The sequence below is a fragment of the Falco cherrug genome, chromosome 11 (assembly GCF_023634085.1).
Source record: "Falco cherrug isolate bFalChe1 chromosome 11, bFalChe1.pri, whole genome shotgun sequence".
Taxonomy (NCBI): domain Eukaryota; kingdom Metazoa; phylum Chordata; class Aves; order Falconiformes; family Falconidae; genus Falco; species Falco cherrug.
The window spans coordinates 10,871,930-11,016,108 of NC_073707.1; the positions used below are offsets into that span (position 1 = coordinate 10,871,930).

The 144,179-nt window shown below is 43.7% G+C and overlaps 2 protein-coding genes and 1 long non-coding RNA gene across 15 annotated transcripts; 1 reads left to right on the top strand and 2 right to left on the bottom strand.

Annotated features, from left to right (window-relative positions):
* Positions 1 to 6,404: 6,404 nt before the first annotated feature.
* PIK3CB (phosphatidylinositol-4,5-bisphosphate 3-kinase catalytic subunit beta) lies at positions 6,405 to 107,482 on the bottom strand. 13 transcript variants are annotated; one of them, XM_055723367.1, is made up of 27 exons: positions 107,395 to 107,482; positions 103,940 to 104,142; positions 86,571 to 86,739; positions 80,932 to 80,988; positions 63,991 to 64,110; positions 49,282 to 49,467; positions 47,319 to 47,544; positions 45,496 to 45,719; positions 42,659 to 42,841; positions 42,228 to 42,398; positions 41,233 to 41,310; positions 38,545 to 38,796; positions 37,881 to 37,977; positions 36,874 to 37,004; positions 33,301 to 33,354; positions 31,603 to 31,791; positions 26,260 to 26,381; positions 24,271 to 24,414; positions 23,204 to 23,303; positions 20,617 to 20,795; positions 19,880 to 19,989; positions 19,480 to 19,558; positions 11,940 to 12,107; positions 11,355 to 11,478; positions 10,181 to 10,326; positions 8,456 to 8,588; positions 6,405 to 7,944 (listed from the first exon to the last, which is right to left on the bottom strand). In XM_055723367.1, exons 6-27 carry the CDS (start codon positions 49,432 to 49,434, stop codon positions 7,807 to 7,809), a joined length of 3,201 nt encoding a protein of 1,066 aa, XP_055579342.1. In that variant the 5' UTR covers positions 49,435 to 49,467; positions 63,991 to 64,110; positions 80,932 to 80,988; positions 86,571 to 86,739; positions 103,940 to 104,142; positions 107,395 to 107,482; the 3' UTR covers positions 6,405 to 7,806. The 13 variants fall into 13 exon arrangements, with proteins under 13 accessions (XP_055579342.1, XP_027664771.1, XP_027664770.1 ...); XM_027808970.2 differs by lacking the exons at positions 86,571 to 86,739; positions 107,395 to 107,482; XM_027808969.2 differs by lacking the exons at positions 80,932 to 80,988; positions 107,395 to 107,482.
* LOC129737043 (uncharacterized) lies at positions 85,735 to 86,782 on the top strand. Its single transcript, XR_008734400.1, has 2 exons — positions 85,735 to 86,050; positions 86,277 to 86,782. It is a non-coding gene; the product is annotated as an uncharacterized LOC129737043 (long non-coding RNA).
* A 31,888-nt stretch (positions 107,483 to 139,370) lies between the features above and the next one.
* On the bottom strand, positions 139,371 to 141,691 carry FOXL2 (forkhead box L2). The gene has a single exon (XM_055723693.1). The coding sequence runs from the start codon at positions 141,439 to 141,441 to the stop codon at positions 140,521 to 140,523; it is 921 nt and encodes a 306-aa protein (XP_055579668.1). The 5' UTR covers positions 141,442 to 141,691; the 3' UTR covers positions 139,371 to 140,520.
* Positions 141,692 to 144,179: the final 2,488 nt, after the last annotated feature.

Genomic DNA, 144,179 nt, shown 5'->3' on the forward strand with positions numbered 1-144,179 from the left:
CCACATTCTTCTCTCAGACTGATCCAATTGCAGAACAACCAATACCAAGGGCTTTGCTTTGGGATTTATCTTGCTGCACTGCTGAGGAACTGGACTGGAAACATAGTCAAACATCCAAGGAATTAGTGAATTACAGCTGTGAATTTTCCCTGTTGTCCATAACTTTACTGAAGCACACATTTGGGAGACAGCCAAGTGCAAACAAAGCAGTAAAATCATGCTTTCTAGGCCTTGATCCTTAGTCTTAAGTGATGAATGCAGGTTTTCCCCAGTTTGATTAAAAAAAAATAAAAATCAAAACAGTAACATAGCATCCTTGTCCCATGGTACACTCACATTAACGGAAAGTCAGCCAGTCTTCAGACTTTGCTGGATGTATTTCCACAGATGTTGCATAGCAGTTGTTTTTTATAAACATTAAGTCATCAGGGCCTACAACTTTCACAGTGCTGTAGCCAAATCAGATAATCTCTACAGTTCAGCACCAATTTGTGAGCTCTTGTAAGGGATTATGTAGGTTAGTGTCCGATTTTGACATACTATTTTGCAGGCTGCTCTAGGTGAACCTGCTTTAGCAGGGAGTTGAACTAGATGATCTCCAGAGGTCCCTTCCAACCCTGACCATTCTGTGATTTTATATAATATAATGGTAAATAACTCTATCCAGAGTGCTTTCCTTTCAACCCTTCCATCTCTATTCAAGGATAGTGTAATACAGGGTTTTATCTACTAGCCAGCATAATTATTAGCGCATGACAAGTATAAAAAGAACCTTTATGATCGCATAGGTGAAGCCTACTTGGTCAGAAGCCTGTAATTCAGACACACAGAGCTGTATGAAATTTGTCTTCATGCAAACACACGAGGCTCATGCCACGATCAGCCAGAGAAAAGCTGTACATTAAAGAACAGAGTAGAAAGCTCCTACCTAGCTAGATGACTTTTATTTTTTTTTACTGTTTTGTTTAAACGGTGACAATCCTTTTAACCCTGTTCTGAAACTAATGCCCTGTCACTGCCATCAGAGCACCAGAGCCAGACTCTCCTTTTCCTGTCTGTTCCCATTTTCTGGGGGTGCCCACAGGCTGCACCTGCTCCTCCTGTCCCAGGAAAAGCCTCGGGAAGGGCTCACACTTCACACACCAGCTGCTCCTGCTGATCTCATCCATCTAGGGAGCGCACAGGTTAAACCCCTCACCTTTCCGACTGTTCTAGGCCTCAGGGAAGAAGTCCGCTCTTTGAAGACAAGAGGAGATGTTTACACAGGAAAGGTTCCAAAAAGCTGAAGCCAGCACGGGAGGAAATATGTTCTTTAAGGCACCCGCCCTCTGGGAAAATGTGTCCGAAATGTGAAATCCTCGTCTGCCAGAAATGCGAGACGCTGCATTCAGAAAGCAGCTTCATTGCCCACAGCCTGCTCGACCATTATGACAGAGGAGACAACGCTGGCTCCAGTATGTTGGTTGCAGAGAGTCGAGTATGCAGAGGCGATTAAAGGTTTGCTGCGCGTGTCTTGCTGGTCCCTGACCACATCCAAAATGCTACAGCTGGGATCCGTTCAGGCTGACTGGATCGTTGGTCTGTGCAACCTGTGTGCGTCAGCACTTACAACGATGCTGTAGTTATGTAGCAGATGTACCATCACTAATTCAGCTAGCTTAAACTCTGCAAACAAAGATCTGTAAGTAGGAGCTAGAAGTTTCTGAGCTATTAGGAACAGGGAATTGTTTCAGAAACATTTCCAGAGTTTTGTTTTTCCTCTTGAGGAAACAAGATTATCCCATTGAGCTGCAACAGAGAAAGTGAGTATTAAATGCAGAACCACTGGGTCATTACGCTTATTTGTGATGTCTAGGTACGCTTTGCTGTTGTTTGTGTTCTGGAACATTAAACTGTTTATTTTTAAATGAACTAACACTGGTATGGCATTTGATGGGAGAAGGGGGCTTTTAAAGGCTATCCTAGCCACAAAAATTGTAGATTACATTCAAATTCCCTTCTAGAACTTCTGAACTTTTACAGACTTTCAACTCCTAACTTACGATCCAGCACCTCTCCTTAAAAGGAGCAGTAACGATCACAGCTCACAAAGTATTTAAGCTTTCTTTGGGTTTAAGGTCTGTGTAGTACAGCACCAAGCAGAACAGCGCTGGAAGTCGAAGCGTACCAGTGGAACCCACACCTTGAGGTGTCTGTCCCCACTCCCTTCCCAACGCATGGAAGGACCTGCCCAGCACGGTGAGTAGCCAACACGCAGCGGTAGGTGGCATTAAGGTCCAGGCATACACAAGACTATTTGCCTTTATAGAATCCATAAATTCCATATAAAATAAATTCCATATAAAATCCATAAAGGGTAAGGGTGGAAGTAGCCGCTGCAGCGGGTCACCCCAAGCCTAGCAGCACGCATCTTCTCCTCCCAGGCCAACCAGCCCGACTCCGTACGCAGGGTGAATTCCTGGCTACTTACTTGGTAAGGAACAGGCTAAACAGACTTGATCTCACACAGACATTAATATTAACGGTTCTTTTATTTAGCCAAGCAGACAGAACATGTGCCGGGGAGTCTGGACCTCTGTTTCACCACTCCTTTTCCTATGTTCCCAATCCACTAGTCCACAACGGAAAGGACTCTGTCCTCCCCACTCCCCTTTTGGCGCTGTTCCATTTTTGTTCCAATGAACGTTTGGTAAGGGAACTGGAATCCAAATTGTATTTTTTCTGTCCCTAGAGAGCACTTTAACTCAACTCCGCCATCCATTCTTGTGTGGCGGTTTTGCACTTCCCCTTGGAAAAGGGTTTCGACAGGAGGAACCCAGAGCTGTGCACACAACATTCCCACACTCCGCAGTATCCTAAGCAATACCAGCTCCCCCCGTGGGATGTCAAAAGGACACCCAGTGCTCCTTATGCAAGGGAGATGAAGAGACAATTTCAGAAACAAGAATGAGCTGCTTTGCCCATGTCACACAGGCGGTCAGATGGCAAATGCACGCTCAGAGAGGGCTCACGGGGCAAAGCCCGTCAGGTCAGACCCATAGAAGAAAACCTCACGCAGGATTCACCATCGGAAACCACTACCAGGTTCCCCACTTCTGCCCAGACTGGGTGGTTCTGGGCACCCGCAGCACGTGCCCAGTTGCCCTGCCCAAACACAGACTTCTAAAGCCAAACATTAACATTACCTCTCACCAACATCCTTGCGCTACGTTTCTATGGGGCTTGACTGTGGCTTCCACTCATTTGCTTCATAAAAGCCAAAAGATGCCTGGCAAATCAGAATTAACCTTTTTCATTTCTCTCTGACTGCTATTCTGAAATTGTGACCCTTCACAGGTTTCCCAAGAATAAGAAATTAAGAAATGTATATTTCTTAGATATAAAAATTAAGAAATAAGAATTAATAAATACATATTCATTCCCATCCCTCTTCATCAAGCAATCCAAGGGAAATTTCCCCAGATACTCCCCTGAGGAAAAGCAAGGTGACAGACCGAAAGGACAAAGGACTCATCACAGTAGCATTATTTTACATCTGACAGTCCAATCCAGTAAATCCTGCTAAAACAGGTTACACAGTTGAGACGGCTTTTAGCCAAGTGTTCTAGAGGTGACTTCACAAGCATGGTTCTAACAGCATCCAACGGGCAGAATTCCCTCCTGTGGTTTGCAAGAGGACAGACAGCAAGTTCCTCATGTGGGCTGTTGGGCTGGAAAGGCACCCAAATAATCGTAGCATGGACACCCAGCTCATAAAGGGAAACCCTCCTCCTCTGGCTTCACCAACAGCTCGTGCTATTTTGCCATAATGCTGTTTGAAGCACAGCTAGTAACGTGGGCAAGGCACCTCAGTTCCCTGCTCAGCACCAGCAGGAGCACATACCCTTTTCTTGGTCAGTCGTGGAGCCAGGCCTGGAAGGAATAACAAATTTTTATTATGCGCGGAGGCAGCGCAAGCAGCGCAGTACTCAGGTCTCCTCAGTAGCATTAGCTGTTGAAATTACTGCATCTTTCCTGGGCTAGCTAACAAAATTTGGTTGGTCCTGCGTATTCCTGAGACCACTCTTGCTCCACCTGTGCACTCGGTTTTACACAAAAAAAAAATCCTCAACGTCCCCATGGGAACGTTAGAAACCCCAGCTCTGCTGAGTCACCAGCCCCTGAACTAAGGGGTACGGGGCTGTGCCCCCGAGGGCAGTGACCCGTGTGGGCACGGTTACACACGCTGCTCCCACAGACGGCGTCAGCTCTCGCCATCCATGCCACCTGAACGGATTCTCTAAGGAAAGGCAAGGCTGGTTTTCCAAACTGACAGGCCAAAACATGAATGACTAGCAGTTCCTATGTCCATTTAACCACTGGAGAGTCTACAATTATGATCTTACCGTGACTGATCTGCAAAGATACTCCAGTTAGAGAAACAATTTCACTACTAACCGCAAGCCCAGATGATACCCACCCAGCCAACAGCAGGCAGATGTGCCTCAAGCGATTAAATAGTCATCAGTGAGTGCTGTAATCAGGCAATAAACCACTACCTTGAGCTCAATCTGACTTTTATCGTGAGCCAAGCCAGAATGAGGCACATTTGTCTATTAAAAAAAAAACCAAAACCACCAACCACCACAGGCACATACAAACCGTGAGGTCCAACAGCAACGCAGCCCTGCCGTCTCGTATGGCAGCACTTCATAAAACTTGCTTTCCATCAGGACAGCTCCACTCCCCCGCCTCTCAGCAGTATTATGCCAGACAAACTATTTTAAGAAAACTTGCCAACTGGAGGGCATTTTGTGAGCAAAGAATTTCAGTTTTAGATTTTAAAGCCAGCCCAGACACATAATTATTATATTAATACAATATATTGTGAAAAAGTAATAGAAATACTGATTACATACTTGAAAGATTTAGGCTTGAAATCATTCCTAAAGAATAAAGCTATGATCATAGCCTGACATATTAATTATTAAGAGCCTGTACTATTTAATTAACCAATTTCAATAGCTCTAGGAGATTAAAGAGGAATATTGGACTCTATTATATAAAATATATGAATAGGCTCTGTCAAAGGCATTCGCTACAACGTGAATGACTTGGCAATCTGTACATCATCAATAAAACTGATAAAAGCATCAAAGGGAAAGCAAGCCGCTCCAGTGGTGAGGGGCACATTCACAAGGAGCTCTTTCCCTGGAAATCAAATACAGGACAAGCAGGACTGTAAAAGCAGCAGTCATCACCATTTGTCACAAATCACACGACACAAGGTAAAGAAAGCAAACCCATCAAGTAATCATGCAATCAAAAGAAAAAACTAATAAAATAATGTATACGATATACACACTACATATACCAAATTTCGGTTGTTGTTTCTAAAGCAGTCTAGGTATCTTTTCCCCCTGTCCTGTACAATGGTGGCCTTGAGGAGCAGAGTTGGTTTAAGAAAGGTAATTTTTCCAAGGAAATGCGCAGTCTAGATTAGAAGTAATTAATGTAATGCAAGACCTTCTCAACTGAAGGTATTTTAGACCAAAGTTATAACTTTTGTTTCTTTTCTACACCTGCATAAAGCTACATCCTTTCCACATTTAAAAAGGTTATGTTTCTACTCACCGTTACGAAGAAAGTCTTTAAACTCTCATATTACAATCTGACCATTTGATGCCTTCTGAATTCTGCAAACTGTCTAAACTAATGGCTTAAAAGAAAAAAAGTACGATCCCACTCAGCCCAAATTAACTTACCATTTTAACAGTATAGCTGGATATTGGGAAGTAAGTACAGAAATAATTAACGGGCTCACATGACAGAATTCCAGCGTTCTCCTCTTGGAGGAGACACTGCGGAGAACAGGCCTTCCCTCCTACTTTACACAGAGCAGTTTATTTATTTATTTATTTTCTGAATGAAACCCTGTGTGCCATAAGCTGTAGCACAGATGATAGAAACCCAGGGAAAGTGGTGATCTGTTTACTAATACAATTCAGCAAACCAGTACTCCAACATGAAGTTATCACAAAATTAACCCTCGTGACCTTATAAACACTGCTTCGTGTAAGGCTCATCCCTGAGAGGTGAACCTGGAAAAGCATTCTGAGTTGTCACCTGCAAGGCAGGTTTCTTTACCCTTCCTCCCACCTGCTTTAAAAATGGAAAATACAAAAATTAAAAAGGGGGACATGCCACACCTTAAATGCCACTGTATTATTTTTTAAAGAAAACGCAAACAAGCCACAAACCAGAACCCAAAATCAAACCTCTTTCACAATATTCTAGAAGCAGAGATCTTTTCAGAGAGATTAGCCCAAAGGCTGAGGACAAAAGAACCAAACCACTGCATAAAATGCTTTCCTGGCTCCAGATAAGGTTCTTGACCTTTAAAAGAAACAACAAAAATAAATCACTTTCAACAAAGTAAAACCACGTTTAATTAAATTCCTACATAAAACAACATCTCTATGCAAAACAACTGTTTAGTCAAAAAGTAAATATATATGTTTAATTCTCTTTCAAACGTCAACAAGAATTGAGAGCTACCAGTGTTCCTTGGAGAACAAGCAGTAGTTAAAGTCTGCCTTGCTGATGTTCAGAAACAGTATGTTACATCTTTTAACCAGCAGTTCCCTATTGCACGTCACAAATTTGCTCTCCATTTAAGCACCTAAAAGCCTGGTACCTCACTAAATAAATTAAAACAAATCCAGTTTCTTCAGCAACCATCTTCAACATATATATCTTGGTAAAGCAACATTACTGCAAGTTTTTAATAAATACAGAAAGAAAAAATTAACTTCTCACTGGTGTTTTATAGAATGATCTTTTTTCCATAAACACTTCATTTTCCAAACAATTGGGGGTTTTGGTATGTTTGCTCTAAAAATCACTCTGTGTGGTACATTTAATGAAAGTTTGTCCATACATAAGTCAGTACATTTGCATGGCACAACTAATCTGAGATATGAATTCCAACGTAAGGTTGTAAGGAGCTTCTTGCTGAACCCAAAATAATTGTGTCTCTTCAGGAGTTGAAAACAAAGCCCCAGAGGCCAAACGGGAGAGTGTTACCGATGAGGGATTCTCAGGCATATTTGGAATTGGCCTAATTTTCCTCTCACTGAAGGGCTTCTTGTGTGTGTGTGTGTCACAGGAACAAAATCCCACAACCCTGAACATCTGGACGCTGCATCATGTTCAAAGGTGTGTTGGTGGTGACATCGCCCCCCGCTCACATCTTCCGAACACCCACCCTTCTTTTGGCAGCAGCGTAAGACATTAAGCAGCTCCCTGCAGTACAACAATACTGTGGTTGCTATTTACAGTAGAATTAATGCATCTGTGCCAGTAGGGCAGGGTTCGTATGAAAAATATACACAATATGGTCATTTTTAGCCAGATTAGGATATAAAAAAAATTTACTCTTCAAGTCCCAACTTCAAACGAACAACAGTTTTGTTCGAGGTCTTCAAACCTCCCGAGTATGTTAGAGCACATTACCCTAACGTATAAAACCAAATATTTACACCTCCATAAAGTACCAGAGAATTTTTAAAAATGCCTAGTAGCTCTCAGCGTGCAAAGTCAGCAGGAACTGATTATCCAGGATGTTCAATATTTGTAGAGACAGTCTTGGAATGAAGCATTCAGAAGCAGAGTGCAAAAGACTCAGGAATTATTTCAGCCTATTTCTTTCTGCTGATCTTTTGTTTTCTTTCTTGTTTAAAATAAGTTTTGTTGGTCCATGCTACAGACCCCCCTTAAAAACACTTATCAAGGTAACATTCAGCTTAGTGCAAATGCAAAAATCTTCTAGGATCTGTAATCTTTTCGAACAGTGTGAGCCATCCAGTTTACTTTAGTAGTCCAACTTTCACGGAGTGCTTCATCAAATTTTTGCTTAAATTGTTTTAGTGCTTCTTCCTCACTCTTCCCTAAGGCGAGAGAGTCCTAAGATGACAGGAAAACAAGTACTGTTAGGAATTCTGAAAGCCACAGTTAAGGTCTCCTTCACCTTTCCACATAAACCACATTCTGTTTTGTTGGGGTTTTTTGTTTTTGACACTTTTTCACTTATTATTCATCAAGCGATACATCAGTGGTATTTTCTGGGTTTAATATAAAACTAAAGAGTTAAGCAAATAAATTTCATCTTTACAGGTCTGTGCTTGTGCATGAGCCAGGACATAAGACACCCTGAAATGACTATAGTCATAGCACAGTCATAGCATAGATGCAGGAATGCTAAACTCATTACAGAATGGCTCAGAGGAACATACATTCATAGTTTCCTTTGACCACCAGGACTGACCACAGACCTTGTTCTATAGAGCTGAAAGCTTTGAGAACTATGGGAAAATCTTGACAGAAATGGGCAACAATAAAAACGTATTCGTCTTAGAATCAAATTTCACATACTGGAGAGATGCCAGGTCCTGCTGAGCTGTACATCTTACTTTACCTTGAGATACTGGATGTCCTTGACAGAGGTTAGCTCCGGAAGCCCTGCAGTTAACATCAGTGCAAAGAGTGTAATAAATAGGTTTCCATGTTTTCGCAGAATCAAGTATGCTTCTTCACAATACTGGCGGAACCTTCACGTTCACCCACAAAGCACATGCAATGAAGACAACACATGAGAACTTACAGAGCTGACAAACACATATAATTATTTCCAACAACTCTTATCTGGTCTAACACATACATCATAGGAACCCAGTAACAGAAGGGACAGAGATGTCTCTGGAACCTCCAGTGTATTCTCACCAAAATATCCCTTGCCTCTCCAACAAGTCCTTAAAGCATCAGCACTCGAGACCAAAAACCCCACTGTTCTTCAGAAGGAACAAAAAAATAGCAAAGGTAATGCCAGTGTCCTGCCTCCCTGAGAATTTGTTAGGTGAAATGCCCCGATGATTCCATATGGTGGATCTACAGTGGAAGAAGGAAAACCTCCAGCAGTCCCTACCAATCCAGCCTGTCTCTGTAACGTAATTCCTTCCTGCAAACACGGTCACAATCGAACCGACAGCCACATCTAGCGCAAAGACCCATTGTGCAGACATTTGAAAACTTGCTCCGTGCCCCCAAATGTGCCATCGTCCACTGTCAGATCCGTAGATTTCCACAGGAAATGGGAAAACCCCTTCAGACTAAGATGACAAGTTATACTTCAAAGAATCAACTATCTTCTGAGGAATTTTTCAAGTGAAAGTGGAATCCTACTGCCATTTAAAGTACTCTGTATTCCACAGCTCTTGCAGAAGCACAGTCACCTAAGAGCTTTTACTTCATGGTTTTAAAAATGGAGCCACAGGGTCATTTCCTTACTCTCCAGGAGAGACACAGTCACTGGCAGTTGCTTTCCATTCTTACTAGGCACACCGTTACAAACGAACGTAAGGCTTCTTCCACCAGAAGCAGCTGTAAGATTTATCAAGCCATACCCAGGTACTTCATTCCATATGTCTGTTAATAAATTCTTCCTGTGCAAATGATAGCAAAGTGAGAGCAAAACATTCAGAATGCCCCTCCCGTCATTGGTGAGAATGACACAGAAAGGAAATAGAAAAATCTGCCTCGACAGGCGGGATCACAGAGGGTAGTTTTCCCTTTCGTGTTCTGTTGCAGCTCTCTAACCCAAGATGGGAAGGGGCATGTCAAAGTGTTGGACTACGAGCACATGGCTCTATGTGCCAAAGCATCCAAGTAAGGCTGGGATCCATCAGCAGACTGGATGTGCACCGATGTGCAGAAAGGGCAGAAGGGAGCCTGTTCCCAGCTCCAGTGCTTCATCTCGCCTGAACAACAGTCTGCAGAATCCCTCCCTAGTGCCCAGTGCTGCTGAAGGTAAAACAAGATGAGCCCAGAAGAACGTGCCATCCCCTGCCAGAGGAGATAAAAAGGAACTCTATGTTTCCACTGCAGAGCTGCAACCTCTGTTGTACGAAGTAATTTGTGTATATACTCTAGCTCAGGCAGAGAAGCAGATAGTAAATTCCAAATGCACGTTCATGCATCTGTATATGCATATGTCTATGCAATCAGTAGATTCTAAACGCCTATTAGCGCACTCCCACACCAGTACAAATGGTCAAACCAAACCCAGACAGGTTCCTGCGTGGGCTGGAATTTATCACCAGAGATCATCTTGGTTACAAAAGGAAGAGATTGAAATAACACTCACCGACCAAATTTTTCAGTGTTCCCTGTCTTCCCTTGTTGAATAACATGAATGAAATCATAGGTGAGTATGAAAGGTACCCGTTCCCTTTTAATTCCAAACTTGGACTTGAAGTTTCCAAGAATATGCCCAAAATCTATATGAAAAAGCTAAAAAGCAACCAGAAGTGAAAATTAATTTCCTCTGTAAAATGCTTCACTTTTCTAATTTCTCCATAGGATACTGGTATCAAGAACAGTTAATTCACAATGCTACTCTCCGTAGCCCATGGTTTCAACCCCTTGGGAGTGTTTAGTTTTAAAACATTTCAAAATTTATTTTAAATCAGTGATAACATTCACAGTCTTACAAGGACCACTGCTACAAATCTGCATGCAAAAGATTATCTCAGGTTTAAGCTTTTGATGTCTGCCAACAGACATCTTTGCTGGTAACATTAGGTAGAAAAATGAGCAACAATGAGCCCAACAATAAGCCCCTGAGGCTCAACATCATATCCAAGGGCTTCCTACATAAAAGACAGGAACAAAGCTAGCAGAAATTAAGTTAAGCTCAAGAAACTTGTGAGAGTTCTCCCATTTTACAGTCAAAGAGCACTTCAGCTTTCTTCTAGTAGGTAAAAACTTAAAAGAATAATGCAAATATCTATAAACCTCTCACTTTCATAATCTTTGCTAGTTTAATAGGCAGAATAATTTAAGTAAAATGAGACAAGTTACAGTAGAAAGTAACAATTAAACAGGAAAATACATTTCTAAGTTTACCTAGGTTCTAGGCATTGAAACTCAGTCACAGCATCACGCTGGTACTGAGCTCTGTATCGAAAATGCCTGCACAGGTGGGCTGCAAAGACTCACTCCAGGAAAACTACACTGCTCAAATGACTACTTTTACTCAAGGAATCCAAACCATTAACAGGCCATCTGGATGTTCTGAAAAGAGTTCTACAGAACAGCCTCACTTGATATCAAAGTGCTTACGAAACAGGCATTGGTTGGACCTTCCACTAGTCTTACATTCCCTTTCTTTGAAGCTCCCTCCAATTCTCAGTAAACAAAGACATCAGTTGCAACATGTTGATTTGATTTTACCAAGACACTAAAGAAATCAAAAGTTCTCAAAATAATTCTTGCACAACAGATACGGCAGTCATTTTGCTTACAGAAGAGATTTTTACCTGACCATTTTTTCTGACCATGATATTGTCACTGTGTCTGTCACCAATCCCCAATACATAAGTAGCTACACAGTAGCCAGCACAAGACAGAGTAAATTCTTCAATGGCTCGATCCAAGTCATCTCTATAACCACAAAGACAAACAAGATTAGTGCACGCTACCGGTAATTCATGTCGTGCCTCAATAAGGATTTTTTGCTTGTTTAAACCAGAAACCCATTAGGATGCTGTAAAACTAGACTTATTTGAGAGAAAATACTGTAAAAAAAATAATACTCTTTTTATTATTATTATACAAGGGAGAATAGGAGAAATGCAAATGTTATGAAATTTTTCTTGGGTTCCTTTGTTTTGCCAAATCTAGTAAAACTTAACAACATGCAGTCAAAATGCTGCAAATGGCAGAATTTCAGCTCAATCATTGTTTGAATTCTAATGGCACCATGAAACTGAGTCAGAATGTGACATACTAGAAAAATAACTAGTAACAAACCAGCCAGAAGAGGCACACATTCCTCAAAACTGAAAAAGAAAGTTACAGGAACGTTGTAGCTTACACTACGAGCAAATAACTGTAGAAATTACCCTAAATTGTATTCCTTCAGCCAGTTCAAGAGAGCATCTTTGTTGAAGGCAGCAGCAGCAGCAACGTTGCTACTATTTAACTGAATGTCAGCAATGGTTTCTGAGCTAGACACAGCCTCGATAAGGCCAGCGTGATCCCCAGTTGCTAAACAGCCGTAGGGCAATATCCTGAAACAAAACGCAGATTTAGGTTAAAACAAAAAAAACACTAAGAATGTTTCTTCGGTGTAGCAATATGTTGAGCAGGCTGAATACTCGTGCTAACGTGAACATTAAACTCTCAAAGGTTAACACACAGATAATGCTTGCAAAGTCCAAATAGCAGCAATACATTTAAAACATTGATTTTTCCTATTATCTATGTAAAAAAAAGAACTTACAAGCAATCCTAATTTTTCCCTTTTACTAACACATTTACTTGTAATTTTACAAGAGAAACCGTAGATGGAGCCCTTTGTTTTCATTTGTTAATTTACTGGCTAAACAGACACTAAGTGACACTAATGTTCACTGTGGACTAAATTATCTGTGTAAATGAGAAAAAGGATCTTATCCTTTTCCCCCACTCTTCCTATTTCAACTTAAAAAGCTAGCAAACCTTATAAATATAAGCATGAGATAACATTTTCCAACTCTCACTGATTTTAAGCATTGAAACCTAATGAAAACCAGGAGTACATCTTTTAACCCACCTGATATTTAAGAATATTCCTGTGCATTCATACACTAAGCCTAGTAAAAACATATACACCAGTATCACTACATTAAAATAAGACACAGTTAAAGACAGGAATGAAGGAGAGAGATGTTTAAATAGGTAAGTGTTTTTCCAACACATTTCCTCACTCCAGATGCTAAACAGAATGGCAACTTAGATGGGAGCTCAACGTATGCAATGGGAACTTAAAGCAAACTCTTCAAAGGCATTGCACCACAACGGGAGGTGCCTACCCTCACGCCAGGCACCTCAGGTCAGGAATGTTACCTCAACTCTGGGCATGAATTCACGTACTAAAGAATGGATGCCTGTGCAAATCTAACTGCGGTACACAAGCTATAGACTAGCACTCATTAACTTATAAAGCTGTACAAAAAAATTGCAGGACATACTAAAAAATTGCGTGTTTGTGCATGTGTATAGATATATGGACATAGATATATAAAACCCCACTGCTGGTGGAGTAGTTAGTTATTTATACATAAACCAGGTATTAAGTCTTGATTGTTACAAAGCAGAACCACATCTCTTTACTGACACAGCCTATTATCCCAAGCCACAGAAGAAAAATAAATGAGATTGCAGACAAGCTCTTTGACATAACAGCTACTAGATAACTGGACAGTTTCTCCACCTCAGTGATAACACACAACTGAAGCAGCACAGGCAGTAGTAACTGTATAGTTGGGGATTCTTCTCTACTGGCCACAAAGCAAACTCAAACCCAGATTCAACAGAGTATTTAGAGAACACTCAACTTCAAAACAAAAAAAGAAGCGAAAATTTGGAACCTTCTTCCCACGTCTATTCTAATCTACTTCCCCGATTAAAATCCAGAGCAGAGGCTCCTCACAATGACCACAAAGGTATCTGCAATTACCGAGCACCAGCGTTCATGATAGAAGGAAGCACTGCCCATCCTTATCACGACACGACAAATGTAAGCCAAATATTGCTAGGTTAAAGTGCACGCTGGCCTTCTTCCATGGCATTTCAACCCACCCTACTCACAGCTTAACTGGGCACATGTCCAACAACTTCCCCTTCAAAAGCAAGCAATGATGAAAGCACTCAGCCCCTTGAGGGCCGTGTGCTTACAACCGCAGGAAAAAACATCCTTGTCAGAGAGACAGTTTGACAGGAGTCAAGTTAGGGACAAATCCTCTGGGCCCTTTCCATCTCATCCTGGTCTTTCTGACTTCAACATCTGTCAGCACGATATGCTCCCTGCTTTGTAATGCCAGTAAAGACCACAGACAGATCAAACCGGCAGTCCTGGGCAGGACAGGGAGTTTTCTTCTTTGCTCCATTTAATACTGTTCTTGATTTCAAGAGTTTTAATTCTCCAAAGTAGTATCTTTCCAAATACAACACCAAGCTCTAGCAATTTATCAACATCTTCTCTGTAACTTCAGGCATTAATGAAAAATAATGGCATCTCTTAGACTTGTAATGAATACATTTTTCAGTGTGTTTGTGAACTCAGACTTCATTCATACACAGCCGCTTACCATCAAACTTCACACGTATTAAGGGAGGTGAAAATGAAAACTCACTATAAATAGGCAGTGAAATTAAATAGTTTGGGGAACTCCCCCCATCTGTTCAAAAAGTACCCATGTACTAAATACTTTTATGACAATTTACCACAGCAGAGGTCACTCAACACAGATTAAACTCCTCTGACTTGGGATTTTCTGTTGCTCTGTTACTTCACTAATTTCTCCCTTAACACCATCTCAATGCTATAACATCAGTAAAGCAGTGGAAATTCTTTTTGATGCCGGGATCGCTCTCCTAAGAGGTGCAACGCTGCAGACCCCGCAGCATGCTTAGGAAGACAGATGTTATGCTTCTCTGCTGTGACATGTATTTGTAATATCTAAACAGTCCTCACTGAAATAACAGAAAGTTATTTAATCTACTAGGAGTATGTCCATACACATTACTTCGGAGGTAGAATTTTTTAAAGCAAATTAACTTGAAGAGTGGGAATTTGAATCTCTGAAAGGCTTTTTGTTTCTCTGCAGATGCAACCTCAATATAAATACCATTTGACTTAAGTTTGTTCCACAATTGCCCATATTTGAAGGAACAACTAGAGATAAACTACAGAAAGAACTGAGGAAGTTTGCCTGCGTGTACTTAGTAATGTCTTAGGCCAACTATTTCCTGCTCAATTTTCAGATAGTAGTTTGTCTTAGAAATGAATAGGTATGGGGATTAATTAAAGAATATCCTTTTTTGGTTTTCTCATTTCTCTCTGGTACTTGAACAACTGATGTCTAAGGAACCTGACTCTGAATGAGACTTCTCTAAATGACAGAGCTGTGTTCGTCTTGGGTGACCGTCCGCTGTCTAACGGCCGGGTCTGCACCGAGAAGCAGATGCAATTTACACCTGGAGTTCTACCCAGTCGAGCACTCCACAGTCCATCCAGCGATAGCCCAGGACGAAGGACCTACTGCAGTTCAAGGCTGCGTCCTCTCATCTACACATATTTACTTTTCTGATACAAATCCTGATCTTGTTCTGGTATTTAGTCAGAACGCACACATGGGAACCTAGACAACAAAACACAGCATGTGTGATTTACCCAGGAGACAAATCAGTTGACAATTAAACGAACAAACCAACCAACCAAGCTTTCTCCTTCTTCAGCTTTGGAGATCTCAAAAGCAATATATATTTTGTGTTCCTCTCCAGAGCAGAGAAATGCCACTGGGAGTATTGTGCTTGCTTTAGGCACGGACTGGGCTAAGATTTCATTTTAAATTACTACTAAATAACTAACTGCAGATTGCAGTGCAATTATAAGGAAACCGATCCCACCCCAAACTCCTCAATGGCAGCATACTGGTTGCCATTTGATCCGTGCTTCACAGAAGCTGTACGATTTGCTGGTGGCTAGGTATTATTGATTGAAGAGAGAGGCAAACAGCAACTGCTTCCGCTCTTACACCGGTGAAACAAGTGAGAAGCCTGAATGGAGTTATCAGACTTTCTGTCGTGGATAAAAGGAAGCAACAGCTTCAGGGAAACTAAAGCCTCCAAGGACGACACGGGGTGAGAAGAAAAGAATTCACTCATTGGTATGGACGTATGAAGTTGTATTTTTCAGGAAGGCACATCGATTTGACACTACCTTTTTGTCTGACACCATGCCTCTTACCCAAGCAGAAAGAAGCAAGCCAACAAGTCCCGACTCACACATGGCAACAGAACTCATTAACACTGCTGCTAATTCATAGATGTTGAAGTTATCTCTTCCCGAGAGGCAAGTAGACTGTAAACACAGAGATCACAAAGTTGTACCCTCTTAGCTGCATCCTCGTGCTCCAGGTGTGCAGAGTGGTGGTTCTGTCAAATTTTCCTTTCAATTAAGGCCATTTCAAGCCTTCTCTTGGCAATCTCTCTTGGTTCACCTCTCTGTCAGATATGGAATTATAAACCTGCCTCAATCCCAGCATTTTATTTCATAATCATAACTATGAAAGGATGAATGGAAGGAAAATGCTGCCACTTAAGTAGATAAATGGAAGAGGCCAATTATAGAACTTCAAGTCTCACCAGGAACTTCCCCTTTCTACTTTTTTTTTTTCTTCTGAGAGTTTTAAGAGAAATCTTGGGCATGACAAGCTATTTTTTTGGTTTCCTTTGCTGAGTTTAAAAAAATGCCTTAGTCAAGAAAAGCGTATTTGGTGTCTCCTTATCACTATTCCTGTTTGCTAGGCACAGTGTGTGGCCCAGGCTAGAACCACAACCTAAGCTTCTGGGAAGGCAGCAGCACAAGTATGCCTCATCTGGGATTCCACAGCTGCCAGAGGTTGTCCTTGCTCCTAAATGCTGGATCAGTCTCCTCGCAGTCTGTTTATAATGACATAAATTATCTGAAGTTTCTTCCAATCATCGTTCAACTTAACACACACTCAGCCACCTCATCACAAACATACACTTCCAGAAACAATTTATTATTCACATTCCTAATTCCCTCATCCCATATTTCACTCAGAGGAATCTTTCCTTAAGCAACGTAAGTAGCAAATTTATACTTTTACTTATCTGTGCAGGCTGATACGAAGCTCCCACTATTACATTCGAACCACAAAAAATTTGAAACTAGCTCAAAGAATCCAAATGAAGTATTTCAAGTAATATTTAAATAAGTACTTTTAACCTTATAAACAACACTTAAACACAAAGGATTACAGCTCTTTCACAGGCATACAAGACTGAATTTATGGCTTCCTAATGGCTTATAATAATGTGACACCCAGTATCTTCTTTAGAACTATTCTCCTAAAAACAATTAGAATTTGAGAATTGTATCAGCTAAAACTGGCACATGATTTGGCTGGGAAAATTCCCTACATAGAACCAGAGGGTTGCATGGTAACACTGAACAATGCCCAATACTGTTGCTCTTTGGAATGCTCTCCTATTCCTAGAAAGAAGTCATGTTTATCTCAGCTTTGCAACAGACTTTGGAAGATACTAAGGTATTTCTGGTCTGAAGAATGTTTTCTGACATCCAAATAGTGTCTTATCAAGAAAAAAAATGCAAAGTGGGACTTCAGAGTGTACGTTGATGTTCACAATGACCGTCAGTCTCGGTGTAACCAGTGGGCTGCTCGCGGAAGGAAGGAAAAATGGCTACTACAAAGAATAGCTGAGTTCATTGCTACTTGCTGATTTAAAAGTGACTAGTTTACATAGGAAGAGATATCACCCTGGAGACTTGACTGATAAACTAGTAACAAACGAAAATCCCACAACCCTCCTCATCATTATGAAACAAGTTTTCCACATGCTGGAAACTCCTGTGCTCATGGCATCTTGGAAAGGTTTTATTACTTCATTTTGAAAGAAGTGGCTTTGCAGAAGCAGCAGAGCAAATGAGAAGACTCTTTCTAAACACAGGATTTCTGTCTTAACAGAAAACAAATCAGGCACTCGACAACCTCACAAAACCTGCCTAAAGGAAGCAGAAATGGAAGTTTTAGCATGAAACACAAGTGAGTTCAACACCATAAACACGTCTTTAGTACTTCAGTACAAATGCGCCAGAACATCATGCTTTTTCTCCACTGTCTTTATAATGGCTTGGTTAGAACTACTTCATTGCAATGGCATTGAAAATTTCAAGGGAACTGCAACATATTTCCACCCCCCACCCCCCCCCGCTATAGTATTGATTCTAAATATAACACCTTTCCTGTCAACCTCATCTTACTACAGAATCTTGTCTTGCTGCTGACTATGCACCGTTTATCATGATTCAAAAATACAACTGAAACCGTGCAGTGTTATTAACATTAGTGGGTGGTAAGCATAAAACAGATGGCAGTACTTTTTCTTACATACATACTTCAATAATAAAAGTCTTCCACCGCAGAATACTGACAAGGCTAAGATTTTCACATATAGATGAATTTCATTCAAAATTCCACATAGAATCCAGTGATAAGCCACTTGGCAACAGCTTCCAGGTAGAAGAGCCTGTAATTGTCCACCCTTCCAGACTGTAACATCCTAACTCAAGAGGCAAGAATATTATGGGAGTCAGACTCAAAAGCCTCGCTAAAGTCAAGGTAAGGACATTCACTACTCTTCCCTCCCCTCAAAGACGGCCATTGGATTAGTCAGGCATGGTTCACCCTTGGTAAATCCATAGCGACTGTTCTCAATCACCATCATTTTCTTTGCACAACAGCTCTCCTAGAAGAGAAGCACAAGTAACTAACTTCTCTCCCAAGACCCTCATCTTCATGAGGCTTGTCATCTAATTAATACAAGACAGATATTCTTCTGTTAAATTTTGTAGGAAATAGATCACAAGTGTAAAATTTATTTGGAGAGTTAATACGTTAATTTGTGGCTATGGCAGCACAAACCATGCATGCCCTTAACAAGTAAGATCAAGAGAAATAAGAAAATGTTAACAAGAACCACCTGTGTTTGTGCATTCCACAAATCTGATTATTCTCAACCATACAATGAAATTCTATTATAAAGAACCTCAAGCCCTCTATTCCCCAACCCCCAAATTACCAGTACTAATTTCTACAGAAGTTTTGACTATTAGTTCTACCTATTGGAGAGTCTTGATGGTGCATTCCAGGTGCAATCCTCAGCAGCTAATACCTGACCAGCAGATACATGTTCTATGTTTGTACCTCACTTGCACATGTGTATCTTAGACCTTAAGAGTTGTAATTCCCATAATCATTAAAGTCCCATTTTTGCACATGCCTGGAAAATCAGTGACCATTAATAGGTAAGTTGGTTACATGAGGAATTTATGAAACGCCTCCGTTTGGGAAGGTCACAGACACAAACATAAAAAGGCACAAAACCTGCCTGCTGGAGCCTTAACTCAAGAACTGGTTCCCGACCTCATAGATGCTTTTTATCTAGATGCTTTCCAAAGGATGAAAACAGTAAACTATGTAAGAGAAGAGTGGAATTTATAATCAGCATGCCGACTTAAACAACAAGAGACAGGGGGCACCAGGAAAAAGATGCTGCTTGATAATAAAAAAAAATAATCTCAAAGTTTCACCTCTTCCATTATTTCTTTTTAAGGCTAAATTCTTTTGGACTGTGGGCCATCTAAGGAATGAAGTGCAAAGAGAAGCCATCTAATTAGTTAAAGCAACTGCCTTCTACAGCCTGTTCACCTTGGCTGTGACAACTGAAACTTCTGTCCCCTTTCTAAACATCTATATCGAAGCCCAGCAGGGTAGGTATTTAAAAAACAGGAAAGCTTTACTGCTAAAAGTGGACTCTCCACCCAAATAAAGTAGCCCTCAAGATCCTTACCGGAGATCCAGACCAGCTTCTTTCCAAAGTATGTCCATCAAACGCAAAATCTGGAGCGTCAACATGTCTTGTCGCAGATCTGTAATGAAAGGATGAAACTGCTACTTCAATTTCTCAGGGTATTGTAGACAAACTTTATAATGTTTAAAAGGCCTTCAGGAAAAGGTATCTAAAAGTATTTGTCAAGCCTAAAGATTAAAGTGGAATTAACCATAATTGCATCCTCATGGCTGATAATGTCTATAATTTGAAACCTAGTTAGAAGATGATGCTCAATTTGTTTACCGATGTTAGAGTAAACCACATTTGTATTGTGGCAATACAGAGCAACATAGCTTAAGTGCAAGCGTGGGAGTGAAGAAAGGAAAGGAAATATTAAAAAATTTTTAGCATTGCTTACCATCACCATTTTTAAAGATGATCCCTACAAGATCTCCTCCAAACATTTTATTGTTGTATACTATCCATAGGGGCTTCATTTTAGAATCCATGTATCTACACTTCTCAACGCTAGAAGAAAATACAAAAGTTTTAGTCAAATAAGAATAATCCAACTGGAAAGGTCTAAACATTGTTCAAAACACAACAGAACACATACGCTTCAGTTTGGAAGTACTTAAAACTTCTGAAGTTATCTCTGCTTTTGTCCTGCTACTACGCTATGAACACATACCAAGTTATGAACAAACCTGTTACAGACACCGTGATTAGCATGCACATATGTAATACTTAATTTAAGCACCTGCATTTTCAGGGAAAAGTTTTCTTTATATACTTTCCCATCATCTAAGTGCTGTTAAAGGTTCTAATGGCTTTTGTGCTTATAGTTACAAACAGAAGCCAGGAATGCAGTCTAACTCACTTTTAGGCTTACAATTGAACATATTAAGCTATGGTAATGCATTGGCTAAGAGAGTATTAAGTTTCATGGCAGATCACAAGAATCTTCTGACTTAACCGATACCTTAACCTTAGGAAGATTCCCAACAGACCTTCTCTCGCTATAGGAAAAGTTCCCTCTGACAGCATACCTGCTGAACAATACAGCCAAAGGAAGTCAAAGCAAGTATGCATTTCTGCTTTACTGTTTCTGTGCAAAAGCTACAGCGACATTCTATTCACTCATTCTCAACTTACTGTAGTTCTGAAAGTATAACAGAAGGATTCAGAGGAGACTGGAGGTCAGAAAGTGCTTCTCTGTAAGCATTTTGTTTCAAACACGTATGCATTGCATCTTTTCCTTTTGCTTTGCTTTGCTTCATGGCATTCAGCTTAATTAAGCTATTTAAAGTCTTCATTTTATTAAGGGCTTCCACCTGAAAGAGATATTTTATCTTTAGAAGTTATTGCTCCGATTTTATACATAATGCAAAATCCCATTTCAAAACACAACAAAGTAACAAATAACTCTACAACTTTCTAGAAATGGAAAATGCCAATTAAGATGGCATTCCTGAAAAAATATGAGAATAGCCTTTTTTTAATTTGCTCATGTCCCAGAAATCCCACTGTCATAAGTAACAAAGCCATTGATGGGATGAAAGCTCCTAAGCGTCGAATCACTTTTTAAAGCATGACTTAAAATCTCCAAAAATTAATGAGGCATTTAAATGTATGATGGGTTTACATAAATTCCTTCTTTAAAACACAACTTTTGTCTGCTAATTCAACAAAGCACCTAACATAGGTGCCTCTATCTATACAGAAGTCAACAGAAGTAGAGTGCTTCATACTGCTAACAAAATCAAACATTATTCGAGACGAGCTATGGATGCAGATACTTCCATTGCACATGTTCACTTAATTGCATACAATATGAAATGGCCACGTGACTACTTGCAGAGAATTTTCATATACTTAACTAGACATCGTCAACTTTTACAGAGCAGAGTTTGCTCATTAAAATCCTGCTGAAGTTAGGTGTGAGGTAAATGCTCTAATCAATGAAGAGGTTCCAAATCATATCTCATCTAAGCAATAGTTACCTTAAAAATGTGTAAAAAGGCAAGGCAATTATTTGCAATCAATACAGGTGGGTTTAACCCTTTTTCTCTCCCTTTTCCGGTTTTGGAAAGTTTTCTATTGGCACAATTTCTAAGAAAACAAGTAAACTAGTGATGTGAATGAATGTACATAACACCTTCAGTAACAAACCTAGATAGTACATACAACAAATACGAATTTCTACATCTACATCTAAGCAACTTGTTAGCCAGGTATAAAATAGTTGTTATAACAATCACCTGTATTTGCACTAGCCACCGTTACTACACTCAGTAACACACATATTCTCTAGCAAACAGCATCAATTTAATAATTACAAAAGTTGATTTCTATAGAAGGAAGCTTCAGTCTAACTTACAAGGTGCTGAGTCAAAACTTAGCACTTCTGCAGACAGACAGAACCCCGTCAGGCAGGATGCTGGGGAAACTGTATGCAGTTTGATTATAAAACCGAGGCAATGGAGACCTGCCAGGTCAGCCATCTGTCAAAACCAAAAGCGCTCTGCTTTTCCACTATTCTAGGAGCTGTACAAACATAACTGACAAGGGAACAAAATGGAACCTGTGTTGTACAAACAGGAACTTTTTGAAGTATTTCTACTATGAATTTCTTCCGTGTTTGCACAGTTGGGAATTTTTTTGCCCCTTCTTTGATTGTACTGACATTTGTTTCCTGTGAAGTGCGCAAAAACTTTACTGACCTTAGGTCTATTGCTTAAAGCATTTCATCACCTAATCTTTTTATGATTTTGACAACGCTAACAAGCACACATGTGTAAGAGATGGGTCTTTTTCAATGTCCTGTGAACTGCAGGAATAGAGCACAACAGTACATTCCTGTTCCATGTGCCTCTCAAAGCGTAGTTTCAATGTAGACCGTATCAAAACTGTTAGAAATAACACTCATCAAACAGACACCTACTGAGTTAGTCTGTAGCCTGATACAGCAAATACATTCATTCCAGAGATCATTTTTCAGAGATTTCGATGGTCATAATCTGAATTAACTTGCTAAAACTGCATTAGAGACTTCAAACATGTTTTGTGAGTGTCTGTTGAAGATCTGCTTATAGATTTAGTGTATTTAAAGGTAAACCTCTCACTAGGGTATGTAAAAGTAAACTTTTTTTTTTTTTTTTTTTTTCAAATGGCATACCTATATTAACACAAAAACCAGTGTTTGGTTTACTTCAACACCTCTGTTTCCAGGGAGTACTACATTATACTACAACTTCAGGGGGTTGTGCATCACCTTTTACCAAAAGCCAAAGCTGCAGAAAGTAGTCCTGGAGTCATCTAGATAAAGTTTGGATAGAAAGGTAATAGTTTGTATCAAACAAGCCACCCTTACTGGGGAAAAATGGTCACAAGTTTTAAGTGCACAGAAACCCTTTTTCAGTTAATAATCCAGATACTGTACTGTTCCATTCAGAACGTATGTGTACTGCTGAAAGTATCTCACACATCTCACAACTCCATGAAAAAACAGCTCCCTATCTCTGAGCCCTCAGCATGAGCTGCTTTCCGTGCCAGGGAGGACTGCTCCATCATCATTCCATTTAGCCCTTTTATTTCTCTGCCCCATCCTTCCTTCCAAACCCTGCTCCCCAACAGATGGACTTTGTCAAAGTAACCAACATGCCCCATAGGAGCAATGGAATAAGTATCTGAGTTACAAGCTAGGACAGGTCAAGATTTAAAGAAAAAGGGAAGTCTATACCTGTTTAGCAAGCACTTTCATATGAGCAACACTTCCTCGGCAGTAAGCTTCAAGTATCAAACCGAACTGTACAGACACGGCAGGTATGTGAACCTCCGACCTATATGGAGAAAAGCTTCTCATCAGACCACAGCATTTACAGATTAGCATTCTCCAAGTCATTAAAATTAAACTTTAAAAAAAAAACAAAACCAAACACCAAAAAACCCTCACACCCACAAAAAACCCAAAGAACAAACTGAAAAACCCAAACACCAAAACACCTCGTGGTCATGTAGATAAAACAAAAAGCCAGATTACTTCCTCAGAACAGTCCCAGAATGTTCTGTCACTTCTGAAGCAATGTTGAAAGGTAGCAATTTGTTATCTGTTTTCAAAAACTCCTCCTATACAAGAAAGTAGTATTGCTAAGTCATAGAAGATGATATTGACAGTCAGGGCTGATGTTAAACCATGTGTTCTCAACCTTTGTAAGGGAAAAGCCAGTATTTGCCTGAGGGGGGAACACTTTGAAGCAAACCACTGAACCTTATATCAGAGCCAATTACCCTCCAAAACAGTTTTTATATAACATACTTGCTCTTTTTATTTAGAAATATTAAAATAAACTGTGCTTTGAAGACACAGAATCAGCCTACAGCCCATTCTGCAAGGTTTCTGCAATTCATGGAACTGGTCATCAAAAGTAGCAACCACACACAGAATTGCTTTTATTTTGTGTTACTCTCAGCAATATACATTTTTCCCAACTGTGAGGTATAAACACTGTACTTTTACTGCACACACAGCCAAAACAAACACTAAGGTTATGTTCAAACCTAACTTAACAGATTGATGAAAGTATTCCAAACTGACTTCAGCTCTAACAGTAGATTAAAACCCATTGTAATATATCTTTTGATTATATCTTTTGATTGCTCTGATGTATAAATGCCAAAGTTGAAGAAACAGAGAGGACTTGTAGGGGACTACAATGATGGCTCATTTAGAAGAACCCTCAAGAAATCATATTTGAAAGTCCAATCAGGCTCAATCGTTTCAAAAAGACATAGGAAAAAACCTCCTACCTTAGATGCCAAAACAACATCTGTCCTATTCTCCTGTTAGCGAGTGCTCTCTCTAAAAGAAATCTGGAGAGCGCACAATCGAGAAAAGGTTCGTATTTCAGGACTTGCACAAGTTGAAGAAGATACTGAGAGAGCTCTTCATCACTAGAATGAGGTCATAAAAGCAGTCAGCAACAGAGTAACTAGATCGTGATATTCCAGAAATTCAGACGCAGGACAAATCCAACGATGACAGATTTGTTTCAACAGCAAGAGTGTCCCCCAATTTTTCAGTCACACAGAGGAGGACAATAATACACAATTTAGTGCAAATGCCAGGTTGATCAATTCATAAGTTACATCTCTAACAGAACTTAAGGCCCTCAAACCTGTGAATAAAAACCTGCTGTTCTGTCACAGGCTTTTACAAGATCAAGATCTCAGTCTGAGTGAAGTATCTGGGAGATTAATTATTTTCAATTATTTCCAAGTGGATATTGGCTCCCTCTGACCGCTCAGCCTCTGACTGATGTGCTGGATCTTTGGAACCACATAAAGAACGCCTGTAACCTGGCAGGCAGCTGGGTGGGCATGGACAAGAACAGTGATTAATTGCATATACCTATCAAAGTCACTAATTGCATATACCTATCAAAGTCACTCAGCTTACAAAGGGGGAGAAGTTCCACCAAAAGCAATTCAATTGACCTGTCTTTAAAAGTTACTACCTGTCGGTTAATAGGTGTTAATTTATTAAGAAACAGCTACAAAGTGATCCATTTAGCCAAAATGTTTTGATTGAGGTTTTGTGTTTGTTTTCTTTCTTTAAATCATACCAACAACATGAAGGTTTTGAGAAGATAAGGGAAAACACACCATCTCAGAGAAACCAAACAGTGCCCAAATTACATCTACTTCAAAGTGCCAATTTAAGTATTTAGCCACAGTTCATAAACGTACCTCTGAAAAGCCTCTATGCTAATTAACTACTTCAAGTAATATTCTGACATAATAAAAAAAACTCCGAATAATCTTCTATAAAATCCTGTATTCATCTCCCAACAAAACCCTCTCACGCTTGACAATTATGTTACTCTAGAACAAATGTGAATGTTCCCTGACTTTTTAGTATCTTTTATACACATTTTAGTATCTTTTCTCCTATGAAAGGCCTGCAGAATTCAAATTCTTTGTCTAAGATAGAAGGAAAAGAGTAGAAATTCTTCTGTCCATCACTTGAAGACTTCAGAGATGCAACTACTGAACTCTTTTAATTCTTTCTCTCTTACTCTGGAAAACTTCAGTAACTAGGTAAAAACTTTCAATTATGCCGTGTTGTATTTATTTTCACCTATTTTTTTTATTTCAGCTAACAGGATCACCTTTAAGTTACAGTTTTTACCAGCTGCCTTCATCAGACTTAAAAAAGGCTGAAAGTTGATTTCTGACATCCAGCCCAACACTATTTTGCTTCAGAGCCAGAACTGAGAATTCTCAACATAATTCCAGATGCAGCAATTCAGTAATATTAGGATAGCCCAGCAGCTAAATTGCTTGTTTGCATTTGAAAGAAGTCAAAATATTCTTTTTTTTTTTTTTTTTTTTTTTTTTACCCCAAAAGTCTAGCCTTGACCGTTTAAAAAAATTAATCATTAAACTATTCACCACAGAGAATTTCGCATTCAAGGACAGGAAATATGCAATAATGCTGCAAATGATAATGTTATACAAATCCTGCCCTAGGTTACAGTGAAAAGCAAAATTATAGCCTATAAAGGAAGAACTGCAGATAACAAAGCCTACTGTGAAAAACTGGGCGTTTATTGTATGCTACAGTTTACATTTCTGTTAAGTAATAGAGCCGATACCTGACATAGAACATGAGGTAGCTGGACGTCAGTTTTTATAGTATACAACTATTGTTAAATTCTCCCTCTGTTATAACTATAAACAAACAGAACGCAGTTTTTCATCTCAAAAACCCATGCACACTTAATATAATATACTCACCTCATTTGCTTTAAACAGCCCACTGCGTATTCTCTGACGTACTGGTCTGGATAATTGAAATCCAACAATTCCAACGCTTCCCTAGGCAGCAGCTTGGGCCATATCTGCAGGAGAGCCTGAAGCTGTTCCAAAAAGACAACTATTAAGTTACAGATAAAGTAACTGAAGAAAACAGATGGGTATAACTGCTCATGAAAGTGTTCATACTAACAGAAGGAGGTTACAGGCTGCTTGGGGAGGGGGAAAGAGCGAAAAGTAATTCTGGAAAATGGGCCCACTCCCGATTAAGTTTCTTACCCTTTACAATGATCCAGATTGGTTTTTTAGCACCAGATCTCGTTTACACTTAGTGTGAAAAATCTATTTCTTCACATACAGACACAGTGCACAGGAAACAATTAGCTAGCCCCAGAAATGTATGGTTTAGAAAGGGTTCCAATAAAATTGAGACGTTGTTTTCTAAGTGCTCTCATAAATACATAAACACTTTGGTAATGATAAAAGTTTTCCATTAAAACACATTGTTGAAAGAGATCTTTACCAAAAGTATTTATCCAGCTCAACTGAGGGAGCCTTTTCTCACACGCACTGTGAATAGTAATGAGCTTAAATTGCAAAAAGAATTATTCAGGTTAGATATAAAAAAAAAAAAAAAAAATCCCAATACTGAAGGTAGTGATGTGCTGGAAAAAAAATTTGAGAAAACACTAGTGTATTATTTAGGACTACCAAGGAAGAACAACATCTAAAGGTCTCACAATATAAACTAGTTTTACTGCATTTTAATGAAGCTACCCACTGAGAGTATATTTTTTATAATATGTATATAGTTGTACGACTAAAACAGTACACTATTATTCAAAATAAACCAACTTGAATGCATAAATGCAGTGTATTGACAACACAAAATTTTTCCTCTCTACAGGAACAAGTCACAAGTCACGATAAAAATACCCTTTCCCACAAATTAGATAATACAGGTATTTCGTATCTAAATAACAACTTAGAAAATTTGAATGATTAGGAAGACCTTATTGTCCTCCTGATTTCGTAATCATTTTACACCGACGGTGAAAAATCTGTATTTCTACTATATGTCATAGTTCAACTAATGCATCCAGCTCAAGTATGACAAACACATCTGAGTTCACAGTCTCAGCCTGCATTTAACAGGCATGGTCATAACACTACTTAAACACCTAGGGGGTCATATTCTGAACTAGTTCATCTGTGCAGTTTTGTGAAATTCAGAAAGCAAGAAACGGGCACAGATCAATCACAATGCAAGGCCAGTGGCCATGCTGCAATTCCAGAAGCCGGAGAATCAATTAAACGGTTTTCACGGGCAAATACTGGTATGACATATACAAGATTCATAATGATATGAAATAAAATTAAATATGTTTTTAAATGTAGATGTCATAATCCCACAAAAAATACACAGGCAAAAATCCATCCAATCCATAGCCCAGTAAGGGTCAATGACACCCATCCTTACGTCAAGAAGAACTACAGCCATCCACATTTACGTATCATGAATGCTTAAACACATAATCATGAAATTCTGAAAGAAATACTGAGCAGATACTTAATACCATAAAACAGATGTTGAAAATGCAAGCGGCCACGATGCTTGTCAGGCACAGTAAGAAACTTCAAAACAAATGTATCAGAACTTCTAGACAACCTACTTCAAATCAGGTGCAGAAACCAACAAAAATATAGAAACTTTTTTACTAATGAATGATCAAAATGTACGTAGAGCCTGAAATACAGTCTGAAAAGGCGAGTCAAAGTGGCCTTACATACCCCACATATCAGGCAATGAATCTGCACATCAACTGTGAAGTTTGTATTTGAAGATACAGACCTCCTCACTTTAACTGCTGAAATTATTTCAGAGGTTATTACAACGAGAAAATGTTAAGCGGTATGAGCTTAGAGAAAGCAAGATCTAAATGACCAATGAACACAGCCAAGAAAGTTTCCCCAAGTGCCTACAGTCCAGCCAGCTGCGCACCCCCGGCGCACTGCATGCTTCTCAAAGTGAGGAGGAGAGGGTCTCAGAGATACTTGTTGCATTTGGACCAAAGAAACATGCATCATGAAATGCCCTCATCTGCTTTGGCAACAGAAAGGTCACTCCAAGTGGCCAAGAAGAACTTCCAAGTACCTCTCTTTTGTGACGAAATTTTACATTTCAAAGAGGCATTTCCGGTTCTTAAAATTTATCTGCAATATCAAACATGATAAAATGCCACACACGTGAAATATTGCGTATTTCTCTCACATGGTTTGCAGCTCCTGAGAAGCAGTGAGAAAAGAAACTGCAATCTCAACAACCATCTAAAAGTTTATCAGAGAAAACTCAAGTTTGGTCTCAGTGTATCAATATTTTTCCATTAAAGAAATAACTATAATTAACAAAACAAGTTTACTATAAGAGATGATGCAATTCAGCAAAGAACACTATTTTTCCCCCCTTTGTTACTTCAAGTATTTAGATTAGCTGTCCTTTCTCTAGTTCTCATTAGTGATGGTATCACTTCACTTGAAAGTGGGTAGATTTTTTTTTTAAAAAAAAATAATGGCTAAGTTCTGCTTTGAGAATAAATACTTGTTGTGATTCCTGCTAACAAGTTCTGCCCCCCCACTATTCTGCTGAGCGCGGAGGTTATGGCAGCAGTAAAGGCAAACACCTCAGAATCCCTTCAGTGCAAATTTCTACTAATATATTGCAATGAGAGCCTGGACAAAATCTATATGGTAAATAATACAAGAAAGCTGCTTTAATCCATTGTACACTACTTTACAGACCACTGAACTAATAGATTAAAGATGGTCTAATACCCCATTTCCAAAAAAAACCTTACTACTTTGGAGCTGCATTAATAGAAACAGGAATACAGTTATTTACTTCATTTTTCTTATAAATAGCTGGGTGTGTGGTTGTTTGGGGGGCGTTTTTGGTTTGGGGTTTTTTTGTTTGGTTGGTTGGTTTTTTAAAAACATTTGCCTTAAGTGTCAAGACTTACCAAAACACAGCTAACAATAGGCCTTAAAAAAATGTCTGGCACACAGCATGCATGTTGTACCAGCACAAATATTGCACCATACAGCTAGCACTATATATATTTAATTTTAATGAGAAGTAAATTATGAGCCCTGCTAATTTTGGGATTCATAAAGTTCATGATGCTGTCTTGCCTTATCTGCAAAGGTAAGTCATTGGAAATACTTACATGTGTATGTACTAAAGAAATATTTGGCATGGCTAAGAATAAGATCTCATTTTCCAAAAATAGACTATTCTTGCTGCCAAAAACAGTATTAAAATATAAACCACGTTATTTTCTATACATAAGCAAACATAAATACTACATTCCTTCCAAAAAGTACACAGTAACAAGCAAGATGACTGTATTTTCAACCATCTGTCCAAATATTATGCTTTATACATATTTTTTACTATTTCCAAATTTAAAGGATTTTGAGCTGTCAGCTAATATCCATACTCCACACACCTTCCCAAAACTCTGCTACCAAAGGCCATATTTCAAAGCCCCTAGCAAGCAATCAGAATGCCTTTCCTTCACATATTTTAATAAGTAAACAAATACCTGCTTATATTTCTACAGTTTGGATTTCCAGATAACTTTTTAAAATTAAATTCAGAAGCACACAATGGAAATACTAAGGAACAAGGATTCTTGCATGTGAAAATACAAGTGAGCAAGGAATGTGTGGGTGCTACATTTTGTTATGTAGCATTCATGGCATGGAGAATGAGCTAGGATGAGCATTTATTTTTACAAGTTCACAGAACATATACATCTAGCTGGTAGGAAGGATATAATAGAAAATAACCTGTGCTGGAGACAAACCAAGATTCTGACTAGCTGGATAATCACACACACACACACACACAAATCACACGATGACTAGATGGAAGTTGAGTTTTCATGGAGTGGTTTCCTTTTCTTCCAAGAACACCTAGCCTGTAACATGCAAAGGTCAGAATACTAAGCCAGAATAGAAATTTATACTATCCATCATAATCCTTCACAGCAAATGCTTTTTAGCTCAAAGTTTTTTAAAAATGAAATGAAAAAAAAATAGCTCTCAATTTAAAAAATGAGTGTCATGGAAAGACATAAATCTTATCTCAGTGTAACAGTCTGCAAGAAGTTGAGTGTCATTTAAATATGCAATTCTGTCAGGATAAGCAGATGAACACAGTAATGTCTGGGTTCAGCCCTCAGAGTACTGTGTGCTCGTTAACACCGGCTGGACTTCATAGTTTTGCCCATCTGCTCCGTACACAATCAGACTAAAAAGTTTCAATACTAATCTGTCATTTTGTTACCTGTAAGTGAGCCTACGGAGCACGAATGGTCTCACTATAAACTCATATAAGTTTTCCTATATCAAAGTTGCACCTATTGCCAAAAAGCATCACAACAGTTGGATTCTATTTGGGTAAGTACAGAAAAAGGGAGCTACACCAACTACTTTACTGTATAATGAAATAACCTTGCATAACAATACAGCAAACAAATGATACAATTTTAATGAAAATGTAATCTTGTATCACAGCACCAGTCTTCAAGTCCTTAACTACTTACAGTTACTTTAAAAAGATACTAATTGCTCAGTCAACATGATGAGAATAAAGTATCTTGTAGCACTAGTGGGTATCATAGCTCTTTGAAAATGGTTTGACTCAACGAGGTTTAAATACCCAGCCTGAGATGCGGGGGTTTTTTTACAGTATTTGAACAGTTTAACATTTTTTATAAGAAGCTTTATTTCAGATCTTGATTTACAAACTTAAAACTTTTATTATTTTTTTTAAAAATAACCTTATAGAAGAAGTTCTTACTGTGAGGGTGGTCAAACACTGGAACCTGTTGTCCTGAGAGATTGTGGAGTCTCCATCAATGGAGATACTCAAAACTCAGCGGGACAGTCCTGCTCTAGCTGACTGTGCTTGAACACAGGCATTCGACTAGATCTCAGGAACACCCTTCCAACGCAAATGACTGTGAAATTCCTTGCATTTAGAAGTTGAGCACAACATTTTAAAATTAACCTGCATAAGTAATTGTTGTGATTTTCTCATCATTCAGAGAACTCTGATAGGTATTTTGGATTCTGTTTTTGTTTTGCAGGTTTTTTAAGACAGTAAGTTCTTGCTTATATGTCCAGGCCACAGAAGGTATACAATGAACGTTGGTTTATAAGATAGTAGCATTTCAGAATGTCTATACTTGGGAAAGAAACCCTGTTTACTCGTGGTTCAGCTCCAGTGTTTTTCCCCACCATCACTGCGTTTTCCCTTACCTGAGCAACATCTTCAAGTTTGTTCCATTTTAAAGACAGCAGCAGTTTTGGCAATGATTGTGGGAAATTTTCACGGCAGTCATAGCGCAAAGTCCAAATAAGATCCATTTCATTTTCACAGAGTTGAGACAAAGGATCTCTTTCCATTATTTCTTTTAGCACAGCATGAAACTTCTTACCACCTCGACCCTAGAAAATAAGAAACGTATACTGTTTTGATATATTCAGTAGTAAGGCTCTTGCATTTTAGCTCAAATACTAGAAATTCTACACCAGGAAGAATACCATCTAAAACTCATGAAACACAGGGGGAATGACTACCATGCCTTTCTTTCAGATTTCTTACGCTGTAAGAACTGCAACTAACAGATTCAAAACTGAGTGTATAGAATTTTCTGAAAAAGTAACTAAACTTCAGAGTTAATGACACTAGATGGCAACATTCTATTTTCCAACTGCCATGGAGAACTTTCATTTATGATGCATATACTTTCTCTTTTTGTTTTTCAGGTGATCAGATTTAATAGTTACACATACAAATACTTTTTTTAATTATTAAAAGCCAAAAAGTACTTTTCCAACAATAACCAAAGGGAAGTACGTTTGCCAAATATACAAACACCTATTTTTTTTGTCTATTAATCCAGACTTGTCTTTTCCAGACACTTTGCTCCATTGTATACCTCTGAAACATTAACACTAGCACTGATTCTGTAAATCAGTTTGCATGAATAAGCCTTCCGTTCCCAGCCACACCCCTATGCAAACTGCAAGGGCAGAAATTAAAGCAACGATACCGGCAACAATAGCATTCCATAAATTAAAGGGAGGCAAAAGAAACTGCTGCTTTTGGGTAAGGAGGCAGTAGTTGCAGGGAATAATTAGTTATAACAACTATGCACATGCTCTGTTTCTGTACCAAAATAAGTGAACAGTCTGGACAATAAGGTGATTCTTGTATTTGAAAGTGTTAAGCTTTCAAATTCACAATAGTGTCAAGTTGGCATGCTGCTATTTAACATTTCCGATTATTTGCACCCAAAGTAGCAGCGAGTTTCTACTTTTCCTGAGCACTTTAGGCACTTGGTTTTATAACTCACACATTTTTCAATTAGCAATTTCAATTATTCTCAAATGCAGTTATTACTGTTGATCCCAATGGGCTTTCACCATCTTAAATTGCAATCTTCTGTATTTTTGTACATAATACAAAGAAAACACCTTCAGATTTTGGTGATTTTTTCAAAACTTGTCCTATCTATTTAGAACTATCCCTCTCCTCAATAAGTGCATATAATCATTTCTTAAATAAGAAACAACATCTTACAGATCAATGACCATTTTTGAGAGCGCTTATTTGGAAATATCTGACAAGCAAATGATCACAGTTAATAAAACCGTGCAATTTTCCAGCAATATTTTATGGACCCTAGGAATGTTTTCCAGATCAAATATAAATCTTACCCGGCTTCCACATCTGCAACTGTGCTTTTTAACATAAAAAGCCATTAAGTCCAAAATATACTGGAAAGGGAGGATATATACCTGATTTGTAAGGTGGGTCACCGATTAAAAAACAGAGTCAATAGAACTGTCATTATCGGAGCAGTGATTTATTTATTTAAAGATTGATGTAGAAGATTTAATAAATATTCTCTGGGGGTTTTTTTGTTTATATGGTGTTTAGCAGATGCTTACCGCCATTGCAGCATTGTCACTGTTCCTTGCAATCTCAGCTGCCTTTTCAAGTATCTGCAAAAAGATGTTTTTAAATACATAAGATTTAAAAACAAAGCTGACAGCTTTGAAAAAAAACAAATACTATATAAATGAACCAGATAAGGAAATTTTGCTATCTTCTAGGTAATTACAGCACTATTTATATATATACAGCACTGTATATACAGTGGTATAAGAACATGAACTTTCTACACTGTGTCCCTTTTCTAATCTGCAGGACTGTGGATATCAAGAACAGGAGCACTCATGATTACCTCAGTTTTCTTCCTTTTCACCACTCCTGGGCTAGGGCTAAATGGTCTTCCCTATAGCACAGTTTTCTGTTTCTGTTTTTGTTTCCTCCAGATTTTTCAGTACAGCAAACCAATTCCTCAATAATAAATCATCCTTTGCTTTCTCATCTCTCCTTCTGCTGTTTCTCATGGCACTGCTTCCAAAAGTCATACCTGTTACGCACAGATCCATACTTCCAGCTCTCTATTTCACTACAAATCCATAAACTTACTCCTTACACCATCCCCTTAGATCGCTGATATGAACTCAATTAGCGTTTCCATTTCCAGTCACTTCTCTAAATCTAGGATCTTCCCTTGTGTAACACCATGAACAATCAGCTTCCAACAAGAACTTCTAATGGTAACATGAATATTCCACCAACAAGCTGCCAGCAATTAATACATCGTAACCCTCAGCAACAAGGACTGCTACTTTTGTTAACAGCAAGGCAACATTTCCCTAGCTCCAAGTTACGCTTGCCCTTTTTTTTTTTTTTTCCCTTTTGAACATTCTGCTGCTTTTTCGAAGCTCATGTAATAAATCACGATAGGTAGTTAAGTACAGGTGTAAATACAGTTCTTTATTCTGCACACAATTTCAGCCAACAGAGATGTGTTAGAATGGTGAGCGCCTAAGCTAATTAGACCAGCTGAACTTGTCAAGTAGGTATACCCATAGCTGTGAGATGATGCTGCTTTGAGAAACAATTCATAAAATGAAATATCAAATAAGAAAGTCATCAAAGGAACTTCACCACATCCTTTCCCTTAGAGGTCCACCTCCCTCATCACTCAGGAATATACCACCACCTTCAGACACAGATCCAGCAAGGCTTGTATTGTCTTTACTAAGGCAATATGAGAAACAACAAAAGACTACAATAATCAGACCATAAATACCCAGCAGCTAAAATCCTTAAAAAGGTATGCTAACTTGTTTTATTTCTTTGTCTGTATGAAATACTTATTAATATGATGTATCACATCTGCTGCCTGGCTACAAAGTTTGTTTCATACTGTGCATGAAAAGCATGCATGAACAAAACAAGTATGTCCCAATTCTATGTTTGATGCTTGCCTCCTTGTGCTTTTTAGAGTTACTGGTTTGCAAATAAACTGTCAGTGTCCAGCTTTGTTCAACTGAACCACAAGCCGCTCAGTGTCAGCAGCACTGATCATTAACCAGCACTGATCATTAACCAGCCCAATATACAGCTCCTGCATTAGACAACAGTTTTCTTATTGACTGTGAAAGCACTTTTGCCCACTCAGCCCCAAACAGCTGTTCTCTGCCAGTAGATTGATGCTATGATTGAAAAGATTAATCTTTTTGCACATTATGTTTCTTAAAATAAAAGATTTGGCATCCAATTGTCCATTTTCTTGGCAGAAACAAGCTAAAACACTGGGAAAATTAGAAGCAGCCGTACACTAAGCACATCTCAGCTGGACAATGTTGAGAAACAAGATTCTCAGCTGATAGAATTCAAGCAGCTACCATGTTACTCCTGATTCAACAAGACCTTCAACAAGAGAATCTTTCAGAGATCAGGTATCTGACTCTTCTGGGAGAGAAATGCCAGTTTCACATATATGAAACAAATTATCAGAGAGTTTAGAGTTCCAATTTTCCCAGTGATACTGCAAAACAGTTTCTTAACTCTAGGGAATAACAAGTAGCAAAAGTTACTGGGAAAAACTAAGAACTGCTGAAAAAAAAGCACATTTTGTGGCATTTCCTCAAAGTTGAATGCTTTCAGTGCTTTCACCATCAGCTCTGCAATCACTTTATAAAGATGCTCTGGGATTTTCCTCTATCTGATACACAGGATGTTCTCAGGTACAGTTCAAGAAGGGGGCAAAGCCACAAAATAGAAAAAGCTAGCAGCCAAACTAAAGTTACAAGGGATGGTAAAGACCATCAGACACTACCTTAATGTCAATATATCAAGTGACTACCCGGTAAAATCTTTTGTCTGTATTCACCCCAGCTTTTAACATACTGCAAACTTGGTATTACAGGTACAAATAAAAGGAACAATAGAGCTAGAACAAATAGACAATTACTTAAGAAGCATACTTTCATGTTTGTAATATGCACATAAAAGCAGTGTTTTTCTTTAGAAATTAAACACATATAGTGTAATGAGTAAAAAACTTACAAGCAGTACAAATAAACCAGTAAAAAAACCTAACTAATGTCCCGTATGAAGAGTCAGCTGGTTCAACCATAGTTAAGGCAGCAATTAGTCAGCACTGTTTTAGCTCTTAAGGCATTTCCAACCCTCTTTTAATAGAAGAACAAGCACTATGCTGACGAGGCCCAGAACACCAAAAATTCAAAACTGAAAAACGTGTCTTGTTATTTGATTTCATTTTGATGAACCTTAAATCCAAAATCCCTCTTTGATCAAACTGAAAGCTTGGTGGTTTCTGTCTTTTTGTTCACGCCCCACAAAGGTGCAAAACCCTCAAAGAAAAAAAGTAGGGGGTGTGTGTGTGTAAATTCTCTAAGTGGCTATTACCTTTCCCCAAAACAAAATTCAGACTAATGTATCTACAAGTTAAAACTTTGGTTTTCTGATGCATCATTAGCTGTCTGTTTTAACACTTACTTTCCTACTTGCTTCCTGGTCTTAGCTTTATTTGCTGGTTTGTGAACAACTTGCTGTCTAGCGTTCACACTACAGACATTACCATGTGCATTCCAAATATATACTTCCTTTCTAGACAGATATGCTTATCCGTATCTGTAGAAAAGTGCAGGACAACTTAAAGTGGATTTAGTTCAAGAGCAGACCTTCAGAAATCCCTTTTCGTATATTATTACAAGTCTGTTTATCCTTAAAAGGATTTTACCTCATAGAGGAAAGAAGTGTCCCAAAGATAGGTAAGATACATTTGTACAAAGGCTTAACAGATCTTTCTAGATCACAGGCAAGCACAGCTTTAAGGTTTCCAGAATGGAAGATAAATTTAGCTTTTTTAAGTCCACTGATGTGGGAAAATGATCATGCTTCTGACCCTCAAGAGACTATGTATAGAGTATTTTAAAAGCATACATTTTCAAAACACTATCTGAAGACCCTCAAGTCAGGGCACTGGCACTCTCATGCAATGCACGTTTAAAAAACTGCAGCGTGTTAACTAAAAGGCAGGAAATGGGGAATTCAGCAGGAAAACCACTGTTGAAAGGAAAGAAGAAATAGCTATTTACACATAAGCTTTCATGACTGCTCTTTATGTCATGCCTTACCTTATCAAAGGGAGGGTAATTAATAGGCTGCTTTGAATATTCTTGAAATCGAATGTGCAAAGCCGTTGCATTTTCAGTGTAAGGGTTAGTCTGGACAGTTCCCATTGGATTCAACATTTCTTCAAGTTCATCTGAAACATCAGACAGAGAAATTAATACCATAGGCTAGGCATGCATTAAAATTAAAAAATCTGAAAGGCAAAGACACAATAAGAAACTGCTTACTGTATACAACGGACAGATAACATGTTTTGCTGCACCACACTGCATTTCCAGCATAAACTACCATGCTACCTACATTCACAAGTGTTGGATTATCACTCAGTGAGAAACTGTTTCTCTTTCCAAAACAAATGTAACAGTCAAGGGAAGCCAAGATATCCCTATAATGAACCAAATCCCAGTAAGATCTGCAGCTCCTGTAAACCAGTACACACACTGCCTCTGTATCAAATAGTACCGGAAAAAAAAATTAGTTTTGAGCCAGATTTCTTTAAGCACTACAGGCAAGCCGATACAGTGTTTCTCACGATGGAATGAAGAGTGAAATGGAGATTTCAGACACTGCTACTAACAAATCTGAATGCCAGGGAAGAAAGACTTGAAAAAAAAAATTAATTTATTTGTATGTGACAATATTTGCATTGGCAAAACATTATAGCTTACCTATTTAGTTTAGGATGCATAGTACGGGAAATCAAATGAAACCTAAACTGCATCTTAAAAATGGGTACACCAGATATAAACGTGTCATCTACTTTTATGTGATCTTTCTTCCATAAGAGATGAAACTTTTAGAGTACTATTTCCAAGCAGACTCTTGCCCTTCCTCTTTCCCGACACTCAATACTTTCAGAAAAGAGATTAAGACGATATATATTCATCCACATAAAAAGTACAAGCAGTAAAGAGATTATGACAGAAGAACTGGACATGCATACAGTATATATTCTCCTCTTCAGTCTTATAACTATTTAAAAGTCTAAATCTTAAAAGTTGAAGTTTACCAGGAAATGATGACCAGCTGTGCAGCACCAGTTCTCCATTCTTCAACTGTCCTTTATAATCGAATACCATGGTATTTACCCAGGCTACAGGATAATGCTGTTAAAGGCAAGAATTTTTACATGAAAATTAAGATGCCAGTGAACATTACTATGCAGCAAGCACTACAATGTTAAGTACAATTGAGAGGGGTGGGTTTTTTTAGATGGTGATACCTTTCAGAAAAGCAGCTAAACACATCCATAGTTTTCAGTATGTACTCCAGTACTACTGAGGAGAGTAAAACTTCATTTTAAGGGTGTCACTCTGCCAGGGTAAAAATACATAGTTCCCTGAATGTGTGCCAAGATGCCAATTTTTTCATCTTTTCACAATTACAACTCATCTATGGTTCAGAACAAACCCAAGCTTTTAAAACACAGTTTTTTAAATAGCCGTTTGCCAACTGGCTTACAACCCAAATTTTCATGCCTTTTTCAGTGTCTGAGAAGTATGAAGTTTTTTTCGAACAAAGACATGCAATTCTTGATACATAACTCTTTTTGCTATTTTTTTTTTTCATTTTGCATTCTTGAACACTAAAGTGAGGTCAATTGAAGGTTTCCAAATACTCGTTTCAATATACTTCAGAGGTACGCTCAAGAAAAAAAAAAATTAAATAATTACCACTTTTCCTGCTTTCCTAATGGTTTGGTATTTGGAAGGATTCATTGCCTTAGTTGACTTTTTAGTTTTCATCTTATCCATCACAGCATAAACTGCAAAGCAGAGCCTTGCCATTCTCGGCAGATCACAGACGTTTATTTCAAACTCTAGTACTTCATTCCAAATGTGGTCACTTCTTCCAGATATTTCTGTGCTTACAATTGTTTTACAAAGGAGCTCTGTACCATGAAAAAGACCAGCCCTAACGTGAACCTGCAATAAAGAAATGAGAAGTTTTAAGCTTGCCACAGAACTTACAGAATTCTGCACAGAATATTATACAGAACATACATATATGCATTACATCAATGTTTCTTTCTGAAAAGAAATACTAATTTTTAGGTTTTAAAATGAACAAAACAATTCTTGAGAACAAATTCTTTTTACTTTGCTATTCATGTTCCTGGCCAAAGCGAAACATATTTGTTTAAATAATGTTGGCTACCAATTTTTTCAGTACTGAATTACTTACACTATCACATATGACTAATAATAACAACAACTCATTTGTAGTAATAAATAGAATACACAATTGCTTCTGACAACGTACTTAACACAGAAGGAAATGAAATTGTAGGAAACAAAGAACTAAGCAGAATGAAAAAGGTAAGACTAGTTTTCTGGATACAAATTCATATCTTCAGGTAGAACCGATTTCTAAACTCTGCCTGTTGATTCCTCTTTTTAAATCAGGGGTTTATTCACACTTGCATAATTTTGATTACTGTTCTTTGACTTGCTCTCATCTCATAATATAACTTTATACGCCACCACACTTCCCTGACTTTTCTCATACTTCATTAATACAAAAAGCGTAAGTGATCAAGTAAAATTTGACAGTAAAAAAAGCATCGTATTGTTGGAACACATCGCTGGTTTGCTTGCCTTTTGGCTAGTTCTAACTCTATGTTTTCCCATCCTGTTCATGTCAGAGATTGGATCCTATTGTTATTCTTTTCACTCTGACACTCCACTTTTACTAATGAAATGGTATGTACCAACGGTGCAGCCAAAGAGCAAGACAAAAGGAAAAGCAATTTCAAATGTCATGTATATGGTTGGGTGTTAGACAGCTGAATGAAGTCACTTGTGCTCTAGGTGAAAATACTCAATTGAGCTCACATCAGTGGAGTGCTATCCATCTGACAAATGTTTTGTTTCCTACTACAAACACTGCATTTATGAACCCTGTTGGTGGTTTCAGCAAAAATGGATGAATATTGGCTTGACCCAAAGCACAATGAAACTAAAAGAACAATGGCAGTGAATTAAACAGCCTTAGAGTCAGGACTAGGAAACAAATACGTTCTCAATAGTGACAATTCCATAACAGCGTAGACAGACAATGCAGGGAAACATGCACAAGCTTGGAAGGTTACTACACGCATTCTTGGTAACTACAGGACTTTAAAGTTTTCAAGATTAAAAAGCATTCAAAATATTAAATAATATTTAGATAGTGTCCACTGGCACCAATACCAAAGAACTGTCAGGTTTTCCTGTTTCTCCTCCAGCTTACAATCAACATATTTTCTTTTTCTTCTAGAAGCATACTGCAATTAACCAAACTTCACTTTTTGTAAATATGGGAGAAGAAAAACCCACAAACTTGAAAGCTTCTGGAATTCACCTTCTTTTTTCCCTTCCCTTTTCTTTTGAAAACTTTAAGAGTCTACAGAATGTAGGCTTAAGAAGATATTACACCTAGCTAAATAATGGTTTAGACAAAGAAAAGGGAAACAGCTGGTTTTGCAGGCATCCATTTCCACAGTCATGATGTCTCGGGTAGTAAAATTGTAACTACGGCTCATTTAGCTAGACAGTAAAATGTAGTACTGCTAATATACAAGGAGGTTGTAACAACAGTTTTGAAAGCAAAAAAACGCACTGAGTATCCCGAATAAAGCATCAGAACAGCAAACCTCAATGGCTAATTAAATTTCTTCCTAATCTACATGACAAGATATATAGCTCATTGATCGCCAAACAAAATAAAGGAAATTAATGTGCTACCTCACAAGCAAGTGTCCTGCAAGGTCTTAAAGTAATTGTGTAACAAATTCCCATGTGTTAACAACCTGTGGTCTGTGAAACAGTCAGAAGCCCAGTCATGTACATTTTTACAGGAAGCGATACTACAGCTTTTTTTGTGTGTGTTCAGCATGTTTAGAAAATAAAAGACAGATTGTATAGAGGCATGCAGTCCAATCTTAGACAGACACAGAGTGTATTCTGGACTACAAAAATACTTTATGTTCCATTGAAAAATGTTTAGTACTTAATCTACATCTGTTTGTCAGATGTTTACAGCAGTTCAGTTAAAATAAACTTATTTCACACCAATATCAGTACTTTACAGATACCATCTTAATAAGATCCAGTACCATATGAACATTCACATCACACTGTCCATAATTATTGATAATGTTCTAATACACATACCCAACTTCAGACAAAAAAGCAAAACTTTAGCAATAAAGCAAGTCTTTAACCAATGCGACCAATATAACTGTGAATAACTAAAAAAGCTTATACCTGTTCAAATTGAAATCTATGATTTTGAGTTCGCTAAACATTGAAAATCATTAAAATTATGAATCATTAAAATGGTGAACAAAATATCTTCTGATACTAGGCATAGTTACTTACTTTGGCATTTTCTTCTGTATTTAGTTTATTACCCTTTAATAGGATAATCTTGAAAGGGTTGGAAATATCCCATACACTCTGAGAAAGAAACAAAGATACAAGTTCATCATTAATCAATGCCACATATTCAGACCTATTTTATAAGCCAAGTGTTTTAAGCAAAAGCCATAAACCAACTAAAAGAAGATGCATTTTTAAAAATATAAGTTTGGAATGTTAAAAAATAAATCAGTTATCATAAATACAAGAGTATACAAGATGCCCTAATGGGGAAAAAAGTTGGAGAAAACGCTCAGCTGAAAGGTGAGTGGGGTGGGGCTGGCAAATTACATTGAGTACTACTGGCTGACAATTCTGAATAACTCTTCAAGTTTATTATTCATTGTGAATATATACAGCGTGCACAACAGAGCCAAGTCTGTCCACATTTCTTACGAGTGACAGTACATAAATCCTAACTGTGCTGTAAGGCCATAAGTCTAGCAATAAAGGAAGCACTATGTTAAAAGATGTTAGATGTGTATTATGGCAAAAGCTGCCATCACTGAAGTCGCAACACCATGCAAGGTATCTGGCACAACGTGTAAGATCGGACCACTACTACCCAAGCTAGTGGAGCCTACACATTGCAGGGAGGCTGCAGAATCCAGGTTCTCTGCAATAACTTCTCCAGTTGGTGGTAACAGATCATTGTTACATTGATCAGTTACATTGATCAGCTCTTCTGAGTTGTGATTAAAAGCAGAATCAATAGGAAAGGAGACTGTGTGGGGAGAAGGAGAATGGATGAGGTGAGGGAAGGTAAGAAGTTTCCAAAAAGCCTCAAGTTCTGCTATTTCTGATGCAAACCTCACAAGCAACAGAAAGCTCCAAGGAGACCCAGGAGACCTACACTGGGAAACAGCAGTAGTAGCATAAATCCCAGGCACTGTGATTTATATTCCACAAGTCACTGTTTCTTTGGGGTATTAGATATTCTCCGTATATCAACTTACAGTTGTTGTTCTTGTTTTTTTTGGTGGCAGAGGAAGAGGAAGGTTGGATGATTTGCGGTTTATGGCAGCTTCTACGGCAATCATCTCCTGCTCACACATTTTCTTTATGGTGCAACACTCCACTAGAGTCAGCTGAGGAAGAGTCCTGTTCATCACACAGTTGCGTATATACTAAAAGCCCATGGGAAACAGTTGTTATCAGCTAGTAGACTATTTTTATGGCAACTTTCAAGTCAAAGAAACATAATGTATTACAAAGATACAAAGGAAATCGTGTATATGTATTTTACAATTGGAGACGGCTGCAGACATGAGAAGGAAGTATACTACTGTTCAGCACAGGTGACCATTCAGTGGCACAAGCAGCAAGGTCCAATTTTGGCCAAGGCACCAGAGAACTGTTATGATAAGTTTCAAAGACCTTTATTTACCTGAAACTGAATTAATGGGTGATCACCAAAAACATATTCCAGTCGTCCGCTAACTTGCAGCACATAGTCAGCAGGATCAACCTCCTCATCTTCTTTTCCATGGATAGTCAAACGTTTTCGGATTGCCAGCTCATTCAGCTTGATGGGATTCATGTTAGGAGACACCTGAAAACTAAATACATCCTAACAAAACACAAACAGGAATACTGAATATCCGTAGTCAGATGTACAAGGCTTAAATTCTAGCACACACAATAAAATAGGCAGAAGTAGTTAACTTAAAAAGTCTATTTTAACACTCACAGTTAACGTCTACGTCTTCAGTGCAATCAGAGCAACAGACACCCTAAAAGCTGCAAAAGGGTAAATTCCCAAACTTTTATGGTATCAGAAGTACTTCAAAGAAAACAGAACTTAATTTTGATCTAGGAGCCTGTATTTTACAATGAGCATGAGTGAGACAATAAACCATGCATATATGTCAAGGTATTTAGCTGTACTAGATGTGTAAATTTTTCTTCCTTCTCGCTACTAGCAAGTTATCCTCTTTCTAGGTACCCCTGTACTCAGAAGAAAAAGAAAGCTTCAGGTAATAAAGCAGAAGAAACCGTTAATGTGATTTATGTACAAAACCACCATCTTATTTGGAGATTTGTGAAAAGAGGGGTAGCAGCCAATACCTGTAGCATTCCAAATACAGCATGGAAAGGTGCTGCATTTTCAATGAAAATTTTTAATCAGACCTTTAGAGACTATCTAAATATTTCCAGAAGTATCTCTAATTTTGATGTGTTCTAAAAAGATAAAGGTAAGAAGTTACATTCTTCTTTAATTTTTTTTAAAAAGCTTTAAATTAATTTGAAGTTTCTAATGTAAAAGCTCTTCTGTGAAAACTTACCTCCCTTAATCTACCACATTATGCTCTGCACATGCTTATTTGCAAAGGTTGATCCAGCAAGTTCTGGGGTTTTGTTTTGATTTTGGTTTTTTGTTTACACACAGACACACTCCTGAAGATGTAAGTATTCTAAAAGCAATCATTTACAAACGTGAAGTGTTGTCTGGCTTACATTCTTTTGACTTGTGCTTTATTTATATAGAAGTTTACTAGTAAGAAGCCAAGCTGCCCTAATGGAAAAATCTAACTTTGTATGTTATTTTCTCAGGTTCTGCATGGTTCACAACAGCTTCCCCCTTTCAGAAAGCTGCCAAACCGCGAAGGCTTTCTTCTCCTGTCATAACTGGTAGTGGGTAGACAGGGAATGACATTTTTCCTTCCCAGGAAGCTGGGGACAGCTATGACGGCTGCCTTACTTCCAAACTGTAGGTCTTTGCACTTAGGTCACAGAAATGGGGATCAGTCTCTTTCTCTTGCTCCAGAGACGATCAGGTAGCTTTTATAGCTCACTCATGCATCCTAGATAAAAAATATTTTAATATTCCCTTCTCTCAATCTTGCAGCGTTCCTACTGAAAGAACACAACAGTCCCCCATACCTTCCTATTTAATTCTTGTGAGACTATTCTGATACTCAGATGATTCTAATACTCTGGAACAGAGTTTACTGCTCTAAAAAGCAGCTCAGATTTGAACTGTTAATAGCTTTGAAGGTCAGAACTGGCAGCAGAAGCATTCGAAACATTTGAAATGTCAGCAGCCTAAACTATTACAGCGGCAGGCAAATACATTCTGCACCAGCACGAACTTTTGCACTGCTTTTGTACTGTTATCATATGCATATATATACACATTAAATACTTTAATCTAAAGCTGACAAACACAGATATTCTCACTCCAGAACAGCTACAAGTCCTCTGTTAACCCAAGAGGACTGGAAAAAGGTTTTGTCAGAAAAACACCTATGCATCCAACATCAGCTAGTGGTACTGGACCAAATTCAGCATTCACCTCTGCATTAAGTGTCTCCAGAGTCAGGTATGATTTTACTATTTGGAATTTTTTATTTTTTAATTTTTAAAAAAGATAGTATCAGAAATAATAAAGTTTTGTAAATAAAATCAGCTGAATCATTAGTAAATCAGTATCTAGCACCTGGGTCAAAATGGACACCAAATATAGACTGAGATATTAACACACCTGCAAGATGTTAAGGTTTCCAATGCTAAGCCCTCACCATTACCCAAAAGAATACAGTGCGAAAATGAGTACTGGGAATCTGGACTGGTGCTGAATTATAGCCTCTTCAATACCAAAAACCTGAGACTAAATAATTCCAGGTGGAAACCACAGGTGTTTTTATTTTAAAAATACACTAGGAATTTGTTAGCTAAAACAAAAAGGTACCTCTAAGTTTTAGCTACTGTTTTATCTGTCTATGTGCATGTCTAGTCTAGGGAATACTAATTCCTCTTTTTTTAAAATGTATTCCTCAACCTCATTAGCAGATCAACTCCAAAGATGTTCAACAATGCATCACAGAAAGTGCATTGAATATGGTGCCTCCCAATTCACCGGCATCCCCTGAGCCTAAAACTGAATGCTAACGAAGCAACACAGTAACAGCTGGCAAAAAAAGTCCTGACAATTTTGAATTACACTTTACATTTAAACAAATGCGAAATAATATAGAATATACAGGTTACACATTTTGACTTTAGAAGCAGAACTGTAATTTGACTTTAGAAGTTCAGTTCACAACTGTAGGTTTGTGTCCTCACTTTCTTTCAAGAGTCAAGGATCCTGATGAAAGAATTTGCATTTTAAAGCAAACACCATTAATGTTAGTATTTTATTTCATTACGTCCTTGATCGATCACATGCTAATTCAGATCAGGATCAAGAACAGCACAGGAAATGTGATGAACAACCGCTCCTACCTGGCAGTTATCAAAATGAACAGCCACTACAAGATTTCCACTATAGAGCTTATCTTGGAAGCTCTCTGGAATAACAGGCTCCTGTTCTGGTGGGTAAGTGTGTTTTAACCAGTCCATCCAGGAGAGACCCACAAGCGACTGAATCTTTTCCTCACTGATTCTCCGCATTTTAGCTCGGAAGTCATTCACCTCGGGATCTTGTAAGGCATCAAACTCATGGAGACCTGAAAGAATTCAAGCAAGCAAAAGGATACCTACCTAGACAAACACTGCCCATTTATTTACCACCCCACTCAAACTTTTATTATCTTTAAGGTTACAGAAGTGGCTTTCTTCAGATATCACATCCAAAATGGGTGCTCAAAAGTGAGCTGGGTTCTATGGTGTCCTGTACATCAGTGGACTTGCAAAGTTATTTGCACAATTCCCATGCAACCTGGCACGAGAGTTTAGTTCAAATAGCAAGAACCAATGCCTCTCTTAGGGACTATTAAACGGAAAAGCCAACCCCACCCTGAGTTCAAGACAGTTTGGAAAGTTTTAAGCCTCTCCTCACACGAGCAAATGCATCATAAAGACCATAGAGGGGACTAAGTGTTTGCAAACGAGGGGTTTTTTTAATTCCACAGAAAGCCAACAATCTTTTTTGATTTGTTTAAAAGACAAAAAAGGGCAATAGTGGGACTGTAAATAGATACGTTTGTTCTTGAATATTCCTTGTGACTAAAATCTTCTACTCAAGGCAAAATGACAGGATTGAAAATTCAACCAATTCAAGACCAGTCAAGTTCCTTTTCCAAAACACATCAAGAGAGAATACACAGTGGAGAGTCCACACAGCTGCAATTCTTTGGCACTTAAGGGAGTATATGGCCTGCAAGTGGCTGTTTCTTGCTTTTCTCTTGAAATTTGAAGGACATCGTCCAAATTACACAAAGCACTGAACACCTTTTGAGAACAAACCGCTAAGTTCAGAAGCTTAGACAGGAACCCACTTTTTCCACTCCTAAGGTACAAAAGAGGGGCTGCCTAAGGAAGGATCTCGCACAGCTATAATAAGCAAAATACTCAATTAAAGTACGTGAATTTCTCAGAATCTGTCAGAATATGTTTGAATGGTTAAACTGGCTAACTGTTTCCATTGTCAGTTTTAACAAATAGGCAGACAGTGTACTACTGAAATCTAAACAAAACCTGCAGTCTTTATAAAAGAGCTAACAATGGTTTATTGTTTTAAAACAAGAGGTATGACCTCACACGACCCTGTCAATCTTGATTGTATAACCAAGCAGAGTAGATTTAGAAGCTAAAAATTCTGTAATAACATCAAAAACAAGTTACTGTGAAACTTTTAAAAATAGCTTTTCATTGTTTGCTGAAAATCAGCACCACAATTGAGAGTAAAAACAAGAATCATATTGTTAACCAACTCAGAAACCATGTACAACAAACCCACAATAATTTCTAGTTTCTTCTGTGCCTTCAGTTTGCTATTAGGCTATTTATGACAACACTTTTCAGGGATTATGCTTTCCTTCACCTGGTAATAACAGTACAGATTTCTCCCTCAACTAGTAAGATAAAATTTGCTCTTGTCTGATGTAGTAATACAATTCAGTGCCAAAACACAATAGAGAAAGTAGTTTTCAACAACTTTCAAATGTTTCATCCTGAGTATTTAAATTCTTTTAAACTACATCAGTATCAGATAAAGAAAGGGAAATTCTGTCAGGGAAATACTTAATGTTCCCTGCCCAATTATTAAGACCCTCAATACAAAACAAAGTTTACCTTTGTTTTTCAAAATAATCAAATGTAATTACCTTTGCCTATAAGGACACCTATTTTGGAATCCAACTTTTCTCCTGGATCACAATTCCTCGTCACTAGTTTAAGGACAGGAAGAAAGGGTCTAACATCACAAAGTCTCCGTGATTCATCCTCTAATTCTTCATGTACAGCAGTCTGATTCACGCATGAGAACATGTAAGAGTCAATCTCCATGAGGAGATGAAAGAGCGGATAGGAATGTGCCTGCTTCCATAACAGCTGCAAAGAAAGTACATAAAGAAAGCATGGACATATCTTATGGCACTGAAGGTAACATCAATTTCTATTTACATTCCCAATAGAATGTAAGAATAACATGTTTGCCTAACTTGGTTCATTTTTATCCCTATATATGGTTACATATTTACTTTTTCTTGTTTGGAGGCCCTACCTTGAGGTTATTTTTAAGCAGCAACTTGTGTGCATAAATATCCCAGGGGTAAAAAATACATAGGGACAAGTACTATGAGGTGATGAGAGAAGGGCAGCACTAACCCTCAACCTGATGCTTATCCTGGGATTGACCCAACATAGTCCTACTTGCAGCAAAAGTTGCAGGACTGCGGCTGTCCCTACAGTAACAAGTTTATCAAGTCATCTTTTTATACATCCAATTTGGGCTTGTCACAGTAACGTGGTGGGAGCAAAGCTACTAATCCGGTATTGCCCTCAAAGTCTTCATTATTGTTTTGTTTTCAAATACAGTGATTTCTGTGAAAGACCTCTGTAGTTATAATCAACATCCCTTTTCTTTGAAAAAGAGCTAAATATCAACAGTACCTGTTTATAGCACATTAAGTTTTAATGTGCCAAAACCATCAAGAAAACCAAACAGCTTAGTTCAAGTCCCTTATTGTTGTCACTTACACACTTGTTTTTTTAAATTCTTTATCATGTGAAATCACAATCAGCTATTCCATTATCTTACCCACCAATTAACCTGTAGTTGCCTAGGTTACCCTTTTACTAAAAGAACAATTAACATTTTTCCAGTTAGAATCATTTCAAGTATTTGCGTATAGCACATAACTTATTTCTTGGATCACTTCAATTTCTAGTGGCACTCTCACTTCTTCTAAAACACTAAGTGGTCCACGGAATGAAAAAAAAAAATAATACTTCAGTGTCTAGAATGTTTCAAATTACAGTACAATAAATTATACTACTGGTACAAAGAAAATTTCTATAAACAAGTGAATACTGTCAGATTGAATAGGAATTAAAAACAATGTATTTATTTACCAGGCAATGCAAGTAAATCACGCTTTATGTTCTTTTAGAAGTTTATTATGCTTAAGGAGCAGATTACTTTGTGTTGTACTTCACCCAGTACATAATTCCACAGTACCCTCGTTAAATGCCCTCACATGGCCATTATTTGATGAAAGGTCAGTAGATTACTCTTTAGTATCTGTGGTTATTTCCTTACCTCCTGCTCCCCTTCCTTTGCTTTGAGTATTCCCTCACTTTTTAAGTGATGCCCTAACAAGGCACTTGTGCACAACTTGTAAGAAGTGGCATACGCCGTTTTTATTAAAGTACCCATCTTTGGTGTCAATTAAAAGAAGCAGGAGCACAACCTGTGCCTTCTCCATTAAAAATCAAATCAGGCACAGTGTCTTCTCTTTGCACACTAATTAGAGACATGTTAAATCAATGTACAACATACTATCAATGTGTTAAAATAAGGCTTAGATGTAGCAACACAGTATTAATACAGGGCTATTAGAACAGTTTCTGCTGAAGTGTAACCAACAGCAAGAAGCAATTTCTCCAAACCTTGCCATCTGCCCAAAAACATTCCAAACCCCCAGAGTCATATACACCTTTATTAATCAATCTGCTATGCGTGCACATTCAATACACTTGATTTTCCAAAAAGCACGTAAAAGTCAGAAACAGCACTCATTCCAAATATAAGTTTAACTTCAAAGTTAATTGACCATTTGGTATTACCTGTTTAATATGAGATATGGTGGCATCTCGAGGGACATCCAGGTTGATGTAGATTCCAGTGGGCAACAGGAAGTCCACAGATATTGAGCCATCAGCACCAATCTGCGAATCCACCGCCCAGATGTCAAGGCTGTCTGTCACGGCAGGAGGCATTATGGAATCTCAATAATATCATAACCACATGGCCTTAGGGGAAAAAAAAAATATTAAAATTCAGTATATTTAACCTTCGATAATTAGACACACATTTTAAAGCCTTTGGAAAGATTACATAAGCCTGCTTGTACAGCTCAGCTTGCAAGTCTGGGGTCTCAAATGCCAATACTGCAAACACATAAGCATAGTTTTTATACTAAATGGAATTAATGCGTAATAAAAGCACTTGCCTGGTAAAGCACTATTGTTGAGATGTTTATGTCATTAAGATAAAGTGATATGAGAACAGAAATAATTAATTAGCGGTTAGCTGAAATTCATTTTAGATTTTCTCTAAAACAATTTATCTTCATAAAATACAATCAAAACAACCTTCTTGGATGAAGCATGGCAACATTTAATATGAAAACACATGATGAATTTCCTAATTTTGTTTTTGCATATTTCCCATTAGTTTTCCATAAATGTGGCCAAAGTGACATATTCAACTTGAAAGTCTAGATTAACACAGGAAAATCATCTTCAACTCTATTACAAAGTGACATTCCCCTCAAAAGACATTTATTGCAATTTGCTTTCACCCTTAAATAAAGATCACCTCCTATGAATTCAACACACTGTGTAAACTACATCCACTGCAGGGTAGGAGGAAACCCTTTGTGTGATTTAACTCACTACACTGGCTTCCCGATTACTTTTCCTTGTATTTCAAGACTTTTTTATTTACTCTTCATTCTACCACTAGGCTTTCTGACCTTCCAAGACTTATTTTTTGATTACCACTCTCTAAAGATGTGTCTTCACTGTTCACTGAAGTATTTACCTTCCTCTTCATCTGACAAAGGGCTAGGAAGTGTTGTAAAACACTATTGTAAAGCACTCCTCCACTAAGGACACATTATCCCTACACCTTTTTAATTCTTCTAAGACATCACAAGATGTGGGAAGTCACCATTTGTAAAAAAAAAAAAAAAAAAAAGCCAGTATGTGCAACTCCACGACTGCTACAGCTTTCCACCACATTTACCACTCTTTCCCTTCTCTTTTAGATGCCCTTCCTGCTCTGAAATAGGCCTGTTCTGCTTAACTGAATGTATTTCCCCTATTACAGCACCAGTAGAAAAAGCAGGATATAACCAATACACAGGGCTGCTGTATTGTAGGATGCTTTATACATCACAGAGCAGGTTCAAACAAGAAAAAGAAAAAGATGTAGCACAACAGCCTTCTGAAATCCAGTTGCTACTGCTGGGTACGTGGTTTAGAAAAAAAATGTTTGACACACAGTATTTTCCCCTTTGTTAAGACACTAGGCAAAATCCCTTCTCAAAGGTTAATGCTTTCTACAGATGCTAAACTTATAAGGGTATACTGCACTACGTTGCTTAAATTGGTCATGCCATTGAATTACAGACAATTAGTACTGTATGCAAACTTTCCAAATTTATATGCATTTATGAACACATGTGTTCAATCCCAAAGCACTTTATTACTATTTGTCCCCAAAACAAGCAATGAGGAAATTTTTTATAGTGCACCATAGTTGAACTGCCCACAAAACTGCAGGAAACCAACTACATCATCATAAGAAAGATGTTTCATTCATCTCCAGCTTACATTTTTTCTTTATAAAGAACAGCTTAGTTTAGGAAAAAAATCACACTGCCAGTTACTAAATCCAAACTTTACGATATGCAGGAGTTAATGCATCATTTATTTTGAGTTAAATTTATTTGATACTCCTATTTCACAAAAATTCAACTCTGTAAATTGGTAGGCTTTTAAACCAAACAATTCACTGTCGTATGCATCGTTGTCCTTAACTGACAACAGCAATGCAGAAGTGGTACTTCAGAAAGTCTCTTTGTAATCCCTTGCTCGATACCGACAGCTTGCAATGAAATAAATAAACAAGAAAGCATAGCGGAAAGCTAAATGTGCCTACAATGAGTAACAGAATATGCCAGCAGCACAAAAATCAATTACTAATTTTTTATTGACAAACAAGCTATTGACATTTTGTACATATTAAAAAGAGCTGTTCAGTGCCAACTTTTAATGATCATCATTGTTAAACAAACAGTATCATTTAAATGACCATTTAAAAATATTCACAGTCCATCTCTGCTTCCTAAGTACTGGTTTCCAACCTCCAGTTACCATAAATATATAAAATCGCTCACCTGACATTTAGAAAAATTCAGATGATTAAAATCTTCAGCAGAGAAAGAAGGTTGGCTACAAAGGACTGAAATGTCCTAAGGCTTACCAGGCACAGCAAGTCCAACACGCCCATGGAACCCAGCTAAATACTCAAAGCAGCTACTCGGTACCACAGCTGTGCTACTATTGGCTTGCTAGTCCAAAGCTGCCTTAGGTATGAGAGAACATGTTTAAGTCTCACCTCTAACTGCCACGTAAATACACCGAATAATGAGACCCAAGTCATTTCAAAACCTTTCCATACAGTCTTAGCAAGGTTGTGAGGACCCACACAAGCATGACTGCTGCCAACACAACTTGTTACCACACTAAATATGCATTCACTTAATTTTTTGCCTGTACTAGATAAAAATACAGTAGAAATTTAATGAAGTGCAAACAAACCCCCTCTAACTTTCAGAAAGCATAAAATAAGGAGAAATATTTTTACTCAATAGAAGCAACAATTAGGGAGCTCCAATCTTTGTCATTATTGAATAATAGTTTATCACCATTGGGTCCTCACCCCCAAAAATAAAATCTACTACACTGCACCAGACTGAATCAAAACAAGAACTGGAGGTGAGACTGCGGCCCTGGTAAAAACAACAGATCAGATATGGAAATATTTTTTCTTAATTACCAGATCTTTACAAATCCATCCATCCTTCACCCATCAATGGGCGTGGAAAGTTTAGCATGGTGTATGATCCCTTTAAATTGTCTAAAAGAAATAAAATTTAACCCCATCATGCAACACAGGCTACACTATTAGAATAACATAGCATCTACCCAAAAAGTCCAGAGAAAACGCATAGTTCCTCACTATCAATCAGTATACCTTTAACAAGCTACTACTTAAATATGAAACTATTTCTTTTCTTTCATCCAGCTACTTCTACCCGTGACATCTTGGCTGCAATTTTGTTGTAACTGACAACAGTAGTCACAGAAAAAATCATGTGAATTATCTAAAACTAAAAATTTTTCATACTTGGACATACTATATTTTCAGTTATCTGTGGTCATCATGGTAAAATAAAGCAGTATCACCGTTATAAAGCATTATTTTAACAGGTACAGCAGCAAGGAAAAACTACAAGGAACAGGTGAATATATTTTGTTTATCATTTCTGTTTTAATTCAGCACAAGACCTTTTCTATTTTCATCCTCTTTTGGATGTTTTTCCAGCACATTTGCAATTGTCGAAACCACTTTAGCGCATCAGCAAAATTTTAAAACGTTCTAAGAAACAAAACTCAAAAATGCTGTTACATACCCTATAACCTAGGCACCGCAACGCACAGAGTTATAAACTTCTTGTAAGACACTTGTTTATAATTATGGATTTCCAAAACAAACATCAGAATCTTTTAAAATTACATTTCCATTTTCAACTAAAAAGGGAAGAGAAATCATCACATCAATCTGAGCATGCTGGGAAACTATTCTTGCTTTCAGACACTTACTCAATATTTCCTTCCTCAAGGAAACAGGTTACTGTCTTACACAGTCATCACCCAGTTTCCACCAGTAGCTGACATCACAGGGGTCAAGAGAGAACAAGTATTTATACTGAGAATAACACTGATTGCCAACATAAGACGGCTGTGAGAATGAGTCACGGGCCAAACTGTAAAATGTGTGGTGGCACTAGTGACTAACAATCTGACATCTAGTAACTGAAACAAAGGCAGAAAGCCATCTGGATTGGGAGCAATAGCACCGGAGACATTTTAAACAACTTCCAGCTAAAGGAAAAAATGAACAATCAAAATAATAATAAAAAGCTATTTCAGGCTGTTAACCTCATAGCTATTCTTGCCTACTGTCATGGTAAAAACAACTTCTCATACAAAAGGAGGAAGTAATTAAAAGAGTACTTAATCTTGGCTACTCAAATATCTAATCAATGATTATTTGCATTTAATAGCAGTTAAGCCAAATATTAAATGCTCTTCTAAGTCACAGGTATGTAATATTGACAGACAGCATTCAAACATTCCCATGTAAGCTGTAAATTCTCTCTAAACTTTGACTTATTATTTTCAGATTCATATGTATGTGACACACACATACAATCTCAAAACTGCTCAATTTATATTTTAATATACCAACAGGTCCAAAAGAGCTGCTTAGACTAATGGAAAGAAACAAAACATCTGCAGAACAAGAAAGACAGAAAGAAAATTTTAACACTCATCTTTATATTTAATATACACAGACAATAAGCCCTACAAGATTTCTCAAACCAAGACAACTGCCTGCAATTTTTACGTCTATAAACCCGTACATCTGGTATGTGCACCAAGCGTTAAGACTGAAGTGGAACAACTATCACTACAAGCTGTCAACATCTAGGTTGTAAGCCTCCACACTGCACCATAATACGGTTTTCCTAACACATTCCCAAGCGAGCCATGCAATCCAACGCCCGGCCCACCGACAGCTAGAGGGGAATGCCCACCTCCCCCCTTCTGCTCCCTCTACTCCAGGCTGCCCCGTCCTGCCCCAGCACACCTCACAAACAGTATCAGCCTATCATCCAGGTGGAGTCAATGAGTAATTTTCCTTCACGTTATCTAGTTGAAGTAAATCACAGAAGGATCTGAAGAGTGCCAGAGCCTCTGAAAGGAGAGGAATGGAAGCAGGACTTTCCCATCAGCAGCAAGGCCCCAGGTTGTGTCACTGCGCTTCAGGTAACTAGGGCCTCAAACGCAGCTCTACAGTGGGCTAAAACTGATAGCAGATCACACTGCTCTTCCTGTCAGCGTGGTAAGAGTACTGATCCAACTGAGACTTTAGGTATTTCTCTTCTTTAAAAACAGTTTTCAGTAAACAGCTTTCCAAGCAGGCAGGCTGCATGAACACAGAAAGAAGGTGGTGGTAACACTTAGCTGGGAGCAGGGCAGGAGCATCCCTTCGGACAGCAGTCTGCATTCTGAACAACTGAAGCGACACATGAAATAACACTTTCATTTGCTTTCACCAGAAAGAAAGAATGCCCAAATAAAAGACAATTAAAACTCTAAATGCCTAAACCAAAATGCGTACTTCACATAATAACACAGTTCCAGCTCGGTAAAAGGGGAGGGAGGAATCTTGTGAACCATACAATAAGTTACATAGATTTTCATCACTGGTGTCTTCCATAAACATTCACTTGTCTTGAAACTGCTTCACCAACGAACCAGCCTGTTGTACCATATTTTTGTCTCCATTATGGATTCCTGCAGAGAGTGAGAATTTCCTCTGTGAAACCAATGTGAAAGTTACAGAATTTAACTTTCATCTTTCCTCTGTGTTGTGACCTTGATCATAAAATAATCAGATATTTTAAGCAGAAGAGACCAGCCAAAAGGCCACAGCCCCTGAACAGCTACTGAGAACAGCTATGTGTTCCCAGGTGCAGAGTTCTTTATTGTTCTTGTTTTGTTGGGGGGCGTTTTGTTTTTTAAAGGACTTAACCATCTCTAGGCAGACAGAAAAATTTGCTCTAGTTCCAGCAGCCTTATTCCAGAAGAAAAGAGACCTTGTAGCTTCCTCTCCATCCCCCAACAAAAGTATCTCTCATCATCTAGCCAAAGAGACCACTAATAAAGGAAAAACAGAAAAAAACTAACCAAACAGGAAAAAAAAAAAAGGACTACCAGGCGCAGGCTGCTTCTTCATTGATTCCTAAAAGGGTTTCAGGAAAGATGACAAGTCAAAAGTAAGCTATAGAAGTTTTTCTGTGAATTGCAGCCCACTCATTTTTTTTCCCCTAACCAAAACATGGAACTAGAACCATGCGTGCCTGGGCTGTACAGTGCAGGTACAAAAGCAGCTTGTAAAACAATATAGGCAACACTTCCAGCCAGTGCCAGTTACTAGCAGAACCACCAGAACATTACACGGTATAAATTTACAGAACCCAGGCATTCACAACATTCCCGAGAGTTACAAGACTTCTTTTAGACTAAAGGATCAGGAGGGTTTCAGAAGCTGTGGTTACAAGCTGGGGCCGAGTTGCCTTACTAAGCCATCCACTCAGAAGCTAATCCCGTTTTGCCAAGAAGGCAGGCAAGACCAGTTTGTGGCACACTCAATTCCATCACGACTACTTGAGGACAAGGCAGTATGAAAGTCCACCCAGCTGCACAGGCTTCAACACCACTGCTACAAGAGCTGGTAAACTCAGTTTTACCTGCGTCGAGTAGTTATCTTGCTCATGTAAAGGAATTAAATCCAGAAGGTGCAAATATCTGACATGAAACAGTACTGACCAAGAAGGTATGAAGGATGAAACGAAGCGCAGGAGAGATTTTATAAGGTTATCCTCAAATTAAGAGCTCAACAAGAATATGCGCAGAGAAAGCGAGCCTGTCTGGAGGTACTGCAAAATATTAAGACGTGGAATAACAATGCAATGAAGTTCCCTTTGAAACTAATTTATCATCTCAGCAAAAGACTTAGACGTTAAAAAGTACTCACAAATATGCATAGATTGTTATCAATACCCAACATTAATCCCTGTCAGGTAAGTTCTTCCGAAACAAACATTATTTTGAAGAATGCACCAACTCTGAAATCTCACAGTGTCATTAAGTTAGAAATTCTCCTTTACTTGTGAACTCACCACAAATCTCCTAACACTCATCCTCTGAGGTGTATTTTTCTGTTATTAAAAGAATGTCAATGTAAAATCCAATGGAACATTCAACCTATTATCCTGAAGCATAATTAAAAAGAATCTAATAAAAGACAAGTAAAAGAAGCTGCAAGGAAGCTGGTGAATATGAATACCCATATAATAAAGTGTTAGAGGAAAACTCTGATGCCCTGTTACCTCTCATAGCATCTCCTGGGCTGCCTCATAGCACCAAGGAAATCCAGTCTTCAGACATCTGAAATTGTCACTTATCCCTGAAATTGTGGTCACAATCCACAGGATGAAGTAAGCATGCTATCCCAAATAGATGGCAAAATTGGGGGGGGGGGGCAGGATTATGTGTATGAAAAAGTCCATTTCCTTAAGAATTAAGTTTATTTTACACGACCTCTTTCAAGCAAAGTTGCATTTTAAGGGCACAGAAGTATCTACAGCTCTGCATGTTAAATACAAACCTGGGTTTATTTTTCTTTTCACTAAAAACATGAATATTTACATAAAGGACAAATATTCAGAAACTAGCTTGTTTTGATTATGCAAAACCTAAGAGTATTCTGCTTATCCAGATTTTTGCTTTATATAATGTTAATACAACTGTTAAGCACCACATTCGAGGAGATCATCACTGTGATCAATACAGCTCTTTATCTACTGCTTGCTCTGTCATGTGGCAGTCAAGGGGCTAAAAAAAAAAAAAAAAAAAAAAAGTCTTGTAGCAGTGAAAGCAGTTGAAAAAGGCCACCCTATCCAGGCACACAAGAACACTGTTTAAACAATATCTCACTGTCCAGAACAGACTAGATGACAATCTGACCACAGTAATTTTCTAGGAAACAGCAGCAGCATATCACATCGTGTAAGTAGGAGAAACACTAAGCACTTACACAATAAAATCATTGTAATCGTTTTTCTAACTACGCAAACATCCAGAACTATAAAAAGATGAGCGAGCTATAAAGGAAATATTTGAGAACAAATAAGGGAAAAGAATCTAGCAGCAAAGATGGAAAAGGAGTCAAAATACGCAGGCAGGTTTATGTCCTATGCAACTTAGCAGACACTTGAAAAAAACATCAAAGGAAAAATTCCTCCTTCATAGTATCTGAAAGACTTCTGAAGGCTCTGAATTCAAGAGTACATACACTAAAATCTGTGTGCCAGTTCATGGCTTTGTAGAGCTGCATCCTCTTCTGTTCCCAAACCTGTGACAAATTCAGAGCTGCTGGCACCCCCGTGCGCTCGCAGGCCCAGGACCGCTCTGCAGTCAGCACACTGGCAGCAGCCTCGGGGTTGCAAGGGGCTCCCACTCTGCTGACGCTGCTCTATTTATACATATAATAATCTGCAACAGCATCACTTCAGACACTGGCTTGACCCTCGTAAGCCACACCGCTCCCTGCATGCCGTTTCACCTTCTCTGTAGCTCGCTTTGAGGGCAGCCCACAGGGAGAAGCAGCACTGTTACGATTTTCCCCTTCCTGGCTGGTCCCCACTTGCCTAGCCACACAACGGAAAACCAGCACGAACAAATATTACTAGTCTTCCACCAACTCGGGCCTCGATCTGCCTCACCCTGTGACAAGCAGGTATCGTATCTAAAACGCTGCTGAGGTGACAACACTGCCGTTACCCTCCAGCACCAGTCACAGGGATGAAGTCAGGTGTAAAGCAGAATTACAACCTAGGTTTTGTTTAAAGGTTTAGCATGACAAGAGAAAGCACCTATGCTAAGCAACACACGTACTACTAAAAACTGTATTTTCTGTTCACTGGACCTCACAGTTCACACAGGATCAGTACTGACCCTCTTCTAAACATGGGATCTGATACACTTTAGTGTATGATGATGACACTTGAAGTTTATGCTGTATGTCATTTCATACCATGCCACTGAAATTCCTGTTTTGTCCCAAAAAATGAACCCACTCAAGGCCTTCTACAGCTGCACAGGTGAATTTCAATCTAAACTGCTTACTAATTTAAAAATAAATACAAACAACTTGATTATAAATACAAATGCCTATATCAGCAAAGCTAAGGTTTTCCCACTCCAGAAATGTCACAGTTATCTATCTACAATAGCAAAGATTTTAAGAATTCAAGACATCTACAGTGTAGCCTGGAAAGTTATTTTTAAAGATCATGTGGTACTATAAATATTTCCCAGCAGTTTAGTTCAACTGCCACATGAGCTGGCCCTATGGAATGGAAGATTAAGTGTCCATTTAGTCAGGATTCCTGCAGAAATCAGAATAAAAATATCGCTGTTTATTTTTCTAAAAATATCTATGCATAGGAAACATGAAAGTACTTATTTAAATGTGAATCCCTCACAACGCTCAGACTGGTACCAAGAGTGGTCTCTCAGCCATTCAAATCTCAATTCTCTCATGTTCCTCATGAAATACAGCTAATTTTCCACAAAGAATTAAATTACGGTTTTTTCCATGGTCCCCGATTACTTTGCCTGTTCATCTTCTGTAGCTTTATTCCTCTGCTGTACCTATAGAATTGCAGAGTAAGTTTTAAAAACTAAAGCCAGAATTTTAAAACCACAATAAATGGAGTTTCTACTTTGATATTAATGCCACTAAAAAGAGATATGAAAAGAATGCCAACATTAACTGGTTTCAAATTAAAGTTTAATTCAATTTTAAGCAACTTGATTTGAGCACATGGTTAGATTAGATTACCTCTGGTCATCCCTTCTTATGGAAATTATTCTATGATTCAATTAAAGTGTAATTTTAAAACTAGCTGTAAATGAGATTATCGTCTTCAGAAAAATTTTTCCTGCAAAACAAGTCTACAGGTAGGAAACAACACTATTAAACTGGTAGTCCAGGCTCAGAAGACTTATCAGAACTGGTTTGAACAACAAGGATAAAAGGAAATTATTACTCTTCATTACTTTATACTCAGGCAACTAAACACAGTTCCTGCTCCCTCCAGATATTATTCTCAATGAACCAAACTAATAAAACTTAAGCTCAGGCTTCTGATAGGCTTCAGACAGCACATCATTCACAAGGAACACAAAATACGAAAGTAACATAACAGCTTCTCACAGCCAGTTCATGACTATCCTTTGCTCTATCCTGAAATACATACATAAAAATAAGGAGTTCAGGTCATCTTTTTGTATTGTACTGTTAAAGTGAGTGGCAAGGAGAAATAAAGACTTCTTTCACATTTAAATGCTACTGCCTGAAATTGTCTTTAGAAGCTTTTGATCAGGGATCACACTGAAGCTGGGGCCACTATAAGAAAACATCCCCTTTCAGCTCAATGGATTCCAGTTCTGAATATAAAGAATATAAAGAAATGGAAGAAAACAGCAGATTATAAGAGCACTGTCACGTAAGTAACAGTTAATTTGACACCTCAACCAACAGAGTCAGGGAGACAAGAAGGAAAGAAGCTCAAATGAAGCAGAAGTCAAGTAATTCAGCATTCTACGTCAACTGGGCTGTGAGAACATCTCATATGCTCACCTCTAGGAAAATGTGTCAACAGCTCTCTTAGATATTTTGGCAGGTTTTAAATAGCAGCAGGCAGAGTGGGATCTCACGTGAAGGCCAATGCATTCTGTATAGCATGCTCCAGGAGAGTAAAGTGAGACTGATGATGATTTGAGAGAAGATTAGACCGGGTTAGTTCACAACCTAGATAATTCGCTTTTGATAATCCAGATCACTGTAGATAATTTTATGTACTAGGGGAAAGTTAGCATGAAATCTTAGGATATGTTGAGTTCTAATATTAGAAAAAGGTTCTACTAAACATTTCAATGATGGAATGCTCACATGGATATTTTAAACAATAAAAAAAAAAAAAATCAAGCTTAACAAAAAAGGTGAATGTAGCTGGCACAAGGGAAGAAAGAGGACTGGACAGTCAGACTGCAAGGGAAAGGAGGACAAAGAGCTCAACCTCAGCCCAGAAGAACCTTTTAACCAAAAATAAAGATGTCATTTTAACACAGGTGAGTCAGACAATTTCCTACAAAGCTGCATAACTGCTTGTGCCAGCAAAGTGAAGATGTAAATAGAAGCAGGATGAGTGGTGGAGGAAGAGTGACAGCTTCTTCCAGCCCCCAGGGCTGGGTTGCCACTTTACAGTTCTTAAGCTCATTCTAACAAATGCAGGTAAAACTACAGCCTAAAGGCCTGGCATTATAACAGCTCAAGCTATTATTCAAGCATGTAATGTGTCTGTCATGAATTTGAAAAGATGCATTAATTATCTGGAGTTGTGCTCTTATTGATTTACTGTATTAAGTAAACTGTAGGGTCTCTCTCCCCACATTGCTATGAAATAATTATACAGGAATTCTTAATAGTCTTAACAAAAAAACTAGGAAATACTAAATAAGTATTAGTTCTGCTCCCCAGTATTTTCTCATCTGTTCTACCACTCAAGAGTAATTACTTGTCCCACTGTAAACACAGAGGAAAAGACAAGGAAATATTCCATTCACAATACATTCAAATACATAAATGTATGGTTAGTATTTCCTCTCCTTTTGAATTGTACAAAGGGACTTAGACCATTAAGTGTTACCAGCAGCTCACTATTTCTTTCAGCTCTCAAAATGTTAAGTCTCTAAATTATGAGCTAATGACTTTCTACTATAAAAAAAGTTAAGACTAGAAATTGAGGTTTTCCTATATATAGATACTTCTTCACACAGGGACTAAAAGATTCACTTTTCAATTATTTCTGATATTTCAATCAAAACCTCTAGGAAAGAGGGTTATTCTCCAGCAGACAGATTGTATGCATCTAGAAAGAGAGGTAAAAAAGTGAAATAATTAAAGAGTGGAAAACTAACGAGGAGTGAAATTTTGTCCAAAAAGGAGAGCACACAGACCAAAACACAGAGTCGTCACATAAGCAGACTGTGCTTAAGTCTCATATACAGAGATGCTATAGATATTAAAAGCTAAAAAGATGCCCTTTAAGGAAAAAATAAAATAATAATTTACATCCTCCATCAGACATTCTTCCTGACCGGGCTGGTTTCTTACACAGAGCAATCTGGTCTGTATTTTTGCACTTAGTTTTCTTCCAACACCAGCTTCAATGTCACCCACTATACAGATTCAGAGGTGGCTGTTTCACAGCTGTTTGTTATATGAACAGGACTGTTTAATGCTGAACAAGCATTGAAAGAAAGCCAACAATTCAAGTCTAATGCAAATATTTAAACATATTTTATACACCTTTTTAATTACACTTATTTATAAGTCAACTTGAAATACAATGCCATTTGGTAGAAAAGAACAATCCTAAAAACTGCACACAAACAATGCTTTTGTCATGAAGTTAATGGTAATAAAGTCAAAAGTAGTCCTGGCCATTCATCATAAGGACCAAAAATAATTAAGATTATCTAAGAATCACAGACTAATTTAGGTCGGAAGGGACCTGTGGGACTCATCTGCTCCCAAGATCAGTTTCAACACTGAAGTTAAAGCACATTGCTTAAGAGTTCGCACAGTTAATTTTTAAAAGTCTCCATGAGCAACCCACTCCAGTGCTTAACCACCTTCATAGTGAATTTTTTTTTTCCTCCTGTGCAACTGGAATTTCTTTTGTTGCAACTTGCACATTCTGCCACTTGCATTCTATCTTTCCCTCCACCTTGCAGACACGTGGCCATATCTTCTCTATAATCAGCCTCCTTCAGGCAGTGGAAATCTCTAGTAAAAGATCTTTGTCTCCTTTCCTTCTTTTAAAACACTGTGAGAACTCCACTTGGCTTTTTATCTTGAATATAGACACTACTCAGACTTTATTTTAATTGTTTTACTACTTCAATGAAAGATGTCAATCGCAAAATACTTTGTGATGACTGAAACCTGTACAAGCATACTCAAATGTCCAAATCCAAACAAACAAACAAAAAGGGTTCAAAAATATTTCCGCAAAAAGGAAAAATTAGAATCAATCTTAGGTTACAGCATCTGAAAAGTTCACTGGCCGCTAAAACCATGAGCAAGTTTTGTGCCTGCAATAAGCCTGCATATGACTATTTAATATGACTAATGCTGCCTCCAGTAGACATTTTTAATTTCCTTTGTTTGAATAGCTCAGTTTCAACTCTATTGCCCAACCATTTCAGTAACTTGATTACTGGAGTCAAGAATTAACTTGTCAAAATAGTGTGTAAGGAGCAAATAGGTGTTATTTTATTAGGACATTGTAACAGGTGCCTGTATTTCTACTGTGTTGTCTGGTGAGTCAGTTAAAGACAAATAACTTCACAAAACACAGTTTCTGAAAACTTCAGAAGCCAGAATTCAAATATCAGGTGCTACAAGAACCTCTCACCGGTATATTTACCTGTCACTTGACATATGGCCTAGATCAGGAACCGATACAAATTTACATGTGCTGACTTAAAATTGGAGCATTTGCTTCAAGTACTTACAGAAAGGGAACTAGCACACACATTGACCTCTTCAAATCCACATTTAATTAAAATTTTATAAAAATTTCCTGTCTTTAAAAAAAGTTATAAATCCAAACCTGCCAGTTAAAAACACCTTGGAAAAATACCAAGTAGGAAGTTTAGCTTGTCTGACTAGGTTTCACAGACATTTTTCTGCCCAAATTATGACACCATGTACACATCCCTTTTTAAAGAAGAAGCTAAGAAGAGTCATTTCCTCTTGGCAATAAAGCAATATGTCAAAATATACTTCTTGCACACTAAAACCATCTTCCACTCCCCTTCAGTTCTAATGGCCAGATATTTTTCATTCCTAACTATGCATTCAAGTACATTTCCAATGACTCCTGCAGAATTACATGAATGTATCACACACCATGAGTAAAATCTGCATCAGACAGAAAATGCTGCAGATTTTTCCCAGTTTCTAACCCCTACGAGAATATGTTTAAACATTTTACAATCTGATGCAAACTAGGTGACAGAAAAATGATAACATATCCCATCTCAAGCAAGTGAAGCACAAAGAAATTAAGAATTACACTGCATCAGTATATAAATGTTTAGGTATCTACTACCAAAAGATGCAATCCACAGTCCCCGAGTTAGGTAGTTAAGCTTCATGTAGCATAAATGAGACAGACATCTCACAGTCTAGAATTTACAAAAGCTACAAGTTACCTACAAACAGCAAAGAAAAGACATATCTGAGATCCATAACTAAAGACTTATCCTAGTTTGATGGATGATGAAACTGCAATACAAGACAAACAGACAACAAAAATATGAATGTCACACAGGAAGAGCCAGGAGGGAAAAGTTACTGACAAAAAAACAACTATATTTTCAAATTCCCTGGAAGATACAGGCAGGGCTTTAACTTTTCCCAGCAAATCTGGGGTTATATGTAAGTACATCGACACTAGGCTGCTTCCCGCTCAAAACCATACCCAGAATACACAGGAGTCAGAGAAAAATCCTAAGCCCATCTAAATTTCATAAAACACAATTGCTTTCAAGATGGGAGACGCTTCACTAAGAGTCCAAAAGAGTGTCCATTACCAGCTGATCAACTGAAATAAGTATGGAGTCACTGATGGATTTATTTTAAAAGCAATTATAACAAATTTAAATACAATAATAGCCTAATAACTATGCTACTGAGTTTACAGGAAGAAAAAAAAAAAACTCAGAACAAACAAAAACCCACCAAAACAGCCAACCACAACCCGTAATACTTACTCCAGACAACCTGTTCCTGTTTCAGTCTGACTGTGTAGTGAAGATAGTGCTATTAAACATCGCTTTCTTACTATAACCCTTGTTTTCTCGGAAGGTTCTGCAAGGTGACCTAAATGTGACCTAAAGAAGCAAAACACAACATAATGTAATTAACCAAATAAGAAAACCAGCAATTTATAGTTGGTTTAATAGCTCCATAAACTTTTTCGTGCAGAAGTGTCTAATTAACTCTAATATCTAATCTTTGGATACTACAGTACCATATTCACATTACACAATCTAACAAACGAATGTCAAATACTCACTCAGTTACCAGAAAGTAAAAAAAGGAAAAAAATATGTAATTTTAACAATACAGGCATCATAATCATGAATTACGTAGCCAAAAACATTTTTTAGTTGCCACAAATATTTGTAAATTTTTGTATGCTCAATGTGGATGAGATCAACAGACATCCACTGTAATTAAAGACAAAAGAAAGGGAATCAGAGTTGCCTTTGCTCTCCTAACCACATCTTTTCTTTTACACTTGGCTGTAAGCTGGTGAGGGTTTTTTGGTGGTTTTTGTTTTGTTGGTTGTTTGTTGGTGTGGGTTTTTAAGTGTAATGCCATCTGTAGTTCTATTGTGGAGAATCTGAGTTGATGACACAAGTGATCCCATCTTCCTATTCAGATTTCAACTTGTGAAGCAGCAGGAGAAAGGTTCAACACATCTCCCCCTACCAACATCCTGCAGATGTACAGGACAAAATGCAGCCACAAAGCCAAGGTATCATCTCCATTTAACTCTACCTTGCAAACCAGACTCTCACCAAACTGAAATAAACAAAAAATAATTTAAAACCCCATTGAGAACAAAGTAGTGCTATCAGTTTGCACTGATATTATCTACAGGTTTGTAGGCTAAGCCACAAAACACAAGGCATGTAACTACATTCCTCCTCCTACAAACAATTCTTTTTCTAAACCACACCAAGCAGTCCACACAGTGCTTGTAGGGACACAATTCCATACAGCGATCAGGAACTATCATTCCCTCCATCCCACACGGAGCAGAACCTCTCTGTGGATCAGCATGTAGAGCACTGTGAAGCAACTTATATTTATTCAGTGGCTTTGAGGGGAAAATAGTTGCTGCCCCATCTGTTTAAGTCTGAAAGAATTGTTACCGCACCACGCACAACCTTTTGAAAACAACAATGTGGTACATAAAGGTATGAACCAGTTCAGAAACCTCTCACGATTAAAGCCCAGGAGCCTACAGCAGGCAACAGACAAAATGAAAGACTAGAGAAAAATGAAGGCAGCCTTACACAATTTAGAAATTGCAAGGACAAAGGAACAGTGTGAATTTCTTAGAACCAATGCTGAAGCACCAGTCTGGCATTAATGTTGACAGCCATGTCAAACTTGTGCTTATGGAGTCAGAAAAATCAGAATTAAAAGCTAGTGGCCAGAAGGCAGGCGCTTGGGACAGGGTGTGAAACGCATCATACTATATAGATAGAAGATAAATAGTCATTGCTTCCAGAACTTCCACCTGCGGAAGCAATCTTTTATGATCTGTGGCCCCTCAAAGGAGGGGAGGGGAGGGAGGGAGACACAGTGTATGTCTGAAGTACCATAACATGGGGCAGAAGCAGGATGTTATTTTAACGCAACACTGGACATCCCAATCTTCTAGAGGTCTGTGGCTAACTAGTCATGTGATGACAAGTCAGATGGTGGGAGCCTAACACACCACTCTAAATTCACAGGAAACCTTTCACGAGAAACCTACCAGCACAGCAAAGAACGGCGTTTTGAAAGTGCATATATGCCACTGCTGGTATTACAATATGAACTTACTCTCCCACTCACCAGTCAACCACATCCATAGAGGTTGGCAAACCACAGAGGACCCTCCCAAATGAAACACGGGAATCACAGGCAAAATGTACAATGCTAATTTTGTAATGTCAGCACTGATACACTGGAAAAAACTGTGACCCTATTCCTTCCCTATACCATACTATCTATCCTTTTTATTAAGTTCATAAATGGGAAAAATGTAACACAGATGTGTTGTCAGATTTCTTGACTAAAAGTGCATTTGAAACACACACACAGAGTTGGCACTAGAAAAAATGAAATGCACTTGGTGAAGTAAATACCAGAGGAGAAAGCAGGCAGTCACATTAGCACTGAAATTTCTGCTCCGAGCCTTCTTCTGTCTCATTCTTTCCTTTCTCTTCACACCACATAGGGCGAACTGTGACCTGGAACAGGAGACAGCTGCTTGGTTCCCATCATGCTTCAAATCACCCCCATCTTAAACAGTCAACCTCCTGCGCTGTATGCATCTCCAAGACATTAGCAAGGCAAGGAGAGCTAATGGTCCTCATGCCTTACTCAGAATTTGGTTAAGAAATAAAAGAAACGTGTATTAGCACAGTGGTCAATGCACTGGTGTCTGATACAAGAGCTGGGCACAAGCATAAAGCCCAGAAAATACTCAGGGTCCCTAAATTGTACATGTTTAACAAGTCAGTACATCGTGAACAGCTCCTGTCACAGTTTATCAGTTCCTGTGTTCTCCACAGTCTCTTTCCTGCCAGATTTCTGCTCGCTTCCCTACAGCTCTCTGTCCTTTTCCCCCCCTCTATTCTCACAGTAGTTTGCATTTCCACTGCAATTCCAACGTGACATTGACAACAGGCTTCCTGCTGGTCCTCTGCAACCGACTGTACACTGGGGATAGCCAGGGGAATGGCTAGCCCTCCAGACCTTCAAACGTTTCTGATGCATACAAACTACCTGCTACTGTATTCAAGCATTAGAAACAAATAATTACAGGATGACAGTGTGCAGCTTTATTTTCCAGCTAATCAACACTTCTTGTTTTTCAAACCAGCAGAAGAGAGGTTAGGAGAGATGGTTATCATGTAACTGCAGATCACATCACGGTCAACCTTTCATATGCCAGTACACTTGCTGCCTTCAAAGCACGAGTGGAACATTTTTCCAAGGCTGGCAGCTATATTGACTAACAGACCAAGGTACAAACTCTGCTGGCCCTTTAACTACCATAAACAGGTAGTGAGAACGCCCAACTACAAGAAATACAGAAGAATAACCTCTGGGAACAGAATAAAGATCAGAAAGACCTGAAGCAACTGCCTCAAGCAGGGAACACAAACAGCACACACCTTTTCCCCACTGCATCTTTCTGGGCAACACGGGAAAAGCAGAACTGTCACCTGGATGGTACCAGCAGGGCCTCCTTCATGGGTCTCTCTTGACAGTGAGCTCAGCCAAAAGCATCACACAGAACCACCTTGGGCCCCTGCCCCTGGGTCCACAGCCATACCACTTACTGCAGAAAGTGCCACCAGGGACCTAACAGAAATTCTATTCCATTTCAACTTGCAACTTCTGCATAAGAAGTTGTATTGTGCAGAATAATCATTTTCGTGACTCCTTTCAGTACACCTTTATTACTTAGATACCGTTTTCATGCAAATCATAACTGTTGGGGGGGGGGGGGGGGGGGGGGGAACAAGTCCTACAAAGTAATTCAGGAATCATAAAATCGTTTGCTGGCAATCAAAATGGCTGTGGCAATACAGTAAAACTTTCTACACCCTCTATACTTCTTTCTGGCCCCAAAAACAGTTATGAATGTATGACCAAAAATACTGTACCACAAGGGAAGAAAGGGGGAAAACGTACAACAAACTTTGCCTGAAATTCCTGTGTGGCATCTAATGTAAAACAGGAACAGTTATAAGCCAGGGAAGTAGGCCACTTGCAAAGAAAAGGGGGGGGGGCGGGAACAAAAAAGAAAAATAAACAATATAAAGGTGCCACATAGAAATTACTGGGCTAATTGTGGCCCTGTGGTCTTCTGCTCTATAACAAGTCCCAGATGCATCAGCCAGGCTCCTCTGTGAATTCTGCCAAAGCAGACAAAGAAACCGTTCGTTAGAGAGGATGCTCTGGGTTTGCTTTAGGATAAGGAACTCTGAGTGGGTTGAATGACATGATAGAGCAGTTTCTTGAGTATCTTCCTCTCTGCAAATAAATCTACTCTGGAAGAATGCATTGAGGAAGACATCAGGAACAGCACTGAGAACACTAGCAGATGTTTTGGACAGCGACACATAGAGAAACGTATAGCTAGGGTATTTCACAGCTTTTGGTTCACCTCTTCAGCTACCTCAAAGTTGTCTCATGCATTTCATGCTCTCAATAGCACTGAAGAATGGACAAGCAAATGTCAAGCTGAATTAGCTGCTGTAGCATCCACTCAGCAATGAAGAAACTCACCATTTCACCAAGTCCGAGACAAGACGAGGATTAACCGTCAGTAAATACACTAAATATCTTCAAATGAAAAAAATACTGAGAAATATAAAGCAACGTTCTTTTCCCTCCTTCTACAGTCTTAAGTTTCAACAATAATAGGCACAAAATTCTCCAAGAATTTTCACTGTCAGTAACTAAGCCTGTGAGAAACAGTGAGAAAGAAACAGAAAACAGTGAGAAAAAGAACTTGCCGCCATGCACATTTGACTAAATCACAGCAACTTCTGACTTCCACATACTGTACATCTTGGCGTAAATGTTGAAAATGCAAGTTAAACCCTGAATCTGAAAAAATTATTTCCTATATATTGCAGTGTTGCATGCAAACTGATCCAAACAGTAGAACTATACATAAGCACCACCCTAATTATGCAGTGTCCATAATCTCATCAACAACAGAGACCAGTTTTAACCTTTTAAAGGTGGCATATATTTCTGCAGTAATATCAAGCGACAAAATATTTTATTGCTAATGCACAGTGTACGCACAGCAGTGTTCTTCCTTACGTTCTACTTTCACAGGTGTTGGTGGTTGGTCAAAAACCAGTAATACCCTTTTTAAAAAAAAGCCTCAACCTTTTCTGAAATGTGTCACTTTAAAATGCAGAACACAATTGCTCTACAAAACCTACGTATCTCGTATAAAATCTTTTCAACCAAAACAAATCAGGCATATAGCTACAAGCTCTCATCACGTACAAATACCCACAGAAAATTAAAAAAAAAAAAAAAAAAAAAAAAAAAAAAAACCACACCACCAAAGAAAACCCCAGCAGAGACAGAAACTGCTGAAAACCAAGCTCTAAGCCAAATGAGTTGCAAAGAGAGATCGACGTCAGAACTACAAGTCAAATTACAGCCTTTCTTTTTTCTCAAGATGGACAAAACAAAGACCACAGAGCATTTTCATGAATAACTAAAGAATAACACTGACCCACATCTTTTAAGTTAAACAGGTAACAGTTAGAAACATGTAAATTCAGTCACGTCTTCATTAAGAACTCTATATCATAATTACATTTATCCAGTCAGTGATTCAGAGTAGGAGCTCTTTACTCCACTGCAATGAGTTGCCCTCTAACGAAGCCGTGCCCACTCTTCCCAGAGAGCCAGCCCCACCAAGCTATGGCTCACCTCTGTGAAATCCCCTGCAGTGTCCAACAGGCTTGTTTAAAAGAAATTTATACTCCACACAAGCACATACTAATATGCTTTACAATAAATCAATTTTACAATAAATTTTTTTACTTTGTTACACACGCTGCTGAATTCCTTTCACTTTAGAACTGTAAGACAATACTAAAAAGACATTGCAGGTTTTCATCAACTCTTTATTTTGACACTGATTTCTAACAGCGTGTCAGTTACTGACATGGAAATTTAAGGGGAGGGTGTGGGGAAAGCAAATCGCTCTTTCACAGTGATGTATCTTGATGGTGCTCAGGGTTAAGTAACCCACTAATCCTCCTACCCACTGTAGTTTAGATCTCGGTATCGTTGAAACTGTGAGGCAAATGACAATCTTACAGTTCTTACTGGCACTGGAAAATAAAGGACTTGCAACTAAAGGAGCAAAGCACAGATGCTTCCAGATGACAAGGCATCATCACCTCCACAAGTCAGGATCAAACAACAAAAACCTAAACAAAAATAATTCATGTTTATTTTCCCCAAATGATTCAGCCATGTTTCTTCCACTCTGCCACCTTCAAAAGAAATGCCTCTGGGCAAAGCAGAACGGAAAGACATCACTGTTCATGAAGCTTAACAACAAAAAAAGACTCTAGTAGATGGCAAATTTTTCCTCTCACTCTGTTGGTCAAACAAACATTCCCCGATTTGAGAGTAGTGTGCTGAAATCAAGATTAGCAAAGTCTCTGTAAGTGGGGAAACCCTGCAAATGTGCTCAGCATTAGAGAGCTGGCTGCCATGCTGATAACTTACAGTGACAACTGCAAAATACCACACATCCTAGAAGAGATTCCAGGCTGGAGAATGTACTAGATCCGAGGCTGCTCTATAGTTCAAAAAGCACAAAGTTCTAGGCTGCATGTGACTATTTTCTAAAAACAGCAGTGTTTTTATTATTTCGGATGACTCACAAACAAGTGCTTAGATTTGCTTTACATTGATTCATAAACATGGAGTCAAATGAGTAGCACTTTCCAACTCATTTCCCGTTGGGTGCATAAGCAATTACCCAACTGGTTCAGAAACTCCAAAGCTGGTGACAAAGAAATCAACAGCTAAGGTTGATTTGTAGATAGATAGTTGTCCACCTTGTCTCAGAGCCCACAGATCACTTGCACCTCCAGGCAGTGCTGCAGTTTTTCTACACTTGGTTCACAGAAGTAAAGAATTAGAAGCCATGGTCACAGAGCAGTGCTCCTCTCCCAAGAAATCCATACCTAGACGTGCACGCACATGCACACACACACACAGCGTGAAGCTCAAAGGCTGGAGGCTGAGCTAACAACCGCTGCACAGTAGTTCAGGCAGGTGCAAACAAACCCACCACCCCGCACAAGACCTTGTGATATCTACAGAGATGTTTGCAACAGTTAATGAACGGCCACTCAGCTGGTCAGCAAGCACTGTGCTCCCTCAGCAGTCACACTACTGCAATTCACCTTTCTGAATACTGAAATGGATTGCAAGCAATAATAAAGAATTTGATTCTGCATGGGTTTTCACTACATCTAACACAGTATTTCAAAACAGAAGCCTCAGGGAGGGGGGCATTGATTACCAGCAGCACAGCATTTGCTGTACCTGGGAAATGTCAGTTAGGCACTGGCTCTTTTGGTCCTGTATCACACCACAATTATGCGCCATACTTTGTTTTTAAAGCCTACTTTCAAAGCTAAGTTAACTATTCAGCATAACACAGAACACCAGGAATTGCTAAGGAATAAAATTACCTCCATGCCATTATTTTTTGATAAAGAAATCTTATATTGATTTAATGAGCTCAGGGCCATTTTCAGACATGCTGAAGTTTATGAAGAAGTCCTTCTCCACGATCTCCCTCTGGCTCAAACTCTGAAAGCCTTAAGGTGCATAGCTCTCACTGACCAGGCATTTCCTCAGAACTCAGGATACATGAATATGGCCCTTATTGCTGATGCATTTACTACTCACTAGTGTGTCAGATGCAAAAACACTGCAAAAAACCCCTACTGGTTCCACCCAAAAGTTACTAAATGAATAAATATTTCCTTGTATTTAAAGTACAGAAATAAAACAGTGAGTCTTCATCTCGGCTCTGCAAAGATCTCATCACAATTAATTAGTTACTCAAAACATTACTAATAGGATTACTCGTGATTTCTGTTTCTTGTGATCCCTTCTGTGTAGTCTATTTTCTTCGCTACTTTCACATGCTGATGTTTCACTTCCCATTTACATTCTGTTAGATGCCGAATATGGTGAAACTACACCAATTTACTTCTAGTTAGTTCTCAAATTCTGCTTTTTGTTGTGTGCACATTTAATTTTATATAAATGAGAACTATTAGTGGAGTTTAAGAAACAATTTTTCAGTAATTAATTGTTACGAACCATTTTGCAAAGCTGCTTCCCACTCCGCTCCAGGTACCAGTATAAAGGCTTTGTTCTTTACAAAAAAAATGAACTCCAAAGCATGGATTGCAAAAGAATATGAACAAACACAACAGCATCCAGCTAAGTGTACTTCAAAGACATGCTGCTGTGGTCCCACTTACCCACTTGGTTTGATTCCAAGTATCACCACATGATAAGCATCAACAGTATTTCATCATTAACATCATGTATACAGTAAATACCATCTGAAACTAAAAGTAATCACTATTCCTTGTGCTGGAGAAGGAAAAATTCAGGCATTTAACAAAAGCAGTTTACCTTCAGCTATATCCAACACTCAAAAGCAAATCTATTAAGCTCTTCTAGGTAATGAAACACTGCATCTTAATTTGCTCTTGCTCCTCTTTTCCCTCTTTCTCAGGTAGTGAGACTTCTATGGCCTCATGCTCCAGTGCTGAAAACTCAGGGTATTAGCAAAGAAGTTGCATGTTCTGTGCCAGAACGTACAAATTCAGGTTCTCAGTGTGTGTATGGAAACCCTTCAAGAACCTCAACTGTGTTACAAAACAGAAAGGGAGAGTATCACTAGGGGAACGTGGAAGCAAGATGAGCAGTTAGAAGAAAGCAAGGGCAGCCGCGCTCCTGCTCCTACTAGCTGCTCAACAGCAAGCCTGATACGCATTTAAACGGTGGGGGGGGAAACAAGGAAACTGAACAGAAAACTAATAGCAAGCCTGAATGAAAGTTTGGGCTTTTGGTTCAATTCTTACACTTCCTCTGAAACATTGAAATGACAGAAGCTTTATGATATCCCTATTCCTTCTAGTCCTTATGTATGAATTTAAGATTGGCGGTGCAATGGCCATCAGTGCACAGTTTACAATATAGAATGTACCTGGGAGTAATTTGGGAGCAAATTTTCTAATATAAAATTAAACAATGATATTCCCAGGTTGTAATATAACCTCTCACATTAATATCTATAGTTATAGCAACACTATTTCATCCCTTTAATTAACTACTTTTTCTTCAATATAATAAAAGCTGCAATCTGATACATATTGGTAGACCGCCTTCTTAAACGCGTCTTTACATAAAAGTTCCACAACCTTCTCAATCATCTGGTACATCCATTATTTAACAAGAAAAAGTGTGTGGTGATCAAAGATTTGTCTTCTTAGAGCTGATAATCCCTAGCATCACCAACAAATTTTATTTAAAAAAAAATCCCCTCCATATTAAGCTTAATTGTGTTTTTTCATTAAAGTCACTACGTATCAAGAACAGGAAGAATAACTCAACAAGTATGCAGCTACCCAGCTCTGCTCGTGGAAGTTTAGCTGGGGTTTGGGTGGGTATTTTGAGGTTTGGGTGTTGTTTGGTTGTTGGGTGTTTTTCAGGAAAAAAAATATGTAAAAATATCAAGTGTAATTTCAGCATGACCATTCATAATACTGCATAATTTAAGAACCCTAAATCTGCACTACTCCCAGGCTAGGAGCAGGGGAGTATTTGATTTAAAAAGCAAAACAAACCAACCAACCACAAAAGACAACCTTCCTCTCATCAAATCAACAGTTCAAATCTGGATTTGGATCCAAAGACCAGGTTTGAATAGCATTCATGTGTTTTACATTGCCTTTAGACATATCACCTAAAATTATAACACTTGATGTAAGAAACAAACCAACCAACCAACCCCGGTTTTCATCAGCTGCAATGCTCAACATGGTAATTTAGACTATATGACCTTTTTCAGCTTCCTTCATTAACGAAAAGGTTTCAGTACATTGAAGAACTCTCTTTTCTACAGGCTTATTTCTGGCAGAAGTAAAAGCTTTTTGTGGCATCAGGGAACAACGCAATGAGAAATTCACCTCTATATGCTGAGAGGGAACAGAGCTAAGTACTACTAGAGTTGAAACTTCGCTCTAAGTGCCCTTTTGGGTGCATTGCCATGTGTATTCCCCTCAGCCAATTTTGCACAAAGAGTAGCAACAGCTATGACCCCGTGTGATAGCAGCACTGGCAGAGCACAGAAATACTTGGGGAATACGCTTCCTCCATAAAGAGAGCAATCTGCTTGGCAGATCTCTAACATAGATGAACGCCTTTTTACCCATAGTATTGTAGATGCCATGGTGAACAGAACTGCTCTAACCAGCTTCATTCTGTATTCAACATGTTCACATTGCAAAGCGATTCCTGACACGGAGATGAACCATGAACAGCAAGACGGACAATAAAATACAGCCGTCAGCCTTCTGTGTAACACCTCTTAAACCACAAAAGAGGAACCTGACAAAGGCTGGACTGAAAATCATACATTTTCTGATATTTTCCCAGGCAAGGTGTGGAAGGACTGAGGAGATGAGGAGCAGATGCATTCTGGAGAATGCTTTTATCCCCCTGCTACCACTGAATTACAAGATCAATATTTACATCAGTTTCTGGCAGCATGCACCTAAAAACAGCTCTTCTGATAAATGAGAATAAGCTCCTCCTCCTTCCACAGTGAACCACTACAGACCTTGACAACCACTTCACATCAGAACAACTTTCTTTTGCATGTTGCTTCACCTCCAAATAACAGCAGTGATAGTATACAAGGTATATAAACCTGGGCACATAGAAGAGCACTGGAGCAGCATCATCTGTAGTTAAGAAAACTATTCTTAAAATCATGCCATAAAATCAGAAAGGTGGCTCTTGCAAATGAAAGCAAAGGCTTTTTTTCAGTATTTCTCACCATCACCTCTGACAACAAAAGTGTGATTGGCCAAGGGGTGCAATCTTGAGTAAAGACTCAAAAAATACTTGCCTTAACTCCTTTCAAATTCTCTCCCATGATAAGCCAGAAAGAAAACAAAGGCCCTCTATAATCCTATTTTACTTCTCACAAGTAAATTACAGGAAAAAATAATACATCACAGAATTACAGAAAATTAAACAACACTGAGACAGTTTCATTTGCCAGCACATCCCAAAAAAAATCTTTCTTCACGTTAACTGTTAATCCCCAAACTGTAGAAGCTTGAGCTGAAAGTTTCAGGAAAGCTGCTCTTTCTGAAGACTTCTTACAGGAGGGGTCTGACCAATCTCACTGCCTGTTTTTCAAGCAAATCACCATTACACAGGCAGAAACACTTTATTACCCCACGAAGAAGTGTTAAAAACCAGTGTAAAAGTAGCATGCTACTTTCCTGGCCAACAAGCCCCAACTAAATTAACAATGAAGAAGGAACTTTTGGCATCAAGAGGGTGGAAAATTTTCATAATAACTGGTATATATTAGGTCTGGCTCTTTCGATCCATATTAGTATAGCACACATAGCCTGCACCTCTCGTTCTCATCAGCCAATAACCCCACAAGATCAGTCTTAAGCGGTGATACACCAGTATTTTAAAAACCATCAAGCAGTGATGGGAGGACCAAAGGAGCCACCAAATGCTGAAGGCCTCTTTAAATTCTGTACTTGCATGCAATAAAAGTTGACAAGTTACCAAACTACAAATCTGAAAATACAGCGACATGATTTCTGAAATTCACATTAAAAAAAGTAACTTGAGGACACTAAAATGATTAGCTGCAGTGATAGACTAAGGCAAGAATTGTTCTGCCTTCTCATAAAATTTACCTAGAAGTTAACTGCAATGGGAATATTAACTCAGAGAAAACAGCTATAAATAGAAGGGGGTTAATCATTCAAAGTTCTTTTCCCATGACAACAATACACTAAAGATTCTAACTTGCTAATCTTTTAATGTGATGCTTTGAAAATACTTTAGCAGCTGTACTACAGTCTGCTGCTACCTACTTTTTATGAGTAATTTCTCTTATTTCTTTTTTTAAAACACAGTAACGGAGATTTTCTTTCAACAGAAGCATTTTCACAGATACTAGGCAACACAAGGCTGTACATCAGCTGGGACGATTGTATGTGGCCATTTAAATGGATCTTTTTAAATGAGGCCACTTAAAAATACATTTGCTTTTTCTCCATCCTAATATAAAGCACATAAAACCTATCTGCTATTCATTTCAACAACCATAGCTGCTACAAAGTATTTTTCAATTAAGCATTTGCATTTATCCTGAATTAGCATAGAATCATAGATTTGTTTAGGTTGGAAAAGACCTTTAAAGGTAATTGAGTCCAACTGTTAACCCAGCACTGCCAAGTCCACCACTAAACCACGTCCCTAAGCATGGCATCTACACATCTTTTAAATACCTCCAGGGATGACAGATGACATTATAGACATTCAATGACATAAACACAAAAGTTTATCCAGCAAAGACACCGATGAACAAAAAAGTAACCACCCCATCCCCAACACATAGATATATCATGATAATCAAACTTGGCTAAACTCAAACAGCAGTCGTGTGACACACTTGGAAACAGGATCTAATTATTAGAAATCCCCAGCCAGTGCTCTACCCACAGTACTTCTCACCCAAATAAATTAAGTTGAAGCTTTCAAGTTTAAGAAAATGGAGTAAAGGAAAAATAGAAGTTCTTTATTTAAAAAGCAGAAACAGATAAGGCCTTTTGTCATTCTGTGGTGAACAGCAAATCAAACAAAGTTTGTTGTAAACCAGCACATTTGCAGTGTCAGAAATTATAAAAGCATACAATATGCACATTCAGTTTCAAAAGATACGGAGCTCCTGCAAATCTTGATGAAAGCACTAGAAATTCAGACCAGAAATTAGGAGGAAAAGGCTTGACTGTGGCCTTAACATCACTTCTAACTTTAAAATTTCATCTTCACATTCTTGCAAATCTTGTTTTTACTGAAGAACTCAATTCCTATTTAATAACTTCTCCTTTTTATTGCAATACTTTATCGCTATTCTTAATCACTGTAGCTCTTCATACACCAGATTTATTTATAGCACTTAAAGGAAGCAGAATTTACTATAGTTATCAAAACAGACTGCCATATAAAAATAAACAATCTTTATGTACTTGTGCTATCAGAGCTCTAAGAACTTAGGCAGAGTCACATTTAGTAGTAGAAAATGGTACCCTAACACTTAAAACAACAATTCACTAAAGACAAATGCTTTTATTATTACTCAGATAAAAAAATAAAGTTAAATCATCAAGCTTTGTAAAACTTGACATAGCTAGAGATCACCTAATTCAAGGGTAAACAATTATTTTTTTATTAAAAATATGACTTCCTTATATTATTTCCACTACTAGTAGACATAAAACAGTACTTCTGAAGCACTGGGGAAGTAAAATTGCTCCCAGGATAACAGCTTACCATATTCCATACAGTTTAATACACATCTTAATAGTGGTATCTCTTTTATCTTTTAATAACACTTGAAATTTTGCAATAGTTTATACATAGTTTGTAATAGTTTATGTCATAATAGATTTATTATTTAAAGAAAAGTTTAGTTATGTAGATGGATGCAGATTATCAGTATACTAGGAAGTATTTTTTAAAATATAAAAGGACTTTATCAAAAGCATTGTCTCTCTTACGTGGATATTAGAAAGAAGCTGAACAATACCTGCCTGCTGAGAATCAGTTCCTTCTTATTTTTATTATTAACAGCAGCAAGGAAATTCTCTTCTTTTGCTACCATGAGTTTCGGGCCAAAAATTAATGTATCATTTGCTGCTGACAACCTGCCAGACTAATGATGCTTTTCTTCACTCAAGAGGGTTCAGAAACTGCTACTCACTTTCCAGTCAGCATTTATTACAGATTCTGGAATACAGTCCTCCCATGAAAAGAAAAACAAGACAGCTCCTCTCCACACCCACATACACATGACTCTTCACATTTAAATTACTACTAGAAGTAAATAATTCAAAATACTTCAACAGACACAGACAAGCATTCTTCACCTCCTGATATTATGGCTTAATCCTAATGTCATGGTGCACACGAAACTTCCATGCAAACCTGACATAAGAAAACTGAAAGAATAAAATCATAGAATTGTTTAGGTTGGAAAAGACAAAGGGCCCAACCATTAACCCAGCACTGCCAAGTCCACCACTAAACCATGTCCCTAAGTGCCACGTCTACATGTCATTCAAATTCCTCCAGGGATGGTGACTCAACCACTTCCCCGGGCAGCTCATTCCAATGCTTGACAACCCTTTCGGTGAAGAAATTTTTCCTAGTATCCAATCTCAATCTCCCCTGGCACAACTTGAGGCTGTTTTGTCTTGTCCTATCGCTTGTTACTTGGGAGAGAGACCAACATGCACCTCACTACAACCTCCCGTCAGGTACTTGCAAAGCTACATTTCCAACTTTATTTCCTACTAGGTTTGAACTCATTATTGCATTTCTTGTTCTTGCCGATTTCCATACATTAGTAACAGGACTTACATCCTACTGTGTCTCATTGATATCCAGCCATTTCATGTGCCTATATGGATACGACATACACATATACACACATATATCTGTGGTTTACTGCTGTCTATATACCACCTACTAACTGTTCTTTGCCTAGAGGATCCCCAGTTATTACTCAGACAATCCTCCTTAAATATCTTCACAGATGTGTTGAGTTACATCCTTAGGAGGGCATATAGGTAACTAGACAGTAAATTCCGAGGTCCTCCTCTGTATCAGCTGAAACAAAAGCACCAAAGGCTGGAAATACAAACACTCCAAACCCACACGATTTTCAGAGCACCACACACAATGGAGAATCCCAAAGACTTTGGCTACCTTAGCAACACCCATTTAAGTCCAAAAGGGACCAAAAAAAAAAATAATAAATAAATAAAAAGAAACCATACAACATGCCAGCAGAAAACATACATTACTGCCAGCCATCTTTAAACACTGAAACATAGAGGATCCAAAAGCAGGTCACCCAGTATCACAATTCCCACCACACCAGCCCCTGCACCTCCCCAGTATACCTCTAGCCTCAGACTGCTGAGCCCTTACCATAGCAGTCCACTGGTTTCCCAGTCTGGACATCATCTGTGACTACTGCTTCCCTTCCCTCCTACAGCTGTCACCAGAGTCCTTGCTTCTGCAGATTCCATTTTACAGAATATTACACTTTGTAAAGCATAAATTATTTCCAATACACCCCCTCACCACAGAACTCCACAGAGCACTGTAAGGAACCTTAACCTATGCCTCCGGGAACAGCACTCTAAAAAGACAGGACACTCAGAGTGAAGACTCACACTTGGTTAACACACAGGTCTTAGTTTCATTGTGGGTTGGGAGGGAAATAATGGGGGATCTGGGGAGAAGGAATAAGCCAAGAGCAGTAAATTTATTGATTGACTGCAAGAAGATGGAGGAGGGGAAAAAAGTAAAAGCGCAGGAATACTGAAAGGTAGGCAAAGTGGAAAAAAGTACAGGAGTAAGGACCAAAGGGCTTTTCAAAACCAGAGGAATTTGAGGCATGAAGCCTATCAGGAAGGTGACACAATTTTTAAATAACATTTTATGTGTTTCTTTCTACCGCATCAACTTTGTACTCAGCTTTGAGTTTCTACTGACAACATTTACCTTTGTTTACCTGGTTCTCTTCTGTGCGTACGTACCTGTGTGCATATACACAGACCACAGGTTAACTTACAGCCTTCTGGAGGGCACAGCACTACACCACTGACACAAACCATCATACTGTAGCACCCGAAAGCAGTCTTTCTGGGGGTTATTTGTAGTGACACAGATTTAATCAGTTTTCAAAACCAGATATGCTGTAGATTATTCTGTTATTAACATTCTACGCTGATAAACGTCAAATTGTTAACTGACCCTAGCACATTTTGAAACATCACCTTTCAATCTCAGAAAATAAAATGATGCAACAACATCAAAATCCATCTCTCAAGCACCTTATTTACAAAAGATAAAAAAGGCATTGCTCAATACATAACTACCACAGGAACCTCAAGAACACTACAAATGTTACCAGTTACTCTATTTTTTAGAGATTTTTTACAAGATTCTCAAAACCATCTACCTACTCTGTTTTTAAAACTGCTTCTAGTACTCTGTAGCTGCATACAAGCACAAGTCTTCCACATTAAATCTGTCACAAAACCACTTGACAGCAGGGCTGTGAGCCTGTTGCCATCTCAGGTCAAGTCTTACAGAACACCATCTATTGCACATTCCACACAAAAGTTTTTAGGAACAACTGACTATTCTTATGCTTATTTTTTAAATATTTCATTGCCTTCTTAAAGATACCTTCTGTGCATTCAGACAACAAAGGACTCTCAGAAACACTGAATATCAGCAAACACTTCATAACAATACCACATCATAAAACCAAAGGCACACTATTATTTTTCATAAAAGTGACAACACAAAGCTGACAAACACTCCCATGACTTCCACAAAAACATTTATCTACCTCTATTAACCAAACAAGCTACTGCACACATGCTGCCAGTTGATGTGAACTCAAAACTTACATCATCTAACTCATCTCTGAATCCCCTCAGGTTTTTTTAATCCAGTGGATTAAAATAAAATAAACTGGGGGCAAGCGGAGGACAGGAATGACCCAAAGGGAGAGCAAACAGTGCAAGCTCCTAATGGACAAAAATGTTCATTGGTTCAAAATTAACACATGAACAAAAGCCTCTGCTCTGGATAAAAGAAATCTGGGAACAAAAGCCTCAGAAGAACATTGTGAAAGGAAGTTTAAACTCTCCAGTCCAAACCTTAAGTAATCCCCAAAAGTGAACTTCAAAAGACAGTACCACGCAGACACTGATTACTTGGGTCTTGTAAAAACAAATTAGAAATCACAGGATGGTCGCCTCCTCCCCTCTTACATGTAAACTCATGCAAAGAAAGATACCATCACATACTGGCACAAAAATTAAACCCACAACGCAATTTTTTTTTCCATTACAGGGCATATCTTTCCCATTCAATCATCATCGTTTCCAGAAGAAGAAAAAAAAAGTGTATTTATACAGCTTTTTTTAATGTGCAATATTCACAATACTTCATGATCTCTTAGAAGTACTTTATTTTTAGAGACAGATCTATCCCACCTGGTCAACTCAGTCCACCGCTGCCCCAAGGAACTGTACCTCACTTCTTCAAATTTTCTGTTTTAAAAAAGAAGGAAAAAATAAAGTGAAGTAGTAAAAAATCTGGGGATCGTTCATTTACTTAACATGGGAAGTAAAACAGTTCAGTATTACAGCAACAGAGAGAGTTAAGTTACACAAACATAAAACTATAGACACTGATATATACGATGGAGCTCCTGTAAGATATTTTGATGCAGAATTCACAGAGCTATTCTAAAAATCAGAATAACTACTGCAAATAGCAGCAAAATATTCAGGAAACAAAAGAGCACTCCTTAAATTGAGCTTCATAATGGAATGCAACAGCACCTATCAAAAACATGCAAGTTTGACAATTTTGAAAGAAACAAAAGCAAGCTGTGAGTAGCAAATTTGTATTAATTATATTTTGCATCAAGAGAAAAATTATAGTACTCATAATTCTTTTGTTCTTTTTAAAGTAAATACAAAAAAGTATTTCTATATATCTAGATTTAGTTCCAAAGATACAAAATTACTCCTGAGTTCAATTAATTCACAATTTTAAGTCAAGAGTGTCTAAGGTCAGAAACTGAATAATCAGAGTTCTCAGAGCTGCCCTCTCCCTGGTTGGTTTGTTTGGGTTTTTCCCCTCCCTTCTCTTTTTAATACAAGTGAAAAAGATTTGGGGCATTTCCCGCCCCCATGGCCAACAGCCAAAGCTCTGAAGTGGAAGTAGCAAAGATGGTACCTGAGGACAGTCTGGGTTCTCTATTTGCGCACAACCAAATCTACAAAAGGCTGTATTTTGTAGCACACTAGCAATTAAACTTTGGCTACCTAAAACTGCCAAAACCAAAACAAATAAACAATGTGCATGCCCCAGCCCCCCCAAAAAAATCATCAGTGGCAGACAGTATAATTGCTCCAATCCTACTTTTCCAAGGAAGCTTTTTTTGACACATCAGTGTCACTATTTGTTTCTTTAATCTTCTGAAGCCAGTATGTAAATTCAATTATTTTGGTAGCTACATATCCACAAGCATTTGCACATGAAGGCCTCACTCTGCAGCTCTAATACATGTAAATGAAACCCCATTCCTGAAGTTACTTCCACCAAAGGCTGAGATACAAAAATTTACCCATGTAAATTTGACAGATTGTAATACAGATTGGTCAATGTTGCACATAACTAACCGGTACTTCAGGTATTATACAAATACAATACATGTAACCTTAACCTTGCAGAATCTCAGATTTGTGATTTTTGACAGAACCATCTTACCTGCTGTTAACTCTGGACCCTAAGTATACACCTCAACAACCTGAAGCAAAACCGGCTGCTGACAAGTTACTACTGTGATTTCTAAGAATTAATTTTTAAAAACCCCTTACATTTCTAATGCATGATAATTTCTACCACCAGATAGCATTCAGTTACCAAAACAAAACACACTGAAAGTTTCACATGCTGAGTGATTGTGAGGAGTAACAGCACTGCCACAAAACAAAGTGTTTAATGAACTCAGATGCTGAAACTGAACTTTTTTTAGCCCTCCATGATTCAAAGTCCTCATTTTCTGAGGCAAATAACCGAGATGTAGTACGCAACACTGTGTCAATGCTCCAAGGGTATCAGTCTGAGTACAAACACGCATTTACTAAAAAAAAAAAACTAAACAAGCAAGCTCTTCTATGTAATTTTTTTAAATAGTACTTATTTCAGATTTTTTGCTCCTGGACTGCTTTCACAGAGACCGCCAGTTGTGAAGAAGGGTTAACTTCATAACTTAATGGTCTGCTGCTACCAAGTGTGGCAATTCAGAAAGCCCACCTCAAACCGAAGCAACCCTATGGACTTTGCATAAAATACAATGCGCCACATTCCACTGCCCAACAACCCAAGTATTTATTTTCAGATAAGTTAACTGGTGGCACCTTTTCAAGAACCAAGGGCAAAGCTTCCATATGTATCTCTAGATCTATGAAAAAACACTGAAGCTACTTGAGCTCTGTGGCTCTTGTCACTGAAACACAATACCAACTTTCCAGCTGAACAGCCAAAACACGAGCATGCATTTCCACCCGAGTTCTAAATTACAACGGTTAGTATTTTTCCTGTAGCCTTCTTGTACATATAACATTACGACGGCTTGCATTTTTACTGGATTTTGGTTTTAAATTTCACATTTGCAAAACAGAACATATTGCAGTCAGTTGCGAACTTTTAAAAAAGCGTGCACATTTCACAAGCCTATTGACTCTACCTTCAACTTCCAAGAAAGTGAAAGGAGTTGTAGAGTAGAAGAGGCAGGATACATTCTCTCTTTACTGTATCACAAGAATCAAAGAATTTTATTTTTTTTTTAAGAAGGCTTTCCTACACTAGAATTTGGAGTTCTGCCAAGTCTACAGACAATTGGAGAACTGGTGAATTTATGACAACAGATATTCCAAGGAAGTGAAACCTGATTTAACGGAAGTGAATTTTATTCAAAAAAAACATGTATTTAAATGGCATCAACAAAAATGTTTTAAGACCACATATGAAGGAAGCTCCTTTTAAAAAACTTTTTCAAAAACTTTGAATTACAAGCTGAAACCCCACCCAAACATGTTTCCAAATCAATCCACAACAAAACATTTTTAACATTACCAATATCCCTAACATTATTTTTTAAAAGGCTAAAAAAAAAAACCAGTTACCAAAGAATTTCTGTTCAATAAACCTTTTCTTCCTCTCACTTGTCTGGGAAGCGCTGCTTGCTGGCATGAAACTTCCCAAGTCTGGAAAACCATCAGTCTGAACTGAAGCTTCTAGATGGAAGTTTCCAAGTGACCTGGTGATTTGATTCCCCAGCCACCTTAATGCATTCCACTAGGCTTCACAACGCTTCAGCAAGTGCATGGATATTCAGTATTTCTTTATATGCAATTTTCCTAAAAGCAAGTGTATTATAAAGTTTTATTTTGCCTTTTAATTAACCTTTGAAGACCTATAGTTGTGGGAGTCCCTGGACAATACTGCAAACCACAGGCTGATCGAATTTCTAAGACACCCTTCATGTATTCACATAACTTGAAATGCTAAACTACAGTCCTGAAAACATAAATGGTGTGTTACTGGGGTCTCTAGTAATGCCCAGCTTCAAAAACTTCCTTAAGCCTGAATAAAGTTCAGTATCAACAGCATAACAGCAGTGTTGACTTAAGAGAGTGCACAACATTTGCTTTGGCTACAGCCGTCAGTTCCAAATGAACAAAACTCATCAACCTATCTGGTGACAAGAAAAGTCTGTAAACGCAGAAAGCTCTGGGAGGAAAAAAAAAAAAAAAAGAAAAAAACCAAACTGAAAGCTTTCTTGATTTTGGAAGGTATCCAACACCAGTCTGTAAGCACACATGCGTTGGAGCTAGACAAACCAGCGATTCTGGCACAAAAAGTTTCCGATTCTCTTTTAGGAACTCTTTGAGACTAATGAAGATTGATTCCCCCCTAACACAGACACAGGTCCCTCATCTGGGGAAGGGTTTAGCTGTCCCTTTGGAAAGCACACGATGACAGCTGCCTGCCAAGGCGGCTCCGCGCTGCCCCTGGGCTGCAGGGACGGCGCAGCGGGCTGGAGCCTCCGCTCTCGGGCGCGCTGCCTCGCCGCGGACATTCCTGCGGTTCGGGAGGAAAACAGGGCTCGAAACTTGGCTGAAAACAGCCAGGAGTAAATGCAAACGTCACAAAGATCACAAAGCTATCGCTAAGAGCTCTCACCTCGGAAAAAGAAACGTAAAGATCGCCAGGCACAGCGCAGTGACCCAGCCTGCCCGGGGAAGCCCCCCGGAGGGGCACCGCGGGCCCGCCGAGCCCTGCCAGGTGCCGCCGGGCCGGGCCGCGCGGGGGGCCCCGCGGGGCTCTGACAAGGGGACACAGCCCGCACCCGACCCGCGGGGCCCAGGGGCCGCCCTGCGAGCCGCCCGCCGCCCGCCCGGCCAGCCCCGGCCCATCGCCTGCCGAGCCCCGGGGTCGCGCCGGCCACTTGTTGCGGTGGCCGCTCCCGCCGCGCACTCTGCGCAGCGCCGGCGGGCGGCAGGGCGGCACAAAGGCTCCCGCCCGCTCCGCCGAGGCGGCCGGTGACCGGAGCGCGGCCCCCGCCGCCCCCGGCCCCTCGCCCCTCTCCGCTGACAGAACGGCCGCCCCTGCCGGGCCCTTCCCCCGCGCCGGGGAGCGGGCAGAGCCTCCCGCCCCGTTGAGCAACTGCCCGTGTCGCAACGGGCGGCAGCCGAGAAGTACCCTCTTCCTGCGGGGCTCGGCGCCGCGGGGCGGGGAGGGACCAAACCGGGCCGCCGCCGCTGGCCGAGGGGAAGCCCCGCCGCACCCCCCATCGCCACGCAGACCCGCCCGCCCCGTCGCGTCCCCCTCAGAGCGCGGCGCGCACGCCGCCGCACCACCAGCTCGGGCCGCCCAACGCGCCCGCGCACACCCACCTGCCCGGGCAGCGGTCGCCGCCGTCCCCTGCGCCGTCCCCTGCGCCGCCCCCAGCCAGAGCGGCGGCGCCGGCGCCAGCGGGGACCCGCTCCCTCACGCCGCCACCGGCCACGGCCGCGCCGCGCCGCGCGCTGCCGCCTCCTCCGCCGGCTCTCCGCGGGGGGGTGCCGCGCGTTACCTAGGCAATAGCTTCGCCCCCCACCCCCGGGTCTCGCCCCGCCCCCTCGCCGCGGGCCGCCAACCCGAGTGCGGCTTTCGGTATCAAATCGCGGGCGGCGGCCAATCGCGCCGCGCGGCCCCGCCCCCTGGCCCGCGAGGGGGCCCTGCCCCGGGCACCCGCTGCGCCTCTGGCCAGTGGCCCGTCTCGCCGTGCGCCCTAGGGGCCGTGCCGCGGAGCGCCGCCAGCGGGGTCCGGCCGGCTGCCGCCCAGCCCCGCCGGTTGACGAGCTGCCTGTGCGCACAGGAGCGGCGGTGGGAAGGCAGCAGCGTGGCCCGCGGCCGCTGTGCTGCGCCCTCGCGGGGAGGCCTCGGCGCTGAGCTGTCGGGAGTGACTGCAGCGAAACCAGCACGCGTGAAAAACAGGCGGGTTTCCAGGGGTTAAAAGTAGCAATCAAGGAAAAGGAAGGCGGAATGTAACCGGTAATGAAGCCACTGACTTTGGGGTGCAGCTGGCCCCGCACACCCCCCCCCCCCCCCGGCTGAAACCAGCAGCGTCCCCACCGCCCGTGAGGGAACGGGGCCCAGCGCCCCATCCCTGCCCGCGCTCCGGGGGACTGTGATCACGTTATGCCTATTTTAACATCCCTCTGCTAATAATCCTGCTGTGTTATTACTCTTGTCTATTGTACTCTGTTCCTTTTCCCAGTTATTCCAGTTCTGACAATAGAAAGATGGATAGATCTACTTCCTCATCAACTTCATCTGCCTGCCGATTCTCAAGGCACTAAAAATTCATTAAATTTGAATTAGACAACATCTAGAGAATATTTAGCTGTTTGTTCCAAACAACTACAACGTGGACTGACTGGATCCGTGGGAAGGACAGCTATCTCCCCACTTACTTCAGCAAATGGGATTTTTTCAGGAACGGTGAGCACGGGATAGAGCATCTAGGCAAATCTCAGTGGAAGGGCAGAAGTTAATGAGAAACCTTGCCTACCGCCAGTTGCCTCCACAGCCCGCCTGTTGCCTGTTTCAATTAACAGCTCGCCTTCCTGCTTTTAGCCAGTTCTTTTAAGGCCACTCAGTACTACAGGCATTGTTGCTGAACGTCATGCTGCTGCTTCATACCGCAGGAGTGTGGTAACTTCACTTGATTTCCCTTATTCCTGGAAAAAAAATAAAAATAAAGCCAATCGATTTCAAATGAAAGTAACCGGTTTCTCAGGCAAGCGTACGGATCATACAAAGACAGTATCATCTCTGTGGATCATGTCCTATATAGTGAAGTTCAGTTCAACACATTGAACTACTTGTCTCTTTTTGTTTAGAGTTTATTGCTACTGAAATATATATATATGAAAAAATAAGGTATTAATGAAATCCAGTAGTGCAAAAAGACCCAGATATGTAACTTTTCAAACCATCCTAATACTTGTGGGTTTGACATTAAATATTCCAGATAGTCTGGGCCTAGACATTCAAGCCTTGGCTTGCTAGGTGGCCTCACTGATGACAAATGTGTCTGTGCCTGGAAAGGCTAGATAATGGGTTTGTTTTTAGAAAAAGAGGTACTGACTCTGGATCTTGCAACATTATGTTGCTGTTCTACTAGATCCAGTGCAGTCTTTGTGAAGTGTAGGTTAACTATGATGTGAGTGATTTACTAGACAGAGCAGAGGGCTACAATCCAGAAACTTGAAAATCTGTCTGTGCTGCCATCTTTTCAATTTAATAATGATACTTTGAAGTGTCTGTCATGCATAAAGCCCCAAGCGCTTAAAAATTGTCTTGTATAAACAACTTCTGCTATATCTATGAATGCACTTCAACAAAATCTGCCCACACAGAGTTTTCCTGTAGGGTTGTAATCCCTGGCTTCAAACTTCCTTTCCATTTTGTGTCTTAATGCCTGCAACAACAATATCAGTATTTAGCAGTGGAAGTAAAGAGATCTCAATCAGTAGTTATCAAGATACTTCATATTATAGTTGACCCACTTGCATGATATATTCATGTTCTTGTCACACATGGAGTTACTATGGACAGTGTGTGCAATAGGGATAAGGAACTTGTCTTGAAACATCTTAAATGTTTTGATACCTACGTGGCAATGAAAAAAAAAACAACAGACTTTAGATAAAATTTTAATTTTCAATTTCCTTATCTTTAGATTCTCTTCCTACCTCCCTTCACAAAACAACCAATGTTCTATTATTCTCTCTCTCCCCTCCTCCCCCGGCTATTGTTACATGTGTTCTCAGTGTAACAAAAGGGTTTTGTCTAAAAAGGCTGTAAGGCTGTATCTGAGTCATGTCTTTGCATGTGAAACAGCTGTACACCTAGGGCACATTCTTGGTCACTTGAAAATGTGTCATTTTCAGCATTCTGGGTTTACATTATTTCAGCCCTGTGTCACTGCAGTGATCAGAAGAAAGGAACTAACGCTCAAGTTGTCTGCGTATCTGCAGACATCACAGAACTGTGGCAGCAGACCCGGACAGAGGGAGAAAGAAAATTCAAGTGAAATGCCACATGAAGGATGTTTGGCCTAAAATAGAAAAAGCTGGTCTGAGAAAAATTAAAGTTCGTAAATCTAAAACACAGTGATCCAGAGCACAGCTGAATACTGGGGAGGAGATACTTAGAAATCATTTATTACAAAATGTAAATGTTCGTAGCAACTTGCTAGTGTCTGATACAGTGATACAATGGCAACATCTACAAACCAAATCAGCTTGGAGTAGTTAATGCACAGGAATGTTTTGTGGTGAATACAAAATAAGATGAGAATCTCTCATGAGTCTTTCTTTTCTTTCTTAAAAAAAAAAAAAAATACATGAAAACTGTGTGAGCAATGGTAGAAAGAAGAATGGCCACTTTACACCATGCAGTCATTCCTTTGTCAGCACGCTGCCTACTGTCATCCGAATAAAAGGCTTTAGAACATCTTGTGTATGAAAAATAACATGACAGCCTCCTAAGCAGTCACTAAAGGAAAGCCGGTTTGGATTATAACTTTCAAAAAATAGCTTATCTAGAATTAACAAAACTTTCATCTTCACATAGATGAAGAAGTCCCTCCTTTATCTGTACTAGAAGAAAAAAAATGTCCCATTGCCTAAGGTGTCAGTTGTTACCATTTGGGGGACAGAATCGCTGGTTAGTCACTGAAATTTAAGAGGTGTTAATAAGCAAGCAAATATTTTTGACGTGACTATTTCAAGCCAACATGTTTAGAAAAAATAAACCACAAGAATCAGGTTATACCTCAAAGTTGTATTTCATCTCCTAAAAAGGAATCACTAAGAGATTCCCAAGGAATTTTGTTTGTTAAAAATACATTTACTAAGTCTATACATGATTTCAGGCATTAGGTTAAAATACTACAACATACATGAGTGATATGACAGAGAAGATATGGTATGCAGACAGCATGACACTACAACAGTCTCAGCTGATAAATAGAAGCTGGCCTGCTGGACTGGACCTTCCCCATCTCTGCAGATGTTAGACCAAGCTGTGAAAGTAAAGCTGGCCACTGCCATTAGGGCCTCTCAAGGTGCACTGATAAAGTGCTAATGGCATGGTGAAAAAAGCGGTGTGTCACTCTGGCTCAATTTTGTAAACATAACGTTCCCTTAAACGTGTCCTGTACAGTGTGTTGGTCTCTCTTCCTGCGCTTGCACCAGCATGTGTGTCTATAATAAGCTTCTCTTTGTTTCCCACACTGACTCCGGTGAAGGGGGAGGCAGCAGCAAATAATGGACTGAGTGACATTCAGTACCAGACTGCAAATGCAGATGTCAGACAAAACGGATGCTGAATTTGGCTAATGAAGCTACAGCCTGCAGCAAGAACAAGCAGCTTTTAACAGTGCTTTGCTAAACCGAGTGATTTGGTATGCGTAAAATTCAGTGGAAAAGTTCTCTGAGAACTTACGGCATACGTACAGGAGCCAGAGAGGCAAACCTGTTATCTACAGCAGCAGCTCAAACAGCCAGCAGCACTGATACCCAAATATTCAGCACCCTGCCACTTCACTGTTCCGTTCCCCCTACTGAATTTGGTGTCTGAGGCCTCTCATTTTAAAATGTTAAGCCTAACGTAAATGACGTAACGCCACTTGGAATAGAGGGCCTCTTCCTCAGCCTCCCTGACCTCCGCTGCCCGTTGCACACACCAGCAGTACCAGCACGTCAGCTGATTCACCAGTCAGGGCAGAGAGAGCCCCGCTGCTGCGCATGAGTGGGCTGAGCTCCTTCCCCTTTTCCCTGCTCAGGCAAGCTGTGTGAGCTGGCATGCAGCAGCAGGGCCATGCTGAAGAGAGGCCTTAACTGACCAAAGCTCTCCTTCTGGAGCACCAGCTTTGCTTGTGATCCCACCAAGCATGGCTGCTTCTCTCAGGCTCCCTAAATCTGGGTTGTGGACTGGGGGAACTGGAGAGTCCCTCTGTATGGAGGCTGCAAGCATGCCAGTAAGAGCTGGGAGCTGAACCTGCCTACCCTACCCTGTAAATCCACACCTGGAAGACACATCATCATATTGCTTCCACCATCAGGAGCTCTTAGGCATGGCGACATTCTTGATCACTTTATGCCAAATCTATTGTAATAAAGCAGCCGATTTTTTATATCACGTATCTGTAGAGAAACGGGTTCAAAGCACTTTGCTGTCACTAATTCTATACTACAGCAATTGTATATGTAGTTGCTTATTTTCTGCATCTGCTCATGACAAACAGAGGTTTCTGCATACGGCCTCAGCTTGTTCCCGAGGTATGTGGACACCCACCTTGTATCAGCCAATGAAGATCAAAAACATTGCCCAGAATTAGGAAGAGTTAGGTCTTTACAAAGATCAAGAGCATCCTGAAGAGTCCATCTGACTTTGCTGCAATGTTCTTTCTTTTTATATAAATACGTCCACACAGTTTTTCATTTTTCCAGTTTCCTAATACAGATTTTGCAAAAATAGTTCCATTCATCAATACAAAACAACTTGTTTCATCAAAAGCATCGTGAATAGCTGGTGCCTAATAGAACCAGGACTTCTGTCCACATGTAACGTCACTCACCACACAGGCAAGTACCCCACCAGCTATTCTCTCCTCTGCCCACTTTATGGGTCTGACCTCACACACCCAATACTAACATATTTCTGTAATAAAGAGCAGCATTGGGTTGTTAGAACTGCCAGTTTTTAGATGAGGCACTGAGTTCCCTTGTGTTATTTCTGCTGACTTTTCTAATCAAATATAAAGATCCCATGACACATTTTGACAAAAAGTAGGGCACAGCTGGCTTATTTATTCTTTTACTAAAAATAGGCCTCAATGTCCGGCAGGTTGTAATGTGTTAGAAAGCACTTCAAGTGTAATAGCTGCCGTACCTGGCTCGATACAGCTTTATTACCAGTTGGTCTTTGCAAGATGCTGATGATGAAGATCAAACATCAGGCTTCACAATTACTTTAGTAGTTCCATTTTGCTAAAATGCTTACTAGGATTAGACTATCCAACAATTGAAAAGGCAGTAAAATACCTTCTCATCCTTACAGGAAGAGTTTCTGACACCCTTCGAAGCACAGCACAGCATGTTTTACATCTCTTGGGTTAATGGTATATTACTATTCTCAGCCAGAGGCGAAGACTAGAAAGAGATTCATTATGGGAACTGGAACACAAATGGTTTAAAGCAAGCCATATCTCTCCCACCTCCTTTACATATTTATTTTATAGCTGGCCTTTTCCTAAGGCTATTCTGATAACAGAATAGATGTAACAACTGTGAAAACGAATCACGATCATGAATACTATTGAGCCTACCGCACTTTTTAATGACTATGGATATGAAATACACTATATTATTTCTGGATTTGGCCTTGCAGAAGACTTTCAACTCATGGTTTGTCAAGTTTGCTTAGAGAACCTCACTGGCCAGTCACAACGGTGTGAGTCAGGGTTAGCAAGACTTCATTTTGCATAGAACTGCCATAAGAGAGAAAACAACACGAGTCTTTAGCCCCAAATCACACCGATGTAGTTATCCTTTGAGTCAAATACATTTACTGACCTGCAGTACACAGTGAACATCACCTCTGATTTTGGTCACGTACCATTTGCGAACCATGAAAGACTTGCTCAAAAATAAATCTTTATCTCACGCAAGTTATAAGTCACGTGCAAATCAAATAAAGAGAGAAAAGCAAATGCAATATATTGCTGCTACCATAGAACACAGGTACACATTAACATTTCACTAGCCTACGGGAAAACATGATTGCTTTAATATCATTGCTTATGACACACTACTGGAAAGCTAGTACATCTGTATCTATCTATACCTATGTATCAAGACAAACGGAAAAAGTTCATGTGATATTTTAAAAAACAATAAGCACAAGAAAAATAACAAATACTATATGCAACATCATTCCTCTAAAAATATCAATTCTTAGCTAGAAATGGATAATTATTCTGAATCCCTATTTAAAATCTCAGATTTGAACTTCTTCCCTCTGGTGAATGAGTTACCATTTTAATATTACTTATGACTTTCTATTTTTAAAAGAACTGTCAAAAATACAGCTACCTAGCTGAGAGGCATTTAAAGATTTCTTATTAAGGATGTTTCAAGTGTCTAGAAACCTCTCCAATATTAATTTACAAGCACCTAATCATATCAATGTTTCTTTTGCTATAAAACTGTTCTTCTACACTAGGATCAGTGCAAACAGTCACTAAAGACACAGTGAAAACCAAGTACATTCAGTGCTGTGCTGGAACAAACAAAATCACTTTCATCTCACTATTCTATTAATTTAAATTCCCATGATCAGGAGCCATGAGTCCCACCCTCAGAAAATCCAGCACTCTGACACATTCCAGAACAGTGCCCACAAAGTGCTATTAACGGGCACTGCACCACCAACGCAGGAGAGATCCTGGGAATACTCCAAAAAAGCCAGTACATCTCTGGGAGCAATACTCCAGACAACCTTTTGTTGCAAGACAATCCAGTCATCCTGAATCAGAAAGACTCGTGTTATTTCTAAGAATTACATTTTAGACAATTTCTTCAAGCTACATATGCATCATCATCTTTTTTTAGTCCTTAATAGTTAACATTACTAAACCTGGCTAGATGCCATTAAAAAAAAAAAAAAAGATTGTTGTGGCATAAGAGGAAAAGTGTATTATTATTACTTTCAAAACTAACAAATTAAGCTTGCCTTACTATTTTGGAAACTCCAGGCTTTGTGCTAAATCACTTTTTGTTTACAACAGTTTTTCCAGGTATTGATAAACCCAATCAAAATATGTGTGCGCTTCACCCACTCTGTCTGGCGATCTATCACAAGTCTGAAAGCTTCGTTTATATGACTCATACGCCTTTAGATTAAACAACTATGCAAATGATGCCAAGTCTCTATTTATCACAGCTTTGTCAGCGAAACAAATCATTCAGCAGGTGAATCATGAAATTCCTGTCTCTGTGGATGCCGAGTAAACAAGAGAGGGAAGCCGGGAGATGCCAGCTGAAGTTCACACTTCCCAATCTATTCCTCCTTCCCATCTCCCCCGCCGTATCACTGTGGCACTGCTAATAGCAGCCGAACTCTTCTTGCCTGATTTCCCTGCACACGCAGCCCATTTGGCTGCAGTTCAGAAAGTCCTTTAGACACATCAGGAAAACTGAAGCACTTGCTTAAGGGGTTTGCTCAGGAGTGCATGCTTGCTGCGTATGCCTCTGAGAGGGAACGGGGGGGTTCATTTCCAACACAAGAAGTGCATCCATTTAAACAGCTCCACCATTTAGTGCTTAGCCCTCCTGCTTAGAAGGGGCTCAGAGGGGGTTTTCGTTACTGTTCTGCCCTATGAAGACAGACTGACAGGATATCGCTGCCCAGAGAAGGGCTAGCCAGCTGGACACAGTTAGGTCACCTTTACAAGAGAACACATTCCAGCAGTTCATAAAAACGTGGCTGAAGAGCATTTTTCTTTTTTTATTCCTGGAATGTACCTCATTGCCAAAGAAGGTAGCTATGCTCAGGAAAATATTCCATGGGGAGCAAATGAATTCTTCTGCAAAGCCATTCGCCCCTGCTCCACCCCAGCTGACATTACACAAGTTGAATAATGCATGTCAAGTTATTAAGTAACATGTAAACATTTCCAGTAAATGTTCCCACTGCAGACCTTGGCTTAACTGGTATTGCTTCCCTCTGTGATAATGGAAAAACAACTTCCTTAGCTCTTCTGCACCTAAAGCTTAATATTAATGAGGCATTTCCTACCAGTCACTGACTGGAATCTTCCTCCTCCCCTATCTCTCAATAAAACTTTTAAACCCTCGAAAACTTATCTAATGATGCCTTACTCAGAGATGTCCTTCTCTGAAAGCCCCTAATTGACCCTACAGCCTATGCAATGGGGTAATTTGACGTCCCAAAAGTATTACAGTTCTGGTAATACACTCCAGGACAAATGACAAATTCCAATTGGAAGCGAGTTGGCTTCTTCTCATGCCACCAAGGATGTTTTCTATCAACGCCTGGCTTCCCAACATGAACTGTCCAACAATATTCCGTGCCCCTCCCCAGGCCAATCAATTTCGAGATTATGTATTTTTACATATTTTTCCCCAAGGGTGTGAGAGCACAGTGTTGGGAAGCCACAGCCCTTTTCAATCTGGTAGAGGAAATCCCCTTGGAATTTAGTCCCGCTCCAGGCACATACGGTTTGTACAGCATATGCCAGTAATTCATTTGCCTTTGCTGTCTGTGACGCTCCGCAACAGGGGCAAACGTGGCTCAGAGCCAGCTACCCCCACCAGGACATGCTGAACAGCTAAAGCATCACTGGGGTGAAAACGGGCTCTCGAATCACCTTCATGAGACTGAGAACCATTAATCCCAAAGGAGAGCTGCCAAAGGAAATTTCTGGGATTTTCCACTGGAATTTGTACTTTCCCAAAGGGGTTTCTGTAGGAGAAACTGACCTAGGGTCATGTATCTGAGGAACTCCTAGGAAACACACCGAATTCCACTCTGGAAAGTGTTTGGGTGAAAAGTTTGAACAGAGCTGTTAAGTAGGAAGGTAAAATAATGCATTTGCTACAACTTTCTCCAAGTATAAATGTCTTTTAATGCCTGCTAGCTGCACAGGGCTGAGAGCTGTGGGGCAAGCTGGATTGCTCTCCTTTGCCTAAGGGAATCGTTTTCCTGGCAATCCAGTTTGCAGCCCAGCGGAGGGCATGACACCAGCAGTGCTAAATATTGCTTAGAACCAAGGGTGTCACTGATCCCAAAAAATAAAATAAAATCTTGCTCAGTACTCAAAGATGCTCGAAAAGGAAAAAGCTCAGTTGATCTTCCAAGCTGGAACTAACACTGGGTTTCAATGTGATTTTTATAGGAGCTTGTAAGCGATGACACACGTGGAGTCTTCTGGCACAACAAGACATAAAAATACCCAAAGAACAGAAAATTAATAACCTGTTTTGATGTTCACTAATCATTTAACTCCAATACAACTTTTTGGAAGACTGTCTTAAAGTGAGATGAGTTTCCTTGGGCTTCATTATGGAGTTGCAACAAGACTGCTCCCAGAGACCAACTGCACCGAGTAAGAAATGTGCCTCTGTTTGGGCAATATATGGAAAGCAGACATACCAGAGGACAACCTTTACCACGCTCTTTCTTTCCCCCTGCTTACAGCAGCAGCCTTTTTTTGCCCGATCTGTCACACCAGGATGAGAAGTCATGGGTTAATGGTGCTGAATGTCACAGCTCCCAACCCCAAGGCCACCAGCTCTCAGTAGATGTCCACCTCTGTACGGTACCTGCAGCATAGGCATCACAGGCTGTTCAAAGACAGCAAAGCACAGGGAAACAAAGCGTGGCCACCATGACAAAATCAGATCACAATAACAGGAACACGGTTGTGCACACCTCAGTACCTGATGTGGGCCTATTTCTGTGTCTGGGCTGATCAGGACAGGCACAAAGCAAAAACCACGCTAGAATGAGCCTGTCTTGCTCAGAAAATTGTTTCCAGCAACACAGCAATGAGTTAATGATTGCATTACAGCTATCGCAGGAATGCCAGTGCTCAGTAAGGAGTGTTTTTTTAAAGAAAGGTTTTTGAATGCTACTTCCCTGCTGCTTTTAGTTCCCTCACAGAAGAGGAACTACTGGAAAGAACAACCCACCCACAAACACCTTTGCTGGCTAGCCACTGCGGCTTTCCTAAGAAAGAGTAACTCACGGCATTCTTCATCCTTCTTTGTACCATGAAATAAGCTTTTTTGGTGAAAGACTAATAAAATGTCAGCTTTCTAGGCTTCTAAGAACATTACTGCCAGAGCTAAGTGGACTCTCAGAAAGACCAGTGGCTTCTAGATTTTTCAAGAAATTCTGTTTAACTGAAAAGCTGTTGATTTTTCAGCCAGGGCCCCAGAGCTCAGGTATAAACTCCCTATACAGGAGGAATGTGATGACAGGTAAAGAAATGCATTTGCACTCTCCTTTTTCCCCCATCACCCACCACCACCTGCAGCCAAGAAGCGTGTTCATGGCTCGTGCCCCGAGATGCCTCTGCAGGGATCCGGGGGAGAGGCAGGTTCTGCCGGAGCCTCCGCACCAGCAGCATCTGGGATAAAGCAGGAGCAGCACTGCCGACAGGGGAGAGGGGTTTTCCTGAGGGGTATTATTGGTGTGCACATTGCACACACGCATAGATGTACATCACCCACCCGATAACACACACCTCCCAGCGACTTCACCGCAACTTGGCCTTCTGTCTTTCAGTACATGCAAGAAATGACAGACCTCAGCCTGACGTCCACCATCATTTTCTTGTTCTAAAGCAGTGCCTGGCAAGACTGCAGAGCCCCTGCGCAGCCTCCGTGCCCTCTCCGCATGAGTCCCGTAACCGCAGCCCGCCAGGGAGATAACGATGACTACGGAAGGCCAAGACTGGACGGTAACAAGAGTCCGTACACATTTGGCCTGTTGAGATGTTTACCCTGTCTACCCATAGATCTGTATCCTTACTGCTGTACGCGGAGTCACAGAGCCTCGAGCCGAGGACTTTGGCAAGCCTGTTGCAGCTGCAGTGATCCATACCTGACACTGCAGCGAGCTGCTAGAGCAGAGCAGTGATGCCATGACGTTAAATGAGAGCACACTGCCTTCAATTTTCCCACGCAAATCCAACAGCATTTCTAACGTCACCATACAACTGGTACAAACACAGAATCGTCTAAACTGAAATTCTAAACATATCCTTACCTTGTCATTAAACCATTTTTAAAATTTCTTCTGCCAAGTACAACTCCAGTTAGGGGCAATCAATTATAGTGTGGACTAGAGAGGTGTTTCACAACAGCAAAAGGTATCAAGTATCAGATCTCATGCGCCTCAAAAATGCCATCTTTGCTCTCAAGCACCACTAACAACAAATGGATCCAATACCTAGAACAGCCACAACACAGAAAAAAATCTCCACACTGCAGCAAAAAAAGTCTCTGTGAAATACGGCCTGTAAACTTAAAACCCATCCTATGCCATTTTCTTCATATAACATATCCAAAATAACCTCTTAAACCACTACAATTTAACATCAGTGCTCTCCTTTAAAAATTTAACTTAAAAATTTATAGTCAACCTTCAAATCTTGACTCCAATGCTGAACAGTCTTCTGAGAAAAAGTCTTGAGTAAAGAACTAGAGAGAATAATGTACCTCACCTCTTCTAATCTTAGTCACATCTCAAATTACCATTTTTCACAGATATATGTTAAAGAGACATACACATAGATATGGAAAATAGGTATGGAAATACACATAGATATGGAAAAACAGGATATCAAGTTTCCTATCAAAGAACATGCTGTTACACTTTGTGGCTTAATCATTTTATGCAAACTTAGGAGTTAATGATGCTCAGCTAAATTGTTGTTTACCATAAACATACCTTGAAAAACAGCATGATTTTCTTTTGTTGTTTTCTCTCCTTCCGCATGACAACAGCTGAGGGAACAGACATGCAGTTCTACAGCGGCTTGGCCACCTGAACTCTATTAAAAAACTGATTATTTCAAGTTGTTAAAAGATCAGGTGATAACCTCCTTCAAAAGATAAAAAAATATGAACAGATCTTAATTAGTATCTGATAAAGAAGTGGGGCTGTTGCACTGTGTAAACCCTGAATTAGACTAATAATATAGGGAGACTCAACAAAAGATGCTTTGTGTTTCCCACCGGAGCTGGTACGGGCTCCTCCGCACGCCCGCCCCTTCCAGCACTGCAAGCAGGCTGAATGCCATCATCTGATTTTTTCCACGCCCTGCTAAGATATACCTGAAAGGCGCTTTTGTAGTGTATTTGAAAAGGACAAGCTGGTGTCCCGTGCTACACATCTTGCCTGAAACTAAGAATTTTGAAATAAATCCTGCTGGGCAAAGTCTGAATAAATCACCTGCCCAGTAAGGTAGCCCTGAACACCACGTTCAAGCACGCCGGCGCAGAGAGCACGTGCAAAGTGTACGGCGCAGTGGGGGCACCCGTGGCATTGCCTGCAGACTGTCACCAACCTCAGCGATCCTGACAGCAGCTCCTCCCAGTCCTTACGCTAAAAATCAGCTCTCGCTCCCACCTGCAGCTCACACTGATGGGAATATGCACTTGCAGCTGATACACATGACCAATTCACTCAGTAGCAAGTAACTAACCTGCAGATTAGCCGAGTACTTTGCAATTGATAGCACACAAACACATTAGGATTAGATTTAAGGTTACTAAAGCCAGAAGATGACCAACAAACTTCTGTATAGCAAGTTTATTGCCAGATCTGCATTACTGCGTTGCTTCATTCGAGTTCCTTGACAGATACTGAGTATCTTAATTAGCAATCTGCCTTCTTAATGGACAGAAAATCATAATTTGTTTTGCACTCTGGGTCTGTAGTGATCGATTCCACATACCCGCACACGTAACCTTACACACACGAGCAATCCTGCCGAGTTCAACCACCTTTCCAAACCAGCCTGCGCTCAGTGCATGTCTGGTTCTGTACATTTTGCCCTTTTCCAGTTCATCCCATCTGTTTATAGCCTTTCCATCCATTTGACTATGATTTTCCAAGGTTTCAGATTCACCTTTTTCCTTTCAGTTTTTCCTATCTGATGTACATTGTAATGAAATTAAGGGGAAATTTATTCAAGAACTAGCTTGACTCAATTTCTTTCCATAGTGTTTCTCCAAACCGGCTGGCTGAGTGTGACCTTTTCAAAAGGATTTGGCACAGGCCTGTCATTTGTCAAGTTATTTTTCCAGTTTTTGTCAGTGTGAGTTTTAAAATCAGTATCAAATTATTTTTGTTACATCAGATCAAAAAAATGCTCTCTAGCCGAGCTAACATCTTTTAATCTAACTCCTTCAAACTGCATGAGACAAATGAAGTGCATGGTGGAAAAAAACACACAAAAGCCTGGTTTGTGGCCAAAATTCCACCTAGACACAGAGCAGGAGTGGGAGAAAAACTACATCTCTTGAACAGTATTTCCCAAGTGTTTGTTAAGAATCATTTTCTTTCTTAATCTCACATCAACAGTAGTCTCAAATCAACAGTGCTAGATCTGGGCTTGATGAGATCTGTTGAAAATAGTACAGGACAACATCCCATCCTGCTGCCCTGCCATCTCCAGTAAGTTGTGTGCCCACAGCACATGCAGACCAAGTTGCTTGTTTCTTACAGCTAAGTCACTGGTTGGTGTGTTGGTTCTGGATGCTCGGGTGGAATCAGGAGACTAGTTCAAATATCTTCTTTAAATCCCAACTATTTTAACAGATTAAGCATGGCAGGTCAGAGAGAGGAACAAAGAGTTTTATTCATGGAAAATGTTACTAGCCTTCAAAGCAAGTCACATGAGAGAGATATGAATACATATATTTTTATATCTAGTGCCTAAATTAGAAACAAGATTTAAAATCTCAACGTCCCTCATGAACTCCTTCCCTTCTCTCCACATTCTCCTATTCATTTTGGATGACACACTGTGCCCTTTATTATTTTTTTTCTTCCTCTCATCCTTTCTTGTCCCTTGTCTCTCCACACTTCCCATCCTACTGCATCTTGACTTCGTGTTCACTTGTAACCACATACTGGATTCAGAGATGTGATGCACCAAGTTCTGGCATTTTGGAAATCTGGCAATTTCCAGCTATGAAGAGACCTTCTCATCTTGCCTCCCCCAAATAAGCCATTAATAAAAAGCACAGAAGGGAAAAAAACCAGCCAAAAACAAACAGTAAAATCTAAAACTCCTTAAAATTATGGTGTTATCTTTCCCGAGTGTTCCCAGTTTCGATCAAAATGATGAAGTTACACTGGCAGAGGCCAGCAGCAGATGCAGCTTAAACTGTCTAAGATTATTTTTAATATTTTTATTCCAGGAAGTATGCAGAAACCATAATTACACAACTATGCCAGAAATCCTGAGGGGCAGGGCCGCCTTCTCAGGGCACATCTGAACTCAGCAGCCTGGCTGCAGGTTCTGGCACAGTTATTTTACCTTAACCAAGCTGCCTATGTTTCCCCGTAACAGCCTTATAGTAACTGTAGTAATGGAATATTCAACAATAGGACTCCTACTTGCTTGTATTATAGAGGTGAAGAAAATAAGACCACGCCATGCATGCCATGTGCTTCTGTTGCTGCAGTGTGGTTTCACAGATCTGTAGAGCATCAGAGAAGGAACTTTTGGTCGGCAGCCCAAGCGCCGGCTGCCTGCAGCACCTCTGCCACCGGCCGCTGCCCGAGAAGCCGAGCACCTCTGTTGCAGCTCAGGCTAGCAAAGGTAGACAGCTGGGCTTTGGGGAGAACCATGTGGAAAGAGCCTTCTTTCTGGTTCACTTATCACCACAACATGTTTCAGAAAACAAGCCCAGCGTGCATCCCTGCTGCTTCACTTTGCATGCGTCTCATCTGTCTGCTGGGTCCAGGCTTGGATCAGAAGGCTTCGGCGCTGCCTTCTTTATACATTCTGCCCTCACCCCACTGTGAAAGGCAGGCAGCCTTGCAGGAACACAGCCACTACCAGCTCCTTCAGCTTCCTCAGACATCAGTACATCAAGGCTAATTGTACTGTGGTTCTGGCAGCACATCTCTAGGGGATGAGGATGTGCACCCAAATGTCGATATTCAAACCAAATGGTACCACACACCCAACGACAGCCCAACAAAATGGGTACAAAGCCAGAATCTAGCTCTCTTAAGCAAGCTATGTTCAAGTATATTTCATAACAAGGTAAGAAATAGGCCAATTTAATGCGGTAGACATGAATGAGAAAAATTGTCACAGGCCAAATTCACCAGGAAAAAGGCCATTTCCTCACCCTCTGACTTTTGGAACTAGACCAGGACAAGCTGCTGGGTGAGGCAGAAGCACTAGCCATTCAACCAGTGGGGGCGGGGAGTGGAAAAGGAAAAAAACAGAAACAAAACAAATCAAACAAAAAAACCCCAACCCAAAACACAAGTGAAACTGTTTCCCATGAGTACCTCCAGCAGGACATCCAAACTGGGAAGCTATGTTAGAAACCATTTTTGTGCCGCTTGCTGAATTAAAGTTATGAAGCCAACCAGGACAGTAGTTTTCTAAGATGTAGAAAAATACAGATAGAGCAGCCTTTGCCTTGGAAAAAAGAGAGAGTGAGAGGAAAACTTCTAGCTGGATGAAAAAAATCTGGCTACGAGGACAACAACCTCTAAAAGAGGTAAAAGAAGCCCCAGCAGCTACTCAGATTTACATCCATGTACCAGAACAGAACTGAAGCCAGGCAGGCAGGCATCTCCAAACAGTACAGCTGCGTCATTGGTAGGTATGAACAAGTTTACAGCCTCAGAAGATTGTGATCTCCCTTGCCATATAGGCAAGGAAAACCATTTCTTTCAGAGGAACTCAGAGTTACTCAACTCTAATTAAGCTTCTAAAACAGGAAATTCCTGCCAACACAGGTGGAACTGTAATACACCGGCTGTGCAGCTGGGGAACATGAAAAATGGCGTTTCCGTGTTCCCACCTTGCTCACCAAAACCAGAGTGCAAATAGTGTAAAACACACAGCTGAAAAAGCTGGGAAAAGCAAGTAAAAAAATTGAAAGGAGGACTATAAAAGTCACTTAGGTCATTCATAAGAAAGTTCCCCACAGTATTAACTCAGGTTGGAGCCCTTCTGAGGAAGCGGCCATCGCCTTGAGAGCTCAGTTATCGGGCAAAGGAAATTCAGCTGAATCTGTATTTGAGGAAACAAAGTTGAGAGGACACTTTGCTGACTTCTGGTGTCACCTGTACTCCTGAAGGAGCCCTGAAATGTGTACTGGCAATACCAGCTTCTCCCAGCCGTCTCTTTGTTCTTTAGAATTGGTATTTTTAAATACAGTTTACACTTACTTGCTGGACCATGTCACAAAAGGAGAACGGCAGGATAGAAATTTGCCATTGAAATGTTACTTGAGTTAAAAGTAAGACAAGAAATAGAGATTCTTTTTTAATATTTACTTGTCTACAGCATTTTAATTGTGGAGGCACATAGAAAAGAGGGATATAAGCAATTATGTACATTGCTACACATTTCTGTCTCTAACTGGAAGCAAAAAGACTTAAGGACATATGGAGATGACACATGTCATCACTGCTTGTAGGGTATGCCTGCACTCTCCGCTCTAAGCACTAAGGCTCTGTTTAAAACCAATATTTCTCATGACAGCTTAATTCAAGTTCCACAAAGCCATCTGTATCAAAAGAACAACACAGGGCAGATTTCAGTGGAACTGAAAAAATCAAAAAAAAAAAGTACTTGTGTCTACAATGAAATGACTAACACAAACAGCAGCACCAAAGCTTTTTTTAGGCTAGGGACAGTTCAGTAAGTCACTGATAAAAGAGCTGTAAGGGTGGGATACCAAAAGGTATGTTTTCATCAGAAGAGTCATGCTGTCGTCACATCAGAACCAGAGTACTTCTAACCATGGGAAGTGACCTTCACTCATCTGATGCCCCAAAACAAGCAAGCGACTAAACCAAGAACAGATTAATTTCCTTTAACTACAGATATAGCATTACTACACCTGCTCAATAAGGGAAAAGGTAAAAGTATTTACTATTAATAAAAATAAGACTGCGGGGGGAAACAACTTTTTTTCTTTCCTACAGATGCACACGAGTAGCTCTGTATTTAGGCTATCAGAAGGCTAACTTTTCTCACACATACATTTCAGTCAATATATAATGTGAATGCCTATCTGTTACTTTCTTATGAATTTATGTTTTATTGCTGCATTTTCAAAAGTCGTTGACTACTAAGGTGTCCCATGGGTTCAATATACTATGGTACCGCACAGCAAACGCATGCTTAGAAATGACCTGAACACATGCAGTAAAAGGAGTAAGATTACATCACTGGTCTTTCATTTCAACCTGGATACTAGTTGCAGCAAGAAACTAATATATATTCACCCAAACAAATGTCCATCAAAGCCACAAAAGCAATTTAATGCTTACGCATGTGCTGACAGTACTATGGCAGGCAGAGCTGTGAGTAACCCCACGAAGGAGGCTGTAGGTAGATCAGAAGTACAAGCTGGTCCAAGATGCACAGATCCTCCTCACCAGCATCACGGCCGTTCTCAGCCTGACCTCTGCCATTCAAGCTGATACACTCGGTATTGAAAGTAAATATACAGGAACAACCGAAAACAACTTTCCTCCTGACCATATTGGTGAGGGAAGGTATTTAATTGACAAAAATGACAAAAATTACCCTGTGGTTTAACAGACATTTATTCCTTTTAAGATTAATTGGTAAGACACAGAGTTGAATGTAAGGTAACTTCGCAATGTTGAGATAATGTCATGGTGTTTTGCTTTCAACAAGATGAAATGAAAGCCCTGGGTTTGGTCACTACGTTAAGGGAGGAAATTGTCTTTTAAATAAAAAGTTATCTCAGATTCCTGGCAAATTACAAGGTTTAGGTCAGCTCTGAAAGGATTTTGTGTCAGCTGGAAGAGGGCATCTATGTGAAAGATTCATAATAATGAAAGCCAAGCTCTTTAAAAAGTAGAAGTAATGCTTGTTGAATTTCTCATCACCTGCAAGACTGGTTATGTTAATAACCCTTCACATTATGCCAGGTAGACTGAAAAGAATTAATAGTTCACAAACAACCTTCCCACAGAAGCTTCAGTGCCAATGTTGTTTTGACTGATGACAATTAATAAAAAAATATAATCCCAAATATTTAGGCCTTGCACATAAATTCCTTATATCTGAAAAACTTCCATTAAAAATAATAATAAACCTACCTCTCACAGGGTAATTGAGTTCCTGGATCACAGTGCCACTGGGGAATTCTGGTCACACTGTTCACAACTTTTTTTAAAGTCCGTTCTATCCAGAAATGAAGAAGCTAATTTGATGTATACACGCAGGGGTTCCACCACTGAGCTCTGCCGAGCCACTGCAAATGGTCAGGAGTCAGAGGGCGAGGACCAGGGTACTGTGATGCCTTCGAAAAAAACAAAAACACCAGAGCTTAGCTGATTGTGCTACTCAGGGGGTGCTCATTAAATGCTGAAGGCAATCTGTTTCACAGCACAAGCTCCTTCCTCCTCTTGTTTGAAGTAGCTGTGAAACAATGGTCAATTGGCAACGTGTCTCAAGCCAGCAATAAGGAACGCCTGCCAGGACACAGGGCTGTGAGAGAGGATGAAGAGGAAGAGAAGGAAATGGAGAATAAAGCAAAAGATGGAAGTGAGGAAGGTCAGAAGGTTGTTTATACATTTACAGTATCTCTAAAATTAAGTCACAACCCAGTGAGATGCAGGTGGCAAACTGATCTCATTAAAAAAACCACAATGGCTCAGAGGCAAGGTTCGCTTTTGCCAAGGATCCTGTTTCCAGCACTGCTCATATCCAGATGTTGCAGAGGAAAGTTCCCAGCCACAGTGTTTGACAGACTTAAATGTGATTCCTGCAGGACAGGCCAAAGAAGTTCTGCTAAAATTCACTACCAAGTTAGAGAAATATTATGCAAGGTAGAAAACAAGATCCACTGCTTGGAACGTGACATGCATGGTCATAAAGTTTAGAACTTTTTTCCCTGAAAACAACACTTGGTACAGCACACAGCATCCCAGCAGAACTCTCAGGTCCTAAAAACTTTCATCTATGCCTTAAAAGCATGGAAAATAAACCTGGCTACTCACTGCTCTGTTAGCCTAGGAAGGAGGCAACTGGTGCACAAACAGTACAAAATTCAGCAAGGCATGAAAGGGACTAGTATTGCCACACACTCCACACAGGCTTTGGGAGCGAAGTGTAAAGATTTACACAGGCCACCTACTCTTCGGGAAGAAAGTGCCACACTGGGATGACGTGGCAGTCAGCGTTTCACTCATGGTTGCTGTCAAGGCAAGAAACGGACAAGATCAACTGCATTCATTTCCCATCCCTCCATTAATATTGGATCTGAATAACCGCTGCCCGAAGCTGCTCCAAAAACTCCCTTCACTATGTTTTTCTACTGGAAATTGTGGCTTTCTTCAGGGGAAAAAAAAAACAAAAAAACCCAAAACAAATGAAAACCAAACCCAAAACTTTCCACTAAAAGCATTCACTCTGGCTAGTATCTCATTTCTAAACCCACAAGACCTGCTACCTTTTGTTTTCCAACAAAAACTAGGGTTTGAAGTGGTGCCTCACAGGGGCTGCGGCTCAGCACCCACCAGAGCACACCTCCCACCGGGCAGCATGACAGCACCCAAAGGGGGGTGGTGACACCACCAGGGAGATACAGCCCAGCCAGGGAAGTCGGTCTGCAGCTGAGTCAAACCTGCCAATCAAAAATATTCAAAACTTAAAAAAAAAAAAATATATATATATATATATATACCACTAGTGTCAGTAAAAGTAATTTGTCTCACTTCAAAATTTTATGCAAAATAATATATTTGGTGATCAGGTGTGCTCCTCACCGTTTCTGGGGACCCTTGAAGCTGCCACTGCTAAAGATGGAGCCAATTACACCAGGATGGAGGAGGCCCCATCAATGGGAGCCACTGCCAGACTCTTCCCATGCTTGGGAATTGCAAGGAGTTACCTCCTCCTCCTCCTCCACTTCGTCCCCTCTGCAAGCAACTGGGTTCCAGCACCGGTCCACTCGTACTGCCAAAGGGGACTAAGCTCACCAGGAAAGCTTGCCCATCACCTTGACGATGTCAAAGATTAACTGGCTGGGCTCTGTGTTTAATGTACAAAAGCTACTCCTGGAACATCACGTTCAATCGGTTCACACAGGTTCTGATCTGAGGGCAATGAGTGGCCCATGGCGCCGCAGCAGCTGCCTGCGCCCTCGCAGGGTGTCAGCCAGCCCCAGCGCACCCATGGGTGTGCAATCAAGCGCTGCTCTTATCACACCCCTCCCAGCCTGCTCATGCTGGAACAGGTCACCGACACCAGCAACCTCCCGCACGTTACAATTGCCAGTAAAATACAACAACCTGAAACTGAAAATACCTCCGGCCTACCAAGAGTTCAATCTGAGGCACAAACCTGCTGGTGGTTCTGAGACCAGCTTAGCCGATGAGACAGTGATGGTCTCGGTGCTCCAAGTGAGCAGCTTAATTAGAACAGCAAAACAGGGTGATTAATCACCGCTAAGGAAAACACCTTGCTGCAGAAGACAGGTGACACTAATGCTTTACATCGTTACAAAAAATTGAGGTTACTCTTCAAGACAGCACACATGGAAAACATTTAAGGGAAAAAAGATGAAATGTTCAATCGGTGAATTCTTCCCATTAACACCCTAGCAGCCTGACACACGCTGGCAGGCAGGAGGTGTGAGCCTCAGCCACGCTGCCAGCCACACGTCCCGCTCCGGCAGCTGCCAGGTTCCCCTGCTGGAGGCCCTGCTCCCGCTGCTCGCTGCCGAGCTCGCCTCTGCAGCCACCTCTCCGCGGCGGTTTTAATTCCACACCCCACCCCACCCCCGGTTTCTTTCTGAGCAGCATCAGCATCCCCCCGTCTGTTCCAGTCTCAGCCCCCCATCGCACCCCCGAGCCCGGGCTGGGCCGCCAGCAGCACCTCCGGGGCGGGGGGCACCCGCGGTGGGGCAGCGCCAGCTCCGCTCCCCCACCGCAGCGGCCGGGCTGGCGCGGCAGCGGGGCGGGATGTGCTCCCCCTCGGCCTCCCGGAGCCGAGCCGTGCCGTGCCAGCCACCCGGGGCCGAGCAGAGCCGTGCCAGCCACCCGAGGCCGAGCCGTGCCGTGCCATGCCAGCCACCCGGAGCTGTGCCGTGGCCGTGCCAGCCACCCGGGGCTGAGACGTGCCAGCCGCCCGGAGCCGAGCCGAGCCGTGCCAACCACCCGGAGCGGAGCCGAGCCGTGCCAGCCACCCAGGGCTGAGCCGTGCCAGCCACCCGAGGCCGAGCCGCGCCGTGCCAGCCACCCCCAGCCGAGCCGAGCCGTGCCAGCCACCCACCCAGAGCTAAGCCGAGCCGTGCCAGCCACCCACCCGGAGCCGTGCCGTGCCGTGCCAGCCACCCACCCGGAGCAGAGCCGAGCCGTGCCAGCCACCCGGAGCCGTGCCGTGCCATGCCAGCCACCCGGAGCGGAGCCGCGCTCCGAGGGAAGCCGAGCCCGTGTCCCGCCCTGCCAGCCCCCGGCACCCGCAGCCCGCCCCGGGGCTCCCGGTCCTGGGAAGGGGTCGGGGGGAGGCAGGACACGAAGGAAAGGAGGAACAAGCGCCGCGGCCCTACCCGGCTGTGCTGGCGGGGACCCGTCTGCCGCAGGCTCGCACCCACACGGCGGCACCGGCACCGGCCGCCCGCCCCACCCCGGGGCCGGCCGCCGCCTCTTCCTCCTCCTCCTGCTGCTCGGCCCGGCCCCGCAGCCAGGCACAGCCGGACCGCGGGGTTATCGCACCCGGGTGCACCGGGCTGGGCTCCCGGCACCCTGCTCCCCCCGGGGCTTCGGCACGGTCCGGCTTGGCTCCCCGCCCGGGTCAGCACCGCCGAAGGGAGCCCCGCTCAGGCGGCCACCGGGCGACCGCCCGGGACAGTGGCTGGCCTTCCCCCGGGCAGGACAACGGGCCAGCCCTCAAGGTTTTCAAGCACGGTTTTATTCAGCCATGACTTTACACTTGGTAGTGAAATACGGAGTCATGCAAATGCTGCCCAGCTATTCCTTGCTCTCTCTCCCCCTTTATCTCCTTCCCGCAGGAAAGGTGATTATTGCTATAAAAACTGCCGGTTGGTCGCACCCCAGTCTGCAATTCCTCCGGAGGAACGGCCTGGAAAGGACCAGGTAATAGGTGACACCGATGGGGGACACAGGCCCCAGCTCTGCCATGGCCAGCCCAGGGCACTGCATCCCTGCCATCTCACTCCTCCTCCTCCTCCTCCCAGCCGTGTCTCAGGGTGGTGCATCCAGCCAGCCACCCACGGTACCCGCCTTCCTCGCAAATGTCACACGTGCCACAGGCCTCTGCCTACCAGAGAAACTCATGCAGAAGCCCCTTGTCAGCCCCTCAGACTGACACACGCCATCCTGCAAGGACACTCCTGCAAGACCAGGGGACGCTCCAGCTTGCCCGAGGCAGCCCAGTACTGCTGCATGTCTTTCATCAGCAGAAACCAGCTACCCACAGCCAAATACACACATCTTGCTAGCCTCTGGCCCTCAAAACGCCTGAACACAAAGCACCCTCCTCTGCACTTCAGTAGCATCTTGTGCCAACCTTCACCAGCCATGCAGCCACCGGGTTTCAGGCCACCGCTTGGGAAATGGTATTTTAATAAGTCCAAACCTGTAACGTCGGGTGTGGGGCTCACGGATGCGCAGATGCAGTCGCCACGTTTGGCAATATGTCAGGTTGAGGACAGTTGAGCACAAAACGTTTGCTGCTGTGAGCTGCAGGTTGTGTTTGGTGGGAAGGCCGCGGGGGGTGTCTGCTGTAGGAGACAGGAGACAACTGTTAGAGCGAAAAGGACAGTAAGCAGCCCCCACAGAAGGGGTGGCCTCAATCACTGGGAGCAAACGCAAATGTAGCTTCTAAGAAAAGTATGAATCCAAAAAAGTGCCCTAGCAGGAGGCCTGGAACATCCCGCAGGGCAAGCTGAACATCATATTCCTGTTTTATCGGCTGTCATAAGCAGCAAGAATAGTGTTCATCAGCAGAGGAACTTGAGGCAATGGTCTTTTGCAAATTTTAGTACTTGCAGAAAGCTTTAATGAGAATTTTCAAGCCTACAAAGTTGGAACACACACTAAAAATGCGGCAACATATTTGTGAAGCCTGACATTCTTTTAATGCTTGGTATGGGCAATAGTCTGCAGTGAACAATAGCAACTCCAAACTCCCTTCTACAGCTGTGTTGGTCACAAAGAAGGGTCTGAGCAGGGCAGGAAAGCCAGCGGCACAGAACAAAAGAACGCAAAGCAGCCTCCACCTGGAGTTTCCTTTTCCAGGCTCCTCTGGAGCCCATGCTCATGGGTTTGCTTTGCAGATCCTCAGTGCCACAGGTCTTGCCTCCCCATCCCCTGGAATGAGCAAAACCCTCCCTCTTCACCGACAGAGAACAAAATCCAGCTAGCAGTAGCCTCCTTGCCATTTCTTGCAGGGTGCTGGTTCCCCTCCCCTTGAACAAACATCACTGCCTACCATCACTACCTTACCACACTGCAACTCACCCTCCCTACAGAGAAGTGCTTCAGGGCGCTCTGGACATGCAGCTTCCTTCTGGAGTTGCAGAAAGAGTAAAGCCAGAGTTTAGTCAAAATTTCATCTGGCATAAACCCACACCACAAGAAGACACCACCTTCCCTTGCCCACTACTGATGCTCTCTGCATTGCCACCTCCTTTCCACTGTTGCAAGCTTCTTTGCCACTGGGCAAACGGGCTGAGTGAACTAACCCAGGCTAAAGCAGAGCTTATTGCTTCTTTTCCCAATGTACTTGTGATTTCTCCTTAACAACTGCCTTCTTAAAGGAAAAAGAACATATTCTGCTGGTTTCTTTCAGCATAGAAGTGCCAGTATTCATTTCCGTATCTGGAAGTGGTTGTTTAATAATCTAATTTCAGGTACCTACCCTAACACCTACATAAATCGACAGCAGATGTGTTGAAAACCCTATAAGCAGCTGAGAAGGAACAACTAGGAGAAATAATCTTGGTCAGGACCTTATGAAGTGTTTTCCACCACTAAGTCTCAGAGGCTACTGGTGGTTTTGAATTTATATCTGCATCAGAACTGGCAGATTTTGAGTGAAGTATAGATCTCCATGACTGACTTTTGACAGCACTTTACCAGCAGCTCTTATGGCATCTGTAGGTTAAACCACATGTTGAAAGGATTCCTCTTCCTTTTGACATGCCGGTATGAACACCTACGCCATGGAAGCTAATGTGTCAACTTAAAAATCCAAGAGAACTACCAGCAGCAAAGGCACTGCTGGCTCCAATTCTTCACTCAGTGTCCCTCAGACAGCTCCTTAATCCAAATCTCCAATTCCCTCCCCCAGAGCAAGCTTAATGCTTCACTTCTTCCACCCTCCACCAGCCACCCCTGCACAGATGGTTCTCCCCAAGGCTGTTCCCCATGCACAGAACACAGCTGCAGCACCCAAGGATCACCTGAAAGGGTAAAAATAAGTCCTAAGGTACTGCAGAGCAAGACTGACTTGCTCAGGTTCTTGCCCTTGCTGTGAAGAAATCTTACTTTGAATGTCCACTAGCCTAGTTGAATTTTTCAGCCCACAGACAGCTTGTCTGCCTGGCTTAACTTAAATACTCCTGACCACAGTTTCATCTCCTTCAACTATCACTTATCAGCACATTTAGCATTCTTCAGATCCTGGCAATCCATGCCTCTCCCTCACCACTTCCCAGGATCTTTGTATTCTTGTCATTATCCAGCCTTGCCTTTTATTCTTGTTTTTTCTTTTTACTGTCCTATCTCATTACACACCTTGAGGAGGGTGAGTTTCCTGGAAGAAGGCTTACAGAAAAAGATCTTGCCTCACTATCTGAGGAAGTAAGGGAGCCAGGAGCTATTTACATATTTTCTGATAAGCAGTGAGAATGTCCTGATGGTCCTGTAAAGTCTGCAAGGAAATGACTTTGTGTAGTTCCGTATTTTTTGCCTGCATATGTTCACCCAATTCTAATCAACGAACAGTATTAAACATACTAACAGTACTAAACATACTTTTACATATTTACATTATTTGGAGGAAAAACAGTATCGTAGTCTTGAATTTAGCCATTAAAAAGATGATATTGCCAATAGTTAGCATTTAAAAATCATGCAAATGAATTTAAAGGTTTGACATTTTCATATTAATTATCAGTTAATTTCTGCATGAACTATTAGGTTACAGCTGCATCTCAAATGTTTTTCATGCAACCATTAGGACAAAAATTATATTTTATAATATATTATTCATTTAAATTCTTTTCTTTTTTATAAGGACTACAAATGGGGGTTTGGTATGTGGGGGGGATGGGGGGTGGGGTTTTGTTTTTCGGGTTGACACTTTCTTTTATTACCATAACTTTAAAGGTCAAGCATCTTTCAAGAAAACCCCAAACCAGCACACGCACACCCCCACATACCCCCACCAGAAGATGTGCTCGAGTCAGTGTCTGGCACCACCACCAAGAGGTCCCACTGCCCTGGCATGGGGCCCTGTGTCAATGGGCAATGGGGGTGCCCAGCATTTCGCTTTCCCTGGGGGAAGAGAAGGCAGCCAAACCCAACCGTCCACGTAAAGCAGCAGCACAGCAGTGAGCCTCAGGGAGCGAGCAGCCCTGTAAGAAGCGTTCAGAGTAACCCATGAGCTGATCCAGGGGAGCAAAGGGAAGGAGACAGCAGGCTGAGAGGCAGAGCGAGCTTGCAGTAACTCCTGGTAGTCCCAAGCCCTAGGTAAGGAAACGCTGGGGAAAACTGGCACGTTACTCCCAAACATTTCCCTTTCAGTAAGTGATCTTTGTCTACGATGAATGCAGTGGATTTCTCAGCGTTTCTTGCTCTGTAAGTAAGAGGTACAAAAGTAAGACAAGGCTACGCAATAAAAGGCTACTAAGTGAAGAACCCTTGTGCACGGCCACTTCTGCAAACACAGCTGAAACTCTCTCGGAGGCAGATCTTCAGATTTTAACTCTTTTTACTTGGGCCATATTCAAATCAGCCTGTGCTGACAACAAACAAAATGAAAATTAAGGCAAGCCACAGCTTCCACAGCGGGAAGAGAGCACGCTGACTCCCTCCACAGAGGCTGCTGGCTGCTTTCAGGGACTGGGTTATTGCTCTGGTGGGAGCTCTCTTGTCCCCACTAACTTCATTCTTTAGTTTTTCTTTAGCCACTTGACCTGTTACGACTTTCAAAGTGTGTAACTCAAAGTTTCATCTTACTAACAGCACTTACTGAGCCCTAGCACTTAGCAAATACCTCTAACACACCTGCTTTGAACCTCAATTTAAATTACAATTTAAAACCCACCAATCTGGTCAACTAAAGTTGGTCACCTATCAGTCCTTAACAGTCCCACTCCTCCTGTGTCTAACACTCACCTGGTGCAGTGTTCCTTGCAAGCAGATTAAGGGATATCTATTAACTTTTGGTCCTTTTAATCATTAAAATAAAATCCTGCTATGGACACATTTCCTGAAGTTTGACAAGGCTTCTCTAGGGGCAGTTTGGGCACAACGCTGACTTTGAAGCACTCCAGATACACCATGTGCATGAAAAACAACATGAAGCAATCAGATGGCAGGTTTCCTTCCAAGGAGCAAATTCCACCATTTCGGCCCAGATGAGCCTGACACTAGTGCAGTACCTTGAAGACAGTAGAGACCTAAACCACACAGCTATCTGCCACCGTCCCAAATCTTGGTCCAAATGCTTACTTGTGAAAATCCCTAACGTGGCTTTTGAACAATCATATTCATATTCTGAGAAGTTGCTGATGGAAACGGTGCAAGTTCTGTGCAGTTCTGTGTGTGATATTTTATTCGGCTAAACGTTGCTGTTCCTTCACCTTGCTGTACGTGACTCAAGTAGCGCTGGAAAGGGAAGACACATCTCCACAGAACAGGGCAAGGGACCTGAGACAGTAGCGGGGCATCCTCTGCTACAGGGGCAGGAGATGAAAGAACAAGTGAGGGAGAAAGAAGTGCTGACAGAGAGACCTCAGGGCTGGGTACGGGGGCCAAAAGTGGTTCTGCGTGCTGGCACTGCTCGAGGCTGTGTGCTCCCTGCGAAAGGGAAGGGCTGGTGAAGGAAGCCCCAGAAGCTGGCTTTGATCCCCCCAGCTGCCCCCTGTGAACGGTACCTGGGGTAGCCCAGCTGCCCTCCTGGGGACCCTGGGGGACAGGCAGCAGGGCTTACAGCTGCACAAAATGCACGCGAACTGTGCAGCTCCTAGGCAGGTTGCAAATGCTGAGGAAAGCAGTATTTCAGTGCACTAGGTACTGCACAAGTGTATCGTAAATAATCCCCCCTGTACCAAGGACCTCGCAGCCTGGGAGGGAGCGCTGCACTCAGCCCGGCTAACAGCCTTGACCTTGAATTGGTCCTGAAAGCAGTGCTGCAGAGGAACGAAGCAGCATTACATATGCAAGTCGCTGCATTCAGGCGGAAAGACAACCCTCCAGCACATCCGACACAGGATCACCTACCGCTGCATAATTGTGCGGTACCGCGCAGCCAAGTGCGGTACCCCCGGGATGGCGGCTCACCGGGGCTGTCTGGCACAGCAGCTCACCTCCCCATGACCCGAGGCTCAGCCAAGCAGCACTGCGAACGGGAAAACACTCTGCACTTGCACTGCAGAGTGAGCCAGCCGGCTTACTCACCTGTGAGCTTTCAGTGCTGTTCCATGATCAGCATTTGCTTGATGCAAAATGGCATTCCTACTGACGGATGCTAACAAGATGCTTCCTGGTGAAAAAAGCAAGGATGCTTCTGGGGTTTGCTTTAAGACAGTCATTGTCTGCAAAGTTGCTGTAATGCTTTCTAGAGTCCCTGGGATATTTTTATACTTCTTCATTATAAGGTCTACCAACTGGTACAAAATAGCAAGGGCTTTAGTAACAGCATTACGTATTAAGGATGGCTTTAATTACATATACAATATCTATGCAAATGCCAGATAGCATCTTCTGCATGAAAGGAAGGGTTGGTTGGTTTGCTTCTTATCCTCACAGTATGGAATCTTACTGCTTCTTATGATGCAATACTAATTTGATTAGACTTAATTTCATTACTTTGGTTGGTAATTAAATTAACATTTCTTAAATTAAAAAAAAACAAACAGTATCATCATGAAGTATTTCTATCATGGTGGCTCCTAAAATATCTCCATCATGATTAGATTCCTATTGTTCAAGAGGCTGTGAAAAAAAAAATGCACAAGAAAAACAGGGCCAGACAATCCCATCTGCCTTATAATGTGGGGAAACCACTGCTGAATAGCAGGTGCCTGGCATCTCAGGAAAAGGAGTACAGGTTGCCTGTTTGGCACCAAAAGCAAAATTTTTCTCAATCACCTACTAGTTTGAATACCTCAGCCTGAGTGTCATGCCCAGCATTACTCTGTAAATCATTAAAGCAGCTTTTGTTTCACAGCTTTTCTCTAGCTATTTCAGCCTGTTTGGTTAAACCCTCAAGCACCAGCCAGTAAGTTCATAACGACGATACTCCTGTGTAGCCCAAGCCACCGAGAGGTAAAGTAGTTTGACCAAAGTAGTGGCTAACTCAGTGGTTTACACTTAACTGTACTGCTGCCATAACTGCACTGAGTAGTCATGCTCCTGTTGGAGTAGAAGCAAACAGATCAGGCCCTTGCTGAGTCACTGGCACAGTCAGAACTCTGACATCCTGGCACGGGCAGGGATGCTTAAGGCACAGTACACACGGGAACGGGCATCTTCGACTTTTCTACAGGAGCAGCTTCCCCTAATGTGGTTGGGCCAACCAGGCTTGACCATGGTTTGAGGCAAAAAGCAAGTGTTAATTCCAGATTAACACAGCAGTCATGGAATAAAACTCTTCGCTTGATTATGAACTATTCCAGAATATCATGTGTAAGGTACAATGCTACATGCGCGCTGAAAAAACAGAATCAACCCCACAAATCGCCAGGACAAAAGCTACCAACACCACTTCAGCTTAGTCCTCTACATGCCATGTAGCAACAGCCTCGATTCCTTATTTTTCCTGTATGAATTTACCAGCGAAGCTTGAGCCCAGACTCACCCTTGCAGCTCTCAGGAAGAGATTGCTCCCAGACTCTCTTTTCCAGCTGAACCACAAGGGAAACATTCAGTGTGGGCCAGGAGAACACATACCTGAGAGTGAGTTACACAAACATTTGCAAGACAGCACTGGAATGTCAGCAAACAGGATCTTTGGGTCTAGCCCCAGCTCTGGAGGCAGAGAGCAGCCAAAGTCATCATAAACAAGAGGCCAAATCGCACCAGCAGGTAGGTTTGTTTTGAAAGGTGATATGGCAAAGCAGATGAACCTCGCTGCTTGCTAAACCACGGCTCTGTCCCCAGCTCTGTACACAGCCCTCTTGCTGGCAGTTTGTGTACAGAATGGGTGAATAACCGTTGCCTCCCTACAGGAAGGATAACCGACTTATAGGAGCATATATGCTAACAGCAGCAGCGGAGCACGTGGGATTAGACATCGTGGACTTCTGGGCAGCGGCAAGCAGCATTGTGAGTGTATCTTACTTCTCCCCCTCCACTCGCTCTTCCCTTGTCATCCTGAGGGCTGCCAAATGTGTCAGAGCCACATGAAACGCGTGACACGGGTGAGCCCTGACCTTGTGGCCCCTAGGCTGACAGTCAATTCTAAGACACAGACCAACCCAAAAGGAAACGATGAAGGTCCTACCCAGACCATAGAGGACTGCAGGACTGGTCTCAGTGTGTTTGTTTATTCTGTGATTTTGAAGTTGGACCCCCCCCCCCCCGTAATAACAACAAAGCTCTTGAATTCTCTGCGATGTAGAGCAATTCTCTTATATCTGCATGCCGCATGTGCTTGTTGATGTCAACGCCCTGTAACCCAGAGCCACTGCCGTCTATCACACACAAGTCCTCATTATGTTGCATAACAAATTACCTTTGTTGCCTAACAGAATGGCACAGTAGATTTTGTTGTTGCCTCGTGTAAACTTTAGTCTTGCGAATTCCATTTCGCACTGACGCATTGCTTCTGCCTGACAAGTGCTTTATTTCTGTTGTTAAGCAGCGAGCTTCACGATACGCAGGCAGCCACAGATCCTGAAAAACAAGTTTAGAAATATATAAATACGCCACCATTATGTCTGCAAAACAATCGGCCACGTGGATCCTGACTGCTGCCCTAACGCTGGGCTTAGAGGCTGCAGCTACACATCCTGGGAGGCAGCACCGCTGCATATTCATCACTCGTGGTCATCTGATGTTTTCAGTTACAAGAAAAAACAGCAGCATAAAGAAACAAAGAAAGTGGCAGAACAGCAAAGGAATTTTAAACCAACAAAGAATTCATGGTGTTGGCATTTTAATGTTACACTCTTGCCTTTTTCAGGGATTTATCCAACTGCGTTACATTTATCTCTTGTTTTCAGTGTTTAATTGCTGTTTTTAACCAAATAATATTAGTTACAATGCTCACCTATTAAAGAACAAAGTGTGCAAAATGTTAGCAGATCCATCCATACAATTACAAAATGTTAAACCTCGCTAGGCACTTCTTTGGAGTCTTCTTTCTATATATGTTCAGCACATATTTCAGGGGAAACAAAACATTTATTGCCAGGCTTCAAACAGTGTTTCCTTTCTTAAAACATTTTAGTTGGCAGCTCTTTCTATTGGCATATGACCAATACTCTGTATAAGTAGAAAAATAGTGGTGATATCTACAGGCCAGATTTTGCCACTTCTTACAGTGAGTAATGCTATCTTATTTTCCTATGTGCTGGCCATACCCTCTACTCAGAGCACTACTGGAAGCTCGCTGATAGCTGCTCCCTACTTTTTCTGGACAAAATCCAAGGAGAAAGAGAACCCAGTCCTTATATGAGCAAACTTCAATAAAGTCTGAGAGTTGGCCTGTTGGGATAACCTTAAATAAGGGTAACAAAATCTGGATGCCCGCTTATTTAAAGATGCACGTATTTTGACACCATCTCCTACTCCTTTGAGAAACATACATTTCGATCTCCAGTATATACAATAGTCTCCAACACACTCTCCAAATCGTTCAGCGGTATTGAACCTGCTTTTTCATCAGGACTCCTATCTGTCCTGATGAGCATCATTTTGACTGCTCACCCCACCTGGTACACAGCCAAGCAACAGTCATCAAATAAAGCACTGGAGACAGTGGTGGACAACGGGTGAATGAGTTACTGCTGAGGAATTGGGTTTTTCTCCCTGTTTACTGGCTGTAGTTAGAAACACTTCAAGCCAAATTTCAATTATAGGGGATAAAATGAAGGCTAGCCTGGTCCGGGCATTTTAAGAGATAATTGTACTTCAGTAAAGTAATTAGGCATGGTTGTTTTCAGACCTTGCTGCTCACAGTTAATGGTGCTGATACAAAATCTACCTGGGTATTACTGCAAACATCTTTGGAAAGCCTGCAGGGGAACGTGTAGCTAACGAAGGCAGCAAGGCATCTGGGTGCTTGAGGTACAGGACAGTGAAAAAATAAAATATCTTTGCAAGAACCTGAGATACGTGAGCACCGTGCAGCTGTGACTATGTGAAATCAAACAGCTACTCTTTCAGCTTATGGAAAAAAATCATGAGCAGTGTTAAGCGGTACGAGGAAGGAAGGGAGGTTACAGCCCTGCCCGTGACGGGGTAAAACACCCGCCCTCAAGCTGTTGCCACTTCATCTTCACAGAGATGCTGATGATACAGGCCCTGGGAAAATTCAAAGATTGAAACGCCAGGACAGAAAAGCGAGAGAAAACTTGATATAAGCACACCCTGGAACGAACAGGATTGACACAGGAATGGGAACGTGGCTCTCTCCTGCCTTATGTCTGAATACAGGGATGTGCAAGGAAGTGGAACGGGTGCGAAACTCAAATCTGAGCAGAAGAAACACTGTTTCACACAGAAATTTTAAGTGAGTCTAGAGAGAGTCTGGACATTAACAATAGTGAATAGTAACCCAAGTCCTGTTTGTGCTTGACGTGTTCTGACACTCACATGCACAGTTTAAGGTCCCTGTTGTCAGCTCTGGGCTGACTGGTTACCCCCTTTTAATAATACAAGAACAAGATGACTTCAGTTCGAAAGGCAATGTTTCAAAGTATAAAACCCCTTTGCATCTAGCACATAAGCAACGTATGGAACTCATCCCCACAGGATTTAAATTGAGCTGAGACTCCTCTACATCCAAGAAGGATTGGACGCGTATTTATAAACCGGCACAATTCCACTTGGGGCAAGGGTAGTAAACATTCAGTTAGGTATTTGTAAATGATCCTTTTCAATCCCCTTGGAGAACATGCCAGAAGGCCTAAGGACCTCCGCAACGAGCAAATACAGCGTTACAGACCCAAGAGGCCATAATCACAAGTGCTGTACCCTAACACTCGATTTCAACAAAAGCCGCAGCTGAAATTTGCCGCCACAGAAGCTGGCAGCAATGCCCCCAGGGCCTCACTGCCACTTTGGTGGGCACTGTCACCCAGCACCTGCCCGTCACCCAGGTGTCCTTACCCTGCTGGCCCCGGCAGGGTGAGGGTCGGGGTCTTTTTATTGTCCAGCAGCTCCAAGCAGAGGCAGGGCCCTTGTGTGCCAGACACTTTACATACACACCTTCAGGTTAATTCTAAGAGCCTGAGGGAAAAAAATATTTTTTAAAATATTTTTTAAAATTTTTTCATTTGTTTCATTTTTTTTCTTTTTTTTTTTTCTCTTTTTTTTTTCTCCAAGCAGAGGCAGGGCCCCTCTATGCCAGACACTTTACATATACACCTTCAGGTCAAGTCTAAGAGCCTGGGGGGAAAAAAATACTTTTTTAAATTAAATTTTTTTAAAATATATTTTATCTGTTTCGTTATTTTATTATTATTATTATTATTATTTTCCCAAGCAGAGTCAGAGCCCCTCTATGCCAGACACTTTACACACACACCTTCAGGTTAAATCTAAGAGCCTGGGGGAAAAAAATATTTTTAAAAATATTTTTAAAATTTTTTTCATTTGGTTTTGTTTGGGTTTTTTTGTTTTTTTGTTGTTTTTTCTTTTTCCCCCAAGCAGAGGCAGGGCCCCTCTATGCCAGACACTTTACATATACACCTTCAGGTCAAGTCTAAGAACCTGGGGGAAAAAAATACTTTTTTAAATTAAAAAAATTTAAAATATATTTTATCTGTTTAATTTTCTTTTTTTTTTTCCAAGCAGAGTCAGAGCCCCTCTATGCCAGGCACTTTACATATACACCTTCAGGTTAAGTCTAAGAGCCTGAGGGGATCTTTTTTTTTAATTTTTAATTTGTTTCATTTTGTTTCATTTTTCCCACCTTTCCCCCCCCCCCCCTTTTTTTTTTTTTTTCTTTTTTTACCGGGGATATCAGCAAAGCCATCATTTCACCTGGCTGACGCAGCGGGAGGAGGCGGGAGAGCAGTGGCTGCGGGCCCCGGACACCTACGGTGGTGGGGGGGGGGGGGTGGTGTGTCCCTGCCGGCCCCGGTGCGGGCGGGCCCCGGTGCGGGCGGGCCCAGGTGCGGGCGGGCCCCGGTGCGGGCGGGCGGCTCCCGCCCCGCAGCCCCCCCAGCGCTGCCGCCGCCCGGCCCCGCCCCGCCCCCGCGCAGGGCCCACCGCGCCCCATGGCGCCACCTGGCGGCGGCAGCGCTGCGTGCCGCGGCACGTCCCGCCGCAGCCACCCCGGCCCGGCAGCGCGCCCAGCTACGCGGGGCCGGCGGCTGCTGCGCGCGGGGCCGGAGGCTGCTGGTGCCAGGGGACACTTCCCCAAGGGCCCTTCACCCAAAGGGTCACCATTTCACAGGCAGAACGCACTGGATAACCGAGGGCACGGAGCTTTTTATCCCCCCGAGCGTGTCGTGAGGCAGCATCGCTTAGTGAAATAAGCGCTGCAAAGCAGGCTGAACGGCCGAGGCGCTGCGGGGCATCACGCAGGCATGCTCAGCCAGGGACCAGAATGATTTTTCGGAGGAGCCTTAGGCGAATATCAATCAGCACAGAGAAGATGCCGTGGAAGGTTCTCCTTTACAAGCAGAAGCACAGGCATGGCGAAGTGATGCCCAAGAGAGTCAGTATGCTGCGCTGTGTCCTGCAGCTCAGCACCCTCGCACACAGGCTCCCGCACTGCTCACTGCAGCAGAGGTGAAGACAAGCAGTTTCATTCTTTCGCTAGGTCCTGCTGTCACAGCCCCCTGCCTATGTGCCTTCAGGTGGACACCTCCAGCATCCAAATGGTCCACACTCAGAGGGATGCGGGATGCAGCAGCTGGCAGCCACTCTCTGGTGGGCACTCCACAACAGCCCACGGCTCTGCTTTCTGGCCACCTGGCCCTTTTCTTAACAAACTGCAAACCAGTGCTCAGTGCTGGATTCCAGGTCTACCAAGAGAGGAATTCCTCACATCTGGGGCAAAAAAACAGGTTTCTGTTACCATAAAACAAGGTGCATGGTTTGATACCACTCTTGAACTTTGGAACCACCCATCTGTTCTTCAAAAAAAAAAAAAAAGCCATATTAAACATTCTTACAACATCCAGGCTCCAGCAACACCCAAAGCCTTTCCCCCTGTGCCTGTGTTTTCACCTGCACATGCCGCAGCCTTTCCTGGCCCAATCTCCTTCCCACTGCCTGTAAGCTAACACTGCGGGGGGGGGGGGGGGGGGGGGTAAGCGGGGGGCCTGCAGTCCCCCTTCAGCACTGCCCTGCGTCACCCCTGTAGCTCAGGGGGAGGGGAGGGGGAAGGGGATGGGACTGGACTGCAGGAGGGAAGGGATACATCCTCCTGTAGTTTGGCCGTGAGGCAAGGTAGCCTGAGAAGCAGCTGAACTGCAATGGAAAACCCCTTGGAGCTGTTGGCTTGCCTAAGGTGCTCAGCTCAGCTTCTCCCATCAAAGGGGGAAGTCCAAGGGCCCTCTGGAAGGAGAGAAAGCAGGAGGCCCTTGCCCCTCCTTGGTGCAAGTACTACCTGTAAGGGCAGCCTCAGCAGCCTCTGCTGGAAACAGGGAACATTGCCAGCACAGCACAGGTGGCTGGAGAAGCAGCAAAGGAGACCTGAAAGCTGATGTTGCTCTTAAAAAAGACAAAGCAGAGTCCAGGCAGCAGCAGAGAAGGGAACCTAGCAAGAAAAAGCAACATTCAAACAAGATGATTGAGGAGAAGTACTGGAAAACGGGAAAACAGATAGGAACTCCACCATTTTTGCCTCTGCGATTATCTCCATGTTCTAGGATACACTGTCCCTCCCCGCCCAAACCTGCCAGGAAAGAGTTTCTGCACCTTACGCAGAAGGGTTTCTTCACCTCCAGACAGAACTCACTGTCTCTTCACGTGGACGGTCGAGTTAAACACCAGGCCCACCTCCCAAGGGCTGCCTGTCACACCAAAGCCCAGCCAAGGCTGCTGGTTCCTCACCTCTGTCCCCCTCAGGTCCATACTGACAAAGCAGGTCTGAGGCCAGGCTGTGAGATCAGCCTGTGGGCTGGGGTTCGTGGCCAGACACTGGTGTGACCAGGGCTGGAGACCAGCACGTCTGCCACATAGCACAGACCAAGACTGAAGGTTCTGGGATGATTTGAGAGAGGCTCCTGGGCCACGGACAGGAGTGTGGGTGGAGGGCCCAGCTGAGGTTCGTCAGGCCAATTGGAGCCTATCTCAGGGGCCTGACATGGCAAGAGAGTAGCTTTGCTGACTACAGCTTTGTGGTGACTCCAGAGACCTCACTGACAGGCAAGGAGGGATCTAACATGGAGCAGTTGGCAGAAGCACGGGGAGAGGGCGTGCTGGTGTGCAGCACCATGGCTGCAGCAAGGAAGTGCTGTACCATGGCCCCAAAAGCCCAGCTTCCCTGAAAACAGCACTTGCAACGGCAGCGACTCCCTTCCAAAGTGACTAGACAGAGGGCCACCACGGATATCCTAGAAGAAAAGAGGAAGGAGCAACATATTTTGAGAGTAACTGCAAAAATCAAACATGTTATTTCAGAATTTCACAATGGTGTCTGTGACCCCACAATTAAGCAGGGTTTGGAGAAGCAGCTGCAAGTTTCAACAGTTTTCTGTTCCATTCAAAAGCGACACGTGCTCTGTCTCCCTGCATTTGCAGCCTGAAGTTTCAAGGCAGATCAAGCTTCACCGTGCTGGATTTCCTCACCCTCAGCCCCTCTGGAAAACATTTCATGTGCACATAGCATCTCTCCAGATTTTATTCTCATTCCAAATCTGCAAGTACAAATATAGCAACATTCCACTCTCCTAATGCACACTTAGGAGATGTGCTGAAATGTCAGATGCTAAACGGTATAAAAAAGCACTTTAGCGCATTCCTGTTGATGTGCGATATAACAGAGAAGGCAGAAATTGCTTTAACATCTGTTGATTTATTAGATCTGAATATTCTCCTTTCATCTGGCAGCAGTTAGAGCTATTAACGCTGCAACAGCTTCCTCAGAGCTTGCAACAGCGCGCTGGTAAACACATACCTCGAGAACAATCTCATTCCTGCAGGGTTTTGAATGCGACTCCTTGTATCCAAACCAGAGCAGCCAGAGCAGAGGGATTATAGGAAGGTGAAGCCAGCAGAGAGGAGCGGACAAGCAGGTAATACCCCTGCTGCCGGGAGGAAGCAGGGGTGAGGCTAGAAAGCTTCCTACCGCCGTAGCTATTGTCCCACTGCTTCCTCTGCCGCACAGCTAGGGAAACCATCGGTGACGCAGCCGGTGGGATTGAACTAACCCAGCAGCAGTTGCAAGGCTCTGCCAACCTGATTGGAATTGGTTCTCGACAATTAGTATTGCTGAGTCATCCAGATGAAAGCAACACAGGGTCATTCCCCGTGGTTGGCATTGTTTCTCATGCTGCTAAAAACAGCCTGTTGGCAATATTCCTTCTGCACATTTGTATTACCCTGAAAACTGAGCTCAGCCAAAAAATTTGAGATAACAAGATTTTTTCCTCCTTCTGGATGGGAAACAGAATTCTTTGACATACCAAGAGTCTTCAGAATGAAAAAAATCAAGTTTTTGTTCTGATAAATTTGCATTTCCTCAGGGAGTGGAGGGCCAGGGAATCACTTTGTTAAAATTTCCCAGTCAGCTTGAATAATAAGGATATGACCTTAAAGAAGTCAACTGTGACATGAACATTTTCTCATAACATAAGATACAATCACTACCTTACTGTAGGTCTTAAGCAATATGACTGATACGCTGAACACCGTCCAAAGGAGAAAATGTGTGTTCAAGTGGCAACATCTTATCCAAACCCAAAACTCAGTGTCTGGGCAGCTCAGGGGAGAGTTCACATGCCCTTGCACCACCTCTGGTCCTGCCCTGCTGCATGGTTTCTAAGGAGACAGTTGGAGCTTTTCTGCTTTAGGGAGGCAGCCTACCCTCTCTTGGAGGACACGTAAGGAGAATAGCTGTCACGGGCTGTTGAGTTGTCAGCGCAGCTTGCTGATGTGTTGGCTTTTGCAAGGGTTTCAAATGTCCTCCAGACTGACCCATTGCTCCCTTCCCTGCCAAGGGCACGGGCACAAATCTGCTCCGAGCACCAACCTGTCAGCTACAGCAGCTGTCAAAACCCTTACGCTGAAAAAATTGTGAGGACAAATTTGTTTGGAATCAAATTAGAACTTCACTGTGGGATAAGCACCAGGTTAAGCTGAACCACCTCAGGAGCATCCTTTAAACAAGCAGTCCTCAGTTCTCCTTGTCCGCTGGCAGGAAGCCTCTTGACTTCAGCATATCACTTTACTCAAATACTCTCACATTTTCCTAATGCTGAAATCGTAAACTGCCAGAGCAGCTAAATATAGGAACAAAATCAACTACACGTACAAGAAAGAAAAGCTTATTTTGTGTCTCTTCTGGTTTTTTTAATAATATTTCTTTCCTTTTTCTAGAGTTTCTTGCTGAGCTGGAAAAAAAAATCCTTGTTGCCAAATCTGTACTTAATCTGATGTTTCTTTCTATGTATTTGTCATATTTTCTTTCCTTTTTTCAGTCAAGGTTGCTCTGTAAATTCAAGTTCTCCACATCGTCCTAGCCAAAATATGTGCTATATTAGTGGGAACTAACCTGTCAGTACTCAAGGAGTGAGTCCCAAGGGATTTTTCTTCAGCAGAAGGTCTGTAATACTAAGAGCACTGACAAATACTGCAATTCATGTCTTTCATATATTGTGTACAAAAGTTAAACTTCTCACAGCTGCATTTCTGGCTGCGATCTCCATGGAGATGTCACTGACAATTTCCCCCCTGACAAAGGGAAATGTGCAGCCTAAGATGGGACTTGCATGGCTCCTAGAGCACGCTCATGCTGCAGCCACGCAGCCCCTTCTGCCGCCCGGAGTGTGGCATCCCAGCCGGCACACTGCCCTGCAGCCAGGCTGGAGGGATCGCTCCCAACAACCGCTTATCTCAGTGGGTTTGGGATCAACCCTTCCATCTGGAGCACTAAACCAGTGGTGACCTGAAATCGAGAGTATAGCACAAACGGTCCTGAAACATTTTTCTGCATCTGTCTGTGTTAAATCCAGCTAACTTTTGCCATCTTCTGGAGGAAGGAAATAAAATTAGGATGCTCAATTGTATTTGTGCTTGATCAAACTTAAGGCATTAAATAATCTATCTCAACCCCTTTCTTTAGTTATGCTGAAACATATATTATTGCAGGTATCCCCAAGAAAGCTCATGCTGCGATGACATTACACCCACTTCTGTTACTCACCTGAGGCTCTAAATTGAGGATATGACTGATTTTCTGCATTATGCAGTAGTGACCGTAATGGCATATGTACTTCATTTAGTCGTTTGATCTTTATTTGCTACTCACATAAAGATCGATAAGTTTGTAGACTCAGTGTGTGTGCGTGTGTTTGTGTGTGTGTGTTTGTGTGTGTGTGTTTAACCATTTCATCCCCAGTTCTCCAATGATGTTTTGATTCCACCTCAGACTCCAGAAGCAGCTTTTATCTGGCCAGCTTGTTTCATTCTGAGTCCTTTGTTCTCTTCTTTTATTAAAACATAGGGAATTTCTTTACACCATCCAACCCTTTTGACCACCTCAGAACTCCTAACTTCTACTTTTTTTCTATATTTGATGATGACAACCCTGATCTCCAGTGGCTTGGGAATGCCTAGCCCTTGACCCAACTGGGTTTCTAGGTTATTATAATGCCCAGAGGCAGGTCAGGGATGAGGACAAAGTAAAGTAATACCCAAGACATGGACAAGGTAGAGGACTCTAAGGAGGCCAAGAGCTGGCAGGCAACAACTGGGGTGGTAGTATGGACTAGAAGAGGTCCGATTCATGGGGACACTAAAGATGACACCTCTGGAAAAAGCAGAATATGGTATTTCTTTCTCCCTAGCAAGCCCAAGTGTGCAACACTGAACTCAGTATGAATTTGCCATTGACTTCACACTGGTGCACTATCACCTTCTTCATCAGAAATGTTCCCAACGTATACAGGGCATAGCTGGGGTCTCCTGACAAGTTTTTCAGCATTGCAGCCTGCTGAAAAGAACTGCTCAGTACCAGAGCAGTGGTGCATTTCCCCTCAACTACAAAACCTCCTTCGCAGGAGAGCTGTGCTTTCCAGTGATGGTGAACTCACTTCCTTCTGTTTTGTTTATAGCTGTATGGGAGGTTTTTCCTCTTCCATTCCCTTTTCCAAAAGCAGTGAGACAATAAGACATTGTTAAGTGTTAAACATCCATGTTTCTATTTCTTGTCTTCATAACAGGCCTATTAGAATGATGAGAAATGAAACAGGGAAATGATGAAGGAGAATGGCAAAATTTAACTCAGATTTTTATCTGAAATAGCAGAAAAGACATTCAGAAATGGCCCAGCAGTGTCTGGAAGCCTTTTTTTTTCTACACCACCATCACCCCCCAGAAAAAATACAGATTAACCATGTAACATTTAATGAACATGCAAACCATGCTTAAATAGAAAACTTTGTACTCTAGAAAAGGCAATTTTAACAGTGACAGCTGTAACAGGGCATAGGAATGAAGCAGCACAGGTCACTAACAAAATGCAGAGGTGCCATGTCTAACAGCACCAGGAAATAAAGTATCCATCACTGAACTACAAACATAGTGATCCCTTGGACTTCTCAAAAAGGTGCCCTCCCTGGAGGAACAAGCGACAAATGCAGTCGTGGGAGGACCTGAGGATACCTTCTGAGATGAGGAAGCTCTCCACAGTGTATGGACTAAAACTAAAGGAGTCTGAGCCTCCTCACACCCTGGGGAGAACCTCTAAGGCAAGACAAAATGGAGCTGGAATGGCTGACCCAAAACTAGGAACCGGTGCAAGCCCAGGACCCAGCTGTGTGGGGATGCTTACCCACGTGGACATCCAGCCACAAATCAATCACTGCACAAGATGAGGAAATTTTCAGTTTACCACTATCCTCAACACCCTGGGTGTGGTGGGTGTGACAGTTTGTCCTCGAGCAAGAGAAGAACACGCACAGGGACCACGAGCAGCTTTGAAATGAACCTTGTGGTCAGCTAAGAAAATCCAGAAAACACATGTATTTGGTTTAATGAGAAGAGTCAGCCCAGCACATGGATGATGGGAGTTGGCAGAGAGGTTTGGGCAGCACACCTGCTCCAGCAGGCATCAGAAATTCCTTGGGATGCTTAGCTGTCTAATGTGTGTCACACCGATCTGCCCAAGCCAGAAGCCTCACTACTGCTCCCATCCCCCTGAGACAGCCTTCCAACAGCCTGATGGATGACCACATCAAATCCACTTTTGCTTGCCAAGTATGTTACTCCTCACACAGTAACAAAGCACAGTTAACTGGGCATGAGTATAAATAGTCTTAGTCAAAGTCCCCAAGCCAAAGGTAGAATGTGATGTTAAGATAAGAAATGGCCTGTTTTAAAGGAGGCAGATTCTGATCAATATTTAGCATTGTTAAACTAACAAATAGATCGATTAAAATATCACTCATTGACTTTTTTAGCCAAAAAAAGTTTGAGAAGTTATGCCATTTTAGTAGCAGCTTGCATGTAGAGGGACAGACAAGGCAGAAACAATTAAAAAAAAAAACAAACCAACTAACTCAACAATAAAACATTTGATGCAATTTGGATCGGCCAGTGTGAAATGAAAATGTTGCCATAAATATCAACATAAGGAAGCAGCGATTGCAAACACCAGTGATATTGCAGCGGACAGCCCCGAGGTCATATCAGGTTCTCATCTCACCAGGGGCCGCAGAAGAGGGGAGCCAGAAACACCATTTCCAGCTCCGAGAAGGCAGGACAGAAACAGCAAACCCAAACAGCCAGCGTGGCACGGAGGAAGGGCATTGCTGCTGCCGGACACATGGCAGCCTGGGGAAAACCGTGACTCTGGGGCATAGCACGAGATCCTCAGGAAGCCTTTAATTTCTATGTAATTTTATTTATGTAACGATATGCATAAAGATATATAACCACCAAAGAAAGACCCTCCCACACACTTTCTATACGTAAGTAGTATTGTTTAGGGCTGCTCCAGGCTTTGTTCTCCTAAAGTGAAAGCTTCCAGATTACACAATAAAATGTCATTTTCTTGCTGCTTTCCTTCTTTTTCCTATCTCATAGCTTTCCTTAATTTTTTTCTCCTCTTTTTTTTCTACTTCTTTCTCTCCCCGCTTCTATTCCTGGTGTTCCCTAACCCCCCTCATTAGCATTTCATCTCTCCACTCATTCTTGCTCCTTTCCTGCTGCTTCTGCTCTTCTCTCTCTTTCCCAGTCACTCATTTCTTTCATACTGAATTAATTCTACCCCTGGTCTATGCATGCTGACAATCTATCTGGTTTTAATTGTTGCACTAAACTTAGCTGGACATTTCAGAAAGACGTGTACATTTAAACCGAGGACCTTTTCAAAGTCTTCATAATTCAACTTGATTCCACATATTTGATACAGGAGCCATATGTTCTTGAGGATCACGTATTGTTTCGCACATGTGAATACTTACAGAACAGACGTGCATTCGGGTATCAATTGCTTTTGCTTTCTGAGCTGTCAATTAATTTTGTGCTATGTAATAGCATGGATACTTTGCAACATGCAGAGATTTCCTCCATACTTCTAAAAATACTCTGTAAATGTAACAAATGAGGGCTCACAGTGCTGAGGGGACCTGGTTTGGCATCCTTTCACAGGTGAAAAAGAAGCACTCACAGGTGACTCCCTGCCTAACAGGGCTAACAGGATGATAGAGACTGAGCAGCATCCAGACCACATTCCTTCCCCACCACCATCAGCCTTGTTAATGGCTCTTCACAGACACCACAGGTATTTCTAGGGTCTATTGATTCATCCCAATAAATCCTTAGATTCATCCCTAGAAATGACCGATTCATCTATTGCATCCTCAGAGCAGATCTAGTAGCATTTACTCAGACAAAACTTTCCTGCATCACACGCTGGTGCTACATCTGTAAAGAAGGGGAGAGAAGAGAGAGAAAATGATCACGGATGCTGGCAAAGGTGTGTAAGAACGGACCTTTCCTTTTCAGCAGTTAAAGCATTAAACCAAACATTGGAATCCTACCCTAGGTGTCCCCAGCGCATCTTTGTATCAAATGTGTGCATCTCCAGGGAAAAGTGGACAGAGACTAGCACTGATCCAAATGGAGGGGAAAAGTTCTCACACTGATTCAATTAGAGTAGTATATGTTGTAATATAGCTTCAAGGGATAACTGAAACTTTTGGAGAGGGCTTCTTTTTTTTTTTTTTCCTTTCTTTCCCTTTTTCTTTCCTTTGGCTGCTGCCACATGGAGCTCATTTCACATTTCAACTATAATGTAAGTGATACAGAAAAACAGTTCTCACATTGTGTCAGATCCACTGGTGCCGAATCCACAGGCACCCTCCTTCAAGGGCGCGTAGAGCTTTATCTTTCCCACCCTCATCCTGCCCCACCTGGGTTTCAAGCGGATGAGCTTTCCTTCTGACCGCTAGCCAGAAAATACCAAGTGACCACCAGAAAACAATCCATCTCACTCAGTTCTCTGGGAAAAAGTACAAAAGTTAAATCATGACAGTTGTTCTGTGCTACATACAAAAGTTAAATCACGACAGTTGTTCTGTGCTGCAGCGATGTGAAACACAGGATAAAGAGAAAACTACTATTAACCGAATATGTCACTAGAAGTAGAAATCCACATCTAATATGATGAGGCTGCGCTGACTTTGTTAACTACTGTGTTGACTTGCACCAGTGAAGCATCAGTCCTGGCAAGTTCTCTTGCAGGGCATCCTTCCATCTGAGGCAGCCAGCAGTCCAAAAACATCACAGAATTATTTTGACTGGGAGGGTTCTCGAGACGTGAGGCTGCTTCATATACGGTGGTATTGCAGCAATGCTCCAACCTTGAGATGTAAAGCTGCTTCATATACTGTGGTATTGCAGCAATGCCCCAACCTCGCTTGAACAGTAAACAAACAGAACAACAGCTACAAACATAAACTGCAAAAAAAATTGCCCTTCCCCCTGGAATTCCCAATGCGAGGTGAGTGCCTCCCTCTCAGAAATGGCCAGCAGCCCATCTACCCACTGCGCTGCTCGAGCTGTGGGTGCTCCATGCGTCTACAGTTTGGCTCTGCTCTGCCCTTTATTTGGCACTCAAAGATGAAAGATCTAAAGAAAAAACAGCCCTAGGAAATCAGCGGGGTTGCTAAGGGTGGAGAGGTCCCCTAGCTCAGCCCTTCCCACTGGGCGATGACACCCTACGGTCAGAGCTGTGGTGCTGCTCGGGCAAGGCTGAGCGGGAAGGTGCTTCACCCCTGCCGGGTGTCGGGGGGCTCCGCAGCGGTTTTACATTTTGGTGTTGGCAATGGGGGCGACGACCGCACAGCTCACCCTCTGGCTGGGCCGGCTGCTGGGGCACAAGGACTGGAGTCATCTCCGTCATCTTCCTCAGCGGGTACGGAGAAGAGGAAGGTGGGGCAGCCCCGGCAGCCCTGCTGCCAGCGCCCACACGCCCCTGCCCAGCCCCAGTGCAGAACCGAAAGGGGGAAGGTCCCCTGGCAGGCCTCGGTGGCCGAGCCCATGTCAGTGCAGGGAAAACCAGGACTTCCCTCTGCAGCCTGAACTGTTTCCCTGTGCCTTGTGCTTCTCTAGAACCCACCGCACTTGATTTTCTCCAGCAAATCTTCTTTCTCCTAATACTTTATAAATATTTGCTTCTTTTTCAAATAAAAGGCGATAGCTGATCATATAAAGAATATTACAATTCATGTAGGATCTAATAAACTGTGAGCACCTTAAACTCTGCTACAGCAGGAACTGCAGTGCTCGGTGATTTTGTTCTGTAAATTACAAACTGCTGCTATAGGCTCGCCGCTACCCTGCGCCCGTGCATGAACACACGTGAGCAATGTATGGAAAGGGATATTTCCTTCACCTACAGCCTTTTTTTTCTTCCTCATTTCACATTTCATAATCACAGATGTGCTCATTTGCTCAAGACCAATGGACCAGACTGTGACTTTTTGGGTCTAAGGAATATAAAATGAAAGTTTATCACCAAAAATTTCTGCACACGAGTACAAACCCCTTTTCTATAGTTATAAGGTCTCAGTTGCCAAAGGAGGATTTTTTATATAAACAGGTATTGTACCCCGCAGGTATTTACAAGGAAATTGGGCTGTGATGATTACTTGACACCTTCTAACTCTCCTACCAAGTGCTGCTCTCCGCACTGCTTTACTAGTGTTTGTACAGTATTTGTACACTGTAAAACACAAGGACTCAGAACGACTCGTTACATAAAGGGTTTTTTTCCTTAAAGAAGAGATTAGTTGTTAAAACTACGGACTAACTGTAAAATGGCAGAAGCCTGCTGTCAGGGTGGAGAGCTCCATGCAGCCCTGCGGTGTCAGAGCCAGCGAGCGGTGACAGCAGCAGCAAAGAGGAAAGGGGCGAGGGACAGGCAGCTGCGCGCTCCTGCCCGCGGCACCTCCCCGGGACCCCGCGGCACCCCCCCCGGCAACCCTCCGGCACCCCCCGGCACCCCGCGGCACCCCCACGGGACCCCTCCGGCACCCCCCGGCACCCCCCCGGGACCCCTCCGGGACCCCCGCGGCTCGGGCCGGCGGGAAGGAGCTGCCCCACTCCTCCCGTGACTTTCCGGCGGCCGCACGACCCCAGGAGCAGCCGGCGGCGACGGGCAGCGCCCGCTCCCTCGGGGGATCCCGCAGCCCCTCCGCGCCGCAGCAGCACGGGGCGCCGGCGGAGTCGCTCCCCGGGGCCGGGGCGGGGCGCGGCGGGACCGGCAGGGGGCAGCGCCGGGCCGGGCCGGCGGGGGCAGCGGCGGGGCGGGCGGGGGCAGCGGCGGGGGCAGTGGCGGGGCGGGCGGGGGCAGCGGGGAGCAGCGGCGGGGGCAGCGGCGGGGGCAGCGGCGGGGCGGGCGGGGGCAGCGGGGAGCAGCGGCGGGGGCAGTGGCGGGGACAGCGGGGGTCAGCGGCGGGGCGGGCGGGGGGCGGCGGCGGGGCGGGTGGGGGGCAGCGGAGGACACCGGCGGGCCGGGCGGGGGCAGCGGCGGGGCGAGCCGGGGGCAGCGGCGGGGCGGGCGGGGGGCAGCGGAGGACAGCGGCGGGACCGGCAGGGCGGGGGGTAGCGGCGGACCGGGCGTGGGGCAGCGGGGGGCAGCAGCGGGGCGGGCGGGGGGCAGCGGGGGACACCGGCGGGGCGAGCCGGGCCGCCGGGGCTCGGGGAGGGAGCTGAGGACGCGAGGGCTTCCCGCATCGGGCCAACTGTAACTACTTAGGCTGTATTCCTGCTTTAAACTCCAAAACGTGTAATGTGGAACATCAGAAAGGCACACTGGTGAACTCTCCGCCTCTAATGGGAAACAGTTGAGAGCTCTACCAAATCTGTCACTTTTTAAATGAAAACATGAAAAAGGGCTAAGATAAAACAAAACAACAAAAAAAAGAGAGTTGGAATAATGCACTTTGATTCAGATACTGAACAATTTTCCTCAAGGAATGGAAAAACTGATCGGGGGAACAACAAACAAAAAAAAAAAAGAAGAAGAAGAAAAAAAGAAAAAAAAGGCAAACCGAAATCTTATGGTGCTTGTAGCAGCCTGGGCAGACATTCCTCCCTGTAATCCCCTCGCTCCCTTCCCGCTCCGGGAAGGGAAAAAAAACCCACCCAAGCCTTCTGTGATGGCTCGTCGAGATTTTGGGACCTTAGGATGTTTAAACAAGTGGTTCCCATTTCTATGGCAGGGCAACTGGTGACTGTCCCAGACAACACTTGGCTGCTCTGGGCTGAACTGAACGGTAGTTTATCAGAAGAGGCAAACCGAGGGGCTCCCAGAGCAGGCGCACCGGCCCGGGGAAGGGGCAGCCGAGCAAGGGCTGTTCTGTGGGGTGCAGCTGCCGCCGCCGGGCAGGAGGTGGGATCCAGGATGTGTGTTTCCAAGGACCCTGCGTTTGGAAAACGCAGCCACCTCTCGGGAGCACCACAGGAACCCGCAAGGCGACCTGTGGGGCGGCGGGCAGCGCAGCCGCCCCTGCCCCGCGCCCCCGGGAACACGAGGTCGCTGTCATGGCAGTCTATGAGGACACGCATTGCATTGAGGTGTCCCGGGGATCCACCTCCCGCGGGCATCCCAGCGGCCGCTCCCGGGCGGTGCGGTCCCTCCTGCCCCGGGGGCGGACGGGGCTGGCAGCGCCCGCCGGGACGCCCTGAGAACCTTGTTGCAAACGAATCCGGGGAAAATTGCAGCTGCCAGACCTCCGCCTCCCGCGGCCCGCCAGCCCCGAAACCCTCACCGGGGGGGGATGTGTCTTTCATCATCCCGCCCGCCAGCGGCGCTGAGGGGTGGCCAGGGCCGTGCGAGCCGCCAGGGGCAGCGGGGCCGCTGCGGGAGCGCTCCGCAGCCCTGTGCCGGCTGCCAGAGACGCTGTCGCTGATAAGCGCCAAGCGATATCGCCTCCTGAAAGCAGGGAGCAGAGGAAGCTCAGCACATCGGCAACATCGTGTGCTCACCGCTATCATATCTTTCTGAACATCTCGTTAAAAGCGACACCTGAAAACCGATGAGCGGCGAGTGACAGCTTTTTGTTTCTTCCCCCTTTTGATAACTTCGGACGTTACGCCTCGTGTTGTGCTCAGCCTCGCCCTGTCCACCGGTTGTTTGGGTTTTCACAGAACGATAGTAATAAAAAAAATCACAGTTACGGTGAGCAAAACCCGGGGGAACAGGCTCGGTATCTTAAGCAGCGGGTCACAACTCCGCTTTGTGGAGCTGGCAGTGAGCCCCCAAAGCCCGGGTCTCTGCACGCCGCTTCCCGAAGAGCTGAAAGCTGCCCCGCCAGCCCAGGAATCACGAATCTTGTCCCCTCCCTCGTCCAGAACCCGTTTACCGAAGCCTCACGGTTTGCTCAGACCCCCCCGGCTCGGCCAGGTGCCAGAGCTCCCACCAGCTGCCGGTGCAATGCCCCCCGAAGGCCAGGCGGCGGGTCCCGTGCGGGCATCCACACTGTGCTCCTAATGTCACCGAAAATAGGCAACGGGAATGAGAAATGTGATGTTCCATCCCGTTACTTCGTAATCGCTCCCAATTAGCTGTTCATGTGCTGTGAGGGTGGGAAATCCCGTTAGAGAAAGACAGAAAGAAATAAATTAAACGAAGGCAGGTGATCAAATCATCTGCCAGCAAAACTGTGACATTGGCAGGGAGCCGCTGGGCAGTCGGGAGCCCTCGCCGATGGCGGGAGGCGGCTGCTCTCCCGGGCAGGCTGCGGAGCCGGCGGGGTGCCCGCGCCCCCGGGGAAACCGTGCTCGGGACCCCCGGGACTTGAGGGCAGGGTATGCTCCCTCCCAAAGGCCGGGCAGGGAGAGCCAGTGCTTCAGTGCACCATCCCACCTGACGGGATTTCTCACCGTGCTTGCTCGCTGTGCAAGTTGAGGGCGAGCGGGGCTCCCCTGCCTTGCGCAAGGCGCCGGTGCCCGCAGCGGGGAGCGGGTGGGTTCGGCGCAGCCTCGGTGCCCGCCGCCCGGCTCCGTGTGCTGGGGCGGCAGCAAGCACGAGGTTTTGTCGAAAGCCGATTTCTGCTTTCAGGCAACATGCAGCTGATCTTGAACGAATTCCCACCAGCCCACCAAATCCTGCAGCTGCTTGTTTGGCTAATAAAACCCCATGCGGTTTCTAAACTTACAGAAAGAAAAAGGAAAAAGATGTCCATCCGAGTAAACTGTAAGTGAAAACTCATTGATTACCTCCGCCTTCCTGTCTCTGATTTGATTAATCGTTTGCCATCATGCTTTCCGAATCACTTCTGTGTTGGTTTCCCTCTGCCTGAATCCTGCAAGACTTTTCCAGAAGGGCGGCTGTGATGTTGAGACCAACATACTGTAAACAACCACAAGAAGCAGAGCTAATGTTTTCAATACAGCTCAAGGACTAAAATAAACTCATTGCATTAGGCCAGCCTGAGCGATTGTTTTGGTGAGCGCTGCCCAGGCCCGCTGCTGAGCACATCCCCGGGGCTACCTGCGGCGGGCGGCGGCGGCCCCGGGCAGCGGAGCGGGCGGGCGCCGAGCCCCGCCGGGAGGACACCCCCCCCTTCCCCGCCTGCCCGGCGCGGGGCCGCATCCCTGCTGCGGGGCAGATGTGACGCTGCCGCAGAGCTGAGCCCTGCCAAGATGCCCCGCAGACCCGGGGATGGGTTTCTGAGGGGTTGCCCGTAGGTGGATGGAGAAGGCGCAGAGGAGCCGCAGGGGCGGGACCCCCGCCCGAGGCGTGCCTGGGGATGCGCCCGGGGCTCCGCAGCCTGCTCGGGGCTCTCCAGGCAGGTTACCCCGGCCCTGTCCGTCCCTCGCTACAGCGCCTGGCTTTTTCGTCCTCGCAGTATTTTTCCCACCGCCTTCCACTGCCTTAAAAAGCACCACGCCGGCCGGCCGTGCCCGGAGCTGGCCCCCTGCGCTTGAGGCTGGCCGGCCTCCGCTGCGAGCGGGCAGGACCGGACCCCGCGGGGCGGGGTGGGGGCGAGGAAGAGGAGGGGTCCCGGGTCCCCTGTCCCTGCCCGCCGCCCGCCCCGCCGAGCCGCCCTCCGGCAGCGCAGGACCCGCGGCTCGGCCCGGGGTAGGCGGCCGGTCGGGGCCACCGGAGCTCGCAGCGCTGCCGAGCGCCGGGGCACGGCAGCCGGGGAGAGCGGCCGGGAGCCGCGTCCGTCACACACGCAGAGCGGAGATTTTTTAAGTAACAAATGTACTTTTTTATTTTTGAAACAAAAATATCGTTTTCGGCTTAACAATAGCCGGATCTCGCTGAATGAAGCCTTTGCATATTTTCCTGTTTTAATTGGTTGTATAATAAACAGTCCTGACCCCGCACTCTCTTTTCAATGAGTTCAGGGTGAAACGCGGACCATGGGACTGGAAATGACTTTTTTACCACTTAAAACACGGACAAGAATACCAGGAATCAGGCGGTATTAAACAGCCGCACCGGCCGGGACGGGAGGGGGCCGCAAGGTGAGAGCTCTGTGTGTGCCCCCCACCGCCACCCCCGAGTACGGCACTGCCCTGCCCACGGGCACCGGCACCGGCGCCCACTCTCTCCGGGCACGACGAGCGGAGCCGGGATGCCCCGGGGCGCGACCGCTCCCCTGGGGTCTTTCAGCCGGGCGGCGGGCCCCGCGCTCCCGCCGGGCCGCAGGCAGAGGGCAGCCGTGCCATGCCGTGCCGTGCCGTGCCGGTGGGCAGTGCTGCCGGCGCCGAGGGCTCTGCCTCCCTCCAAGCACGGCGGCTGGCAAAGGACCGGAGAGGAAGAAAAACCTACGGCCGCAAAACAGCCCCGCGGGACTGGCACTGCCCCGAGGGCTGGAGCGGCCTGAGGGCGGTGGGAGCCCGCCCAGCCCCGGGGAGCGAACCCTCCCCTTCCCCCGAGGGGCACGGCGGCGAGCTGCGGCCGTGGCCGAGGCGGACAGGCTGCTTCCACGCCCGCTCCGTGCAGGGAGAAAACAGCCCTCGCTCTTCTGCTTTCATCTCTCGCCAGCGTTGCGTAAACCTGGTCCGCTCCGGCAGGGCAGCGGCGGCAGCCCGGGCGGGTCAGCCGCCCCGAACGCCCCTGCCCCGGCTGCGGCCCCCGGCGCTGCCCCGCGGCGGGCGGCGTCCCCGAGGCCGAAGGAGGCTCCGCGCCGCGGGCTGGCCCGGCCAGTGCGTCCCGCTCCACGGAGCGTTCCTCCTGGCGTCATTTATGTAACGGGGAACGGCCTTACACAACGCGCAAACCCAGCTCCGGCCAAGGGACCCGGCGCTCGGCCGCTTGCTTTCGTAAGGGGCAGCCGGGGCTGGGTGCAGGGCGGCACGGGGGCTGGCGGGAGCGGTGGAGAAGGCGCGGCGGCCCGGGGCAAGGCGACGTTGGCTGAGCCGCCGCGGGCACCCCCTGGCCCGGCGCCGTTCGTGCCCACGGGGCTGCCTGCACGTGGGCTCGGTGCAGACACAGCGGCTGCCGCCCCAGCTGCCAGTGTCCCGCGCTGCGGGCCCGATCCTGCACCCCGGCAAGGCTCGCCAAGCGGACCTGGGCGCGGGGGCGCGGCGAGACGAGGCCCTTACGGGAGGCTGGGTCCCTGCGTGCCAACACCTGGGTGTTTATCAGCGCCCAGCGAGGCTCCCGGCGGGCCGGTGCCCGCGGCCCAGGCAAGCACCAGCGGGCAGGGATGCGATGGCCGCCCCGCTTCGCAGCCCGGCGGGACCCGGGCGGGAGGCCTGGTCGCTCCCGACGGGAGCAGAGGTCGCGCTGCTGCCGGCGGTACCCGCACACCGCGGGCAGGCCGGCCCGGGACGGCGGCCGGGCTCCGCTCCTGTTTCCCTTCCCGACAGCGCAGGGCCGGGGGCAGAGCGGGGAGGCGCTGCCGGGGCACGGCCGGGGCTGGAGGCAGCTCGGGGCCCCGTAGGGCCCGGGCGGGGGAGCGGGCTGCACCGGGGCTGCCCGGGCGGTCCTGAGGAGCCAGTGAAGGGAGGGGGCTTCAGCCGTGCCCAGGACACGGTGGCTGCTCAGTAAACCACGCGAGTTTACATTCAGTGCAGCCTCTGTTTATAAAATACAGAAAACGATCGTGAAAACATCCTACAGGAGCGACGGCGGTACCGGCTGGCTCGGGGATGCACGGATGCCGGGACGAACGGTGTCCCCCCACCCTGCCTGCCCGCATCTCCCCCCTGCTGGGCCCAGGTCGCGGAGAGCCGCAGTAGAGAGCCCCCGCTGGGCGAAGGCTGGCCGGGGACCCCGAGGGCACCTTTGCCGGCTTCCAGGATGCCCCACACCCGCGCACCGGGCGCTCCCGGGCCGGGGGGGGGCACGACCCTCGCCGATGCAGGGACTACCGGTGACCGAGCGGCAGTCAGACGCGCGGCTCCCTGCCCTTCTGTATTGACGCGGCCGGGTGCCGGTCACGCACGGCGGGCCCCGGCCCTCCCCCTGCGGCGTCACCGCTCGGAGACCCCGCGGGAACCGGAGCAGCCCCAGGGGCCGCACGGCCCTGCCCGGTCCCGGACTGCCGCCGCCGCCCCCCGCCCCCAGGCACCGCCAGGTATCGCTTCACCCAAGGCCGGCGAGGCCCGGGGCGTTTGCCAAGGCCGCTGCAGCCCGGCCGAGCGATGGCACAGCCCGGGAAGGAGCCCGGTGGACGCTGGCGGGGCTGCGCAGGGCCCGGGACGGCGCTCCCGCCCTCCCATCGCCCCGTGACCCCGGCCGGCGGCGGGAGGGGGTTCCCTGGCGAGCTCGCCGTGGCCCCGACGTACCCCGGAGGAAACATGCGGGACCAGCAGTACCTATCGAGCAGCAACAGGCAGCCCAGGCCCTGACCCTACCGCTCGGGGCGTGAGCGATGCCTCCTCTCCCATCCTGCCCGCGGGCCCGGGCACCCTGAGGCTCCGAGCCCGAGCCCCGCTCCCGCCGCGGCCGGCAGGGCCACGGGCGGCCAAGGTGTGAGTCGAGGCCGTGTGCCATGTGCGCTGGCAGCCCCGGGGCCTCCCGCCGGCCCGCCCCGGCCTTTCGCCTCCCGTTACATCGGTGCTCGTGTAGGGACCAGGCTCGCTCTTCCCTCCCGGTCCCCGCGGCAGACGCTCGGCCCCGCAGCCTCCTCTGCACAGGCGCCCCGCAGCGACCCCGTTTGCCGCAGCCCCCCGTCTCTGCCTGCCCGGGGGCTAAGCCCCTCGGCCGCACCGCTGCTCCCAGCGCCCTCCTGTCCGGGCCAAGGCATGTGGAGCGGGGGCAGGGGGAAAAGCAGGGCATCCAGCCCGCCCCGAAGCCGTGCCGGCCCGGCGGGTGGCCCCGGAGCCCTTCTGCCCTGGCCGTGCCCACCGAGCAGCGCCGCAGCCGAGGGGCAACCGGTCCCCGCGTCCCCCCCCGGGATTTTTGCGAGGGCGCAGGAGGCTGCCGCTTCCTCCCGTGCAGGGAGCCTGCAGAAGGCCCTGGTAGGGAGGGAGAGCCTCAGGCAGCCGGGTAATAGGCCTGTCTGCACTCAGCGCCCGCCGGTCACATCTCCGGTGGGCCCCCGCTGCAGGCCCCCGGTAACGGGATGGGGGGCTCACCCCCGGTACCGGTTTCGGCCCTGACACCCCCTCTCCGGGGGACCAAGCTGCCCGTGCAACCCGGAACAAGTGGGACACCCGCATCCCTGCTCCCGCCTGTGGAACAGCGGGCCTGGCCCGGGCTGCTGTCCAAGGGGACCCGTCACGTCCCGGGCCGGCACCGGGCGGGGGCCACCCGGGCTGCCCCGCTGCTCCGTCCCCTCCTAAGCCCCCGGGCACCCGCGCAGGGGCCGCTGCCTGCAAGCGTGGGCAGGCTGCGAAGCGAGGCCCAGGCCTCGGGAGCGCCGCTGCCGGAGCCACCGACCCGGCTGAGGAAAGCGAGCCCGGCCAGCGGCTCCCGGCACCGGCCGGGGCGCAGAGGGGGGGGGGACCCAGGGCAGCGCGGCCGGGCCGGGCCCGGGCCGACACGGGGCTGCGCGGCATCGCCCGGCGCCGCGGCCCCGAGCAGGCGGGGAAGAAACGAAAGCGGAGCCGGGGTCTGCGGCGGGCACAGCCCCCGGCACTGCCCAGGGGGCTCTGCCTGCCGGCGCCCCGCCGGGCCGGGCCCACGGGCGAGGGGCCGGCGGCTGCCCGCGCCCCGGAGCGGAGTGGCTCCCCGTCCCGCCCGCGGAGGCAACGAAACCGTCCCCGCACCGTGTCGGCGGCCGCCAGGACAGCCCCGGGCCGCCGGCCTCTCCCGCCGGTGCGCGTAACGGAGCCGCTCCGCCGCCCAAGCACACAGCCCGCGTATTCCCCGCGGCGCGGCGGAGCGGAGCGGGCGGGCGGGCGCGGCGGCGGAGAGCGTTGCGAGCCCGGCGGCGGGGCGCGGGGCCGAGCGGGGCCGTGCGGGGAGCAGGCCGGGCAGCGCGGAGCGGCCCCGGCACACGGCGCTCGCCCCGCTCTCCGCCGCCGCTTCGCGACCGCCAGCACGGAGGAGCGGAGAGAAATAAAACGATATGAAAAGAAGGAAAGGCGTTTTATTGGAGACTTTACAATGCTAGAACGTACAAGAAAAGTGCTAGTTCACTCTAGAAAAGTTGGTCCCAAAATGGTACTATGCCACAGCATCTATCAGCTTACATAAACATTTACAAAATCGCTATGAACTGGCCCCTGTATTATAAACGCTATTTTTTTCCACGTTAATCTATGTAAAATTGAAGGATCAAAACTTTTTAAGAAAAAGGTCAAGCATTCAAAAGCAGAACCTACCGGAAAACCCATTTTGGGCCAGGTTTGGGGTCAAAAACCCCGAAGATAGATTAAACTTTCATTATTAATAACAATATGCACACAGAAAAATATTCCAATTTACAGGAAACCGTCTCTATTTTTTTTATAACATCAAAATATTTTTTTAGACCTGTATAAAATTACTTTTAAGACCTCAGAGGACATTGTCTCCTTTAAAAAATATATTTACCACTGCCGAAACGTTTCACGAGTGACCCTGGTGTGTTTTGTTTGTTGGTTTCTAATAACCAGCAACATCGCCCATCTCTGCTGTTACAGCAGTCCTCACACAAGTACTATTTTGACGAAAAGACCCAGCCTGGATGAAGCGCGGTGCTTTGCAGAGCGAGGAGGAAGGAAGAGAAGATGAAGAGGAGGAGGCCGAAGGCACAGGGCGCTGGCTAGGCCCGCCAGCCCCGCACCGCCACGCGTGGAACTGCCTCCGCTATTTACAAGCTCCGCTTCACTCTCCCCGAGGCTGAGCCCCAAAAGATGACGGCCTAATTATAAAGGAGCAGAATTCTGAGGGCTAAACAGCCTATTTTTAACAACGTACCCCCCCACCCCCCAACCCCTCACGAACAAACAGACGAGCAGAGAAACGAACGGTAAATGCGAGCGCGCCCGGAGGCAGCCGGGCCGGCCTCCGCTGCGCCCGGCGGGACCCCCGCTCACACTGCCTTCTCCTCACCGTGGGACGGCTCCGGCACCGACACTACACCCGGAGCAGGGCTGCTCTTCCCCACCGCAACAGTTTGGGCACAGAGGGAGGAAAGTCCGCAGCTAGAGAGGAGGAGACAGACAGGAGGGCGCAGGAGGCGTCGGATCGGAGAGGGGCAGCGGGGCCGGGGCAAGGGCCGCGGCCGGCCGGGGCCTCCCTAGATGTCTATGCGGGAGTGCAGGGCGCTGTGTTTGCTGTCGTGCTCCCAGTAGGAACAGTGCATCATGGACAGCTCGGCGGGCTGGCGAGCGCAGGCGAACTGGAGGCCGGCTCCGTTCGCCGCCGGGGCCGCGGGCGGCGCGGGGCTGGCCGAGCTGAGCTGCTGCGGGTGGTGGGCGTGCGGGTGGTGGTGGTGGTGGCCCATGCCGTTGTAGGAGTTCACCATGCTGGGCAGCGCCATGCTCTGCACCCGCGAGTAGGGGCTGTAGGACGCCGGGCCCGAGAGTCCTTTCACGTTGACGGGGCTGACGTTCCCGCCAGACATCTGGCAGGAGGCGTAGGGCATGGGCGCGGGGGGCTGCGCCAGCGGCCACGAGTTGTTCATGAAGGTGGACTGCAAGTACTTGGGCGGGGAGAGGTAGCCGTAGCTGTCGGGGCTGAAGAGGGTCTTGCCGGGCTGGAAGTGGGTCGGGGGCGGCCGGAAGGGCCGCTTCATCCTCCGTCTCCTGCGGTAGTTGCCCTTCTCGAACATGTCCTCGCAGGCGGGGTCCAGGGTCCAGTAGTTGCCCTTGCGTTCGCCGCCGCCCTCCCGGGGCACCTTGATGAAGCACTCGTTGAGGCTGAGGTTGTGGCGGATGCTGTTCTGCCAGCCCTTCTTGTTCTTCTCGTAGAAAGGGAACTTGCTGATGATGTACTGGTAGATCCCGGACAGCGTGAGCCTCTTCTCCGCGCTCTCCCGGATGGCCATGGCGATCAGGGCCACGTAGGAGTAGGGGGGCTTCTGCGAGGGGTCCGGCTTCTCGGGGCCCTTGTCGGCGCTCATCTCCTCCTTGCCCCGCTCCGGCTCCTTGCTGCCGCTGGTGTCATGAGCTAGCAGTGCCACTGTGTCCTCCTCGCCGTCCGGGTAGCTGCTCATCATGGTGCCCCGCGTCCGCCGCCCCGCCGCCCGGGGCGCGGTGCGGAGTGCTGCCCGGTGCGCGGAGCCCGGTGCTGGCGGCCGTCTCGCCTCGCGCTCGCCGGGACCGGGAGCGGGACCGGGTCCGGGGTCGAAGCCGAAGCCGAGACGGCGAGCGGAGGCGCCTCTCGCGGCGCCGCTGGTCCGTGCAGCGCGGCGGCGGCGGCGTCCCTGCCCCCGCGGGCTCCGCTCTCCTCTGCCGCGGCGGCCGGGCTCTTTTCTGATTTGTATGGGCCCGGCCGAGTTCCGCTTTCGTCAGGAGCCCGCTCCCCTATCGCCGCCGAGCCGCTGGGCACGGCCGAGTTCACCCCGCAGTCACGGCGCCGCGCTCAGCCCCGCGCACACGCGGCCCGACGTGGCCCCGCGGAGCGGCGCGGAACCGCCCCGGCTCGGCCGCGCCGCCGGGGGCGGGGGGGCCGGGGGGGGGCGGCGTCCGGGGGGCGCTGAGCCTCCGTCGCCCGCCCGGGGAGCTCGGCGGGGCCCGCGGCGCTGCGCTGCCCTCCCGCCCCGGCAAGGGGCCGCCTGGAGGCGGTGGGTGCGAGGGGGTGTGCCCGCAGCCGCGCCGCTCGCCCCTGCCCCGCCGGCTGTCATACGTCCAGCCGCACACGCGGTCGCGTTTATATGTCTTGGCCCCGGCCCCGCCAACTGATCGCGCCCGGGGATCACAAGGAGACTGTTGCCGCTCCCGGCAAGTCGGTTCTTGCAGCCCTTATGCGCAGGAGGCAGAGAGCGAAAGGTGTCGGGGCGCTCCCCGTGCCCCCCCGCAAAATGCGCGGCGGCAGCAGCGCGGCGGCAGGGCTGGCAGGCGCCCGAGGGCCGGGCAGGGTGGCGAGGCGGGGGCCGGCACATCGGGCAGCTCTCCCGTTCGCTCCCCTGCGGGGCTCCGGCTTATTTCACGGTTCCTGGAGCAGCATATGTGGCACTGACATTGCCCTGCTTCTTCCCCTTCCCTGCCTTCACGTAGAGCCCCCCCGAGCCGCAGAACGGCAGTCTCAGCCGAGCACCAGAGGTGTCGTGTAATAGAGCAAATCACTGACACGGCGCCGCTCCAGTCGCGGGTGCCGGAGCGGACAGAAGACACTTTGCACTGATTTCTAACGGAGCCTTCGGCCCCATCCCCGGGAGCGGGGCAGCCCGGCCCCGTTTGTTCCCCCCGCCCTCGCCATCAGCCAACGCGGCCGCCGGCAGCCGCAGGAGCCGGGCCGAGTCCCGCAGGGCCGGGGCCACCGGCGCTCCCCCACCGCGGCTCTGCAGTGAGTCTGCTGCTGCCCGTGCGGGCTCCGCACGGACCCGACCTTCCCTCCCCTATTCGGCCACAGTTCGGTGTTTCCCCTCTCGGGCTGCCCAGGAGCGACCCACGGAGGAGCTCACACGGCTGGCGGCGCCCGCAGACCCGCGGGCCGGCAGGTCACGGCCCTCAGGCTCGCTTCTGCCCTTCTCGAACGAGACCCGCCGCGCAGCGCTATTCCCCGCCCCGCGCATTTTGCGTGCTGCATCAGTTTTCGTGACCGGACGCAAGCCTGGAGGGCCAGCAGCTCTCAAGCAGCTTGCCCGGGGCAGCCCGCCTCTCCCGTCGGGGTGCCCCGGGGCTTCGGCACCCCATGCACGGATCTCGGGTTCCTCTGCCTGGCCACGGGCACACGGGTGCCTGCTGCCTTCCCGGGGAGCGGTTGTTTGTGAGTGAAGGTTGTCGAAGATGTAGAAGCGTATTTTAACCGAGAAATATAACAGTCCTTGGGGCAGCTACTATATATTATAGATAGTATTATATTTCTCGGTTAAAACACGCTTCTGCGTCTTCGCCTATAGCCATAGAACGAATCCCTTCCCTCCAATCGGCGGAGAAACGCACCGTCTGAAACCCGGGGTGCATCACTTCGGTGGCAGGAACGAGGCCCCTGTATTTCCACGCACAGCCGCGGAACAGCGCCCGCCGCCCCTCAGCACCCCCCCATCGCACACAAACGAAACCGCGGCGGGTCGGGGCCCGCCGGAGAGACACTGCGCTGCCCGGCGGGCCCCCGGCGTCTCCCCGGCGGCTGGCTGGGCGCGGAGCGGCGGGGCAGCCGGAGCCAGCTGTGCCCCGCCGCGGCGGCGCGCCCGGGGCCGGGGCTGCCGGGCTCCCCCAGGGCCGGGGCCGGCTTCTTTCTGCCGGCCACCCATGCTGCTCTGGGCGCTCCCCCTCGCAGGCATTTCCGCGGCGAGGGCCGGTGCAGGTGTAACAGCACTGCTGCGTGTGTCATCACCTCCGCCAAATGGCAGATTCCTCCCTTTCCACTCCTAATCCGGGCGCGCAGCTCTTTACCAGGGCTCGCTGGCTCGCAGAGGACATTTGGCATCCGAGGGGCTTGTTTGGTTTTTTTTTTTGACAGCCCCACCAAGGGAGATTTCGGATGAACACCGGGGCAGAAGCTCAGCCCAGCGCTGGGAGCGGCGATCGGGCTGAGCGGCGGCAAAGGTGAGCGCGCAGCCCCGTGTGCGGCGACTTGCCTGGGTGACACCGGGGCCGGCAGGCGCTGCCGGGCGCTCCCCCCTCCCCGGCGCTCGCTAAGTCTTTCTTGGGACATTAAAGAACCACCTGAAAACGTAGGAGCACGCCAGTGCAGCCGAGCCTGGGCACTGTCGCTGCAGTTAAGCGGCGAGCCGAGGTGCTGACGGCACTAGGAAATGTGGCAGAGAGGGGAATGCATGTAACAGGGACG

Bases quoted from the DNA above. Each gene is read 5' to 3' on its own strand.
- FOXL2 (XM_055723693.1), bottom strand. From the start codon at position 141,441: ATGATGAGCAGCTACCCGGACGGCGAGGAGGACACAGTGGCACTGCTA.
- PIK3CB (XM_055723367.1), bottom strand. From the start codon at position 49,434: ATGCCTCCTGCCGTGACAGACAGCCTTGACATCTGGGCGGTGGATTCG. The intron at 33,355-36,873 runs GTAAGGCATGAC...ATCTTTTTGCAG, and splicing joins ATTACCCTCCCTTTGATAAG to ATACTTGAAAAGGCAGCTGA. The intron at 11,479-11,939 runs GTAATTTCTACA...TTGTGGTTATAG, and splicing joins CTGAAGGAATACAATTTAGG to AGATGACTTGGATCGAGCCA.